The sequence below is a fragment of the Neopsephotus bourkii genome, unplaced genomic scaffold (genome assembly GCF_033783945.1).
Source record: "Neopsephotus bourkii isolate Nb327-2 ecotype Australia unplaced genomic scaffold, CSIRO-AGI_Nbou_v1 NB_95, whole genome shotgun sequence".
NCBI classification, from domain to species: Eukaryota; Metazoa; Chordata; class Aves; order Psittaciformes; family Psittacidae; genus Neopsephotus; species Neopsephotus bourkii.
In genome coordinates this window covers 293,902-438,080 of record NW_026900612.1, presented here as the reverse complement: position 1 = coordinate 438,080, position 144,179 = coordinate 293,902, and the positions used below count along the sequence as shown (strand labels likewise).

Below are 144,179 nucleotides of genomic sequence, written 5' to 3'. Positions count from 1 at the left end.
GCCTCTTGTCATCAGCATTAGGCACACCTCGGGGTCTCTCTGTCCTCTCCTTCCCCTTTTTAAGCTCTATGCTGGTAAAGTTCACGTTGTGTCATAAACTTCTGTGCTTCTGGTGTCGGTGATTAGAACAAGTGCTTTTACTTCCTTTTCTCCAGCATAAACTTTTCAAGCTCTGGCATAGAAACTTACTGATTGTACTTTCCTCTCGTCTCCAGATGAGCTAGGCTGTGTTCAGCGCGGGTAGTGAATTTGCGTCTATCAGCAGACATAGGTGGTTTGAATTTTTCTCCCAGAAAGACCACTTCTGCTGATGCTTTTATCAGGTGGGGTTTTTCAAGGGTGGAAATTAAACTTGAGGAAGTGCGGTAAGGGAGAAAGGAGGCGGTCAGGGAGGTCCCTGCCGCATCTCAGGGTCCTAGCAGTAAATGCTGGTATAGAGAGGCGTCCCGGGTTCACATCCCTGCTCCCTTGTCTGTGAGCCCTCGCTGAGGGCAGGAGGAGGGGAGCTGGGTGGGATTTGTCCTCCCGATCACCAGCGACTCCAAAGGTGTCTCTTGGTTATATTGCAGGGTAAATCTTAATTGAAAACTTCGTATTTACATCAGTTTTCTTCTTAGACTTCCCATTAACGAACCTTTCCCAGCTGGGGAATTCCCCTTTTGCTCTCTCTTACGGTAAAAAGCAAGTTCCTGTTAGTGCATAAGGGAGGCAAATACTGGCAGCAAGGATCTTTTGAATGTGAATAAGGAAGCAGATGATAATGGTTTGCTCTCCAGAGTACAGCATTGGTGTGTGGAGCCTGCCCCAGAACAGCATCAATGTGTTGCAGCTGAAAGAAAAATAAAGCTGAGCTATGCTGATGGTTGGCATCAGGGAGCTCCTGCTAACACCCTGGAGTCTGTTCTGTAAGCGCACTGTGCTTCAACTTGAAGGATGGGTTTTGTGTTTAGTTTCATTTTCACCTTTCCGCTTCTATTCTTCTGAAATCAGATTGCATACAACTTCCGACATTAACTTGCTCGGGGCCCGCTTATACTTGTGCCAGTGTTGTGTCCTAGCTTGCCCCAGGAGCAGCTTTTCTGTCTTAGGCATTTGTTTTGCCCTTTAAATCAAACCAGGTTTTCAGGTTCACCTCTGAAAATAGGTTCTGTGCTACAATGGCCATCCTTGTTCCTCTCTTCCTTCAGTCCTTCTGTATGATCTACTCGAGATGAGGTTTCATTAGGGTTTTGCGGAATAATCCTTTGTCTACTAGGAATAACTTCTCATTTGGGAGCTGCATGTGTGTCTACTGCTCTAAAACACAGGAGGCCTCTTGGTTATCCTGCTAGTCTCTAACATGGGGTGTTTTTTTTTTTTGGTGATAGTTTCTGACCATGAATTTGAGCTGAACCTGAGTGAGATTGCTGCCTGTCTTAAGCCCTCTCATCCTTCTGCCAGGTGTGTGCAGAGCCTCAAGCTCCCTTCGCATTTTTTAATAGCTTTTTTCCTGCTCCAGTGTGGATTAGCTGGGACCTAAATAGTCTGTCCTAATCTCTCACATTTCTGAGTACAGAGTAGTTCTGGATAGTCCCTCCCTCTAAATATCCATGCCTGGGAGAGAGCTGTGTTATACCTTAGAATAGGAAGTGTCACAGCTGGGTGCAGTACTCTTGGACTGCTCTTTTCTGGGAAATAAAATGAAGCTGTGATACTAACAACATTCCTTCCTCAGGTGGAGAATCCTTTTACTTTCCAGCTACTCGCGTCTTCTTGCATAATGCATAAAGACATGGAACTCTTGGAACAAGTCCAGAGAAGGGCCATGAGGACAATCAGGGGACTGGAGCGCCTCCCATATGAAGAGAGGCTGAGAAAGTTGGGGCTGTTCAGCCTGGAGAAGAGAAGGCTGCATGGAGACCTCATAGCAGCCTTCCAGTATCTGAAGGGGGGCTACAGGGATGCTGGGGAGGAACTCTTCATTAGTGATAGGACAAAGGGTAATGGGTTAAAACTTAAACAGGGGAAGTTTACACTGGATATAAGGAGGAAGGTCTTTACTGTTAAGGTGGTGAGGCACTTGAATGGGTTGCCCAGGATGGTTCTGAATGCTCCATCCCTGACAGTGTTCAAAGCCAGATTGGATGAAGCCTTGTGTGACCTGGTTTAGTGTGTGGTGTCCCTGACCACATTGGGGCAGTTGGAACTTGACGATCTTAAGGTCCTTTCCAGCCCTAACTATTCTATGATTCTATGCCAAGCTTTCAGTCTTCCCAGCTTAAGTTTTTTTTTACTAGACACAGAAGAAAGAGCTGTAGCTGAAGAACAAGTCAACACCGTTTAGCAAATCAACAAAAATCAAGTGCACATACACACACACAAAAACCCAACTCCAAAAGCCAATAAAAAGCAGTCCTGACTTCTTGTTTTCTCAGGTTTATTTTACAGCTTATTTGGCTCCTTATGTGGAACTGTCTGGATAGGCAGATGTAAAAGCAGTGATTTGTGGGATGTGTTGAGGAGCAGTGTTCAGGTTTAACCCCCCAGCAGGCAAAGGGTAACAGACACAATAGCTTTAATTCCCGTCTTTCCATATAAGGCTTGTCAAGTAGAAGCTTTGTGGTGGTAATTGTACAAATACAGGATTAGAAGCAAAGACACCTATCTTCAGCTGGCCACAGCTGTGCTCACAACCCTTGCCGCTATGTGAAAACGTTGCCAGACTGTACAGCCAGAAAAGTGATGAAGATGAGCCAAGGTAGTGAATGGTAGTATAGCTGCAGGCTTTAAAATCAGCTTTCTGAGTCTGTCTGCTTATCTGCCTTGGGTAGGCAGGAGAAAAGCAGTTAGTTTCTGATGGCATTTTAATTTTCCATATGTAACAGCAAAAAAAGGTGTAATCTACTCTGGAGAAGAGAAGGCTCTGGTGAGACCTTGGGCCAGCATTCTGGTACCTAAAGGAGCTGACAAGAAAGCTGTAGAGAGACTTTTGGCAAGGGCCTGTAGGGGTAGGACAAGGGGGAATGACTTCAAACTGACAGAGGATAGATTTACATTAGATACCAGGAAGAAGCTCTTCCCTGTGAGGGTGGTGAGGTGCTGGCCCAGGTTATCCAGCAAGGTTGGGGCAACCCCTAGTAATCAGCATAGGCTGGGGGTGAAGGGGTTGAGAGCAGCCTGTGGAGGAGGACTTGGGGGTACTGCTGTATGAAAAGCTGGATGTGACCTGGCAGTGTGCAGCCTGGAAAGCCAACTGTATGCTGGGCTGCATCACCAGCAGTGTGACCAGCAGGTTCAGGGAGGTGATTCTCCCACTCTCCTGCTCTGCTTAAGACCCCACCTGCAGTACTGCATTCAGCTCTGGGGTCCCTAGCATAAGAAGGAGATGGACCTGTGGAGTGAGTCTAGAGGAGTCCATGAAGATGCTTAGGGGCTGGAAAATTTCTGCTATGGAGACAGGCTAAGAGAGCTGGGGTTGTTCAGCCTGGAGAAGAGAAGGCTTCTGGGAGGCCTTAGAGCAGCTTCCAGTGCTCAAAAGGGGCTTATAAGAAAGGTGGGAACAGACTTTTTAGTAGGGCCTGTTGTGACAGGATAAGGGGTAATGGTTTAAACTAAAAGAGGGTAGACTCAGACCAAATCTTGGGAAGAAGCCTTCTACAATGAGGGTGGTGGGGCACTTTAACAGGTTGTCCTGAGAAGTTGTAGATCCCCAGTCCCTGGAAACATTCTAGGCCAGGTTGGACAGGACTTTGAAGGACCTGATCTAGTGGAAGGTGTCCCTGATTGTTGAAGGGTGTTTGGATTGGGTGATCTTTAAGGTCCCATCCAACACAAACTGTTCTATGATCTTTTTGATTACTGTGTGTCTGAGAATATAATACATTTGGGGCATGGTTAAATGTGTTGGTTACTTGATCTTTCCTGGCTCTTGTCTCTTTGCTTCCCTGACATCTGATTTTATTTGTATTTTTGTACTTTCCATAGCTTTGTAGTGTTGTAGGGAAGATTACATCTAAATTCTGACGCTTCTCTTCGTTCAGATTTATGTAACACAGAAGCTGATTCTGTTTTCCAGCTTCTCTTTCATAATGCAGAGTAACAGTGTTCCTGCTTTACCCCTTATTCATCTTTGCTATCTGTGTTCTGCAGCTGGTCAGTATTGCATTTCAGAGCCATTAAGAGAGTTTACTTACTAAATGTGTAAATCTGTCTCCTTCTGTTCTTTCTAGATTGTCTTTCCATGTATTAATCCTGGCTTTACTAAAGGCTTCAGCCTTTCTTTGACAAAATGTATTAAAACGTATAGATCTTGCTTCTATACATGACATACAAAGTCATCAAACTTCTACAGGAGCAGCAAGAATGCCTCCAGTGACTTCAAATGAAATCCACCTGGGGACCAGATTAAAAAATGCTAGCAGTTTATACCTGGGTTTCTGTGTAGACCAGCAGCCATTCCAACAGAAACCTCTTAATGTGTTGGTGAGGATGGCAGAGCAGACAAGATACTGACAATATCACTTCTCAATTTCATGCAGTGCTTCCACGTGAGTATCCAAGAACAAGTTTTCTTTTCCAGAGTCAGATCTATCAGCTTCATACTTCTGGGAGTAAATTATATAACAAAACAGTAACCCATCCTCTTGTTTAATAAAGGCTAACAGCAGGAATGCTGATAGCAGTTGCCTTTAGCTTTCTTAGAGTTGGTTCAGGCAATTGCCTGCCACACAAAGGCTAAACCTTGAGAGATTTGTCTCTTACCAAAGGCTTAATGTCATACTTGGAGGTGCTGTCTGTGAGTCTCTATAAATGCTACAAAGCACGTGTGTGCAGATGCAGATAATGAGTGAATAAATGGAAATAAAAGATTGCAGACAGTACTAACTTTGATTCTGAAGTCTTCAGCTTCAGTTACATCTTGCTAAGCAGAGCTAACTGCTAAGTTACAGAAAGTGTCAGCTACAGTCAATGTCAGTGATGTTAACTTCAAAAGGTAAATCATAAAGGAGTTGGTTCTGATTGTGTAATCCCATAGGAAACATTAGGCACAGTTTGAACAAGCTGCCTGCATCTACAGTGGGAAGTTAACCTGGTTTCATCATCCATAAGCACTTTAAGCAAAACAGCATATTCATTAAACTGTGTTTGTTGGTAGTGGTGCTAACTGTTATATGAATGAAGGCTGGAAGACTTTTTTGGTAGGTGTGTTAGCTTTCAATCAGGTTCTGCTGTCCTTTCAGCATGTTTAACAGGAAAATGAAAATTGGAAATACAGGGAGAGGATAACTTCTCTCTCTGAAGCTCTGTGGTTTGAAAGGGTGCTTGTATGCATTATTTCCCTGAAAGCCAAGTGACTCTACTGTGCAGCTTTTATTTTAAAGCAAGTACTAACTAGTTAGGTCTTATGGAGAAGATTAACTGAACAGTGTGAGTGTTGCTTTTCCTATGGTGAAAATGCAACCTTAATACTCTTTCTTCATCATCTTGTCTGTGGATTTGGTATTTTGACAGACAACAGCCATGGTGTAAGCTCATAAATTTTCCAAGCTTGCTTAGTTTGCTGTGGATGAGAGGTGCTAAGCATCACTACATAAAACAGATAGGCAGTGTCTTAAACAAACAAGACTTGTTTGATCAACATCACTGCCCTTTGCTAAGAGCTGGTGAGTTACTTTATTCTTTCCCTGGAAAAAAGGTACTGCTAGTTCTCTTTCCATAGATGCAACAGTATAACCTATTAGTATTTCGAGTATCAGCATAGAATCATAGAATAGTTAGGGTTGGAAAGGACCTTAAGATCTAGTTCCAGCCCCCCTGCCATGGGCAAGGACACCTCACACTAAGCCAGGTCACACAAGGCTTCATCCAATCTGGCTTTGAACACTGCCAGGGATGGAACATTCAGAACCTCCCTGGGCAACCCATTCCAGTGCCTCACCACCCTAACAGTAAAGAACTTCCTCCTTATACCCAGTGTAAACTTCCCCTGTTTAAGTTTTAACCATTACCCCTTGTCCTATCACTACAGTCCCTAATGAAGAGTTCCTCCCCAGCATCCCTATAGGCCCCCTTCAGATACTGGAAGGCTGCTATGAGGTCTCCATGCAGCCTTCTCTTCTCCAGGCTGAACAGTCCCAACTTTCTCAGCCTCTCTTCATATCATTCTCGTGGCCCTCCTCTGGACTTGTTCCAACAGATCCATGTCCTTTTTATGCTGAGGACACCAGAACTGTACACAATACTCCAAATGAGGTCTCATGAGAGCAGAGTAGAGGGGCAGGATCACCTCCTTCAACCTGCTGGTCACACTCCTTTTGATGCAGCCCAGGATATGGTTGGCTTTCTGGGCTGTGAGCACACACTGAAGCTGGCTCATGTTCATTTTCTCATCAACCAGCACCCCCAAGTCCTTCTCTGCAGGGCTGCTCTGAATCTCTTCTCTGCCCAACCTGTAGCTGTGTCTGGGTTTGCTCTGACCCAGATGTAGGATCTTGCACTTGGCATGGTTAAACTTCATGAGGCTGACATCAGCCCACCTCACAAGCGTGTCAAGGTCCCTCTGGATGGCATTCCTTCCCTCCAGCGTATCAACCGAACCACACAGCTTGGTGTCATCGGCAAACTTCTTGGGAGTGTACTCAATCCTACTTGCTATTGTGGTATAGCAATAGCTTCTTTCTTGTAGATCAGAGGGTGAGAAATACTGGGTTGTACAGAGTAAGATTCTTGGTTTTTTTTCCTCAACCTGTACACCCACATGCATGAAGCCTACCACACTGAAAGAGTTATTTCATGCAGTGAAACTTCTGCTGGAAACTAGGACTGTTGGACTTTCCAGGGTGATCTCCCCTGCCCATTAATGCTCAAGTAACACCAAGCTCTTTTACAGTTTTGTTGGGAATGTAATAAATGTCTTAACCTCTCAGATTTTACCTACTAAAGGCTCCTGGTCATGTTGCTTTTCAGAAGTGTTTTGTCTTCTCTGATTTTTTTCTTGTGTTTTGATTTCAGAAAGCATGGACAAGGGGACTTTCAGCACCTTGTATGACATGAGACATTGAAATTGTTATTGAAATCCTGATACATTTTAAAGTGTATCTCCATAATCCTGCTTTCCCACATATTAATAAACCTCCTGGCAGAGGACAACATCTAGAACCTAATCTTAGCTTCATCTGAGAGTCTGCAATAACTGATCTCTTACAAATAGACTTGAGTCTCCCACAGCAACATGGAAAGTGTCTCATAGGAAAATAAATCTGTACAAATAGTGGCCAGAATTAGTTGAATAGCAATAATGCTTTTTCTCCATCTTTGCTTCTATGATATGTCTTAAATTACACATCTGGTTCACCTCTCTTCTGGTAACTGAGGAATTAACTTTTGTTTATGAAACAAATGTTCCTGTTGGAAGCTGAATGTCTGTTTCTCGTCCTTTGATGTGGCAGTGATGAAATCTGAAATATTAGTCATAAATTGTAAATTCCTCTGTGTCTGAGGTTTCTCAGTCAGGTTTCTGTTAGGAAGGTGTGTTATAGGAAGGAAGCCACATAGTGCTTATCTGTTTTTTCTCTGCAGCTCTTGAAGTCTATTGCCTATTTAAATAATAAAGTGGCATCATAGGCTGAGGCTCTTTCCAGAGCTCTTCAAGATTTCTTGAAGCAAATGGCATACCCTGTTTACCCTCTTTCTTGTTATCCTGAAGTCACTAAATTTCTGCAGCAGTACCCAACTATATGACTGAGTGGTTTTGTAGCCTGATTCTCTGTGTGCATAATACATTCCTGGCACCTTTTTAATACTGAAAGCCTGCAATAATTGTTTCTTCTCTGGAATATTTTCTCTAACTACAGTTACCTCTAGTGTCATCACATGAATAAATAAAATAATTCAGTTTTGACTTGACATCTTACTGCTTACCCAGAAGCAACTGAAAGGCTTTCACAGCAATTTCCTTCCAGATTTAATTCTGCCTTTGTAGTCTGTTGGTTTCCCTATCGCACATTCAGCTGTTAGTTTGTGTCTCCTGCTCTGTTAGTTACATCTGTATTCAGATGAAGAAGCACTTGAGAAACACATTCAAAGGCGGCTGCCAACATACCCCAGCTGGTTATACCTTATTGGATGGTTAGCCTTTGGTCTCTGGCTTATGGCACTGCTGTTCTGGAGTATCCTCAAAACCATGACCCATTACTATTTTGTTCTGGGTACCCTGTTATTGGTTTTGTCTCTGTTCCCAAGAGAGCAGAAGGTACCTGACCTCAGCCTGTATCTTAGTTTGTCCAAACTAATAGGTATTGCTATGGTGCGACTTGCCACACCACTCTCACAGGACGTCTGCCTCCCTTGTCCTGAACTCATTCCTATGATGGCCTCAGCTGCCTGCAGTGACTTACAGGTCACCATAGAGAGCATAGGGGCTGTCAGTGACCAGCTGTGTAATGAGTATCGGGAGAACCTTATGTCTCTAGCAGGATTCACGAGCTCAGGGGATCTCTGAGGCTGCCTTTTTTCTGTTGACACTGAACAATCCTCAGTCTGACTACTCTGAAGTGGAGCAGTGAGGCAACTTAGCACCATAGGGAAGTACTTTAACTCGTAGAACAGCCTACATCATTCTTCTGTCTCCCAGGCACAATAAAAATGGGACACTTGAAGTACTGTGAAGCTGATGCAGTGTCACTCTGCAGAGTGCTGCCATCTTTCATTCTCTTCACCTACTGAGCCATATGCTGGGTAGGCTCTTGTGTCTTTGGTTGCCAGAGGTGCTTTTGCTTTCCTGTGTCACATTAAAGCCATGCAAATAGTTTCTATAGCAACAGGTCTTTTTGCTTAGCTGTGACGCAAAATCCTGAAAGGTCTTTCTCATTCTGTCTTCATCCAATTCTGATATTTGCTTTTATCAACTCTTTTTGAAGATAAATGGAGAAGAATTAATTCTGCTGTTTCAGTAGTTAACTTGCTGTAGAGTTGACTAATTAGTTTTAAGAGCTCACTGAAGTTTGTATACCAGGACTTGAGCTCTGTGTTAAAGGCAAAATCAGCTGGAATAATCTGGAGAACACCCTGACTGTACTTAAAATGTTTGGTTTTGTTCCCTTCTTCCCAGCCATCTATTTTAACTTGTATTCTTAGCTTTTAGTTAACATGATATGTCTAGGCTTAAGGACTTAAGCAGTACATTCCCTTAGCTTTTCTGGGGTGGTGAAAAATGAAAATGGGGATATTTGCAATCTCCTTTGGCTTATGGGAAGGGCTTGGTAGGAGCACTTGAACACAGCTGTCACTGATAAAAGCAGAGTGAAGGGAGGTGTGACTATGAGGGACCAAGGGATGATAAATGAATATGCTCATCCCCTTGCTAGGGGAGGACATGCTGGTCCTACCCTACTGATGTGGATGATTACGTAGGTGCTACTTGGAGGGAGTAAAAGTGTTGTTTCATTTGAGAGGAAGAATTTCCTTTTTGTGTTAACAAATAATCTGTTGAGGAGCCCATCTGAGCTTCAGGTGCCTCGCTTTGTTAGGAAACCAAGCTAGCAATGTTTAGTTCAAGCCCTCATCCCTCTAAAAGCCCTGTAGACTTTTACAGTTTTGCTTTGAAGATCCTGGTGTCACAGGAGGAAGGGATGGGGAAGATGCAGGTGCATTAAAAAGGCAGGTGAGTGTTTTAGAGCTGAGAGATGCAGCCAGTGTAACAGCCACATTGCTCTGTGTGAACTGGGACAGGCCTGGGGAGGGACAACATGACTTCTGGATCTTGACCTCAGTGTCAAGAATAAATGCTTTGGGGCTTCCAAATGAAAGAATGGCAGAAGAGGCCTAAATTTATCCTCAGCTTTGTTTCTGGCCTGGTTAATCTGAGGACTTTTTTCCCCTTCTGTCCTTTCAGCTGTGTTAAGTTGTCCAGAACATGTGCTGCAGGATGCAGGCTGAGCTTCTTGGGGCTCTATTTGTGGCTGTTGCAAATTGAATGACACACGCACACAAAAAAGCAGACAAAGTTAGATAAAACTACTAACCTGTTTTTTTCCTTTATGGGTTCTGGTCCTCCTTTGCAAGGAGTAACAGGTGCTGACTTAAAATCAGCATGCTGCAGGCACAGCTGCAAAGGTTGTGTAGCTGAGCAGGTATCATCTGTGCTCTGGCTGTAATATTAAATCTAAGGTGCAAAATTGGCAAGACCCATATAAATGAGAAACGTGAAGCATCCTCCAGCTCTGTGGTTATATTCTTAGCACATAGATCTGTTTGCTTACATACCCTTAAAGCTTGATTGCTTTAGCCATGAGAAGGATGCATTTTGTTTCTGAAGTTGCCTGCGTGATGCTTCATGGGTCACTTAACCTTCTTCCTCCTCCAGCTTTAAAATAGGATAACAGCTGCCTCTATGATACAACATGGGTCTTCAACATTCCCATGATGGATTTAGGCTCCTTAGATAAAGTTTGTAAGGACCTATTAATGTATCATTTATATATAAATAAGTGTGCATATGCATATATATGTAGATATAGATGAGACTTCATGGCTGAAGTACCTTCTGTTACAGCTTTAGCCTTATGCTGTGTCACACATTGTCATGACTTTGAATGAGAGCATGGCTGTGTTTGATTGTTCTGAACAGTCTGCTTTGAGAGTGTGCTGACATAAATCCTTATCTAACATTGGACTCTGATACACTCCTGGCAAGGCTGGTATGAGCCGAGCTGTGGCCTAATAACAGCAGCAATCACTCTGGAGATGCTCCGTGGCTCTGTTTGGATTTTGTTTTAATAATGCTGCTCATAGTAGCAGGTTTTGTGAGAGCTGTGTTTGCCTTTCTGCTGTAGAAATGGTACACCTGCAGAGTGCTTGCTGCAGGAGGGGACTAAGAACCCAGACAGCGGCTCTGTCTCCTCTTCCCTCTCCTCTGAGCCTGCTCTGTTTTGGATTCTGGCTATTCCTGCTGAATTCGTAGTTATACAACCGCATGATGCTCCTATATAATTGGAATCCTTGCCAGCTTGGTGTAAACTAGGCTTTGAAATTTGAAGAAGAAAATCACGAGCCTTTACAGAGTTGTTTCCTGGGCTCTTTCATGCCCCTTACTCTGCTCTCTGACCTGATCAGAAGCCTTCTTGGGTTCAGCTTTGCTGTCTTGCAGGTTGCCAGCCATTCCAGGAAAAAACATGCATCGCAGGGAGAACATCTTGCGCACAGTTTCCAGGGTTACCTGTGTAGTGCTGATAGCAAACAGGAAATTAAAATGCTCCATGATGATGATACGTTATTGACAACAGATGGTGGCCATTAGGTGTACGTGCATGTCAGGGGAAGGCATAAAGGCAAGTAGAGCAGACATGACTATTAGATTTGTATAATTGCCACTGCAGATGCTGAGCTCCACTGCGGATGAAGCAGGGCAGTCCCTGAGCAAATTGTTCCTTCTGGTCCTGGGGTATGTGAGTGGTTCCTGAAAGTAACTCCAAGTGTCAGTGTGTCTCCAAGCCAAGTTGTTTGCAGAGTTCCTTGCCCTTCTGTACAGCTTGTTCTCTCTTGCTGTTATCTCCAATCTCTCTCTTCTATTCAGCTTTTCTCTCTTGTCCTTCAAAAGGCTTGGTCTCTTCAGGCTGTTTACTTTTAACCTCTCCAAGCATGGTCCAGCTGCCTGCAATCTTTGTGAAGGCTATAGTGATCTGCTGTAACCTGTGTCAGGATTGCTAGGGGACTTGTCAGAGGACTGCTAAATCTGGAAAAGCAACTGAGGATCTGTCCTGCTAAATTTTGATGCTAGCAAAGTGTCACATTATGTATCCCTTTTCTTACCAAGCTTTCTTTTCCTTCTGTCTTTGTGGGTTTCTCCACTTCAATTCTGTTAACTCTGAGGCGCAGAATTAGGCCGGAGTATGAATACACATGCCTGCTCTCAGTTTGGGACACAGTGAATCGCTTCCCCATCTGTGCATACAAATCTGTCTCTTCAGCTTTTGTCTGTGCCTAAAGAGCTGCTGACTGGTGTGCTTCAGGATGAAATAAGAGTATCTTATTTGAGTGCAAACCCTCCTTGAAAACAGTGATGCTGATGTTGAAGTGTTTGAAAAAACTGATGTGATGGTTTAGCTTTTCTCAAACCTCGGGCTCAGCCTTGCTTGTGGTATGTGGAAACACTAATGAAAGCCCATTTTTAGGCATCCTCCTCTTCTTAACATGTCAATTCTGCTAAGACTAGACTCATTCTAATCTGGACTCACACTATTATTTAAATAAAGCACTACAGGCTGACTTCTGGTGTAGCATGTAGGTAGTTTGACATAGCACTGTGGCAACTGTATGGCCATATGCAAACGGAAGTGTACTTGTGATGTTACTCTTTACTTGCCTCCTGTATCCTAACCATTAAGTCTATAGTACTGAGAGAGCTGTGATCTTGCTACAGGACTTCTCAGATACTGGCTGGAAGAACCTTCCATGCTTCTGTGTTAAATTTTTTTTTTAACATGAATCTTTAATTTCAGATGTTCTGAATGACGCCATCTTTGATGAAGATCATGATGAGATGGTAATTGTGAAGGACATAGACATGTTCTCATTGTGTGAGCATCATCTCGTTCCATTTGTTGGAAAGGTAATTCTTCCTCACAAAACAAATGTGGGAGTATATGATAAAAGACCTAAAGTACATGTAAAAGACCTTTTGTAGCTGTAACTACAAAGCTTTTAAGGCTTTAAGTATTTACTGCTTACGGCTATGATTCTGGAAGTTAATCTTCAGAATACAAATAAGAAAGACCTCCTTAATGTGAGTTTTATTTGAATTTAAGCTCCTAAAATATAATGCTCAACCTTTCCTAGTCTATGTAATCTAATGGTTTCTGACATTTAATATCAAAGCTCTTCTTCATGAAGCAGCAGCAAGCCTTGAGGGCAGACATCTTGATATTAAACCAGCTCACCCTGCACACTGGCTCTGTCACGGATTTAGCTTCTGGCTCAGAGCTATCTAGTGCACGTTCACCTTGGGAACCCACTGTGCGCAGAACAAGCTTCTGATTAGTAGCCCTGTCTTAAATAAATGAGCCCCATCAGGGAGAGCGTGGTCAAAACTGACTAGCAGGAGGGTGCTTAGATTGGGACTCCCATGAAAGGGACTGGTGTTCCAGAGGGTGTTGAAACTGTGATGCCAACAACTTTAAAAAGTAAATAAAAATTCTCAAGTTAACCACTGTAAACATGATGAGGAGTTCAGAGTGGGTAGTCCCTTCAGCATATTTCAGCCTCTTCACTCCCATATCAGCACAGAAGGATGGAGCTTATTCTGATCCATCTGTTATATCATAAAGTACTCACAGGCCAGGGAGTAGCAAACACTTTTGTTGTCTATAAAATTCAGTCAGTACCACATATGTTCCAAGTAAACTGTCTCCCAAAAATACAATACCCGAACAGAAACCAGCCATTTATTTAGTTGAGTCAACTCAATTTCATCTGCTTTTTCTCACTGTTGGTATTTTATACTGGAAATCAAGGTAACTTCTTTTTCTGTGCAAGCTTTCTATTTTGCCTATTATCCTCTTTGTTACTCCTGTGGCAATATATGCATTCTTTTTACATCTAGCAGTTTAGCCTGTGTGGTTTGGAGAAATCTCCTCGCAAACACCGAATCGGTCCTGCTCGTATAATGGTCTGCTAAATGACTTGGTATGCCTCTAAATATTCTCAGACTAACCATTCTCCTGTTGGGTACATCAAACAGGCTGCAAATACCGACCAGTAGGTCTTGAATTTGCAGTTCTATCTTAAATGAAACTTAAGAAATTCGCAAAAACACTCAATGGGGAACAGGATTCAACATTTGCTTCTAAGTTATGTCTCTCACTTTGAAATGTTTCATGTCTTTTCAGGTGTCAGTAGGTTGATTACCCAACAGAAGTGATAGGAATGAGCATGTTAGCCAGGTAATTAGGTGCATTGTGGTACCTCTGACTGCAGATACAGCAATACAGGATTCTGAGACGGGGCCTGTCGGCAAAGCACTAAGACAGAATCCTACACTGACACCCACCTACTGTATCTTGGCTAATCTTTCAAGTCTTTGGTACAGTGACACAGTGCTGGTTTATAATCTGTTATAATTGTAAACTCACTTGAATTCAGAGCCTATGCTGCTTTCTAAAACTAAGAAGCTAAGTACCTTTCCCCTCAGATACCTTTGTATCTGAGCATTTTTCTACTAAACTTATTCCAACTTAGTGCAACTGTGTTTAGTGTGAATATTCAGCAAATCCATACTTGAGTAGGATGGAAGTTGACTTAATTGCACAGTGATGTATGGTACTACTAAAGCAGGGGAAGAAAACCCTGAACAACAGTTAAGTGCAGCCTGACTTTGGTGGCAAAGTACTTCTTGCTATCAGAACTTTCATTGGAAGTGAAATACAATCCCTCTCCCTCCCACTCCCTAAATCCATTTTAGGTTTTGAAAGAAAAGCCATGTTTATTTTATATGAACAGTGCTGTACTGAGTAATAGACTGCTTTTTGTACCCAAATGTAGTAGCATTCCTGAACTTGGAACTCTTGAAGAGTTGTGATCTTTCTATCCCTCAGAAAACTTAGCTGTTCTTCACCAGGACACTGACCTCGCCAGGCATTTGTAGTCTCTTGTTAGCTCCACAGTTTTTCAGGCTTGCATGGTGGCATGTTCCTCCCACATGCTAAGACTTCTGAACTGTTCCATAGTTAGTTCTGGAACAAATGCACATCTCATTCTCTGTGCATGAGTTTCATATGCATTTGGAAGTGTGGATTTGATTCTATTAATGATTTCTTCTCCTGTCTAGGTACATATTGGCTATCTTCCTAACAAACAAGTACTTGGCCTCAGCAAGCTTGCTAGGTAAGTGTTAATGTAATGAAAATGATCCTAATTTGTAGAAAGGATTCCAAGTTGTGCTAACTGTGCTAATCTTTCTAATCTGGTCCCCCTGTAAAGCTCACCTCAGTTTGTGTCCTGGATTTGGATTTAGACCAATCCTCAGCATTATGTTTTTTGTGGAGAGGGCAGATAAGTCTTTGAGCTCTGTGTTAATTCACATCAGTTGACTGTGGTACAGTTGTAGTGCTTTTGTATGTGCATCCGAAGCATTGGTGTCTGCAGGAAGCACTGACACAAGAACAATAAAGAATTTGGTCATGCTCTAAAGCAGGCCACAAAAACCAGTGGGGGTCTCTAACTATTTGATACTTGTGTGTATATTGACTGATAAGAACAAAAATCCCAAACTTCCACACTGCAAATGAGCACACTTTATGGATGGAAACTGAATCTAAAGCTTTCATCTGTTGGCTGACTTCAGATAAATTTGGCATTTCTTTCTTTCACTTGAAACCTGATGAGAGCGCCTAAGAAACAAAGCAGTTATGATGCACTTGAGAAACCCATTTGTTACACAAAATAGCTTTTTCCTCAGCTTTTTCCTTTGGATCAGTTGTTGCACTGAATCTTGTTATAAAGTGATGCTTTCTAGTTCTGGTGTGGAAGGGGATGGTAGAGCCCTTCAATAAGCATGTTATGGGGACCAGAGTGGAAGGGTTTCTTGAGAAATGAATCTAAAAAATTGGCTGTAGTTCAGAAAGTCCACATAGGCTTTGCTTATGCTTTCCCTGATATGTCTGTTAATCTTGCTGTAGTTCCAGTAACACTAATGAGAATTAGCCTTGTAAATCTGCATGCCTGCTGGGTTTTCTTAGCAAGTGAGAAATGGGTAGATATGACATTACAGCGTTTTAAAGTCAGCCAGCCCTGTTCTGTGCTCTGCTTGCACAACAATGAAGTTGGTTTGGAAGTGGAAGGACCCTTGGAAGTCACATCTTGTTAAGGTAACAAGTTACAGGGGGGGTATCTTCCTGTCTAGTGCTTATAGGAGTGGACTTTTCTCTGGTTAAAAGGCTGAAACAGGCAGTTTGACATTTAAATTTATTTTCCTGCATGTTCTCTGTGGCTGTACCTAACTGCTGAAATTGTAGGATGAGGTTCTAAGATCGGCACTGCAGTTGCTGGGCAAAAGACTGCCTTCTGTACCTGCTTACCCTTGGAGATGTCTGTGTGGCAGTTTGTGGCTTGTGTGTTGGCTGGCACTCATATGGCTAGATCTTTTTAGGTGGTGCAAGGGTTTATTTGAGTTGGATTTCTAAGAGTGAACATCCTTGCTGAAGAGATTGTCTTTAGCACTTGGCTTCATTTCTGCAGGGCTTGAACGCAGGATTAAGGATCACATTTGTAATGTGCATCTGTTGATTTGTGCTTGTTCTGATCTCTTGTTACTTCTAAACTGCAGGTGTAAAAAAGAGCTCAGAACTGTTTTCGGTGATTTTTAATGCAAGTAGCAACACAGTGCTAGAAGTGTACAATTTTCCTACTATTTATTCTCATTATAGAAACATGCATGAGTATGTGAAAGGCTTCCTGCACTGCTTGAAAGGTTAAATCTTGCCTCTTTTTCAAGGGTAGGACTCCTGTATACTGCAATAACGAAAAGATTAGATTCTTGTATAACAAAATGTTCTCATTTCTCACTTGCTTTTGTGTGCTTACCATGAAAAGATTGGTGGGCCAAATAGTGCTTTCCTTTTGTGCCCTACATAATGCAACCAGTGTTCAAACAAAGATTTGTGATGCTGCTGGTACTGTAGGCTTAATCTTTTGTAATAAGATTAGCCTGATATGGTGAGTTTCTGTAGTTGTGGATGACCTGCATTCAGTAAATAAACATATTTCTTTGGATTTTAAATTTGGGCTTGAAAATGTTAATGCAAAGAATTGGTTTTACATAAACATGCTTACAGGATTTCTTATATGTAACAGCATCATAAAAATATCTGAGCATCAGTTTGTTTCCTATCCATATATTTCATCTAAATATTATGTTGCTTTGTCTAGAATAGCTGTAACACAACCATTTCATTTCTGGAGGGGAGTCTTCAGCATATAATTCTCTCTCCAAAGCAGCAGGCAAGTCTCATTGTCAGAAATGTTGCTTGTAACTGATGCCTCAGGCTGCTAGCCAGTGTCTGCTTTTTTGTCTAGCCTGATGAGACGGGTATTGAAGCTTTCTGTAGCAACTTTACATGGCCACTTGATTGTGTAATTAAGCATTTGAGGTTGGCATGAATAACCCATTGATTTACAGACCAATTATAAGACTTTTTTTCTTGAATGTGTGGATTACAGGACTGTGGCAATAAATGATGGTAGTATCACTTGCATTGCCCCACAAGTGGCTTAAACTTGAAGTCATGTTCGAGGGGAGTATTAGGGTTATTCTTGCATTGAAATGTGAAGGATGGTGTGATATATGGGTGGAGAGTGTCTTCTAAATGAATGCAATTCTGTCTCATTGTTTTTGCTACATTTACGGTTAAATGCAAGAATCCAAAGCATTTCTTGCTTAATTTCAATAGCCTTCTGGGAATCCCAGTATCTGAATTGTCCTTAAAACAGCATTTGGTTTAGATTGAAGCAGAAGGAGGTAGTCTGACCTCAGTTCAAGGATTAGCTTTCAGGGAGTCTTTGGGCATGGATTCCCATGCAACTATGTAACGGAGGGGTGTGGTGGTACAATAATTAAAAAGTAACAGCAAATAGAATCAGCTCTAAGAAGTGCCAGGTTTGCCTCTGAAATACCCTCTGGGTAAGAGGAACCTACCAGTAAACACAGGGATGTGCTGAGGGATGTCCTGAGCAATGCCGGCCAGGGCTGAGCAGCAGCATGGTGTTACAGTTTTCCAGGAAGGACACAGATCAGTACAGTGGTCTTGTTTGGTAGTGTCAAGTTAATAGTGATGGTCAGATAGGAATAACTATAACATTGCCTTTTTCCTTTCTCTTTCAGGATTGTGGAAATATACAGTAGAAGATTACAAGGTAAGCAGACAAATTTTTGGCTTTTTTGTGTGCACTTCTTTGCTAGCAAGCTTAGGGCACTGGTAATTGTACATGGAGTACAGCTGAGCAAATTTTAGTGTAACAAAAACCACTGTGTTGTTGAACAAGTATTTCTCATCTGTTATCTTCCTCAGCCTCTGCATTTCCAGTTAAAGTGTAACATCTGCCCATGAAAATAGTTGTAGCCAGTAACTGATTCAGGGTATACATGTGCTGCAAGATACAGCTGCCAGGAATAACTAAACTAGTTGGATGCTGCTGGAGGTGAACTTTCCTACAGATAGTTTGAGAGATGCCTTCAAGAATTCTTGTTTGAAGAATCATAGAATAGCAGATTAGAAGGGATCTCAGGAATCATCTGATCCAACCTTTCTAGGCAAAGCATGACCTAGATTAGATGTCTCAGCACCCTGTCCAGCCAAATATCAAGTGTCCAGTGTTGGGGAATGTACCACTTCCCTGGGGAGATCATTGCAGTGGCTGATTGTTCTCATTGTGGAAGATTTTCCTCTTGTGGCCAGTTTTGCCTATTGGGGACCAAAACTGAACACAGTATTCCAAGTGTGGCCTGACAAGCACTGAGTAGATGGGACAATGACATCTTTATCTCTGCTGGTGATGCCCATGTTGATGTAAGCCAGCATCCTGTTGGCTGAAGAGATGAAGTAAGAGCTGCCATGTCATGGGCTGCCTGCCTGCTGTCCTTGAGAAGTGGAGGAAGCTGCAGGACCTTGGATTTGGCTGAGCCTGCTCTCTTCCTGCAGTTAAATTTGGCCTGTTCTTGGTGACAGAAGTCTCAGTGGCCATTAGGTGTCAGATCAGTGGATAGGGAGTACTAGAGCTGCAGGAACTTAAGCTTTGCAGGACAGTAGGTTCCCTTAATTTGCTCATTTTTAAATCTTCATTTCCTTTTCTTAGAAGGAGAAATTGTGCGCAGGGAATGAATAGTGTAGCAGTAAAACCAGTGAACAAATATGTTAAAGTTCAGAGAAAATAGAGAAGCAAGAAAATCTAACTGCATAGTAGGAAATGTAAGAGCTGTTGTAACAAATCACGGTAATGCAATTCCTGCAAAGGTATAGGGCAAAATGACTTCCAGTATTAACAAGCAAATAAAAGGTCTGTTCAAGGATTAAAAACATAAAAGAGGATTTGGTACTAATAAAATACACTTAGGAAGAGCAGTACTTCTGTACGGGTGGTGAGGAACAGGCACGTTTGGAAGTGAGGATTCAATGTTGCTGTCCAGATAGTGGCTGTGCATGGATGCTGGTCAGATTTAACACTGCTTCTGAACACCCTGTTGTACTTTCAGTCCAGGAACGCCTTACCAAACAAATTGCAATAGCCATCACAGAAGCCTTACAGCCTGCTGGAGTTGGAGTGGTTATTGAAGCTACGTAAGTTACTCTGAGCTGTTCTGTGGTAGTGTATGGCCTGCGTGTGATACCAGCTGTGTGCTGCAGAGCTGTTGTGCATTGCCTCTTTGTCTGTGGTACCTGTGTGCCATCCTTCTTTACGAAGCAGAGTGCGTAACAACAGCAGTAATAATCCTTGCCCATGGCCCAGTGGGTTGGAGCCATTAAAGTGGGTGCCTACCTGCTCTGCTGCAGAGATGTGGCAACTGGCAATGTGGTCAGCTGTCCCAGCTGCGCTAGGTCTGTACGCTGCCTCAGTGCACCTTCTGCTTCCTCAAGTAGAGCAAAGCCTGGGACTAGCAACAGGCATGTCCTTACCATCAGAATACACCTTAGAAAGGTGGGATTTTTTTGTAGGATTGGAGGGGGGAAGGCAGCACTTGTGGGTTGGGAATTTGCCTTTCTGTTCTCTAGAGGACAGCTGAGGTAATACTGTCCATTCTGGATAGGGAGGTTTTGTCACTTCCCCAGAATTGAATGTGACCATGTAAGAAACATTTGTGGCATTCTTTCTTCTGAGTATGCCTGATTTATTGACTCCCCTCTTGTTTCTTCTAGGCATATGTGTATGGTAATGCGTGGGGTACAGAAAATGAACAGTAAAACAGTAACCAGCACAATGTTGGGAGTATTCCGGGAAGATCCAAAGACCCGTGAAGAATTCTTGACACTCATCAGGAGCTGAAACTGTGTTATTCTCTAAATGCACTCTGGAAATTTTGTCCAGTGTCACTGTTCTTACTTATTCCTACATCTCACTTTTAAACTAAATTGTTGTGAATTGTTGTCATAGTCTTTGTGTGGTAAAGGACTTCTGATGGCAAATGAAAACGTAATGATGAGGTAGGCTCCTCCTGGATTTCCAGTGATGCTAATGTCACAGAATTACAAGCAACAAATAGGGTTTTGGAAATGTTTTTCATCCACAATGCAGAATATTCTGCTCTCAGGAGAAAAGTGGGGCTTGGGAGTGAAATGGATATTTATAAAATAGTTATGTTTATTAGAATAAATGTGGAACAGCACAGGAAATGATGGAAAGGCTGTGGATCCTTGTAGGACCCCTATGCTGCAAAAACTGCACCTCTGCTGAAAAGTATGGTCCTGAACTCTCTCTGATTATATTTTATTACAAGTCCTGCAGTGGCTGTTTAAAAATCTGGATGTCTATGTTATACCTCTTTGAGATGTTACCTCTGGTGGTGTTTGATGTTCTCGCCAGTATTAACCCTCCTTTTTTGTGTGGTTTTTTTTTTTTGTTTGTTTGAGAAACTTAAAACACATTTGTCCTAGCCTCTTAATGTGCAGGGATTTAACTTCTAAATTATTTGGGGCACATTCTTATCTCAGTATACACAGTTTTATGCACCTTCTTATCTGTGCCTCAGAATCTCTGACCACTTTTAACTGTTAGTTTCTTACTATTTTTAAGCAAACTTTAAGAGGGGGGAGGGAAAAAATCCAGTCTGTGAAGGACTAAGAGATCCAAAGAGGATTTTAATGATATTATATTTTGAGCGTTCCCTCTTGGATTTCTGTGGGTTAGATCAAGAAGCTAAAAGTAGTCTGGTAATCTGAAAATTAAGAGTTCAAGCTTGTCAAGATTTGCATCTCATAAATGTTGGACCAAAGGTGAGCACTGAAATCCTGAACACAGCACCGTTGTACCTCTTCTGCTTGACAGCCGGTCATTTAAGGGCAAAGTAACCTGAAATGACAACAACTTATTTTGTAAGAGCAATTGAGAAAAGCACTTCCAGGGCCATCAAAGTGAATTCAACCACATTGTTTTCTGTGTGGCAACCTCTGTATGTGGCAGTATTGGTACAAAAGGTTCAGTCAGCTGGACTTGGCTGAACTTCTTATACTTTGTTACAGTTTTAATGGGTGTTTTGTAACTCTTAATTGGGAAAACATGAGGCGCAAATGAAAACCACCCTTCCCAAACTAAGCACAGGAGGCAAAAGTTAAAGAATAAAATGTCAGCCAGGGTGTCAGATGCTCACAGAGAAGGTTCCCATAGTGGTATCTGCTATGCCGAATATGAATCCAAGATGTTCTGTATGTGAACCTAAAAGACAGTTCCTGGTCTGGCAAGCTCCACCTTAACCAACATTCCTGGCTCTTGCTTCGACCCATGTTGGAAATGGAATGAAAATGTCTGGTCAGATTTCCATTGGGCCTAAAGAACTTTCAAGAACAACCACCTCATGTGCTTGATTACACTGATTTTACCTTGATGACCTTCACCGCATTATTGGGGAAAATCTTTTGTAATATCCTCTGTTCTGGATTCTGCAGAGTTAAGCGCTGTAACAGTGTTTGTCTGCTAGTGTAAACAGGCTGTGTTTGCACGTTTATAAAATACACTAACTCTATGGTATTTGTTTTCCTGAAATGGTTGAGAGCAGATATTGCCACTTTCTGCTTCAGTGTATGTTTCAAATATCCAGCTGAAAAAGCCTTAAACCTTTCTTGCCTGAGGTTCAGAGTGGAACTCTCTCTTTAACTCAAAAACAGGAAAAAGGATTTGAGGACCAAAGGGGCACACACCAGTATATTTGTTTCTCTTTGCTTGCTTTAGTTTGGAAATTAAGTCTCTGTAAAACAGTCTTGCTCCTGAGGTAAGGGAAAAGTTGTGTTTTAACCCCTTATCTCTATTCAGGATAAAGTTCGCATTGCACCACCACTGGTTTTGATTTCCACGTGACCTGTAGCCCTTAAAACATACCTCTCTCTATTTGTGGCCTTGGATTTTGCTCACGTTGTTGTTGTAAGACTTGGTGCATTTTTTTGGACATTAATATTGTTCAAATACACAAGCTTTAACTACACCTAGTGTGTATGTATGTCTAGGACGTACAGCCTGCTGTTGTACCATGTAAAAGTCTTGTCTCTAAAATATTAAAGCACAGTACTATCCTTTGGAGTGGCAGCATCCTTGGTGACTTGGAGGTGATGGCATCTCATAAGGAAGTGGCACAAGCTCTGTCTCCTTGGGTGGGGGGTTCTTCACTGGCAGGTGCTCCAAGGCTGTGGTGAGATGTTGGGTTGCTCTTCTGGGACAGTAGTTGCTGTTATACTCAGATGAGTCCCCATTTGTTGACTTGTGTCATCATCTTTCTTTCTGGTCCTTGGTGACAGAGGAATCAATGGGGCAGGATGGCGAGTGGCAATAGCTGCTATGGAGTAGCTGTTGAATGCTTTGAGACTCACATACAGACCTCTTGTATGCTTCTTGAGCTGTTCTGGATGCCTCATCACACTTTACTGAGGAAATACCTGGTTCCTGGCCAAGCTACCTGAATGAATGTGTCCTAACAGTTGACAAGATGTAGGTGTGATGAGACCTTGAAGCTGAAGTCTGGGTTTGGTTACCCCACTGTGTGCCATGCACAACAATGGGCTCAGCCTGTGCTAGCAGAAGCTGTGCTGCTCCTTCAAGGGGGGGAAGCTGTCTGAGAGATATTCCTGCTCTCCTCTCAGCATGCAGATGTTGCTGGGATACAGGGGAAGGAAATGCAAAGTTTACAGATTGGAGACTCCTGAGGAGCATCGTAACCAAAGCTTTGCCAAGGGGCAGTGCTGAGGGAAGGGAGACTGCACAGACTGCACTTGGGTATGTTTGTATACACGTGGACAGCGTGCAGCTGCCCTGTCACTTCTCAGCGTGCAGAGCCACCAGAAGCAAAGCAGACCATGCCTGTGTGCGCCAGGGAAGTCCTTTTGTAGCTCTTAATGTTTGCTCTTCTGTGTCACCAGGCTCTTTCAAGGGGTAGACGCCTTCTGTGCTGCAGTTGGAGCTGTAACTGCACCAACAGAGGAGCGTGACCTGCTGCAAGCTGCCAGCCCCTCATGAAGGTGAACTGGCCCAGGCTTTCCTGCCCCTTGGATGGGGAAAGGAGAATAAAAAAAAGGAGAAATTAAATGCCTGTGTGAAAATTAACCTTATCCCAGCCAAAACCATCACAGCTTCTTCGGGAGAAGAGAAGGCTCCAGGGAGAACTTGTAAGGGTCTTCCAATACTGAAAAAGCTACCAGAAATGTGGAGGAATTTTGACAAGGGCCTCTAGGGACAGGACAAGGGGCAATGGCTTTAAACTGACAGAGGGGAGATTTAGATCAGATATTAGGCATAAGTTCTTCCCTGTGGGGGTGGTGGGGCCCTGGCACAGGGTGCCCGGAGAAACTGTGGCTGCCCCATCCCTGGCAGTGTTCAAGGCCAGGTTGGACAGGGCATGGAGCCACCTGCTGTAGTGGAAGGTGTCCCTGCCCGTGGCAGGGGGCTAGAACTGGATGAGCTTTAAGATCCCTTCCAACCCAAACTGTTCTGTGATCCTTAAGTCTCTTACTTCTCTGCTGAAGCACAAGATGAACCAGGCAACCAGAAATGGTTTTGGGCTGCAGGCGGGGATGGGGAATGTGCTGGCGCAGCGCAGCTGTGTGGGTGAATGCTGTGCCAGTCAGGAAGCCTCCAGCTGTGTGGGGGCTTGGTTTTGTTTTCTTTTTTCCCAAATGGTCTGTCCTATTTGGAAATAACCCCCTGGGAGGCGCCAGGAGCATTGTCAGGAATTGTCTTTGCGGTGAAGCTGAGTTCTGCCTTTCTCACGGTTGTATATTGAAGCCAGAGACTGTGGTGGGAAATGGCCTCTTGGTTCAAACAGGCGCTTTTGCAGGACATTTTCTATTGCCTCCTCTTTATGCTTTGTGCTGTTTTGTTTTTAGGTGTGGGATTGGAAGGAACCTTCCTGGGTTTGTGATCGTGGGAAAACAATTTTTCATTGAGGGGAAAAAATATTCAGCTTAAAAGCGTTTACAGCTCAAGAGAAGAACAAAACCCTCAATAAAAGAGAAGGGAGCGGTAACCAAACCTGTCAAAGACCCCAAATCTGCAATTAAGGTGGCATCCCACTGTCCCTAACCTACCACATCTCCCAAGATCTCACCTGCTCTACCACGTGCTCTGTTCATTCCCTGATAATTTCCAGTGGTATGTGTGGCTTCTCAGGGCTTTTTTTCCTCAGCTTATTTGTGTTTTGTCTTGGGTTTTGTGGGGTTGGTTTGTTTGAGGTATTTTTTGTTTGGGTTCCTCCCCCCTCCCACCCCCCCCCCCATTGCTGTGGTTTACTTTTGGGTATCTTCCATCTACTCTTGCACACGTGCTGCGGATTGACCAGTCAGTGAGTCCCTGTGCCATGTCCAGACTGTCAGGTCCCTGGCACAGATCATTTTGTCCTCTCCCCTTGGGTTCCATCTCTAGGTGCAGATTCACAGTCATAGAACAGTTTGGGTTGGAAGGAACCTTAAAGCTCATCCAGTTCTAACCCCCTGCCATGGCAGGGACACCTTCCACCAGACCAGGTTGCTCCAAGCCCCATCCAAGGGCCTTGAGCACTGCCGGGGATGGGGCAGCCACAGCTTCTCTGGGCAACCTGTGCCAGCACCTCAGCACCATCACAGGGAAGAGCTGCTTCCTTGTGTGTAGTATAAATCTCCCCTCTGTCAGTTTAAAGCCATTCTCTTTGTCCTATCCCTACAGGCCCTTGTCAAAAGCCCCTCTCCAGGTTTCTTGCAGCCCCTTTACCCACTGGAAGCTGCTCTAAGGTCTCCCTGGAGCCTTCACTTCTCCAGGTTGAACAAGCCCAACTCTTTCAGCCTGTCTCCATAGCAGAGGTGCTCCAGGCCTTGGAGCATCTTCATGGAAAGTCTGAAAACTTCTTCCTCAAAGCACCCTCTTGCACATAGGATTGGTCAGGTAGGTGATGAAAAACAAATGCTGCTGCTTGAAGATGTGAGATTTCTCAGCCCAACCTAACCTGTTCCCAAGGAAGCTCATGGAAAGACAGTCTTAAAGAAGGGAGGAGGAGCCTGGGCAGTGCCAGCTCGCTGGGAAAGCGCTGACAGATGGCTAGCCTGCAGCTCTGAGTGCTCAGCAGTGGGGAGCTGCAAGCTGGAGCAGCACTGGTGTAAGCTCATAGCTGCTTAATGAGCTCAAATTGCTCATTACCTGCCTTCTGGTTCCTGGCCTTGCTCTCGCGAGTGAGTTGTCGGTGTTGAGGAAGAGCCCCCAAACTCCTGTGTCCTTTGAACTTTGGCTGAGCCCTTGTGCCAGCCCCTGGAAATAACCTTTGTGAAAAGCTTTGCCTTCCAGTTGTGTTTAAAGTTGCAGTTATGAGTTAGAAGTTAAGAGGATATAAAACATTAAAGCTCTTTTTATAGGTCTCGGGCTGTGCTGCTGACAGGGACAGCAAATAAATCACAGCATTCAAATAAATCTTGCTAAGATACCCAAAGACTATAATCAGAAAGGATTTATTTACCTTTTTTTGAAGAACTTTGTATTGTGGTTTTGGTGTTGGGGCTTTGTAGGAGCATTTTTGGCAGAGTGGACTGTACCAGGTTACCTTTGTTTGCTCTGCTGCTCCGTACTGCGATGGCAACAGTAAAGCAAAGGTTAGCAATCTGCCCTGAGGGGCTAACTGAGCTGCATCGGCCTCTAGGCTATTTTAAAAGTACTAAGGCAAACAACAGTGGTGCTTCTTTTGCCTGGGCTGTACAGTTGCCACCAAGGGAGCAATTCCTGGGTGGGTGCCCCCACCCAACCATCACATGGAGCCTGGGGGACCCTTTACTAGGTGCTATGGGAAGGCACTAGTGCTCTGGCTCTGTCCTGCCCTGGCATGGGTGCCCGTACACCCTCTCAGCATCCCACTGTTCCCCTTGAAAAGTTGTATCTCACTGTACAGCTGACAGTTCTTTAGTCCACGCACTGATGGATGGTGCATGCATGGCTGCAGCACATTGATGCACAGGAAAAAGGGAAAATCGATTTTTTCATGTAATTAATGGTATCCACATCCAGCATTAGCAGTGTTATTATGAGCAGATTAGCCAACAGGTGGCTGAGGGGGTATATTTGTGGTAAAACAGGGTAGATTCGGGTTTACCTGTTATTTTCACCTACTGCAACCACTAAGGCACCGTCCTTTGCATGCATTTTCTGCTCTAGCCAGAAATGCCACAAGAGGTATGGCCTGTAGATACATCAACTATTGGAAAACATAAATATCAACCCCAGTAGTATCACCTTGCTAATATATCCATGGGATGCATTTAGAATCTGTTTGGTTTTAAAGTGGTGTGGGGTGACAGCCCTTAGTGCCATGTAAATGTTTCCTATGGGGACCTAAATCTGTGCAGCCCCGGGGGTGCCAGCCCAGGGCACCTCAAGTCTGTGCTCGTTTCCTCCAGTCTCTTCTCCATTGCTCAACACGAGGGGAGATAAACTGGGAGGGGAATGGGCATCATTGCAATGAGCTGGTACAGTGTGGAGGGAAGGGGAGGGTGGGAAAGGTTGTTGTAGGGAAGCAGCAGCAGTGGAGAGGGATAGCTGGCAGGGGTTTGCAAAGGTTGTGCCTGCGGCTGGCTGATGCTCAAGGTCAGTGAGAGTGGAGAAAGAGTGCCAGGCTGGATCCCAGCCTCTGCAGCCGCCTGTCCGGGGACACACAGTCTGTGGCTCCCTCTGCTGAGCCCGGCCCCAAGTTCTGCTCAAGGCAGGAGAGGAGCAAGAGCGCTCATGGGGGCCAGAAATGCTTTTCAGGGAGGCCTGGGGGTCACCCCGATGCGAGGGAGCATAGTGGGGTGGCAGAGGGGCACCTCTGCTGCATCCTGCTGCTGGGTGATGCTGCCCTGAGGAGCACCAGCTGACTGCAACCACCTCCACACAGGGATGGAGATGGGGCTGGGCTGTCACAGAGCAAGGGCCGACCTGCCAGCGTTATGATTATGATGATGACTGTTATTATTACTGAAAAAGGGCCAAAAATCTATTTTTTTGTAGCAAAGTGGGAATTCTGGCAGAGCTGAGCAATTTCTCCTGACTAGACTTGCTCAGCGGAGTTTTGCTTAGTGAAAAGAGGGAAAATGCTGCTTTGCTCTCCCAGGCAGGGCTGTGCGCACCATTCTGCTGCCTGCCCAGAGCACGGCTGCTGGCCCTGCCTCTGCCTGTAGTGCACTTCGGGTGAAGCCATGGTCTGTCCTTCTCTGACTGCTCCCTTCGTTGGTGCCAGTGTCTCCATGGCAGCCCGTGCAGCTCTGGACCCTGTCCCCTAGACTGCACAGGGACCGGTGCTGCTACTAGAAAAACATCCATCACTAGGCATCTTGCTGGGAGGTGCAGAGGGATAGCCTCATATTCATAAGGGTGCAAACTCTCCCCTTGGGGACATATATAGCTCTGTAGATATAGAGTATTGCCTCTGACCCCAGGCCAGGACCTGTGATCTGCAGGGTGAATGCAGAGGTCACTCATCTCCACTGCCCCATGTGAGGGATGCTGTGGCCCCGCGGTGCCCATGCCAGGTGTGTGCTGGTGAGCCATCTGCAGATCCCAATTAAAACCAGCTCCCTAGAGCACTCGGTGATGCTGCTGAGCCCTGGGGTGAGTTCACTCTCTACAAGTGCTGTCAAGCCTCTGCCTCAGCTGAGGAGCATCAGGCTGCTTAGAGGAGCAGACTGCCCCTAGTAGCCTTGAGTTTGGATGCAACAGCTGTAGGAGTATTTTCCTTCCTGGGGTTGAGTGGCATCACTTGCTGCTCATGAGGAGGTGGCAGAGGCCATGTGGAGCAAAGCTGTCACGTTGCTGGTATGGGCTGCCAGCCCCGGGCTCCGAGGAGCAGCATGGCAGCGGCAATTTGGTATCATCTGGCTGGCCAGGGATACCTGGATGAGCCCGCCGGTATAATCTAGGCTCTCCTGTACAGTCTCAGCTGACAGAGAATTAATCATTCCTTGAATTTGAGGAGCTCTTCTGGTAAAGCCATCTCCATCTTAGAATCACGGAATAGGGTTGGGAAGGACCCTAAGATCACCTAGTGCCAAGCCCCCTGCCTGATTAAAAGGTAGGGAGGTTGAAACTAAAAAACTCTCCTGCAATGGGAAATCCCTGCCTACTGATGCTCATGAATCGTTCCTCTGGCTATTCCCCTTGCTGTTAAATACAAGGCAGTTGGACCTGCACTGGGAGCCTGGGGTTAGGGCCAAAGGGACAAGAGCACCCCCTTGGAGGGTGCATCTGGGTGGCTGCATGGGCCCCCAGGGCTGGGGCTGCTTCTCCATCACTCTTAGGGGTAGACGTAGAGAAGACCCTGTTAAAAAGATAACCTGGGCTTATCCCATGCCTGCTGAGGATGCTGCTGAGACTGATCCAGCCCAGCAGCTGCTAAAACAGTGGCCACCAGCTCCTGTCTTTGCTGCCAGCTGGATGTGGCTGCAGCGTCTGTGGGGCAGGAGAACACAAGCCATTTCCCCTGCTGAATGGGGCTCTGGCGTGGTGTGCTGCAGGAGCACAAGTTGTTAAAGCCTTTGGTCTCTGGTATGGATTCATCCAAGAGCTCCCGACAGCACCGAGATGTTGTTTTCTTCTCTTGATTTTCCTTTTTTTAGCCTCTTTCCAGTTCACCCGCCGGTGGGACCTGCAGACTCTCCCTAACCACACGGCTGCCATGGACTTCCCTTGGAACCTTTTCAGCTGCTCCAGCTCTGATTTTCCATCCCAGCACTCTTTGGTTTCCCTTTTCTTTCTCTAGTAACGCAACAAACCACACTTTGAGGCCCAGCGAGCAGGCACACGTATGTGGAAAGGCAAACTGTTTATGGAAGGAAACGGCGTTTCTCTGGGGTTTAGGTAATGCTTTTCTTAGCTGTGTTGGGAGGGCTGATGCAGGGAGCTGCTGCATGTGGGCTGCAGATGCGGGTGCTCTCCTGGGCAGGGTGGTTCAGATGGGACCAAACACCACAATCCAAAATGAATCTTTCCCTCCTGGGGTGACCCTGCCCACAGTGATCAGGAGCATCTTTAAATGAGGGCATGCTTTTGGGGTGCTTGGCTGCAGCAGCATCTGGGGAGCTTGCTAGGAGCCTCTTGCAAGGAGAAGCAGAGGATGAGGCTCTCGAGCAATCTGAAGAGGCTCCCTGTTTGCACGTTCTGCTCATCACAGGGGACATTAACCCACCCTGGTGCCTGCTGGAGCGACACTGCAGCAGGGTCCAGGCCACCCAGGAAGTCTCAGGAGGGCACCCGTGATGTTTTCCTGCCACAGGCACACCATGCTTGCTACTCAGTAGGTAGTGGCGGGGGAGCATGAAAGTCAGGGGTAACACTGGATGCCCAAAGAGCTCCTGGTACAACTCAAGATGTTAAAAGGAACTGTACAAGAGGTGGAAGCAGAGGTCCTGGGAGAAGGGCACAGCAATTGAAGAGGTTTCTGATGACTGAAAGAGACTGGAAGTCACCCCTTCCCTCAAGGACAAGGAGGAGGCTCGTGGGAGCTGCAGACCTGTGCCTCCCCACCCCTGTGAATGTGGTGGGGCAACTGATCCGGGATGACATCTACAGACACCTGAAGGACAGGAAGGTGATGGGGAGCAGCCAGAGTGGCTTCACAAGGGGAAGTCTTCTGCAGTGTAGTGACTGGCCCAGTGGACAGGACAGAGCTGTGGCAGCTTTACCTTGACTTCATTGAGGCTTTAGGCACTGTGTTCCACAACATCTTCATGGACAAGCTGATGAAGTACAGGCTGGGTAAGCTGACATTGATGTGGGTAGAAAACTGGCTGAGTGGCTGGGCTCAGAGGGCTGGCTTCACTGGCACCAAGTCCAGCTGGAGACTGGTCAATAGTGGTGTACCCCGGGGGTGAATAATGGGGCCAGCTACTCTTTAACCTTGTCGTTAAAGACCTGGACACAGAGACAGAACCTGCTCTCAGCACACCTGCAGGTGACACAAAGGTGAGAGAGTGCTGCTGCCCTACAGGTTCACGCTGCCATTCAGAGGGACCTGGACTGAGAGGAACCTCAGGAAGTTCAGCAAGGGGCCAAGTCGCACCCCTGGTGTGAGACAACCCATCACCCCCATTGCATCCTGAGGCTGACTGGGTGGAAAGCAGTTTTGCAGAGAAGGAACTGGGAGTCCTGGTGGACACCAGCTGACCATGCGCCAGTAAGCAACCCTTGCAGCAAAGGTGGCTGCATGAACAGGACCATCTCCATCAAGCTGGGGGGGTGATCTTGCCCCTCTGCTCAGCACTGGTGAGACACAGTTGGTGTGCCCCAGACACAGCCAGGGCTGGGCTCCCCAGGACAGGAGGGACAGGGACATACGAGTGCAGCCAACAGCCAAGCTGATGATTTAGAGCTTGGACTGGTTGAGCAGAGCCTGCAGAACCTGAGCTTGCTCAGCCTGGAGAAGTGGAGGCTCAGGGAGATCTTACTCAAGCATCCAGTGGTGAGGGGGCTACAACAAGCTGCAAGAGGCCACAGCCACAAGCTGAAACACAAGAAATGCCACTTAAATGTCAGAAAAAGCCTTTTTAATGCTTTAATGCTTTTTAATGCTTATGCTTAACCATAAGCATAGTCTGACCCTGCACCAGGCTGCTCAGAGAGGTTGTGCAGCCACCACCCATCACCACCCAGCTCCAGCACCCTGCTCTTGCTGCCATGAGGGATGGGATGGGATGATCCAGGGGTGTCCCTCAGTGAGGCAGAGTCCAGCTAAGAAAACATTGGACCAGAAGCCATGGTCCTGGCCCCAACAGCTCAGGAGGCTGAGTGTCTGTGGCCAGCAGCAGCGCAAGCTCAGAGCATCCTTCCCTGCTTGCTCTGCCCCACGGCCGGTCTGAAATCCGCAGTTTTAAGCCCAGAATCAGCCCAGCCTTAAACACCTGACCCGAAGGTCTCCATGCACACGCTGGGGCTCGTGGCCAAGCCAGCTCCTCCGTGTGCCTTCCCTGCAGCCTCCGAGCTGCTCCAGCCCCGATTCTAAGAGAAAATGCCCTATCTGAACAGCTCCCAGGGCACGGGTGTCCCACAGGGACACAGCAGCGGCGGGGTGGGGAATGCTGGGCATGTGTAAGCCCTGCCGTGGGCTTTATATAAAGATAATGCCCCCCCACGGAACCGTGCAACTCCTCCTCCCCTCTCCCACCGCACGGGGCTGGCTATCTATTCGATTCCTGAAGTATGAGGCTGTCTGCCAACAACAGCATAAATAAGGAGGCACCACACCCCAATGTTACAAAACCTTGTATTAATCATCTCCCTTCACTTTCAATATAACGTTGATATGAAATATAGCCATGATTCCTAGTTACATGGGAGGAAATGAGTAATAAATACATTGGAGCAAGTTGAAATCACAAGGGTGTTTCACTGGGAACGACATTTGAAAACTGTACACTTGCAAAGACCGGCATCTCCAAACATTAGTATTTCTTTATATCGGGAAGCTTTTACATGTAACAAACATGCTATTTCCATAAATGACCAAAAAAAAGAGAGAAATTTAAAAAATATGCATTGCTTGGCAACATTAACGAGGCAAAAATAGTTCTTTGTGCACTAACTTTGTACAGAAAAAACAAGACTAAAGGCATGCATGTACAATAAAAGGCTGCCCGGGAACGGCATGCAACAGAAGAGAGGTCAAAGCTTTTTAAAGTAAGCTTACAATATGCATAAATACATAAGGGTTATATATATTAATAAGGGAGGAAGTATTCTGCTGAACATTATTAACATTCCTGTTTTTTTTTGTTTTTGTGGTATTTTTTCTTCCTATTCCTCCCAGAGGAATACACATTCACCTTTAAGTAAAGATAAAGGAATACAAAAAATAAAACTCACTTTGCAAACTCTGATGACTCGTATAAAAGCAACTTTAGTGTTATCATCGCTGTGTGCAAATTATAGACGTCTGCAGGACCCACTTCCCATCAGGCACATTCAGAAAGCCAAACCTGGGGCATGGCCGCACCCCGACATGGAGAAAGGTGACAACAGAAATACTTTCCCTAAGTGCTGACCAAACTCGAGCTTCGCTCCGCGCCGCTCGCGGGCATCAATCACAGTTTTGGATTTTCCTGCTGGATGCTGGCCGGGCTGGATCCCCCCCTCCCAAGATTCTTTTAATGAGCTGAGCAAGCAAAGGCGAAGCCCAGCTCAAGTCCAGTCGAGCTCAGGGCTTGTCCCTGGGGAGGGGGGGAAGGACACCTCCAAACAAAGGGCTGGGATTCATTTAATTCCCTGGGTGTCGCAGCCGCAGGGAGCATCCGCAGGACCCAAGGACACTTGGGCGCTGAGCTGGCCGGCCTCCTGCTGCACCCGGGGACGGCTCAGGGGAACAGCACCAGTAAGAGGTCCCCGACGGGTGTTGGGGGGCCAGGGGCTGTCTCTGGGAGAGCTGGGGGGAACAAGGGGGATGCCCCCCAATGCCGAGGGTCCCCGCAGCAGCAGCATCTCCCTCGCCACGATGCGCACATGGTACAAAACAGTTGCAGGTGGGGTGAATGGGTGAATACAAAAAAGAAAGGCACTGCCGCTTTATTACTAAAGATTTGACTTCACAGCCTCACTCATGCAACTGCTGGGGTTTGTTTTTTTTTCTTTTTTTTTTTTCTTTTTATAAATAATTCTTATTTTATGATTCAAGCTACTGTTAATTTGCTTTTTAAACATCTTTCACTGGAGCTCTGCTGCCTGCACTCAGCACAGGCATCCCAGAGCCAGGCAGGACTTCCCGAACGCAACCGAAGCCACTTCTCTTTGTTTTTTTTTTACTTTAAAAAAAGAAAAACAAGGAACAGCAAACACAAGTTACTAACCTATACACTGTCAATGGAAAATAAGCATTTTCTGTTGGTTTTTTTTTTAAACAAAAGGAAAAAACAATTGAATTATTTGGTGGTTGTTAATAACAGACATTATCATGGTTACCAGCCATAGCAAGTTAATAGGTAATATATCCAAAATAGTATCTCTTAACAATCAGATAACCTCTGCTTCTATAGTCAGCGAAGGAATAAATAGAATCTCAGCTCCGTAAATACATTTGAGCCTTCCCTGAGGAAGGCTCCTGCTACGGCAGTTGTGTTCACACCTCGGGGGTGCTCGGGGGGGGACCCAGGTCCCCAGCACCAGCCGGTGCCTGTGTCTCAGCCTCCCCCGGCCCCCGCTTTGCCGTCACCTCCGCACACCTCTTCCCAACCTCCCTCGCTTTCAGGTTTTCCCTTCTCCGCTCCCCCCAGCACACACTCTCCCCATCCCCTGCCTGCCGGGACGCAGGACACCAGAGAACAGCAAACGTAAAACGCTGCATTTGGCACGGTTTGTTTGTCAGAAAAACAACTTGGTACTGCTGCATAGCAAATGGATTCACACATCTCCCATCCCTGCCCGCCCAGGGGATGCTCCTGTTCCTGCTCAGCCACCGGTCCTAGCACACGCTGCTGCCCACCAGCGCTTAACAGCACAGCCCGTTTTGGGAATCCTGCTGCACCCGCCATGGCTGTCATTCCCATTCATCACCTCCCTTCATTAAATAACTTTAAACTTATTATTCCATCAGAGGACTCAGAGCAGCATCAGGACTGGCAGGAGCGAAGCTGCCACTATGCCCAGCATCACTGTGGGTGCAGGTGGCTTTTCTGTCCCCGAGCATAGGCTTGAACAGTGCTCTGTTGGGTTTACCCATCTAATGCCCTTGGACCAAACGTAGCTCCATTATAAAAAGCAGCACAATGGCAAGTGAGGGGCAGCCAAGACACTGTCACCCACATCTCAGCCCTGGCACGTGTTTAATGCCAAGAAAATGGGGCTGCGAAGCTGCATTTTGGTGCCCTTTGGGGCTTGGGAGTTTATTTGGCTAAATAAAACTGCATGCTTGCTCCCAAGCCTCCTTCAGCCCTCGCTGGCTACCCCTAGGTCTGGAAAAACCCATTATTGATGGATTTCAGCAGGTTGGGGCCTGATGTGTGAAGCCAGGATGCAGCAGCACCTTCCCGGTACCTGTACAGGCAAGGCAAGAGACATGGAAACTCACCCAGCATCCCCCCAATTCACTGACATCCCCCAGGACCCTCTGCTGGGTGCGATGTCCCCCTCCACGTCCCTGACCTACACCACGGGTGCAGGGATGGAGGGACCGACCCCACACCTGGCAGGCGCCCACAGACCCTCCGCTGCCCTGTGCACAATGCTGCCTTGAAACTGCGGATGCTCTTGGCTAAACTGAAAGGAAATTTTGGGGTTATTATTATTATTATTATTTAAATCTGGCCTCGCTGGGCCAGTCTGTGCCTGCACACAGCGAAATTCAAGAGGTGGGACCACCGGCCCCAAAGCCTCTGGCAGGACAGGCAAATCCTCCCCAAAGGGTTTTTGGTCACACACACCCGCGTGCTATTCGGTACTCATTTGTATCCTCGTCCAGAAACAGGGTTTGCCCATGGTGCTCCGGTGAACCCTCTGTTGTCAGCACTCTCCTGCTGCGTGCCCCCCCCCATGTTTTTTCATCATTGTTGTTGAATTTTTTTGCCACGTTCCCCCCCCCCCAGCATGGATGTAATAAATGACAACACAAATTCCAAGTCTAATGATATGTTCACAAGGACAATCTACACATTCACAAAATTAAAACAGGAGAGAAAGAGAGAGGAGAGGAGAGAGAGGAGAAAGGATGTAAGCTATCGCTGAGGCTCCCTGCAAGCCCCGACCTCGCCGCTGGACCCGCAGCAGTTGTTCTCCTGGCCAGCGTCCCCGTCGCGACGCCTTTCTAGATCGTGGAGGTTCGGTCGACACCATCTGCAATGGGAAAGGAGAGTTAGGAGCAGCCCTGAGGAGCAACCACTCACGTGGCACCAGTACCCCTGGAGCTGGGGAAGGGAGAGATGGACCCCAGAGCACCCCCAACACAGCCCCTATGATGAGGTGATGCCTCGGAGCTGCCCCCCACCCCCCAACAGGGTGTAGAAAGGTTTTGGGGTGTCAGCACTCCACCAGTGCCTCCATGTCATTGTCTGTCCCCACCACATAGCAGCCACCCCACAACTGTCCGTGCCCTAGCACCCATCCGGGTCTTCTGCCACCTCCTATGGCACCTTTCCCAGGAGCAGAGGGTGTTTCTGGGCAGCCTGGACTCACTGCAAAGTGGAAGTGAGCCTGGGACTTCCTTACAGCAGGACAAGTTCATGACTCACTGTCCAGGAGTGGGGGGACAGGGATGGAGCTGGTCCAGGGGGAAGGCCCTGCCCCCCCCCAGCTAACTCAGTCCTGCAACACCCAAGTCACAGAGAACACAAAATTTTCTTCTGAGGATTCTGGCAGGAACAATACCCCCAGGAGCTGTTTCTGTTTCCCCAGAGCCCCCATCCCCAGTGCCCTGTGACAGCAGGGACAAGTCCAGCCACGGCCCTAAGCCTAGGACTGAAGGGTCCACAACCCATCCCAGAGTCACACAAAGGCCCTGCTGCCAGCTGCTCCCTCTCCTCCACCCCCCTGGTGCCAGCAGCTTTTACAGGGCCAGAAATCCAACCCTCCAGCCCTCCTCCAGTCCCAACCACCCACCGCCCCCTATCCCAAACCCCCATTCCCAGGATGGAGAGCAGCGGGGGCACTGGCTCCTGGGGTACCCCCTGAACAGAGCACTCCCTGTTACACTACCCAGGGCATCAGTCACGGCCGCCTCCCTCCTGAAGACTGAAAACAAACAGGTTTTTAACGCCTTTTTGGTTTTTTCTCCCCCGAAGGTTTATTTTTTTACGAGCTATTTATAGCACGAGGTTTGGAGAGGCTTGGGGTATGCGACCTGGAAAAAACAACTCGGAGGAACAGTACTCTGCAGAGGAACACGACAGCTAAGCCTCGCCTGGGCACACGCTGCAGAACCGCTTCGGGTGACAGAAGTGTCCTTGTTTTCCCAGCTGGGGATGCTGCGTGGCGCTGCCAGGGCCCTGCTGCCTCTCACAGTACTTGCTCTTGCGTTGCTCTCCCTGGGTTAGCTGTTGCATCGCTGCAGGGAGCCCGCTGGTACTCATCCTCCCTGAGGGCTCCCGGCATCAACTGTTGCATGCAGCCTGGGGATTGCCAGTGGTGAGACCCAAGCTGGTTATTCCAGATGCTCTGGGAGATGCTGGTGGTTGTGCTTGTCCCATCACCGGAGGCATCCTTCGTGCTTGGGGTCCAGCACATCAGCGAGGGGCTATGGGAGCTCCTGATGCTGGTGCTTTTTGCTGCACCAGGCTCTCCATTGCACTGCTGCTCCTTTTCCATCTTTCCTGCCTGTTTTTCCACCTCGTCCTCCTCCCTCCCCTTGCCCGTTATCTGTTTGCCTGGGCTGGGACCTGCAGCTACTCCAGCCATGGGCAAGGAGCTGCCAGTGCTGCTGTCAGAGTGCCTGGCACAGCCCCTGGCAGGACTTCAGCCAGATGCCTTGGGGCTCCTTCACCCCCGGCCAAAGGGATGCTGGTGGCAGAAGGGTAGAATACTCCAAAGCCTGTGAACCATTCAAGCGTACCGGTGGCAAGGGCTTTATCAAGAGCTAGTAACAGACTAGCGAGCTAATCTTAATGATTATTAGCAAGCTAACTAGTGGCTAATAAGCATGGACTCCACTAGTGCTGGGTGCAAGCCCTGTGTTCAGTTTTTACCCCCTTGCCCCAGCTACCTCACTGAGGGAAGACAATGTCCGTGTCCAACCCTCCCGGAAGCATCTCTGGTAGCATCCCTATATCCATCCCTGCCACCACCCCATCCCCTCACAGCCACAGCCTGTCCCAGCTTTTGGGGGGCAAGGGGCAGGGGCAGGTGCTGGGGGGCTCAGCAGAGGCAGTGTGGACGTGCTGGAAGAGCCCAAGGAGGAGGGAGTGCTCACCGCTGAGCGCGTGCTCCGTCATGCTCAGGCACAGGGACTCCAGCCTGTTGTTGATGTCAGGTTCAGTCACCGGCACCTGGAACTCTGCAGGGAGAAAGGGACAGGAGACATTGGTCAGGGGACCTGGCAGGGCCCTGGCAGAGTGCACGTGGGGTAGAAAAGCACCTGAAATATACCCCAGGAACAGCTGACCACATGGCTGGATTGGCAGCGCTTCACTTCCCAGTGCATCCACCTCTGGCAAGAGATGTTTGCAGAAACAGGCATCGCATCCCTGTTTCTGATCAGTAAGGGGTAAATGTGGGGAAACTCAACGGCACTGGAGCAGAATGTGGACGGAAACGAGGAGTGAAGGCACCGGGAGGTGGCAGCCCCGGGATCTCCCCATGCTCAGGCCCCAGAACCTTTGGTATGAGCCAAGCTTTCACAGTGGGGCTGGGAGCTGCCTTTGCAGTCAAGTGTGTGTCAGGGTTAGCGCTCCAACATGGGATGGCAGCACAGACCAGCAGAGCTGCCGCCTGGCTTCTCCCTGCTCAGTCACCCACAGCCCCACTGCCACGTCCCCGGGGGAGATGTGCACAGCCAAAGGTAGTGCTGGACAGCATCTGCTTGCCACTGGAACACAGGATGAGATCCAGGAAGGTTGAGGGCTCCTCAGAGCCTGATGGTAAGAGGTTTGGGAGCCCAGCACCACATTACTGCTTACTTTCCTCACTACAGGGTCCACGTCTTTGGCTCCCTAATTCTCCTATGTCCTCATTCACTGCAGGCCAACATGCAAAGAGAAACCCATTTATTCTCCTTCAGTGCCTGCAGAAATGTACCCTTGTCCTGGTGTTTAATCAATACGCGAGAACAGACACTGCTTTTGCTGTACAGGACATTTGTTGCCTAAATTATGCAGTTAAAACTCTGCAGGCGTATGATGTGAGAGGAGCTGCCAAGCTGAAACCATGGCAGAAGCTTACGGATGAGGTTTACTTTACTGGGGGGTGCAACTCCTTGTCCTGTGGTATGAATTGTTATGGAGTGTTGGTAAGAAAAGGCATGCTTAAAGTCTAATGAAAGGATACACAGAGAAAAAGGCATGAATGTCCCATGCTCCAGAGTCCAAGTTCTCCTGAACCAGAGCATGCTCCTATATACAGGACCATTTTTGTGGTGTTTGGGAAGGAAGCACTGACTCAGCACCACTTCCCTTCACACGCACTGTGAAAACAATTTCCCTTGAAGGCATAAAGGCAGTCCCTCTGCACCAGGTCTACACATCCATGCGTGAGCAGAAAAGGTGAGGGATGAGCTACTGCCTTCCTCGCCTGACATGAAGACCCTTGGAAGCAAGCTACATAAGGCACCAGCACTGTTATACACAGGGCTAAGATGTTATCTATAGGGTCAAAACTCCCTCCAGTGATGTCTCTGGTTCAATGAACCCAGTAACCAGACCAGTGCCAGAGATACCCTGCTTGGCTTGCATCCGCCAGCACTGTGAGTATGGCTACGAGCATGCAGGAGCGCACATGGGTGATGTGCCTGTGGTGAGGCTCATGGGCACGGCTCCTTTCACGCAGCTTCCCCCCGTTCCGCGAGGCTGTGGGTACATGAGAAAGCAAACATCTACTTCCTACCTGGCTGCTGAAACATCAGCATGGTCTGCGGGGAGGTGTGGACCGGCAGTGAGCGCGTCCTTTGCACAGAGCTGTGGCTCCGGCTGGGCATGCTGTTGCTGCCCCCGGGGTTGGCAAACCAGAGGTTCTGTGGGAAGTAAACAGGAAGAGAGGTGTGAGATGTAAACCAGAAGCTTCGGTGCCATGAGTGGGGCTCATCTCTCCCCCACTCCACCTCTTTGTCCCCATCCCTATCCCTCTTCTGCATCCCACCACACGGAGAGTGCAACCCAAGCACCTGCTTGCAAAGGGGGAAAAAAATAATGGGGATCAGGACAACTTAAAGGAAAAGCAAACGAAGCTTGTGGGGAAGGGATGGAAAAGCTGGAGACGCCACAAGACTCGGACCAACCTGTCTGCCTTGCTTGAGGATGGCGGGGCTGGCGGCAGGACTGCGCTGCGGGGTGCCCAGCAGTCCAGTGGGGCCCAGCAGCCCCAGCCGGGCCGTGGGGAGGTTGCGGGAGGGGATCTGGAACTGGCGGGGGTTGCGCCGTCCCAGTCCCGCCCCTGCAGAGCCGGCTGTCGGTAAGGAGTTGGACTGGCCAAAGCCTCGGCTGCGGAGAGAGAAAGCACTGCGGGTGAGACACCAGCCCCTGCACAAGACAGCGCAGGGGGAGCCGCTGGTTTGGTGCGCTTGGACCAACAGCCAGACATCCCCTGGGTGCCCCGGTGTTGCTGCTCACCCCTCCCGTACCCAGCCCATGGTCGTGGGTTCACCATGAGCTCTGCTCCTGCCCCAGCCCTCACATCCTGCTGAGGATGGTTCTCCATCCTGCCTGCATGTGCAGTGGGAAACAGGAGGTTTGGGCAGAGCACAGCAGCTTCCTTTCTTCTTCCTGCCTGCCAGTCCCCATCCCTCCCTTCTGCAGCTCTCACACTCGCATCACTTTTCCCTTTTAGAATTTATTTTACTCCTGCAAAATGGGCCTCTTCTTAAATTCAAGCTAAAATAACACAGGTAATTCCCTGGGCATTGGAGCTGGTGGCACCTGATTTCTTGGGTTTTGATTTAAATCCTTCATGCCTTTGAGCTGTACAAAGAGAGATCCCTCATGTGTAGATTCTTTAGCGTCTGATGAAGGTTCAGCTTATGCTGTTGGGTTTTTTTCACTGGGAACACCTGAAGGGTGGGACCTGCTCCCTTTCCAGGAGATTTGGTTTTACAAACATGGTCATCTCTGAAACTTCTCTGTCAAATTTTGTTAGAACCACCCAACAAGTCCAGGCTTCCTAGGGAGGGTCTGAGCAAAAGGCACATTCCTGCACAGGTAACACTGGCTCTGAACGCGCTCCCATCTCTGCACTGCAAGCCCTCATTCAGCTCCCTGCAATCGGAGCAAAACAATTCAAACACAAGACAACACGGCCCAAACGTCCCGAGACACTGATCTCAGGACATGAAACCATCTTTACACCTTGGACTGGAGGGCCACACACCAGAATCCCTCTTCATGAGAGTTTCTTGCATGTAAAAACAGAGGAATGACACAAAAATAATGAGGTAACCCTTGGAAACACACAGTGCTGGAGCTGGGTCTCCTCCAGCCTGGTGTTCCTGCCCGATTAGCTGGGCAGCAGGACTGTGAAACCATTATGAAGTTAAAGTACAGCCAAGGGTAGGAGCACTCTGCAAACCCACACTGCAGCTGCTTTGATGCTCCCTGTTCCCCCCTGCCTTTCTCCAGCAGTTGATCTCCCTTGCAGATGTTTCAGCTCACCTTCCTCCAGCCCTCATCTCTCCTGCTTGTGTGGGTGGCTGCAAACATGCTTCAGATGACATGAGCCTGCTGGGATCCCAAAGCTGGATACATTTACAAGGCAGGAGTATGACAGGGTTTCTTTAAACCTCATCCAAAAAACTCTCTTGCCATTAAATCCCCATGAGAAAAGCAGGACTGGCCGCATGCTCCTTTCTTGCCTGCAGCTTCTTGGGAGCAGAAGAAATGCAAAAAGCAGACTCAAAAGCACCAAGGAAACTGGAGAGCATCCTGGGCAGCCCCAGGAAAGGGACTGGGATCATTTCAAGCCATCAGCTCTACCCTGTTCTTGCAATCAGCCTGGATGTGCAGCTGAACTGCTGCACTGGTGAAATCCCACAGCAAATGGTTCATCAGAAATCTCTGCTCTTGTATATTCTGCTTCCGATCCTGCCATGAACACTGAAACTGCTTGTATTGTTCCATTCCAAAATACTCTGTTTCATGGCACTGGGGAACACCTCAGTTCTGTGCCCATTCCTTCTGAATCCCGGCTGTCCCAATGCTCCCAGCTTTCTCCAAAACAGTTTCTCTTTCTTAAAAAGAACTTGCACAAGACTGTAATAAAACAGCCTTAGCAAAATGAAATAAAAGGCTGACGATATTGTTAAAACTGATCTAAAAATATCTCTTCTTGTCATAACCCCAACGCTTTCTAGGATCACCCGAAACCCAGCATCGCCCTGGAAGTGAGCAAACATGGTGTTCACAACACAGCCCTCCCAGCTCTGCACCCTCCGCAGGCTTCAAGCCTTGTTTTTTGCCAGTTGATGTCTTTTTGGTGAAACTCCAGCACTGATGTAATGAGCAAAGGGCAGCAGGCAGGGGCAGAACCGGCTGCCCAATCCTGGGGAGACACTGCACAGCTGGGAAGCACTGGATTCAGAGCCAGGGAGACACAGTGGGAATCGGTAGGGTAGGCGATGTCCACACACACAAGCAAACTTACTGCTGCTTTCCTTTCCCAGCCAACGCCTGGAATTGAAGCTTTTCCAGCCTTCCTCCCTCCCAAAATATGGCTCTGAACCCAGAAGGATCAGTCCCTCCCTGCTGGGAGGTATTGGTCCCACTGGAGATGCTCTTGCCACTGCCTCCATCCCTCCCTTCCTGAAATCCCGCATACCTCCTCTGCTGCCGATAGCCTGACAGCTCCAGGAGGGATTTCCGAGGGAAAGATCGAAAGAGTTTCTGCACCTGCTGTTTCCATGACAGCAGCCGCTTCTTCTGGATCTCTGTAAACGCCTGCCCAAAGGAAAAAAAAGGAGAAAAATAGGAAATGTATGAGTATTTTTCTGGATAAAGCGAGCAGAGATGCGTATGTGGGTACGCAGGTAAAGAAATGCAGCTGGAGCAGGCAGTGGTGTGAGTCGAGACCCAGAAGCAAGTCAAGAGGGAAACCCTGGTCTCTCTCTTGATTTATTTATCTCAGGAGGAAAAAATGCTGCAGCAGCGTCCCCTGTGCCCAGCTCTGCCCCCAGAGCTTTCACGCTGCCCATCCTAGCCCCAGACCCACTACTCATGCTGCAGCATGGGCACCTGGCTCCATGCTTGCTGCTGGGGTGTGAGCACAGCTCCCACAGGGTTTGATGGTCCCCGCCGGGTGGTGCCACTTGTCACCTGGATGTGGCTGTAACACAGCCAGGATCGCCAAATCCCAACTAGGATTTGGAAAGCAGAGCTGCTCCATAGCATCTTGCATTCTACCCTCCTTCTTGGGGCTCAGCTCAGTTTCTGGTGCCCACAGCCTCTGCAGGTCACCCAGGGTAAGCCCCACCACCCACCCAAAGGTCACCCACACAGGAGGAGGCCTCCTCCTGAAACACCCCGACCTCCAGGCAGCCGGCGTGGGTTATGGGGACACCCACGTGCCCACCACAGCTAGCTTTAGACACACAGGGTCTCTGTGCCAGCGGTGGAGAGGAGTGCAGGTCTCTGGAGGACAATGTGGAGGCTAATTAGTGCCTTGCTTGGTTGCTCGAACTGCCCTCTGGAGGAGATGCTCTCTCCTGGCACTGATTATACTGGAGCGAACGCAGATGGTGGTCCTGGGACACAGGCTGGCACTGGTGGGGTGACGCTGCGTCACCACGTCTGTCCCAGGCACTCCTGGAAAAAGAGCTCCTCTGGAGCTCCACATCCTCCTGGCTTTGCTCTCCAGCCCCAGGTCTCTGCTCCCACCGTCCTTGCCCCTTCTGTGGCACCTCTGCTCCCCCAGCAATGTCTAGAAAGTCCAGGCACCATTTCCAGGCTCTGATGTCAGGGAGCAAGTAGGAGAACATGTTCTCCCCTCGATCTCCTACAGCTATTCTCACTGCCTGTGTCTCTGTAAAGCATCAAGAGGACCATACCCATAGCTCTAAACCTGTTCTGCAGCAAATCCCAAGAGTGGGCACCACCATCCCACACTGCACAGGGAGTCGCTGACACTGCAGGCACTGCCAGCAAAATGCACTGGAACCTCCACTGGGATCAACAGGGACATCTGGGAGCACACTCCAAAAAATATGATGAACTGCTTGTGTTTTGCCCAGTATCCTGCTATTTCACCCTGATTCAAGATGCCCTGTGCTTGGCCCTGCAGGATGCATAGATCAAATAAGCACAGCCTGGGCACCAGCTTCAGCTACAAGGAAAGGGGCTGTAAGCTGCCTCTCTCCCATGCGCAGCGCCGCATGTTTTGGGGTTTGCAGCCACCAGCTCTCCCCAGAGGAGGTTCTTCTGCTGTTTGTCAGCATACAATTTTATAAACAAGTAACTGAGAAACGTTTAAAGCCTGCTGTTCCTGTGAGAGGGTGTGCAATTTCCCCCGACCTCTGCCATATGGGCAGGCAATGAGAAGCAGCTTGTTCGTCCAGGTGCAGCCGGCATGGGTACAAGATGCTGCAGGACACTGGGGACACCAGCCATCTTCCCTGCCACCAGGCACATCCCAAGTCATCACCCAGCAAAGGCAGACTTGCCAGAAGCAGGAACAGATGCCCCTGTTGCAAAATCCCAAGACCACGTGCTGAAAACAGGAGGCAGCAACGCCAAGGGATCACTGGGACTCTGATAGAAATCGCCTGCACGCTCATCGTGAGATTCGTTCTTTCATCCAGCTGCTGATCAGACTGTCACGAGCAAGATGAATTTCCCAGCTCCAGGTCTTGGCAATTAAGCGAGCGTGGAGAGGGGAGCAACATTTCCATGCACCACGCTGGAGCTACCGCCCGCTCTAGCCCTGTTCTGACAGAATGACTATTAATACCCCCCAAAAATATTTGTGTTAGAAACCAAGAGGTTTACATAAACAGACACTTTGGAAACAGTTTCTAAGTGATGAGAACAACAGTTTTAGATGATCCGTCACGACTCACCTCATGGATTAGACATTTGTCTATGAGCTGTAAATAGGAACTTATATTCTCTTCGTCAGGTCGAGAAACTAGAAGTTGTGTGCATACTGGAAGAAAAAGAGAGAAGAAAAATGGGCATGGGGACATCAAGCTGAGGTTCAGGGGTGGGGGCAACAAATGCCTTGGATGCCTCATTTCCCTTGTCCCACAGAGAGGTCTTCTCATCAGCAAGAAAAAACATCCTTCCCCAATTCCTGCCATGCTGTCCTATATTTAGGGGCAGATTTTGTTCTCTGTTATGATGGTGTAAATCCAGAGTAACACCACTGGAGTCACCAAAATTAGACCTGAGCAAATCAGAGGCACAGGATTATTCCCTATTCCTACACAAGAGCCGGTGCTGGGAGAGCTCTTGCTCCTCTGACTAAAATCTGCCCCATTGCAAACAGATTCCCACCTTTCCCAATGGATTTTAGCCTCTTTTGGAGTTAATGCCATAAATGCAAGTGGAAATGAGTTCACAGAGAGCTCATTTCTGTTATAACAGAGACACAGTCTCTCCTGTCATAACTGAAAGCATGGATGCCTTGGGGTCCAGGAGAGCACCTTGGCCTGGCACAGCCTGTGCCACACATACAGCTTCGTGCATGACAGAGGCATTGTATCATGGGCTGAATTCAGCAGCAGGTTTAAAATGGGGCCAGAAGCCCACATTTGTCTGTGCATGCAGTCAATCAGCTGGTGAGAAATTCGGCACCAAGTTTTTACCCAGACAACACCTCATCTGTTTTTTCTTACAAAAGGTGTGAAACAGGGCTGATATTTCTTTGTGGCAACCCAACAAGTTTGTTTCTGCTCCTGGTCTCCTGTGTGAGCTTGTGGATGAGACTCCCCTCCTGTCTTCAAACACCTCAGGTGCCACTCATGGGGGTTAAGACACATCCAAGCTCACACAAATTTGCTCAAAGAGCCCTTTGCATGGCACAGGAGGTCAGTCCCTATCTTCACATCCCTCTGGTCCACCTCCCGGTGTGTTAATCCTAACACAAAGTCATACACCCTGCACCTGGCATAGAACGGCACCTGAATATTTTGAATGTCCTGCATCTAAATTTGGGCTTAAGAAGGGACTTGGACCCAACTGATCTCCACTTGAGACGGCTCATGCCTAGCCCATACATCACTGCTACCCACCCCACAAGCAGAGCAAGTCTGAGGGATGCTGCTGGAAACACCTTTGGAGTGGCGTGCTGCCCCCCAGGACTCTGAATGGGAAGGGAGAGAATGCTATCCACCCCTGACCTGAGGCATGGAGAGGATGCTATCCGTCTCTGACCTGGGGTAGGGAGATGATGCTACCCATCTCTGACCTGGGGCATGGAGAGGATGCTATCCACCTCTGACCTGGGGCAAAGAGCCTGATCCATCACTGCCCTTCCACAAAATCACTGCCTACCTCCCTCCCCCCCCCAACTCTTACTTCTTACCATAGCATGATGGGGCCCCAGAAATCATCACCCCTAAGACCAGGGCTTGCAGGAGCTTGGGGAAATGCTGCTGCCAGCACCACCACTGCACACACCCTGCCCTGAAGCAACTCTCCTTAGCAAGGACACCAATAACCAGTGACAGGCACTCACCTTTCCCCATCACTCTGGTGAACTGTCCAGGCAGGTCACCTTCAGGCAAAGGGGCACCCCCGGACTCGCCCTCGCATCCCGGCAAATGGTGCTGCTGCATCCCTCCCGCGGCAGAGTCCTTGCAGTCAGAACCTTGGCTGTCTGAGCCGATCAGGGAGGAGGGGTGATGCGAGTCTGTGTCCCGGCTGTGCTCCTCTGTGCTCGAGTTTTGGGAAGAGTAAGCTTTGATGGGGGTGAGGATCATTTGGTGTAGTTCCTGCAGCGGGACACGCAAGTTGCCACCTTCCAGGATGTCCTGCGGATTCAAGTGGAGAGGAGAGGGTTTGTCTCCACAGAGACAACAGGACACCAGCTATCAACCAAACCCTTACTGGTACCTGCCAGGAGAACCTCAGCAAGGCCGATGGCCTCGCTCCTGCTTCAGGACCCTGCTGCGGGCCATGGTCACCACAGCCATGTTTCGTTCACTGAGTCTTGGTTAGACCAGAGGAGCTGTGCAGGCACTGTGTCTGATTATCCATGGATGTGTTCAGACCTGAATCCCCAGACATAAATGAGCCCCATCAGCCACTGGGACTCAAAACCAGTGGCAATCCAGCTTCAGCATTTCCAAATTTCCACCAGGAAGATTAGAGCAACTGAGCCTGTGAGATTTCAATGCCCAGACCAGTGAGTACTTTGGTCCCTCCCCAGTAATCCCACAATCAAGACAATTCTGCTTGTCTCAGTTTCCAGCACTGCCTTCAAGCCTGGCTCCCGACTAACTGCTCTGCCCCAGAGAGCTTGCCATAGCATCACTATGCCGTGGGACCATCACAGAGGTCAGGACCACACTAGGATACAGGAGTCCATTCTGCAGCATCGAAGTGGGGACATGCCTGCCCAAACTAGGATGGGCTGGGGAAGCAGATGCAGAGGAGAAAGGGAAGGTTTCAGGGGGTGCAGGGTAGGTAGGTCAGACATAGAAGGGGAGACCATGATGCTGCAGATGAACTTACATCCCTATAGCAAAAACATTCATCTTGGAGATCCTGGGGGAGGTCCACCCAGAAGGAAGAGAATTTGGGTACATCCCAGCCTTACTCTCAGTTATAGTGTGGATCAAGATCTCTCTTTCTATGGTCAGATCCTCGTCCCACTGATGGGAGAGAACTGCATTTTGCTTCTAACGTAGCCTGGACCAGAACAGCTTGTTGCATGCTTCAGCATGGCCTAGCTCATGAGATGCCACTTGGAAAAAGGCAGCTTTTTGGAGTGAGTCCTGGCTGCACCCAGGGAAGAGACATAAAATGGGCACACAGGCTGTGTGTGAGCAGCTGAAGCCCTTACATCCCTGTTGCACTCCCAGCTTGCTCTCGGGTGTCTCAGCTCCACTTCTCTCAAAGACCTGGTGTTGTTCTGCTGGACACTATTTTTGGGGAAAAAATCCTGTTCTGCTAACCAGCAGAGAGGGGTGGAGCAGCTCTTCCCAAGGAAGCAGCAATCTTTAGCAGACAGACACTGCCCAGAAAAAACAAGTCTCACACATGCTCTTGTTTAGCACAAAGGAATTGTATGGGAAGCCTGGAAAATCAGCAATGTCTCCTCCCTAGTAAAGCAGCTCACAGGCAGCTCTGAGCCTCAGCAAAGCGGGACACGGTCACAGCTCCATGGCCCAAACCACCCCACAAGGGCTCAGAATCAGTCCCTGCCACTTATCTCCCATATTTTACAGCGTATGTGGCTGGTTGTGTCACCTGAACTGGGCTCCAGCTCCCACACCGCACCAGTCAATCAATACCAATTTCAAAACCCAGGCAGAGAGGCTGTGCAATTGTCTGGAAAACACATTGCCAGAGCAAGCTCAATCCAGTGGGCTGTCTCTTGGATTTAACAGTTATTATTAATATACAGAGGTAAACACGGCTTTATTAGCTCCTGCCATACTCTGAGTACAGTCCCACATTATAAATAAACGGTGAAGCACTGAGCTAACAAAAACACCAATAAATAGCAACATGCCACACAAGTATTTAAAAGCCCCTAGTGGGAGGCTCTGCAAGTTGCTGTTTGAAGATGGTGCAGTTAAATATAATATAATATAATATTCCAATAATAAATAGTGAGAGTTTGGGTGAGCTGCTCCCAGCAAGGCTGTGGTGCTGTTGCTTCTCTGACAGCCATTTCTGAAGAGTTTAAGCTTTCGTTGAAGTGACAGAGAAGATTCTATTTGTTCTTGCTAGAAATTCAACATGTTGTTCAGGCACTGATGAGGGCATCTGGCTTTTTATTTGGGGACAGACTGTCCGTATGATGCTCCAAAATAGCACAGTGGCAATCAACCTGACAGACACTGGGCAATCCCATCTCCATTCGGGGATGGAGAGGTAGGAGCAAGGGTGAGTGTCCCTTTGCTGGCCCCATGCATGGAGGAGGTCTCATGAGAGGGACGGTAGCACTGAGAAGGGAGAGGTAACCAAGTGGCCGAGGGATAACAAGTGGTTAAAGGCTCTGTCCAGCTGGTTCTCCAGCAGCAGACAGGACGGCAATGGCTGATGCAGCTACAGCTGGTCCTGCATCACAGCTCAGCAGATAAGCAATCACCTTCCCATCAGTGTCACTGGGATGATACCTTCCATCACTTAAGCTCAGGTGTTTCTAAGCACTGGGCTTGTACCAGTGCTGTAGGGTATATTTGTCCCAGCTGTGTGAGTGCCGGAGGTGGATTAAGACCACTCTGCAAAATACAGCCCCAAACAAAACCTGCATCTGGTACAGGAGTGTTTGAGACATTCAGATGCAGCTAGGCCAACAACAGATTTCTCTGCAAAAGGTCCCGACAACATGTGTAACAGAATTAACTCCTACCCTCTTGAAAAAGAAGAAATACAAAAGTGGCCGTGATTACTTACCCTTTCTAAAGATTTGAGCAGGTTTTGTCTTTCTTTTAGCTTCTGGATGCTGATCACTATTTTGTGTCTTGCGCCTTTGGTAACATTCTGCAAAAACCAGAACAAAACCTGATGTTAACACTTGCACAAGTTATCCCAAATCCATCCACCACTAAACAAAAAGGGCTGCTATAAATTAATCAAATTCCTGAGTGCAGAGATTAGCAGGGGACAAAGAAAATCACTTAAGAGACTTGCTGAAGATTAGGGATTTCCAGCTAGTCTGTCCCTCCCCGGTAGGTCTCACACAGTTAACGCAAAGGTGCTGACCGGGCCCCTTCATCCCGAGGATAACAGAGAGGCAAACCTGAAAGGAGTGGCGTTTTCAAAGGTTAACAAGGCAATCAGCCACCAAAGCCCAGCTGACTTTAAAGGAATTGGGTATTGTCGACTGTGCCCCTGAAACTCCTGAATTTAATCCCAACTGGAAAAAAATGCAAATGCAGCCCCCAGTGCTGGAACTTTCATGCTGGCATTCCAGTCAGAAATCTGGGACAAGGCCTTTTTCAGGTATAGCATGGGCTTTTTAACTCCCCAGGACCCAATTTTCCTTTCTCTGTTTGCTTCACAACCACCTGCAGGCAAAAACCCTTCCACGTGAAAGCACAAAAAAAGGCATTTGGAGGCATCTCATCCACCAATATCACACATGTCAGGACCATCGTGGATTGCTTTATGACTGATGTGGGACGTACTTGTGCCTCAAGCTGGCATTCGGTGAGGGCCATCATCTCCTCGTATGTCATCTGTGAGAAGAGGGCAGCATACTTGTGCAGCCGAAGGCTCTTCAGCCAGGCTGGGACATCTGCAGCACAAAGGTAAGGAGATGAGAGCTCTCTCTGAGTTCATGATACTGCTTAACCACATGCAACAGCATTAACACCAACATGAAGAGTTGATTAGGTGCTACCCACCATCCTGCTGCTCCTTCACACACCTTACTGAACTTCCTTTTGGAAGACACAGTGCTATGGATATGGATGGTAGGAGGAACCAGCACCTGGATGAGGACATAGTGCTATGCATACTGATGGCAGAGAACCAGTCCCCAGATGATGACATGCTCTCAGAGGCTGAGTTTCTGCAGCTGAGCCACTAGGAACTAGCCCACAGGGAGCTGGCATCACACCACTGCACTCCAAGCTCCTTGCTGCCCTTCTCCCAGGAACATGGGAACAGCCAAAGTTAACGGTGTGGTGGAGCTTAGGATGAGCAAATGGCTGTTTCGCAGATGGCAGACACTGCTTTACGGTGTGAGGGAAGATGGTACGTGCTGAAAATTTAAATGGCTGCTTAAAGAGAAAATTTAAATGGCTGCTGGGTTTTTTTTTTGAGCATGGAAAAATGATGTGTCATTGAAGATGGTCCCCTGTGCTTCAGAAAGGTGACCTGGGACCTCAAATGCACTGACTGAAATGACTTCTTCCTTCCCATTTGCTATCTGCAGTGTAGCACCTCTGTACCTGGCTGGATGGGTACCCAAAATATATTTACCTAAAAATACTTTTACTCTTCTGACATCAATGTGGTTTCACAACGAGGGACCCAGGAGGTGAAGCCTTCCCCTGCAACATGCAAAACCCCACCAGACCCCATGATGGGGCATCCTCCACAGAGAATGCAATGGGACATGAGCCTCCTTTGCTATCACCTGCCCAGCAATTCCTCAGGGTTTCAAAGGTTCGGGGGGCTCCTGCTTACACTCCACACCAAGTGGGGGGACCCTGCAGATATCTGTGCTACAGCACAACACTGTGCCTGTGATGATGCATCCTAAAGGCTTCAAATGCTGTGCCAAATTGGCACAAACTGCTTTATTTAGCACCTACAGTCCAACAATAGCCTGGCCTCAGACTACTGAGCTCATGCACTCTGTTCCCAGCAACCTCTGATCATTAGTCCTTGTCTTCTTCCCCACCAGCGAGACAGTGTTTCAGCCCAAGCTCCCACACCTTGAATGGAGGGAGCAGGTGAGGCCTTGAGAAACCTCTCTTTCACGGCTGAGCACCAGTTGGCAGCAACTCCTCCCCTCTGATTGTTCCTGAGCCAACGCATGGGGTATGTGTTGAGCCGGTACACGACCCCATGTGAGGCAGGGGCTGACGATGCAGGAGAGCCCCAGGGGAAGAAGCGATGCAATGCTGCCCCAATGGGGTTCTTCTGCCCAATGTGCCTATTGAGGGAGGAGATGGAATGGGGGCTTGTACCATTTTCAGAGTGATTTGTACCCACTGTGTGCTTCCCCTACTGGGTTGGGCCTGGCATGGGTGCTGGTGCTCTGTTCACCATCCCACAGGCCAGCATGAGGACAACCTTCATGCCATGTCCACTAACCTTCACTGACATAGCCAACCTCAAAGATTTTCTAGGCTGATTCAACTGCAATGTGTGAGGCAAGACTTGATCTGGAAAGGGATCAAACAATGTGAGGAGGACAGTCCCACTGCTGGGACATTCCATGGTATGGGTGGTTTCTGTCCAGAAAGCACCACACTCCTAAGTGCCAGATGCAAGTCAAGGATCATCACAGACCTATTCCTGAACCAACACCTTGTTGCTGGAGTGGAGAAGGCAAGATGGACTGTTGGGTTGGTCCCCTAGGACAATTCTTACATCTGCCAGAAGTCTCCTGCTGCCCACTGCCTGGGCTGACCCCAAACCCCACTCTTGTCTAAGCAGAGGATGCAAACAGCCCCAGAATGCTGTGTTTTGCTCACACTTGCCATACTTTGATACACAACAGGATTTGCATTTCAATTAAATTCCTCAAATGCGGTACAGGAGGTTAACCCCACACCAACCATGGGGTCAAAGCAGTAACTGAGCATGGATGGGCTGAACTTCTGCTGTTTTCCAAATGTCCTGACATGCAACAGTCCTAAAACCGACTACTGGAAGCCTCTTAAACCAGTTTTCTGTTTAAAAAACCATAAAAGCTATTAGCAGAAAGCCCACTGTTTCCAGTGCAGGACTGGCAGGCTCAAATCTCAACTTCATTTTAACATAAAACCACACCATTTTAATGACGACACATTAAAAGCCTTCCTGATTCCTTGTCCCCAGTGGCAAAGCCCATGGGGACACTTTCAGAAGAGAGATACAACTTCATATAGATATAAGCCCTGCAGAAAACCCATCTCCAACCTTTGCAGAGGGTCAGAGTGCAGAAACAGCTCTTCTTTCCCTTTGCACCAGCCTCCCTGTCTGGGGAGGAGCTAAATCCCAGAGCCCCCTTGCCAGTGGGAATGGCAATCCCAGTAGCAGGCTGAGCAGAAGGGGCCACCACAGCACACAGAGGGATGGTGGTGGGGCATTCCCCCTTCCCACTGGGAAAAGGCAATCAAGAGGTACAAGGTTTTCTAAGGCAATTTCATGGTCCTCGGAAAGCCAAACTTCCTAACGTTCCCCATGGAGCAGCGAGCCGCTCGCCTGTGGAGCTGCTCTTTAATCACTGATTAGTGGGAGCTAATTGCAAAGTCATGGCATGGCTGTCAGAAATGCTGCGTCTGATGTGAGCAGCAAAGCGAGGACTTCCATGCTGCTCACACACATTGCTCCCTAGGAGTATTAAACACTGGAGTTTGGTTGGCACGTGTGTTATCTGGGTGCTGGCATGGAAATTTAGGAGGAAAACAATTCACACCACCATATACACAGGCCAATATATACACAGGACACCTTTAGAAGTGCCCTTATGGCACACTGTGTTAAGCCACAGACATACCCACAGAAGAAACCTTCAGCTTTATCCAAACCTTCCTCCTAGTGCTCCCTGGGCTACGCAGCGGACAGAGAGACAGGCTCCACAGGGAACAAAGTGCCCATGTCTCCTCTGGAAAAAACAGGGGCCAGGAAAAAGTCAAATGGCACTTTTCTTTCAGCATGAAGATGAATGGAAATGAGAGAAAATAGGTGACATTAGGGCATGAAGACAGATGAAAAGGAGAGACACAGGTAACATCAGGGGACATGAACTGCTAAGCCACATCGGATGGGGGTCTGTTGTGGGTCTGGTTTCCCCACTATCCTCCTGGATGTCTTAAAGAAAGAAGCTGACCAGAGACACGGGTGACACCAAACCACAAAGAGCCTGCAGGCGCACGGAGAGATGTAGCTGCAATTGAAAGAAAGGACTTGGCAAACTGAGCAACCGGTCTGGATGAAATAAGATGCAACCCAATAAAAATGCACAGTTGTGCGTTTCTGTAGGAACAAGGAACGGCACGAACTGAGGGCAGGGAACGGGCAGTACTTTTTTTTGCAGGAAAGCTGTGGGGATACAATGGGTCGTATGCAGTCCGTGGCGGTATGCTATTTGAGGATGATGAGCTATATAGCCACAGGAACGCTGTCCGTATGGCAAGCTAGTCTCTGCTCTGCTCTCAAGTCCAGTTTTGGGCAGCACAGCTCCAACAAAATATGGACTTCCTGGGAAAAAAACATCAGAGAGAAGCAAGAACAACCCAAAGTTTATAGAACTCCATCTGGGAAGAAACTGGATTTGTTCAGTTTGAATAAAATGCAGTGGAGGGGGGAAGACACAACAGTCATAGACACGAGAGGCTGTAGACATCTGTTTTGCATGTTCCAAGACAGTGGGACAAAAGCATTGGCTAAGTTAACAGGGGAAACAGGTTTAGATGTTTGCAACCTTTCCTCCAGCAGAGGATGATGCCTGAGAAGGGATGGCCTGCGGAAGGGCAGCATCTCCCCCAGGGGGACTTCCTGCAGCAGCAACGGGCTGCCTTAATACGTGGAGTATATTTGATTGTTTATTGCTCGTGGACAACCTGGGCAATACCACCTTTGGGTTTTGCAGATTTGGCCACACAGATTGATTGCGTTGCACTAGAAAGTTTCTATGCACACAGGTCCTGGAGCTGCTGCTGTGGATCACAGGGAGCCAAGCTACCTACGGACTCCTCCCCAGCTCCATCAACAGAAACCTGAAGAAATGAAGGGTTAAACAGACCCCTCTACACCACCTGCTCCCAAAAAGGGTCTCCCTGGCCCCACAGACTGCAGGATCTGGCCCCAAGCATGGAAAGCCTTGGGGACTTCATACTGATTACAGCTTAGTCTTCGACATGCTCATGGTGACCCCTCTGAGCCTGCCTGTCTGCCCACTGCTCCAGCCAAAAGGTCATGCAGGCAGCGAGAGCCACAGGTAAGCAAAGAGCCTGAAACGCGACTGGAGATAAACACTCCCTGGCTGTGCTACCTGACTAGAGGTTTGCTAGCGAGCGGAGCTGCTGAGAAGCAAAGCCCGGCTCTGCAAGGATGCCATCATGCTCAGAAAACTCTCTTGTCACACCTACAGCCCACTGCCCCCACCCCAGAGCAACGCTACAGGGCAAAGTCTGCCGAGGGAGAGGGCTGAGCCCTGAGCATCTATCTCACAAGGGAACCATGAGGGCTTTTTCATGCATTCATTACACACACACACCAATCGTAAGTGCCAAGTCAAATGCAGTTCCACATTACAGAGATTTATACGTAATTAGATTTGTCTGTAATTAGAACAAAATCAGACTTTGTGACTATTAAAAAGTACCACTTATTTCCTTATTCTGATACATCACTGGTCTTTATATAATTGAGTTGCATCAATGAAAACTGCAATTGTTTAAATCAGCCTGTGATAGCTGGGCGTTCATCTGCAGTCATTTTGTCTGTTCACAGGAATACAGAGTTTGCGTTTGATCATTTTTATCTATTTACTCCTCTACAGCCTGAAGTTTGCTCTTTGACTGCAGCAACAGGGTTTCGTTTCTGCCTTGTTTACCAACAGGACCACATGTATTTATTGGCCAGAGTCTGTCTGAAATGCAGGTGTAATGGGAAAAACAACTGAAATACGCAGGATAAATACACTGCAAGCAAGCATCCTAAGTCAAAACTTCCCCAAATCCAAATACTTGGTGGGTACCAAACACTGCAATGGTAAATCACATGTGGCCTGCTAAACTTACACTAAGCTATTTTTCACCGTAATAGAAAGGCAAGTAAAAAGAGCACCACTCGCAGCCAAAAGCCAGAGGCTATGGAAAAAATCCAGCTTTTTTGAAAGCTGGCAACTTGCAGGATTTTGGGGCAAAACCAGCTCACCGGCACCCAACTGTAAGACATCAGCTCAGAACCAACTGCTGCTTATAAGAAAACCTAACTTACACCCCTAAGCCTAAATTCCTAGGCTGGGAAGAAACACTGAAAGGCCCCGTCTGGTTACAAGCACTCTCACCCAAAACCGCCAACCGAGCCCCGTGCTGCCGGGAAAACAGCTTTTCCCCTCCTGCCTCTGGGTGCTGGCGCGGCGGGGGGAGGCATCTGGTTTTTCACTCACCTTTCATCCCACTCCCTTCCTCCTGGAATGTGTTACGAGCGGAAGGCTGATCTTCTAAATGTTCACTCCCACCACTTCCCGAAGAGGCTACACTGCTTTGTGGAGACAGGGGGGCATGATCAGAAGGGATGCACTGGGGTCCTCTAGCTCGTAAGTCCTCATGAGACATCCATCCATGTCCTAGAGGTTGGTTTGGCACATTCATGGGTGGGGTAAGGGACACAGAGCGTTTCAAAGGGCTGTGGTGTGTCTGGCCTGAGAGAACTGAAAAATAAAAATAAAAAAAAATAAAAATCAAAGAGGTTATTCCCCCCTCGCGGCAACAGAGTCCCCCAAAAAAATCACTGACATCATAAAACACGTGCTGGTTGGCCACAGTGCCTCGATGATGGCTTTGCAGTGCCCGCGGCCACCTGAGCCCTACCCTGAGCTCTCTGCTTTGCCTCCTGGGAAGCAAAGGGGGTGGGAGTACCTGCAAGGAGGTGAGGTTACATGAGCTATGTTGGGCTGCTTAAGGAAAGGTGTTGTGTGGGTTGCATCTCTAGGAAAAAATGAAAACTCAAACAGCTCTGGAGGTTTTCCCCATGCGGAGTCATGGACCGGCAGGAAACCCGAGCTTGGGACTGTGCTGGGTGCTTGGCTGACGCTGCTCGCCAACCCTGGAGCCCAGGTGGGTGTCACCCTTGCAGGGAAGGCACTGCTACTATTGCAGGTGTAGTGAGAATTTACAAGTGACTACACTGAGGCCATGGAACTCACACTGCTAAAATCATCCAGACCTGTATCCTGCTGGGAGAAGCATAAAAATCCCAAGTGTGGGAACATCCTCACACAGACCCAGGGGACACTTCTCTGTCTCTCCTTTGGGATAGGACTTGGCTTATGCCCAAAGCACAAGCATTTACACATCTGCCTGACATCACTGTGGGAGGTACTTATCATTCATAGAAATGTCTAAGTCTTGCTGAATTCTACTAAGATCTTGCACTTAGCTGAGATATCATCAGGAATGAGAGCATCCCAGCTGAGCCACCCATTAGGTGTGCTTCCCACCACAGGCCTTGTAACCATCCGCAAAAGCAAACACCCAAGGCAATGGGGAAAATACATCTGTGACAAAGAGGTCTTCACCTCTTTGAAGGTGAATCCCCCCCAGGAATAAATAATCTTTGGAAAGCTTTGGATTTGTTTTTCCTTCCCAGTTGTATAAGGGTTTGTATTTCTTGGCTGAAATGTTGATACTATCAAGTTCAATTCGTTTTAGCAAATAACTTTAACACTGCTAGGAAGAAAGTGATGCAGCAACACAACTCATGTGATTTGGAGTAACTTCTTGAAAAAGGCTTTACAATGAGTAGGCATTTACTTGCCTTTCAGTCAAGTACAGAAATACGTCCTAGGCATGCTAAGTATTAAATACCCCAAATCACAGACTTTCTGACACTTTGCTAGAAGTGTTGCAACTTGAATAGATTCTTGAATACAATTGTTAGTGAATAGTCTCTGTTTGTCACTGTTCTTCTTTCATACTGTCTCATTCAGTTTTAGTTATCTCCTTAAAGATTTAGGCATCTTTCTTTCAGGCCCCTTGGTTAGTAGGGAAAATATATGGTATTTAGAGGAAAAGAGGAATATAAGCAAACTATCTTTGTTTCTGTTAATGAAAAATATATTAAAAGATTTGCCTGTTGGCTAACAAAATTCAAATTCCACCACTCACAAAGTCACTAAACTGCTGGTTAAACCATAAATGCAGTTAATGTATTTTAAAGCATGGACTTAGGAAGTAAACCACTTGTTTAAAGTTTTAGTGCAGTTATTTTTAATGAAATCAGTTTCCTGGTAACTAAAACCAAAAAGATACCTGGATTAACCATCACTCAGTCAAGCCGTGTTTCACTGCCCATTAAGATAACCAGGACAAGTTCTGGTTCTAGTGCTACGGGAAGGTCCTTTCTGGTTTGCATCAAACCCAAGCCAACACTGGTGGTTTTAATGTGCCCCTGAGTACAGATGTGGGGTTCCCATCGTTATGGCTAACAAAACTTCTGCACTGCTTAACAAGGACTCATTTCTATAGACAAGAGCAAATTCTGCAGAAAGACACTGATTTCTCAAAATTAGAGCTCTTAAGCTTCATTGCAGGGTAGATGAAATGAAAAGCAGATTCTCTGCTCTAGGGAAATCTGAGGGCAGAGGAATTAAAATGACCTTTCAGTCCATATGAAACTGAAGCAAGCACTTTTCCATTTTTCTTCCAAATCAAATTTCTTAACTGTGTACAAAACCTGGGGGAAATTCATTGTCCTCATTGCTTTTCCTCCTAAAGCACCAAAGCACTAACCCCCTTTTTTGCATTGGCAGGAATTCATCCAAACCACGCATGGCTCCTCCACATGGTATTTCCTAATATAAACGAGCCTTGGTGGAACCCCCCAGCCAGGTGTACTGTGCTCTGTGCTGTAAAAATTAAGTGGGGTTTAATTCCCAGCTAAAGCTTGGGGGAAAACCTGCCATCAAAGCCATCTCTGCTGACCAGAAGTTCAATAAAAATGAGCAAGTAAAGGGTTTATAACAGGAGGGGAGAGAAAAACCTGAAGCTCTTTTGCATTTATTAAGCAGCTGGTGCCACACACAGCTGATGGACGAGGCCAAAAACCTGTGGATTCCTGCAGTGTCTAAATTGTTCCTAGTTCTGAAAGAGTTTTCTTCTTCTATCAGCACGTAACACTAACATCACACTATACAGGGAAGCAAGGGAATGGCTTATGGTGAAGAATTTCTTCCCTTCCCATTAAATAACTACAGAAGCATCTTCCAAAAGTCTCCTGGCAGGAAAAGACGTCAGTGAGGACCAGGGATTGTTTTTCAGAGCCGTGTTATGTTTCCTGAAGTTGTGATGCATCCTAATGGGGAAATAGACAGATTTCAGATGGTCTTGGCCAAGGTTATTTCAGCAATTGGCTTTGCAACTGTATCCCCCAAAAAGCACTGAAATGGGCTCTGTAGATGTCGTAACACCCACCCAGAAGAAAAAAACATACTTAGCATTAAAAAAAAAAAAGGGAAATAGAAAGATAAATCAGTTGAAATGCAGCCCCATGGCTGAGCACCACAGAGGCACTGTCCAGAGCCTGATCCGTGCCTGCTGCCCCCAGCTGTGTGCTAAGGGGACAGAAGCCACCCTGAATTTGTTGGGAAAAACTCTGGTTTAGGAAGTATTTTTGCCCTCTGAATGAATGAGAGATGCAGGGGAGTGTATCCAGCATGCTTTTTGGATGGTCCAAGGTGAACCCAGGGCTGCCAACAGCTGAGCTGTGACAAGTCACTTGAAGTGGTGGTGCCTATTTTGGTAGAAAAGGGCTAATTTCAAGAAGGTTTTTGTTCGCAGAAGATCATGTGGAACAGCATCAAACATTTGTGGTGTGCTTTCTCAGGGTTTCAGGCCAATTTTTCAGCCTAAGAAGGGAAAAGCCACCTGGTGCTATAATTAAGAGCTGAGGAACTGGGCTCTCTGCAGGCTGACCTTCCTTCACGTGGCATGTGATGGCTGGCGAAGTGCTCACCTTCCCTCTGCCCCAGTGCACCCTTCATTACATCTGGCTTAAAGTGCAGCAAAAGTCCTTGATAAGACACACGTAGGGCTGCTGTGAGCACTTCCATTACAGTTTATTTTCTGGTCTGTAGATACCTGCATTAGCAGCTTGACCCCAACTTGCTATAGGAAGTGAGGATGTTTTTAATCTGCCAAAGCCACACGGTCTCCTGCACAGCCCAGAGGCACCCCCATGGTGGAGAAATACTTAGCAACAGTCCTGCAATCCCCCTCACAAAGCAAGCACCAAGTTCAACTCGGTCCTCTCCTCCACATCCTCCTTGCTACCCCGGTCACGAAGCATCCTCTCCTCCAGGAAGACTTCCCCGCGCTGGCAGACCAACACTTCTGGCTTTTCCAACGTTTCTGTGCCAAGGACCCTTGGAAACAGCTGCCGGAGGGTCACGCTGCCCGGCTGGCACCCAGCCTCCTTCCTGGGCACCTCATTCACCCGCTCCCCACGCCGCTGCAGCCAGCTCCAGCATGGCCAAAGCAGAACCTGATGGAACATTTTTCAGCTCAACATCCCCTAAACCCTTGGAGCCTTTTCTTCTGCCTTTTCTGTTTCCCCTTCCCTGGGTTTTGTGGCTGTGACTTTAACTACGTTGTTTGTATGATGCCGGATAAACCATGTCCTTGCTTCTAAATCAGGGGCTGATGTAAGCCACGGGGGGTGAAATGAAGGGTCCTAAATGCAAGCAGCCACCCGGTAGCTACATGTATTAGGGGAAAAGAAATACGTAAGCAGAACACTGCCTGGAACAGACATTAGGAAGAAGCGCAGACTGCAGAAAAGCCTGTCAAGCAAACTTGTTTTAAGACATGACGTTTATAAACACAGTTTCCTGTTCAAGAAACTGGAAAGGGAAACAATAACTCAGTTGTTGCTGCTTTCTCCAAGCAGTGCATGTGAGGCCCCATTCAGGCACAGCCAGGGAAGGGGATGTCTCTGCTGACTGCCACAGAGGGTTTCACAAGCCCTTGCACAGCACAGGCATGTGTGGATCCCATGTTTGGCCCTGGCAGGAACTGCTGTTATTGTTATTTACTCATTTATGTGCAGCAGGAGTGGGGATGCATCTAAAGACATCCAAACACAGCTCTTGGTGGCTTCAGCAATCCAACGGGATGCATTTCTGGAAGGAAGCCCAGCTCGTCTCACCAAGAAGCAGGAGCTAAGGAGCTGCCTTCTAGGTCCTCGTGCTGGGCTTCTCACCAGGCCGGAGCCAGACAGACCAGGTGTGAATCCCAACTGTGATTTAACTTGCAGACAACAGGATGCACAACATGGCGGCTGGGGGAGGTGGGAATCTGGTGGAGGGGGTGTGGAGGATTAGAGGCACATTGCAAAAAGGTGCTGCCCTGAACCATGCTGCTTGCTGGGTAAATGCAGCACTCTGATCTCCAAGCCAATAGAAGTGGTTTCTCTCATACATTTATACACAAAGCACAGAACAAACAGTGCTTGTCCCTGGGGAATCCCGGTCGGTCAGTAACAACACTGCTGTGCTGAACCCAGTCCCTGTCATTACCCCAGAATACACTGATTTTTTTTTTTTATATGGGCTCCCAGGGGAAATTCCTCCCCTGCTCACGGATCAAGCCAGATAAACAGTGCTGGGATGCAGAAACTCTCCTTCCTACGGTCCTTTACCAAGCAGAAGAGATGTCCAAGAGCATCTGCTCTGCTCAAGCAGTAGCCCATGCTCCCTAGTGCCTCCACCAGCTGCTAGTAAGATCCCTGGTCTGAGGAGCATGTGCCTGCTGAGACCACCAATAGCATCCGTTCCTACCACATGTTACACTTCAGATGGAGAAACCCCTCTATCAGTTATAATCATATCAGGAGGTCAAGCTGGAAGATGTACATCCTTTTAAGAAGGGTCTTAAGCCAGTCAAGTGGAAGGGTTGAATGCAAAAATGTCTGTAAATGCCCCAAAAAATTGGGATGAAATAATCCCTACAGTCATTAAAAATCTGAGAAGTGAGTGATGGGAGACAGTGTGCCTTTAGCAGTGGTAAAATACAGGACGACAACATGTATCTTAAATGATGTACATCCCACAGTCATCACCCGACCATCGTCAGGGAAATTTCATGTCAAGGAGGCAGGGCTTTGCTACAGCCCTGTAGCCTTTCTTGTTCTCACCAATTTATTTGGGATTTTCTCCTCCCTTGTCTCTTTTTACCCACTTTCTCTCATTCAGAAATGCCATTTAGCCCTCCTTTCCTGTAGGCACACAGCTTGGATTTTGCAAAACAAATTCCTCTGCATTTCAGCCTTACCATCTTCTGGCCTCTAGCTCCTGGGGACTTGCTTGCCCCACCCTGAGCACCCTGTGTCTGGACTGATGATGCCTTATTCCTTCTCTAGCTCCTTCTTCCAAGAGCATAAAATCTTACCAGCTCCGGGACAGAAGAGGCGTCCTGTGGGTCTCTGAAGCCACTGAGGGGCAAATGCAGAATCCAGCTCCCCACATGAAGATGCAAAAGATATTGCCCAGCAGAGATATGTCAGGAGTTCCCAGTACTGCCCCAAATACTGAGCTCTGAAACACTCCCCAACAGCAACGGGTCAGCAGCGGCTGCTGTCATAAAACATGTATTACTTCTTTCCCATTATTGCTCCAAATTAGCTCAGCTTTCCACCCCCTCTACATACCGACAGCATATGCAACCTAAAAATCTGCCCTCATCATCCTCCAAAACATTCCGGCTGCTCAGATATTGCCTTGCATTCGAGTTATGGCACAGATCTCTGCGCCAGCTAACATGAGACTGTATTGCTCAGCAAACAGGGGGGGACTATGGTTACAAGAAAACATCAAATGCGGAGGAACCAGCCTCGCATAACAAATGGAAACAGCAAACTTGAGGGGAAAATAAAATCATAATAAAAAAATCATCTTCAAGCTGCCAAAACCAAGCCATTGATTACACCGCGCTTGATCCATTTGCATGCAGAGAGCTTTGCTTTGGAGCCGAGATGGAAACAGAGTCTTAATATAGCTGGAGAGAAAATATCCTTCTTGCACTCTCCTAACTGCACTTTGATAGGAAGCAGCTACAGAGCAGATGGTGCCTATATATAATCACCAGACCTATTATCCCAGCCTCTTTTAGTAATTTGAAGGATGTGATAACCACAAGGAGAGCAGCAAATATTCCCCCTCCCTCCCTCCTTTCCTTCTGCTAAGAAAAATATATAATAAAAAAAAAAAGGGGAAGAGGAGGAAGCTATAATTATGGTAACAACTAAAAGAATTCCCAAATGAAGTAAATAACTATTTTGTGCACTGCTCCTTTAAACCAGAAGTCAAAAGTTAATTGAATAGCAGCATGTTACTGAGTCAGGAGAACACAGCAAGTCCCCGTGCCGTTGGGAAGGAGACTGGAGTTGCTTCGGATGAATCCAAGTCCTAGCACCCCCTTTCCTCCTTGGTGCCCTCCTGCCACTTTTCTGCAGCTGCTGTTTGATGGCCGGAGGAAAGAGGGCTCATCTGTCTTCATTTCTTTACTTGCCATATCCCAGAGTTGCACAGTTTCAAAGGATGAGCAATAGGAATGCAATTCTCTCGGGGGTTTCTCACCCCACAAGGATGCTCAGGAAAACATCACAAATCTGATTTTCCTGAGGTTGCAAGGGAAGGCTGGGGAAAGGTGGTGTTGGGAAGCTGATGTGGAGGAGCAAAAAGGGTTTTAGGGGGGACTGCATGCCTCTGCCAGCATGGACCCTTTCTCCCCTTCTGCAGCTGCCTGATGGGGAAAAGTGCCTTCTGGCAACTAGGAGCTAAGGGATGAGTTGATGAGAGCAATCCCTAGCTCCAGGCAGCTAGAGGCATTAGTCAGCAGGCAATTCATGGACACAAGTTAATAGTGGAGGGGCTGAGAAGCACCTCTGGGTACCTGGCTTCTAGATGGAGTCCCTGGCTCCATGGTGACAGTGGCTCTGGCTGTGATGCAAACTGCAGATGGGGACTCAGAGGGCAGTGGAAAAGGAAAAGCTTCCTTCAGGAGAGCAAAAAGCTCCTATGCAATGAGTAACCACAGCTTGCTGTCACCTGTGCCAGTATCAGACAGGCACCAAGGCAGCTGGTAAAATATACCTGGGTCTAGGAGGGTGCATCCATCAACAAAACATCCCGGTCAACTGACACGGGAGACTGCTGAGGGGTCTGAGAGAATTACTGGGGATGTCTGATTTTGCTCTGTAGCCCGGAAAACATCAATCAGCTGCGCTGGTGGCTTCTGCCCTGCTTCCAGGTCATAAGCATGATTCATTGGTGACAGGAATCTTAAGGACCACAGGAGAATGCACAAAACCACTGTGGCTGCTCCTTAACACCCCTCACAAAGATACCCAGGGTGCTGTAAGGAAAGCAGAGGGCGTGCTGGAGCTGCAAGCTTCAAGCTCCCCTCACCCCAACTTGCAGGTCAAGGATGGCATCCTACCCCCCACTGCCAATGGACATGCAACACACTAACGGCTGTGCAGGGCACACTGTTCCTGCCCTGAGTGCTTACAGTCAGTGACTGCACTGGTATTTCACAAGTTGAGGGGATGGGAGCATCCCTGGGTGCTGCTGGAATAGAAGATCCCGAATTATGTGGTCTCAATCCAGCCAGGAAGCTGCACAGCCATTCATCTCTGAGTAGGACGCATGAATTTAGGAGCATCTCCTCCCTGTAAGGAGATGTGTGGGTACATGTAAAGATGAAACCTTGCATATACCAGGTTTGGAGGAAGCAGTGGTGCGACCCCAGAGGATTCATGTGCAACACGCCTTCCTACAGGAAAGCCATGTGCCAACCATTGGTACCCAGTGCTCTCCCTCCTCTTCACTGTCTGCACAGACCAACATTCCCCTCTGCCTTCACTGCTTCTCTAACAATGCTAGAGTTGTCTCAAACCAGATTATACAGATTATTTCAAGTGCCCAGTAGCATCATTTGGTGTTGCAAGGGCTGCTTTAGGAGCACCCATGCCAGTCTGTACCTACCAGCAGGAAAAACCAACTGATGACATCCATCCATGCCATCCATGGTATCACATGGTGCAAGGAAGCCTCAAGGTTCCCTCCCCTCTTTCCTTTTGGGACAGCAGCAGGACCCATCCGCCTTTTGGTGACATCTTTGCTTCTGAGCATCATGGCTGACAAAGGACCACAAGATCCAGCCCGCCGCTCATGTGAAAAGCCACCCACTGCAGCATACCCGTGGGAAATGCATTTGCTTCTCTGCCTACTCGTTCTGCTTGGCAGCAGGTATCCATCACTCGCTCAGCACCCTGCCTACAGCAGGATTGGCACACAGCCCAAAAGTGCTGCCTGCTGTAGGCTGCACATATGCCCCCCATCGTCACTCACTCCCACATGAGAGCAAAGTGGGCATGGCACAGAGGACCCCATCTCTGTCTCTGTGATGTCTGATGCCTGGGGTAACATCAACTCTGCTTTGCTAACTGCAACCCCCCAGAGCCATCCGCATCCTCTCTGCCCTGCTTGGGGACCAGGTCTGGGCAGTGTGGGAGCTGGGCTGGTGATGGGATGAGCACATGTAGCTGGCCCATCAACTAAAACCATCCTGGCCAGCAGATGAGCTTGGAGAGAGTGGGCACAGTTTGCTCTGTTTTGATTTTGGACACCTCCCTTCTAACCAGAGGGCAAGGGACACAGCAAATGGAGCATCTCAACAGCAGGAAGGGCCACTGGCTATAAAACACAGCTCTGCAGTGACCACTCCAGAGCGGCAGCAGATTTTCCCCAGCAATGCTGACACCACAAAAGGCCTCCACCGCCAAACCAATGTTTGATGGTTTCCAGGCTGAGGGCAGGTGACCGTTCATCTCCCTGCCTGCAGAGCTGTGGACCGTATCTCCCAGGGACCAAGTGCTTTGAATTTATAGAGGGGACGGCAAATCTGTATCTGCTGCTCAGAGCTGGAATAGAAGATTATGGTTGGACTCTATGATCTTGAAGGTCTTTTCTAACCTAAACAATTCTATAGTTCTATATTGCCCTCACTCTCAGTCCCTTTTACTGTTGTATTTGTGCATATTCTCCATGGATTTGAGAAAATCACTGCACTCACACATTATGTTTGTACAATGACTCCGATTTTGGTTTTAAGCTACAGAATTAGCAAGATATTGTAGCAATGGGACCCTGGCAAAGTGGGTGACTCCTAGAAATGTTCTCCAATGCACAACGCTAGAGGGCATGAGTAAGACAACAAATGCCCTCATCTACCACTGCTGAAAAGCTCAAGTGCAATGAAGGCCAACAAGCTTTTCTCAGTCCCTAAGTAAAAGAGAAAAAAAGCATTAGAGGTGTTCCCACCTGGCAGGATGAGTGCAGGGTGCCAACTCTTAGTACACAGCATAGTAAACTGACGAGCAAGTTTCTGGAGGCAATTTCTGAGTACAAAGCTAATTCCCTGCCCCAGGAAGAACAGCACTTTTGTTTGCTTCGCTGTTGTAACCTTATTTAGCCTTTTGCACACCGTGTAAGTCAAACATGGGCTAAGGCCACACAATCCCCTTCAGGTATCATTGCATATCTACACAGAGGAGAGCATGGTACTTGCAAGCTGCCCATCAACCCAACACAAACCAGGGTGGTCCTGAGGGTTAAAACATCAAGTAGCCACTATCAAGCTCAGTTTGGATACTGGGTATGATGACAGGGTTGTTTCCGGTGGTAGGCAGTAAGCTGTTGCACAACAGTGTAGGGGAGGAAGAGCCAGGAAACTCACACTGCATTCATGACAAGTGGTGTCTTTTCTTGGTGTCATTTCTTCCCCCGCAATTCACTGATGACCTGGGGAAGAGCTTCCCTGCCTTGTTCATCTACTCTCTCACTAGAGAGTCCATAACTGGGGCACATGCAGGCAAAATCCAGCAAGCTACATCATGCACACACATGCCAACATACCATTTTAATGGCTGCAGACCTGCCTGTAGCGCAGTAGCTGGGATTGAACCTCCTCTGAGAAAGCGGAACACTTCCCAGGACGGTAGGGTTTCCACAAGGTGACTCTGGGCCTGCCCCACAGCCGGCAGCCTTCAGTGGGATCTACACATGAGAGTCCCTCCTTCTACAGGGTGCCCTGCTGCCACCAGCATCTCAACATTTCTTGTGGTATGGGGAATTTGATCACCAGTACAACTTGCTACTGCCACCGGAGCATGACTGAAACAAGCATTTCATGAGAGCTGGCAGGTGCCTGGGCTGGTGTGCATGGAAGGAAGTATGCTGATTTATCCCTTCTCTTCAGCTCTAGGACAGCATTAAGAGATTTGTCTTTTTCAGGACAAGGAGATTATATAGCTGAGTATTTCTCCTGCATTGCACTGCTCACTCTGCTCTTTCCTCATAGACAAACACTACCAGTCTTCTGGGAAAATTACCATGGGAAGGGTGTAGCAGGCTTCAGTACCCAGCATCTTTCTCATTTGTACAGGAGCAGGAGGCTGCTGCAGACTGGCAAGTCTAAGGACCCCTCTGTTCACTCACAGGGGAACTCAGGCAGCATAGCAACACTGAGATACCAAAGACTTTGCAACATCTCTCCTGTGTGAACACAGTTCCAATGCCTGGGACGTGAACACAGTTCCAATGCCCGGGACTTCTGCTCTGCAGGCCTTCCATAGCAAGCAAGGTCTCTGACTGTATCTATCCATCACTGACCTGTGATGCATCCCATGTCCCCTGGTACCATGTACACCACACCTCCAGGCATCGGTGCCACTCCAAGTGACCAGGGCACACACACCAGGGACACATTAGCTGCTCACTCAAACAGGACTGCAAGGCACTACTGGCCATGCACGCAGGTACCACCATTACCAGTCCAGGGACCTCCTCCTCTTTTCGGAAGGACAGACAGGAGACAGACTCCTAGACATACAAAGTGCCAATAAGACCAAGCACTGCCTGCCTTCTTCAGGGACGTCCCCCACTGGTGAACCAAACATGCCACTGCTTATGGCAGCACTACAGCCCATATAGTGTCTGGGCAGAGCTCCTGTCCCCCAGGCAGGGTGACAAATGGAGGCACTCAACCTGGCTAAAGTGCTGCCTGTGCTTGGCACTGAGCTGCCTCTTCTGGACATCTACTGGAGTAAGGAGGTCCTCACTCCTCTGCCAGAAAGAGCCTGCAACTTCTGGCTCTTAATTCAAATGTTTGGAACAAGATGCTCCTCTAGTAAAACTAAGACCTCCTGCCCCTGTGCAGAGACTTGCCCCTGGGAACCTGCTCTCAATGACAAGTTTAAGTGCCCTGGCACTACACCAGAGGTGAGAACACACGAAAGTCTCCCCATATATTTGATAAAAAGAAGCAATGCTGTTATCCCCAGGTTATATACTGGGAATAGAGCACCAAGACACTCGTCCAGATGTATGTCAGAGCCAAGAACCAAATCCTTACCTCTTTAGCTGCGGTTCAACAGGCTCACTACTGCCAACTGGCACTGCTATCACGATAACCAAACCTTGTGCTTTTCTTTCTTACACACTTTATGGTCCAAATGAGACCAGTGTCCATGCACTCCACCTTCTCAGCACTGGACAACTGTATTTAACAGCAGACCTTCCTTCTCCTCTGCACATATAACCTTCTGAGAGGGCAAAAACCACAGGGTTAAGCTATGCTGCACTTCCACTTGACCACCAAAGCCCAGCATTGCAAGCATCAGATGGTACTCGGGTGGAACCAATTACACAGAGGAAAGGAAGAAGCCGGAGCCCCCACGCACAAAGCTATTGGTCTGCAGGTTTAAAGGTAGCTGCTTTTCCCTGTCCTTTCAGAATGTGCAGGCCCCGTGTCACTGCAAAGCCATTGTGCAACCGGGCGTTTTGCAACCGCCGCCTGACTTGGCTGCAAAGCCGCCGGGCTCTGGGCTTCACCCAGTCCCACCACGCCTGGAGCAGCACTGGCCTGCTGCCCACCTGCACTCCCAACCCCACACTGAGGCTCCTTTTCTCCCAGCACACTGAAGCTTCTTTTAAAGTTGTGGCTTAAGCTGAGAAAGCAGTTATGGTGACGCAATGGATGGGAGGGAGCACACGAACTTCCATCTCTCTGGTGAGTCCATATCCTCAGATCGCTCCAGACCCAAACCCATCACTTATGGCACTGGTCCCACTCCTAGATCACCATTACTGTGGTAAATCCTTCAGAGCACTCCCAACTTGTCTTGCAAAGGCTGAAGGACTCCAGCAAAATCTCCTCAAGCCTGGCTAACACCAGCCAGCACCACTGAGAGAGAGCTGGAGATGAACAAAGCCTGAACCTGTGTCTAGGTCAAGTCAAAGCCAAGGACAGCACAAAGCAAATTACCATGTGAGCTTCAGCCATCCCTATTTAAACCTCATGCTGTAATAGTGTTGCACCTAATTATGCCACAATGCCAGAAGAAAGTACCTTGGCCAGGATCACGTTATTTCTCCATGAAAGAACTCTGACCCATTTCAGCTTGAGGAACAGGCAGTGCCTTTGTGGGGACAGGTTCAGGGAAGACTGTGCCCTGGATCAAGACCCTGCCTAGATAAACACCTCCAAGGAAGAGGGAGAATTCAAAAATAACAGCAAACCCTAAACAAACAGTAACGGTTTGAGGGCTTTGCTTTGGAATAAAAGATTAATAGATGTATTGATCGACCCAAGGGGCTGGGACAAAGGCTGACAGCCATGTTTATTTTTTAGCATCTGTGGACTTACTGTGCTTGTGTCCAAGCAAATATTGCATTAAGGGAAGCTTATGAGCTAACACATGAAATGCAGTTGGATCATCTCTAGCTCAAACCGCAGGTTGTCTGAATACGCTGCCACCAAAGTACATTAGCAGCAGTTAAAACAGCTTAACATTTAGGACTAGACTGGACTGAAGACGTGTTCAGATAGCTCTGCAAAGCTATACACGTTGAATTTCTATACACAGAAATACACGTTGACCCGGCTGCAATGCTCAGAGAAAAGTTTCCCTGAATAAACTCTACAAACCTTGCATCTCACAGACAACATGAATGAGTTGCCCTGACACCACAAAAAGCATCTACTGCTGGATGCTAGGAAGGACCAGACCGTGCAAGGCCTGCCATGCTGGGACTTATGGCAGTGGATGCTGCAGCAAAGCGAGGCCTGCATGCTGCGACTTATGGCAGTGGATGCTGCAGCAAAACAAGCAGCAGAGATGTGGAGAGGTGCAGTATTCTAGCAAGCAGCAGTGATGTGGAGAGGTGCAGTATTCCAGCAAAAGACCAGGGTAAAGGACAGGGCTGCTGCCAGACCCACAGCTGCTCCCATCCCAGCACTGTGCTGCTGTGCACACCTTATTCTGGTGTGGGGAATTTAGGGAAAACCTCAGCAGTGCAGCAGCTCAGGCACTGCTGAATAATTTGGCTGTTGCCTGGGTTTCATCACCTTGTGCTAATGCTTGGGGTCCCCGCTGGACAAGAAGCGGGTCTCAGAGCAAAAAGGCTGGAAGAAACACCAAGGGGTTTTTGGAAAGCGTTCTTCAAGACGTAGCACATCTTGCAGAGCTCCAGCCACTGCCAATGATTAACCTGCTGCACCCGTCGGACCTCCCCACTTCCAGATCTCAGTGTGAGGAACCAGATCCCTACAGAAGCCATGATCTCTTCCACTGCCTCCATGGTGTGCAAAGCCTCTGAACTGCCAGGCATGCAAAAATCACAAGGAATAACCACCCCCCCCAATAATCCCTAGTGAGGCTTAACAGGCCAATTGCAAATACATTCACTGTTCTTCTCACCCCGCCTCCTTGTTAAGCCTTTCCCATACAGCTTGGTCACTCTGAAACAGCTTTCCTCTGCAGTGCAGGGACCCAGCTCTTGGAGAAGCTGATCATCCCCAAGGCAGCAGGAACTGGGGCTTCACAGACAGGGGCTAGGATCGGTGTGATAGTCAGAATTAGTGGAGATGCTGAGACGCTTCTGCTAAATCCCTATTTGGCAAAGCAAGCAGAGACCAGGGTGCTACAGCAATAGACCCAGAGCAGTGTTTCATATCACTGTTGACTTGAAACACCACCTAAAAAAAAGCGCTTATTACAAGAAATGGAAAACCCCAGAAGCCGTAAGTGACCATTTTAAAGCTTTTAGCTATTTAATTGTGGCTTTCCACACGCTGATAGAGAAGCCAGTGCCCTCACCGCAAGAAGCCTCACCTCCCTGAAGTACTCTCTGCAACCCTTGAATCTAGGGAGATGTCAAGCATCTTAGAGGGAGACCTTCTGAATGCCCCAAAGCGAAGGAGGACATCCAGCCTTGCAGGCGGAATAGTGACAGTAACCCAAGGCGACAAGAAGGCGGGCATGACAGCCCTCCACACAGGGAGCAGGTGGGCAGAGGAGCTCCTGAGCGCTGCTGAGAAGATGCTCTGTCCTCCTCTCCAAAAGATGGCTTGGAGGAATCAATGGCTGCTTTAAAAGACAGTTATAGCTGCACTACAACTTCACTCAAACCCAGTGATCTCCAGTCACAGTGCTCTTCATCATCTCTGAGTGCCAAAGCCTTGGGCTAGGCTCCGCACCCTCCACCTCCCACAAAAGCCTGGGTTTCTTCCACAGGGGCAGAGTTACCCATCATCTCCCAGGAAAACACTGAGGACTGCATGTCTAAAGCCCCTGATCACCATGAGCTTCACACCTCCATGTGCTGCAGATACAAGGGAACATTTTCAGATGTGCCCTGAAAATCACAGGTTCCAGCCCTGCTTCCAAAAATGATGCCTGCATTTCAGGACACCAACCCCATTTCCTCCCAATAAATCCTCAGGCCACTTTTGGACTCAAGCCTGCCAGCTCACTTTTGGACATGAAGCATCACATCCCTGCTTGCTTTAGGAACTCTTGAAACATGAACTGAAAATCTTCATGGAGCTAAATGAAATAGAAGGGCCTCCCTTCGATAACACACATTTTTTGCTCTCACAGGTTGGCTGGTTTTCCCTCCTCTCCATCTGCCAGGTCTTTAGAACCCCGCAGGACTAGAAGGAAAAAAAAAAAGGCAGGCAAGAAATAAAAAGCAGGGGAAAGAAAAATAAAAAGGAGTTTTCTATGGTCCAGATGAACCTAGCCCCTCTGCTAACCATGTCAAAACAGTGTTTTCTAGTGCGATGGGGGGACACTGCTGTGAAGAATGGCCCTGGGTGACCATCCCCAGAGCTTCCCGCAGGTACTTACTGGTGCTTGTGCTAGTGCCGATGGTGTTGATGGTTGTGGGGACGGAGGAGGAGGAGTAGAGGGGCAGATGGCCGTTCTCGCACGCCAGGTTTTTGTCCTGCCAGCTGGAAGCGCTGACGCTTATGCCCGAGTCTCGAGAGTTTTGCCATCCATTGAGTTTGTCATCGGAGTTTTGTCTTTGGTGATAGTAGTGCGTCTGCCCGTAGTCCACCGAATCCGACCGACCTCTGTTCTGGCTGCCGAAGCCGCCCGATGTGCGGTCCTCCAGGTGGTTGAGCCACATGGCCAGGGCACTCCTGTCCTCTAAGGAAGTGGCAGGGTGTATCAAGGCGTAGGACAGCAGCTGCCGGCTCTCCTCGATGTGCTGGTTGTGTTCAATCGAGTGGGCCAGGATTTTAGGCAAGAGTTTCATGTATTCGACTTTTGCCTCGATGTTGCCGGGCTTCAGTAAAGGCAGGTGGGTTAACAACAGGGAAATCACTTTATCCTTGGATTCCTGTTGCCATTGGTTAATAATTCCTGTTGAACGAATAGAAAGGAGAAAAAAAAAAGAAGGGCACTGAGAAATGGGCAAACAGAGCTAATACAAGAAATAGATAGACCCTGGCAGGGTAAATATGACACACCAAAGAGATGCCTGCATGTGTGATGCCACTGTGCGAGCATTTCCCAGGCATTGGGGGTCATCACTCTCTGAAAACCAAGGTGTGCTGAACTGGGCACTGAGGATTATCAGATGCTCCTGAAAATCACTAAGAAAGATTAATTACACCCATCACTACTGCCACATAGCTTCACTGCTGTTGTCTTAATGTTAACCAGAGTCATGATTAGGCCCAAATTGTCTGTATTATTGCAGATTACACAAAATACTACACAAAAGTACTTCATGGATAAACCTAACATTTTAAAAGCACTGGTTGGAAAATAGAAAAGGTTCAAATGAGCTAAGACAGGTAAGATCACAGAGCACGAAGGGAAGAAGCATCCCAGCAGGAGGGCAATAACCAAACCAGGGTGTTGGCCCATCCGCCAGCCTGGTATGATAAGCTACCCTAGAGGTATTGAGAAAAGGGCTCAGCTGAAACAGCTACAGACCTATTGTTCCTTTGTTAGCTCACAGCAGATAGGAGAGGTTTTAGAAGACCAGAAAAAAAGCAAACATAGGGTTTAGCTTTACAAAACACACAAAAGAAAAAGTCAAGTCACTTAACTCGAACTCCTGGAAAACTGATGGAACAAATAATGAAACAACCTATTTGTACGCACTTAGAAGTTAACAAGATGATAAGTGACTGTCGACACCGATTTGTCAAGAACAATTTAATTTCCTTCTGCGACAGAGTAACTGGCCTGTGAATAGCTGGAGAAGCAGTCAGCACCATATATCTTGATATTCATTAGGTGCTGCCGCACATGGCTTCCTCAGCAGCACACCAGAGAAACATGCTCAGGCAAAACCACTCTAATGTGGGCACACAACTCATCAGAAAACCATATGGAGAGAGTCATTACTGGTGATTCACCGTCAGACTGGGAGGATGTGCTAAGCAAGAAGACTTGTCCTGGCCATGACACTACCCAGGATGTCACTGGTGATATGGATGATGTGATAAATGTGTTCAACATGCAGGTATCATGCTAGGAGAAATGAAAACACTCCAGGAAACTGGATTAGAAGTCAAACAATCTTGAGACATGGAGAAGTCAGAAAAAACAGCTGCATTAAATAGGTGGAAATATCCGCATGCAGGTGGGAATAAATTGCTGTGCAGTACCAGGAAGGGAAGAGGCTGGGGTCAGGAAGCATCACAGGCTCAGCATCAGTCAAAAAGCCATGTTGCACATAAAAACTGCAGCCGCCAGCCTGTCATCTGTCTGAGAAGTGAAGACCAGCATAGGCAAGCCACTCTCCACATCCCCTGGGGACTGCAGTAACAGGCTTGAATTTCAGCACAGGTGAATAAGGTTGGACATGAACTATCCTCTACTGGTAGGACTAGTGATGCACAGGGAGAGACTGCCTTACAGATGCTGTGAAATCTCCATCACTGGATGTTTTTCTGACCATATTATACAAACACCAACCAAGGACAGCTCAGGATGTACCCAGACCACCCAACTGACGCTTCCCAGCCCCAGGTCAGTCTCTCCTCCAGTGTTTACCAAACCCCTCTATGAAGCCTTCAAACTTCCTGTCCCCGTAGCAGGCTGTGCCTAAGACTGCTGCAGCTACACCATCTGGTGAAAAAAGACTTCTTTCTGTTTGTTTTAAACCTACTGCCCAAAACTTCACCAAGCGAAATGCGCTGATTTCTCATGTGATTAAAATAACCACCCAAACTTTATGTTCTCCCTCCCCATCTGCTGTCTCCTATCCATACTGTAGATGAAACTGCTCTAAAATACTGACTATCCCTATATTCTTCCTGTGCTAGGCTAACCAAACCCACACCAGTAAAATGAAGATCTGGATGTTCATCTGTAGGATCACCCATTAAGTTTGCTCTTGAGCACACCCATGCTGCTGTCCAGCAGCTAACCCAACGAACCCTTCCATCTCCCCATGACCCAGAAGAGGGCCATTACTGTAGGGCCTTTTCCCAATTAGCCTGAGCCATGCATGTCGGTTCCCTGACAACTGCAGTGGTGAGCAACACCCACCCCCCAGCTTTGCCTTCCCAGTCTCAAGGCATGCAACCATTTAAAGAGGAAGCCACTAGATGGCTTGCTGGAAACGCTGACGACTCTCGCTGGAACTTTCTGCAGTGGTATTTACTTCTACACAGACCCACCCCTCCTGCTGAACCACTTCCTGATGCGGCTGATGGTGTGCCCAAGCCATCTCGTGGCACTGTGCTGAGAGGTGCAAGGGACACGGCGTGGCACAGCTTTGGTGAAGAAGTGTAAGTGAGTTTTGGTCTCTGGGTGTGCTCCTGTGCCCATGGGGATGCTGGGAGATTGTTTGGGAGCTAACGAAAAAGAGATTTGGAAAAGCAACGCTCAACCTAACTGAAGCATATATGAGTGTAGTGGGACTCAAGGTGCACTAGAGCATCTCCATATTTTCCATATGTAGATGTAACTGCTACAGGCAAAGCTACCTGTTGTGCTTAATCTGATTTCTTTGTCCTTCTCTCTTCCCCCACTTGCAGCCAGCTGCCCAGAGGGTTGAAAACCTGTCTTATCTTCTCCTCTCCTCCTTCAGAGGGATGTCACCCATTCCCCTACCATCCTCACACTGGGGAGATTCAGCAGCACTTGCAGGCTGGCACAGCCAAAGCCCAGCCTGGCACAGGCTCTGCCGAGAGGCTGTGGGATTTTGCAGCAGCTTGGATAAACTGAGAAATCGAAAGATCATTAAAAAAAGGCACGCAATGCACTCTGTAAGAAATTGGTGCCACTTGCTCATAGGAACTAGGTAGCAAAATACATGCATTAAAAGTAGAGCCTGGTGCAAACTGGGTGCAAGGATATAGGAGGAGGGCGGGGGAGGTAGGTGGCCATGGCTGGACTCCTCTTCCTTACATGGGGGAGAGCTGAGCATGAAGGTCAGCACTGGAGAAACACAGGACAGTGCCAGAGCCACTTCTTGAGAAACTTACCTCAGACCTCCAAGAGATCTGGGGAGTTGAAATCACAACCCCAAAAGATGGAACACTGATCTGAAAGGCTGTGCCTCACAAGGGGCAGGGTGCCCTTCCCTGCCCCAGCCTCAGCAGGAGCCGCTCTCCTCCTCAGCCACCAGCAGGATGTGCACAATTAAGCAAAACCAGAAAATAATTAGATCTGAAAGACATTTGGCTCTCTCTGAGATAGGGTGGAAGGTCACGTTTAATCCTATATGCCAGCAAATAGAGAGATCTAGAGAGGGTGGCACGGGATGAAGAAAGCTGGAGCTGTGTGTGGGCAGAGGGAGAGGGGCTGGTGACCCCCTCAAAGCCCCTCTCCACCCTATCCCAGATCACAGGAACCTCCCGTCAGCTCCCTACCTGCTGCCATGCACTCCCAAACACCTGGAGTGTTTTTTTTTGCCACAACAAGCTCCCCAGGGTCAGCTGTGGTTAGGATGTGTCCCAGTTCTGGGCTCGCCTGTCCCAGGGCTCCGGCATGCTACCTGCAGTGGTTTACAGGGTCACAGACACTAATCACATTACAGACTCGTTAGTTCCCCTGGGTGCTGTTTCAAGGATGCCTGATACTGTCCATCACAAGGCTTTCGCTGCTCTAAGGGCAGGCAAGACTATTGATACCTGTTACTGACTACTGAAATCTGAGCACAGAGAAAGCCCCAAAGTTAGAAACTCCATCATGCTGGTTTTAAACTCCCTAAAATCCTTGTCCTGCCTCTTTCTGCCATTGCATCAACACCTCCTTTAGGAGATGAACTGAAATAACAACTGACCATGAGCACCCTAAGGATCCAGCTTCCATCCCAGCCCTACGACACCTTCTAATGGGAAAGGATGGGAGCTGCCAGTGCCCCTGAAGCAGAAAAACTCCGTTTTAATTGAGGGTCTCTTTCTCTTGGGTAAGAGAATGAATGAAGGTGGGATGTGAAACTACCTTCTAATGTAGGATTACTTAACCAATACAATTTTGCTGCTATACAGCACAGCTGATGCATGTGCAGAGTGCCTGTGTATAAATACAGCACCAAATATAGCTGGGTCCTGCTTCCAAGGCTGAAACCTGTGCTGTGCTATGAATAGGTCCAATACTATCCCTAAACATGAGGCTTTCTGGTTTGAGAAAGAGGAGATATCTGTCAATTTAATGAGTACTTATCGGATTCCTCTGTCACAAATCTTAATCACTTCTGGATCCCTGCAAACTGTTAACTGCCCCCATGTCCACTAGTGACGGACCCACCTCTAGCACTGCACTGCATAAAGGAACTTTTTCTTTTTATTTTGAACCTGCCTCCTGACAGACGACTGGATTATTTCAACTGCCAGCGAGGCACATGATGCTCCCAAAGCTGTTAATGATGTACTGGGAACAGTCACAGTTTCCCAAAGGTAAAGCCAACCTGCATGGAAAAGACAGGGATATATGCAGTCCCTGCGGATGCCTGCAAAAACCAACTCAGGCAGCACACCGGTGCCTGCACTCAGAGACCTCAAAGTACCTGACTGCCTAATTTTTCCTTCTATTTTTGATTTTTTGCAAAAAAGACCTTTGGCCCCCACTTCAAGAACACCAACCCTGCCAGGAGGGACAGCTGAGAGGAGCTGTCAGCACAGGCATATGAAAGCCTGCCTCTCACCAGATGAGATGTCTCCAAGGAACAACGACAATACGGGATCCCCCTCAAATGCTTAAAAAGATCCTAAAAAAACCCAACCCCAAACAAGATAAACCTTTTTATTTTGAAAGCAGGAATTGGGTTATCCTCCTGTTGTCATGTATGACTTGTCTCATTTCAGAAGTGAAGCAGACAAATATGCTACTGGGGTTTTGATGAAGCGGGTGAGATGAATGATGTGTAGTTTACAAACCAGACAGCAGCTTATCATGTGTAACAAGGACAACAATTAAAGACTGGGAGTGTTTTAAAAACTGCCCAAGGATTTTCTGAAAGACAGAGGACATTCAAACAGCAGGCCTGATATCACTGCTCCACAATTGCAAGTCAATGTATTTAAGGGCTCCAGTTGTCAGTAAACTGCTCTTAAATTACTATTTATTATGCCCTTGTTTCAGTTTAACAACATCTTCCACAAAAAGTTATCAATAGCCATTCAGATAATGACTAAGAGTTAGATGTGCACATCTGATGGGCGCCCACCAAGCAGAGCACGTTTGCAGCAGGGCTGAATGGACCAGCAATCTCAGATATACCTGGGGATAAAAGTTAGGAGTTTGTACCAAAAATTTAGGCTGGGATCCCTGATCTTTAAAGTGACAAGCTACAGCATTAGGGATTGGAGAGAGGAACTAGGTACTCCTGGATGGCAACCAAGCCCTCCTAGGGATGGGCAACATTGACATTTTCATGTCTTGGATGGCCAACAGCAAACCAGAAATCCAACACGTGCTTAGGCAGCTTGCAACTGCTTCAAGCAAGCCTGAAATTGGTAGCCCTGGTGCAAGTGATGGCTATTTCTGGGTTTGCAGGATGGTTTTGCAGGAGGCCTTCCTCAGCAGCTCCCAGAAGAGGTTCCCATTGTTTGCCACTTCCCCAGTTACCAATGCAGCACCAGCTCTGGGCAATGGGCAAAACTACGTGGAGGTGCCCACTTTTTCATCAGAGAGAGGAAAATCAGTGCCCAGACTCCTCTTGCTGCACAAAGACCCGGCTACACCTCACTACCCACCAGCTCCTCCATACGTGCACGCAAGATGTTACACTTCCAGCAAAATCTGCAGTAACTGAGGTCATGGCCAGGGTCAGCCCTGGTATCTAACACCTATTACAGCTGCATGAGTGTCTTCAGCAGAGCAAAAGGGGTCAGGAAACTTGAGCCTGCATGAGCGCAGCCCAACAGCCTCTGTTTGGCCAAAATGTCAACTCCCAGTGAATGACCAGCAAGAGACAAACCTCAACAGTTCACCTACTGGCTATTTGTTCCAGTGTCTCCCAAGCACTTCAGTCTGCCTTCATTTCCAGTTGAATTTATCTGGTTTAAGCTTGAATTTATCTGGCTTCAACTTCCAGATAATTTCCAGCCTGAACTAAAAAGTTCCTTGATGTCCTGCTTTTTCTCACATCAGGTACTCAAGACTCAACACTCAAGTCACCTTCCACTCATGTTTCTGGTAAGCTCAGCTAAAGCTAAATATCCTGTCTTCAACAGGTTCTGGCTCTATGCTCATTAATCTTGGTCCAATTGCAATGCTTCTGCTGACTCTATGACTTCCCGTACCCATGTAAATCGGGTCTTTCCTGGCTTGGTGAAAAGCCTAAGTGGGGCGGAGAGACCATACCCCATCTCACACAGGATGGTTTGCAGCGAAGTTAAAGCAGAGGAGCGAAAAACAGACTTCAACCTGAAGTTGACCTGTTACCAAAAAAGGGCAGGCTGCTATCAGTCCCAGCCTCCTGCAACAGGATTTACTGGTCTGTGAGACGGTCCAGCTCCACACCACCCATCACACGAGTCTTCTCCTTACACTGCTGTGGATACAAACCTGTCCTGGCTCCTGCTTGAGGCAGCTTGACTGAAGGTGAGCTACAGCTTGTTTCCAGATGAAGGGATTTAAATTATTATTTGCAGTAATTAGCACCTGCACGCCAACCCATTCAAAATACTTTGGGCAAATTTACATCATTCTCTTCCTCCGACTCACTTGAAAGACCAACATTAAAGAAAACAAAGTGAGAACCCTGTGGAAACCCTCTCTGTACCTCATCCAGAGCACGTCAATACCCTCGCTGTTAAACCTGGCAGCCTTCTCCCTGTGAGAGGTCAAATAGTAAGAATTTCAGCATGTGCCTTTTCATTATTGCAACTAATGCTAATTATAAGAAAAAAATCCCAACAACAAAGGTTATTGCCACTTGTGTAAGACAAGAGATGCAAGTTGACACTGAAATGCTGGTGAACTTGAACCCTGCTCCTTGTCTCACCAAAATCAAAGTAAATCTGTGGCTAACACAGGCAAGCAGACACCAGTGATGTTTCTACGCACATCTGCAGCCGAGAGGCTGCAGCACAGTGTGTAAATGCTGCCAACCTCCCCCTGCTACATTCAAACAGGTTTGAATTTATGTCTGCGCTAGAGCTGACCTCAGCGCGGAGCAGAAGGACCTAATCCTATACATCTGAAGGCAACGGGAGCCATGCCAGACAGCATTGTGCCTGCGCGATTTGGCACCCATGGCTTCCTGGCACCTCCTGTGTCTCTGTGCTGCAGTAGCCAGGAGAGGACAGCTCTGCATCCCAAGGACCGCTTCTTCCCAGGTCCCCAAAACCACTCGCCCCAGCAGATAACATGGGATTTGACAGAGGAAAAGCCAAGAAAAACTTGAAGCTGGCTTTCTGCTTTTTCTCCTTCCCACACAGGTCTAACAGCCTGATGTGGGGAGAAATTTAGTGACTAGTGGCAAAGCTCTTTTCCTTTAACAAGCCTTGTCTAAGAGCTGGGAACAGCCAGAAGGTCTGCAATCACGCCCTGGACATGAGGGGGGCTTGGGGACTGCTATTTATGGCAATCGGGGCTCTGCACTTTCCTACCTGGAACACTCACCCCAACAGCTGTGAACCTCTAGGTCCAAGCTGGCTGCATGGCTCAGTGCTACCCCAGCATCTTTGGTCTACCATGAGATATAAAAATGCAAACACTGAATTCCCCCTTTCCCTAGCTGGTTGGTTTCTACATAGATTTAAGTGCAGATGTCCTCTTCGAAGGACAGAAGGACCTTTTGTTCATCAGCACCCATAAGCAGAGACAGACAAACGGCAATCTGTGCCTTGTATCATTCAAGGCACATGCATGATCTCTCATCTCCAGCACCCATGACCCATCTTGCACCCTGGCCCCATGACAGTGCCAAGGAGCACCAGCACACGACGGAAAATTTGCCAGTGCTGTGATGCAACCTGTCAGTTCACATGGTGCTGGCTCTCCTCCGTGTTTCCAGCAGCTACATCACATTCTAAGAGGCTAAAAATACATTAAGTACTTTCCTGATGTTTCTTTTCCACTCCAGAGGCTACTGCAGAGCTCTGAGCAGGTGGGGAGGTGAGCAGACCAGTGTGGATGCAGGAAAGAGATGCCATAAAAATGAAGCTACATGCCCAGCATTTCCCACAAAAGGAGGTGGTCAGGGAAAGCCCTGCTGCAGGCAATACCAGTTCCTTGGAAAAGCAAAGGTGAGAGTCATACAGCTATCAAAAGCAAAGTGTTTCTGATTACACTGCAGGATTCAGCACTGACAGGAGCACAGAGGACTTCACAAATGAGCATCTTCTTCATCTTTAATGACCGAGATTAAGTAGCTCCATGTAAATTAACTACACAATATCCCTTTGACTCGTTAAATTTCACAGTGTGAATTTAACCTCTGAAGATAATTCTGGCTCAAAGACGCAACCTTCTTGCAACTGCCCCCAGCATCCCTGCATGCAATGGACAAGTTCTTCAATACCCATTGCCAAGGCAGCCAGGACAGGTTTTCTGGCACAGCTGGGTTGATTGAGGCACATTAGCCATCTTAGGCTTTATTTTCCGTGATTCACAGAGGGTGTATACCTGCTGGGCAGCACTCTGAAACACAGGTAGCCTTATGTAGAGGTGAGGTGCATGTGGGTGAGCACCAGGGAGGTGGTTGCTGCATCTCAAATGCACTTCACTTCTAAAGAACAGTTTCTCACAACTCAGCTTGGGAAGCCAGGCTAAGGAGCAGGTGACTGTATGACAAAAGAAAGAAAGAACGAACCTCCCCCCCCACCCCGAAAACCTTGTGCAGGATAAGACACAAGCCCTGCACCGCTCGTCACCCTTTGAAAGGCAGTACTCCTTGGGCAGCAAGTTCAGCTGCCTATTACTGGCAGCTCCCCTCTCTATCAAGCTCTTGAAAGCAATGGCAGCCCTGCTGAGTGTACAATTTGGAGAATCAGTCCCTTCCTTGTGTGAAAGAAATGGCTGGAGAGGATATCCCCAGGCCGAGCATCCCAAGCTGGGACTGCACTTCTTGATCTCACAGCAGGGACAGCGTGAGCAAGAGCTGGGAATTTCAGCACTGAAGCAAGCCTCAAAATACAACCCTCCATCAGATCTCATCCCGTCACGCCAAACAGGCTGATGAAACCCTGACAGAACAGCAGCACAGGAAGCTCAGTGTTCTCCATCCAAGCTGTAAGCTCAAAAGGGACCAAAATGCCCATTATTTTGTTCAGAAGCAGAACAAACTGGAAGATCCCTCAACAAAACATCCCTTAATTCATGCTGCGAGCCACAGACAGAAGAGTTCGGTTCCACTGTACTGCACAGAGAGTAGAAAGAGGAAGATTTTCACATTTCTGACACTATTTTCCCCTACTACCTTGCGTGCTTGCCAGAGCTCCAGTTATTAGGAGGCTGTTTGTACAAACTCAGAAGCAATGTATTTTTAGCACTGGAGAATTGCATGGCACGATCATTAAGCATGCTTCTGCAGACAGCAACAAGAGTGGGGATTTTTCCTTCTCTAAATTGGCTGCAGCCACTACAGTTTTCAGCCCAAAGCAGACTTTCAGGAAATTCAGGAGAGGGAGTCGTTTTTCATGACCTATTTAATACCAAGCTGAAGTGCAATCAATTTTCCCCACAGATCCTCTGCATCTGATGGGAGGTTTCACAGATTTGTTTTCTAGGCTTTATCTGTTGCACACTTTTGCTACAGAGCATAATACCATGCATTATCACCACACTCCTTAGCAACATGACTTTTAATTTAGTGTAGAGCGTTGCAACACTGAGAGTATTTTACTGACTCAGAGCAAAGATGACATGCTGGGAAACCTATCAAAAGCCCCATAGGTGCCAAGGGAACCTACAGCACATGTATGATGGCGTTTTAGCTCTTCAAAGCAAGGTGGCTGGCACTGGCATGAAGAATACCTTGGGGAAGCCGAATTTGCTTCACTGATATCACAAGCTATGGTCCAGCCATCATGGTCTTGTGGAGTGATGACTACATCAATGACAGTGGTGCCAGCAGATGTGAAACAAGAGTGGAATTCCCACAAGTTCTGTTTGAGTGCTCAGCACTTGGACAGAAAAACATGGGAAATGGTTCACTGTAAGGAGTAAGAGCTCAGAGTCAGATGGGGCATCAGCAAAGATGAGGTACCACCTCCTCACTTCTCACCCAAAGGCCAGGAGGACAGATGCTTGGTAGACAAGCCACCCAACCTCCTATGAAAGCTACCCTAAAGAGTGAGACCAGCCTGACACCCGACAAGGACTCACAGCACCGGTTTCTCTTTACTCGCTGGACCACACATACTCCAGAGCATCAGAGGCATCATGCTCCCAAGCCTCAGATGAGGAGGATGGTCTTTTGAAAGTGTAGGAAAACTGTGTCTGGGTCCCACCTGACAACAGAGAGCATGCAAAAATGCAAAAGAACCATCAGCTGTTCAGACAGCATCAGGTGAGGTACCTCTCCACCTCTACCGACTGTTACGGGAGAGCAGCAGAAAGCAACAGCACCATCCACACAGGGTGGATAGAAGAAAGCTATTGCAGCAGAAATGACACTGAAATGCTGTCCCTTTTGAGGACAGTGGAATGATGGGGAATCCATCAGCCCTTATGCATGCAAAGAGGAGACAGAAATATCAGAGCAGTCGTGCCAGGTCTGATGGACAAAGATATCCTGACAAGATCCTGGGTCAAATGGCTTTTGTTGGCTGCCACGCAGAGTTAACTGAGCTTAGCTGGCTGCAGAGGCAGCTTGGCCCATGGCTACGGGATGGGTCAGTAAGTATTAAATGTATAATTAAACTGGGGGCTGCAGATTGCTTCCAGAACTCCCATCGGTTCTTGGAGCTTGCGAGTTCACCAATGGCAAAATGCTGCTAGTTTTGCTGCTTCTGGGACATGGGGTACAGGTGGGAAAAGAGTTCACTGCCTGTTTTCACTTATGCTGTGGTTATATTGCTCGTATGACTCTGCATGCTCTCAAATCCAGATTTTCAGTGGAATTTCCTAGTATGCAAGAAGCCAAAGAAATAAAACAAGCGATTTTTATATTTCTTCTTTGAGCTTAACCCATAAAAATGCCTAGATCTTTCTGGCTTTCGGCGAGGAGGCTACAGGCACAACCACAGGCACGGAAGACTTCTTAATTTCAATTGCAAAATGCCTTTTAGCAATACCTCAATTGAAATGCAGATAAGTTTCTTCAAAGGCTAAAAAAAATAAAAAAATTATCCTAATGTCATAACTGTGTTGCCTAACATGGATACAGGATTTAGAAGTGGGAAAAATACTACTAAAAATAAGTTATGAAGGGTATGTAAGGTATTGATACACAGCACATGGTTTAAACTGTTAATCATTGAACAGATTCCAGTACAAAAATAAAGAGACTGAAGCTGCACATAATGGAGGAGTTGCTCTATTTATAAACTTCTCTGTGCAAAGGGCAAGCGAGGGCCAGGACAAGCAGGCAGTGGAGGCAGAGCCACCGCTATGGAGCCTATATTTTGAGGGAAAATAAACAGATGCTTTAATTGTTCTTTGTTGGGGTTTTTTTGTTAAAGTGTTGTCAACAAAATCAAATAGAGTTCTCCAGCAGCCTGTGCACCCCAGCCATGTGAGCAGCATTTACAGCTCCTGCATGTGACAGCTCTCCTAATTTAGCCAGTAACCGACTCCCTCTGACCTGTAATAACACCGCTCCCAAATTAGAGCCCTCAATTTGACTTGGCTTCAGTCCTTCCCTCCCAGCGACATAAAGCATCCTTTTCTCCCCCCTCCCCAAACATTCATAATCCCATCCTTTCTCACTGCCAACTCAAACTCACATTTAGCCTTTTCCCGTTTTTCTGGCGGGGGGGGGGGTGGGGGTGGTGTGTGTGGAGGGATGAGGGGGTGCAGGCAGCAAGGGGTAGGGCAAAGCCTGGTGGAAAATCACCAAGAGACAAAACCAGCAACAAAATCAGGCAAAAATTCCAAGTTGGTGACATTCAGCTGGAAAAGCTCAGTGACTCACATGCAAATAAAATCTGCTTAAATTCACTGCTGCATGACGCAGGCCACTGGCTTCAGCATAAAAAGGCCAGGATGAAATCATCCACAATTAAGTCGGAGCTTGGAAGGCTGCAAAAGCAGCCGCATTAGCACGGTTCCCTTGGCTTAATAGGAAACACAAAGGAAGGAAGTTCATCGGAGTGAGAACATCCCCCTTTTCCCCTCCTTTCCACCGACACCTCGCACCATCAGTCACCCCCAAACGTCGGTGCAGCTCCTCCGGCATCACACGTCGGCGCTGAGCCCCGTCAAGCTGCTTGCTAGCAGGCGGCTGCCAGCTTTTAATGGGCTTTCCTGGAATACTAGCTCAAAAGTGAAATAAAAATAAATGTGGCTACGTAGGAAGGCAAACCCCCACCAGTCAGAGACTTCTTCCAGAGATTTCTGCCCTGTCCTCTGCAGAATGGGATGACATATCGTAGAATTAACATTTACAAACCCTGGACCAAAGCCAGACCCTCCCCAAATTCCCCAAAGACGTGATGAGGGGGAGAGGGATTTAAATCTTGGTTCTTAGATTTTCTCTTTCATTGCAACAGTGCTTTTAAACCTTCAGAGTTTTCAAGTACTCTCTGAAGGCACACTACAGAAATGCACTCGCAGCAGCCCACGGCACAGGGCTAAGGCAGGGAATGGGGTGCAATGGGTTCCTCTTATGCCAGCATGTACCTCAGGCTTCACGTCCCTACCCTTCCAACGCAACCATTCATGGGGCTGTGTCATGAACCAGGTCATCGGCCTCCTCCAGGCTAAAAATAACATAGGGAGGGGGGAGAATAAACTAAAAAAGGTCATTTTAACCTAGATCAGCCTGCTGATGGGATTCACATCACTGCTCTACAAAAGGCTTTTGGAGCTCCAGCTGCGAAGGGAAAACAATTTCTTTAAACAAGCACTGGTCCCTCTGCAGCACCCCAAAATGCTTCTCTGGGGAACAGCTGGAGAGCATCCATCCTGGATGCAGGAGGACTGTGCCTCAAGCATCCAGAGCGGCCTCAACCAGTAGGACACTGCACCTACTATCAGCTAGAATAACGCAAGGAGTCCACAGAAATTCAGTGACCGGCTGCACATTTATTGAGAAACCGGTTGCATGAACCATTACGGGCTTTCCCCCCCTCCAGGGCTGGCGTGCTTATCCCTGGGATAACCGATGTGCGGTGCTGCCGAGAGATCCCAGCCTGAGCCAAACGCTCCTCACGCCGGCTCGCAGCGGCTGCAGCAGCGGCAGGGTGTTAACAGGTCCATAAAAGGTAACTGGGAGATGGGAGCACGGAGCCTCCTGCCAGCCAGACTGCATTTGTTCTGGAGGAATCCGCACCTCCCTAGCAATACATACATATAAAGATAATACTGCAAGTGGGGAAAGGCTGGAACCGCCTGCAGGAGGACATCCGACAGGGCCCCAGCCATCTGGTCACCCACCCTGCGCAGTGACATGGCCCTCCCTTCGCCACCAGATGCTAATTCCTTTCATCCTCCCTGGCCCTCCACTGGTGTAATTTTAGGTCCATGAATAGGACCATCTGCCTTTGAGATGCTCATTTATTTTTGACTAAGCCCTCCCTTTCACCACTCCCTTCTTAAAGGAAGTCCAAATTGGGTGCCATTGGAAATGGTGTTTCTTGTCTGGTCCTCTAACCACAGAGCATTAACGAGCTATCTAGAGCACGCTCTGTAACACCGCCACTCATAAAACTGGGGGGTGTCATTATCTTCAAAGCATTTTGCAAACACTCTTTCTTTCCTCCCCACACTACCACCACAAACTAGTAATTATTCACTTCTCTCTGAATATGGTGGGCTTGGTCCAGCACCCTGGAGCTCAGCCAAGGCGTGCTCAGCAAAATTTAACATGGCCAAAGTAAAGATAAAACAAACTAGTTCCTATCTTTGGATGCTTCGGACTGCTATTGTTGCTTCCTGTCCCACAGCAGACATGAAAATGCTAAAAATAAATGCTGGGGCCACACTGGCCAATAATGTAATTTCCATGTATGAAGAGGAAATGCAATGCCTGGAGAAAAAAGGAGTTTTAAGGAAAGTTTTGCTTTTATACGCATCTCAGTGCTATGAATGAAAGTCACTGTCACAATCTTCTGCTGCTCTTAGCAAAATGCTGCATAAAATGCTGTGAAACCCCCTCATGCTCCAGTTGCCTCCAGTCCTGCCAGGCACCACTGAGTCCCTGCAGGAAAAGGAGACCAGAATGCAAGGGAGAAGGCTGCATTCAGTGTCATGTCCATTGCTGCTGCCACTGGTGTTTAAAAACATCACTTCATCTTGAACCTCAAGTAGCTGCCTGCACCCCTCAAGAAAGCTTTTACCCCAGAGCTAAACAAGCTGGGAGGGGAGAACCTCCTTGGTGGCCCCACGTTGGCTTCTTCAGGTGGGTCTGAGCATGTAACAACATGCTCTAGGTTGGGGTGACACAGACAAGCCCTGACATCACAGCAAGGCCACGAGGGATCTCCACTGTGCCAGGGCTCAACCAGCCTCTTGGGATGAATGTTGGATCCCCCGCCACGTCCCAGGCAAAGGTGTCCAGGAGGGCTGCAAGCAGTGCATGTTAACAGCCTGAATCTATACATCTGCCAGCCATGAAGTAACTATTTCCCCTTCATTTTTTAGGTCCTTCCAAGCATCTGGAGTGGTGGGGAGAGCACAGCTGCCCCCCCGGAAACCCTTTCCATGACAAATTGGCTTCTTGTACAAATCCAGGTTGCACAAAGCTGTTACAAACCTCGGGAGCTACAAAAACATGTAGTCTACTGCGGCAAACCAGCGTTAGACAGAACATCCCTACAGGGGAGCCCCGTGCGCTGCATGCACCCAACACACTGAAGAGCAAGAGCCTGTTATGATGCCAAATTTCTCACAGGGAAAACATACCCAGGATTTAAAAAAAGAGCATTTCTGTGCAATGCCTGAGGTGTGAAAATCAAGCCTTGGCTTTGGCTGGCCACAACTCTGCCCTGCAGGAGCTTGGGGAAACACCTGGCTCCTCACTGCTCCACACTCCCTGCAGCAAACAAAGGATCAAACAATTTGATTGATCTGATCAGATCTCAGATTCAACAAGATCTCCTCCCTGGGTAAAATCTGACATATTTTGCTTTGGTTTTAAAGTAAAGATGAAGAAAAAAACTATGATAGCTTGGCTATGAAGTGAGGATGAACAGATACACCCTCCATGCTGCATGCTCTGGGTGTAGAAGCTGCAGGAGTTAGGAAATACAGACATCCATCCCTTCCCCTTTCTGCTATTCATATCACCCAGTGCAAAGCACTTGACCAAAGCCAGCAGATGAGTCACCACCATAAGGAGGAGACTTTCTAATTTCAAACACTTTGATCCTGCCCTGAACTGCCAACGTCAAAGAGGGAGGGGAAAGCTGGGGGCTGACTCAGGGAAGATGGGAAAAATCCGAGCATCTCTAACAGGGACATTCAAAGCAAAGTGAAACTCCCCCTTTTTTTTTTTTACAAACAACAACAACAAAAAAATGGACTGGAAAAGCTGACTCTCACCAGTTAACAGCTTGTACCAGAGCAGCAGTACCCGCACTCGGCTGACTCCCTGTACGTTTGCCAGCTGTAACAAGCACTCACAAGACAGAAACATCAGCTCAAAACACACCTTTCACTGGGGAATTCACTGTGTCTCAGTGCTGCCCGCGGCTGGCACATAAAGGCAGCCAGCTTGTCTTTCCTTTATAACCAGCTTCACAGTGTGCTTCTCATATACCCACAAAATGCTACAGGACCTCAGAACAAAGAGCAACATTGTTCCTTCAGAATAAAACTACTGTTCACCCAATTTTTATTTATATTTCACGAAAACAGACCAGGAACTGCAAGGCTTCATTTGCTGGGGGGGGGGGGGGGGGCACCAAAATGATCTGGCAGCACTGCAATCACAGCTATTTCACTGGGAAGATTTCCATGATGCTCTTTCCACCGTGAACACAACATGACATGGGTCAACATGGACGTTTAACTTAAAGACAAAGCAGAATGCCGGTCCTTGCAATCACACGTTCCCACTGTTAAGCTGGTTGATTTGCCAATGCACTGGTTCCTCTCTCGCAACTCTTGCTCATAGAAGTCCCCAGAATTACACTGCAGAGCCCAAAATTCCCATACAGCCCTATTTTACCACTGTTTATATACTAAAACGAGGTGTTGAAGATGTCTGACAGCAGCTGATTTACCTCCAACACCTAATGGTGGTCCAAGTGTTGGTGTTACCAACACTAACCACCAGTGTTAGGGCAGATCACAAAAGGGGGACAGAAAGTGAGTATTATCCTTAAACACCTAGGGATATACTGCATGGCTCTGGCAGAACAACAATTTCTGTTTGACTGCAAAGTCTCCTTCTAACACTACACTTTTGAGCCTTAAAACTAATGTAGAAAACCAACTGCTCCCCCAGCTGTGGGCAATGCTGCCTTTGATATTGTAACCTCAAAAGCTTTTACTATGTAAATCAAGATTTCTGTCAAACCAAAATCCTTCCTCATTCTCCCCCTGCCTGGCTAAAATGTCCATTTTCAACTACAAAAAAACCAATCGAAAACACAAGAAGGATTTTAAATTTCATTTTCCGTAACATCTGGGAAGGAATTTTGAACAACATGAAAACCAGGTCTTTTGTGGAAGTAGAGAGAGAACAAGATTTTCCTGCAGAGAAAAATCCCTGTCCTTACATCTTGATGTTTTCCCCTGAAGAGCAGCAACATGCTGCAATAACCCACATGGAAAGATTCAACCTACACTACTCAGAAATTATGAACACGAGAAGTGACAGGATTTCTGGAAGCCGCTGACCCTTGTCTTACCCTCGAGAGCTATTGACTACAGCAGATCAGCAATCGCACTCTTCAAGCAACACTGTAGTAAGCAGGCAGAAATCTAGTAGATTAGCAAAGCTATGCAACACTCTCTGGGATTCTGCAGTGGGTAAACCCTGCTTCACCCCTCCTTGCACTCCCTGTAAGTTGTTCCTATGATGCCTCAAGCCCTAACTGCATCCCTGCAAATAGCATGCAGAAACGAGCCAAGAGAAAAGTGTACGGCTGCATCCTCAGAAATGGTGCTACAAGCTTTTCTTGGCTAGAAGCAAAGTTGGAAAAATACAGTAAGACAATAAACAACCAAAAATCCAGATGCAATTGGTGCGAGTAGCAGCATAATGCTGCAGGGGACCATGGGGAAGGTCAAGGTGCCACAACCTGGTTCAAAGCTGCACAGGGGAGGTTTAGATTGGACATTAGGAAGCATTCCTTTACTGAGAGGGTGGTCAAATGCTAGAACAGGCTTCCTAGAGAGGTGGTTGACGTCTCAAGCCTGTCAGTGTTGACGAGGTGCTTGGACAATGCCCTAAATGCTTTAAACTTTTGGTCAGCCCCAAAGTGATCATGCAGTTGGGACTACACAATTGTTGCAGGTGCTTTCAAACTGAAGTATTCTGTTCTGCTCTGTTCCACCCTCATACAATTCCATGCAGCTGGGCAAGTCTACCCTGAAGAAGGACCTGACTGCTGAGTACCTCCAGCAATTCAGACTCTAGCTGGAGAGGTGCAAACTGCACCCACTCAGCATGGAAGAGCCAGAAAAAGGCTTTACTGTGTCACAATATGGCAATAGCATTGTTCCACTCAGTGAGATGTCTGAAACCCCCATTTCAGGGGTAGATCTGCTCTATATTCTGGTTCCCCATTGGAAGAGCGAAGCTCCAGCACTTTGCAACTCAAAGGGAGTCCTACAACTGCTTAGATCCTCTAGGTCTTCAACTCTCCTTGTCTGATGTGAAGGGAAACTTACAGATATGTTTTACATGACTGAGTTATCATCTGCCTCTTTCACTTTTCCTTCCTTTTGGTATTAGGAAGAGGTGGTTATTTCTTACCTAAAAAAATAAACCCACTACAGCATTTCACATAGAGGGCTGCTTTTGCAGCCAGTAGCCTTTCACTAAAGCCTGTGGGCAACTCTTTAGTTGCTATGACCACCTACCCCAGGTTCACTCCTTGAGGAGAAATGTCTTAAGTAGAGGGAAATTGGGTCTGCAGCTCTCCCGCATGCTGGCAATCTCATACAGAAAAGCACTCACGCAAGTTAAGCTTGCAAAGCCTCCACTCCTCGGCTGCTTTACAAACAGCAACACAGCATGAGACTTGTTGAAGGCAGAAAATTGGACGCCAGGAATAAATTCCCTGACCTGTCACCTTCCACAGTCCTTTTGCTGCTGCGGAATACGCATATACAGTCACCAGACAACAAATTGGAGATATCAGCATGAAGCAGCATGACAAGAAAAGCTGCAAAATAAACAGTGAGAAGTTTTATATGGAAACGCAGCAGGAGGGAATGCTGTTCCCAGAGACGCTTCGCCATCAGATGCTGAAAATCAGTTTGGTGCATGAAACTGCACCAACCCCAGCAGCACCAGCTCACAGCAGCACCGGGAGAGATGGGGAAGGTGGTGAGAAGCCCCGATTTTCCAGTCTCACCAAATTCCACTGGAACAGTTTTTGGGAAGAGATGATACATGCAGTAAATGTCTACCTTGATAAAGCAACCAATGCAAGGCCATGCTCAGGTTTCAGACCTTATAATGGCCACTACTCTTTGCAGAAGTAAGTTATTTCGGGCTGAAACCTGATCAGCTCTTGCAGCAGCCAGCACAAAGGCCAGAAGTGCCTTGCTGCTCCCTCTGGGATGTAGCTGCCAGGGACCTGCCTGAACTGCAGTGTCAGCACTACCTGCTGCCCCTCTCCTATGGCACAGGAGACACGGCAGGGCACTTTCTCAGTGAAAGGTAAGTGGCAAAGTCACAGATCTTCAACCCTTGCTGTCCTCCCTGACATCAAGGTTGCCATTTCCCACTGCTCTTTAGCACCATGATTTTCCATTATACAGAACAAATGCAGAGTTGGGTTAAAAAACCATTCCCCCATCCTTAACCATCCTATTCACCAGTGCAAATAGCAGCCCAATAAGGTGGTGGAGAACCATCTCCCTGTGACTCTTGCCTCTGGGTGGGTGATGTCCAGAAGGACACATGCATTGCTGGTTGTGGCATCACCCACCGCTGGTGTTCCACAGGGCTCTGCACTGCTGGCTGGGAACCAGCCTCCTTACTGCTCCTGTGGTAACTCACCCCTTCCAGCCAGGGACCTCAAACCATCTGCCTGCCGGAGGAGAGAAAATGCAAGTGTGGCAAAGGGATGTGGGAGGTTTGGGCTTTGAGAGAGGAAAATAATATTCAACCGCTGAGAACAAAACCAAACACAACATCTGAGAGCACTTCTACCATCTTCTTTTGCTTGAGGTATTTTCTGGATAAACCCATTAAATAAGAGGTACTTGACAGCCCCATCAGCTGCTGCATCCTGTCCAAAGATTGTATTAAAGGAGTTTTTCTTCCCCCACCCAGCTCTTGCAAGGAAAAATTGGTTTCTCCAGCCTGGCTAAACAGCTTCACCGCACTGAAACGCAACCCACTTCTTCCAGCTAACCCAGCACCAGGAATTACTGGGTTACAGATACGTGGCCTTACCATACGAAACCAGTTTCCTGGATACTTGCACCACGGCCCCTAAATTCTGTTGTGGTCTGGACTGCATGGGCTGCTGGTTTTAATATTTTCATATGCTGAAAGCAAGGCCCTGTGATTTTCTTTAACCTTTTTTTTTGTTTTGAAGGAGCATTTTCCATGATGCTGCAGAAAAGACATAAGCAGTGGTGTCGGAGGGCACAAAGGTGGCTCTGGGGCAAGGCTGAGTCCTTCCTTCATCTGACCACCCAGCACACTATTTCTAATGGACTGATGGGCTTGCCTGTAAATACACTTGCTTCTAATCTCTATTCATGTAAAGTCCAAGTGAAGTTCATTTTCATTATGTAAATACATCTATTATGGATATAATGTATGGCTTGGCCTTACTCAGTGAGACTAATGAAATATCACTGCTTCTAAAGATAAAACATCTTTCCAAATACTTCCTATACACATATTGCTTGTTCAGAATTTCTGCATTATTAATTTGTAACATCAGGGCACTCTTGTAATGGCTTTCCCTTAGCAGTGCCCAGATCCACCTTCTTCTCCTGAACAGGACAGTTTAAGTCCTCTGGGATTCTTCAGATGAAGGGGGATGGAACTTCTTCACACCATTTCTCCCCAGAAGTTTCTTAGCCTTTCACAGTGGGGTTTATCTTCCAGGCTCTTCTGAAGGGTTTTTCTACGCAAAACCATGAGGGAGGTGAGGCTGATGCTGGTGATGACAAACATGTCTGAAGGATGCCATCCAGGTTCACAACTCTGCTGTCCACTGGGCTGCAACACCATAGGTTGGTGCCTGATCCTTTTCTGACCATGGGTTAATGCAACCCAGAAAGCCATGAATGATTTGTACCTTCCAGTGCAAACCACCTCTTTACCTCACATAGGGAATCCCAACAAGAGCTCCTGAGATCCAAGTGGCATGGCATGGCTGCTGGGCTGCCCTCAGCAGCTTTCAGTCCTGTAGCACCTTCTTTTCTATGGGGCTCTCCAGGTATGTTGCCAGGCAAGTTTCCCCAAACTTCTAAAAGAAACCAAGGCTGCCAGCATAAGAAACAGCATCTGATCAGCCAATGCATGATCTAGAGTAAAGATACATCTGTCATTTTTTCCGGGCCTACTTCACAAGCTTTGTGACCGCAGACACCTTCGTGGCACATGGGATGAGGCCTTAAAGGAAAAAAAAGAAGGCCCCTGGCAACATGACTGCAGCAAATCAGAGACCAAAACTGTGAGCACCACCTCCCTTGAAACTTTAATACCATGAGCAAGACCTCACCCAAGAGCCAACAACGAGAAAGTCCCCCTCACTGCGTATCTGAGGCAGAGCCCCAGGTGCCAAATGCTCCTGAAAAACATTGCTTTTGTGATAACGCTATGCCTGATGAGCCAACATGGGGAGACAGGACCCATCTGACAGACAACTGTTGTAGGAACATCTAAGCCAAGCCGACCAGCTACGCAGTGTTACCTTTTCAGTGCACAACACATGGTCCCCAACCTTGGTCATGGCCCTGCAGAGCACTAGAGATTTGGACCTGGGCAGTACTGTCTTACATTGCCCCAAAGCAGACTGTGGTGCACTGCCGGCCACACACATCACACCAAGTGAAAGCTGCCACCAACCTCGCTCCATCTCAGGGTTATCACATCTGCACATTCAGAGCTGAAGAAAACCCTCAGTGTTGGCAGAGGAATAGGAAGGGATGAAGGCAGCAAATAACTCCATCACTGCATGAAATGACATAAACCCTCAGCAACCAGCATTCAGAAACATGCTTTTGATCTCAGGCTATGACTGTAGTGTCTCTTTGATGAAACATGTCTTTCATAAGCAAAATCTAGCCCAGGGGATGAAGAGGGTAATCAAACATCTCAGCTTGCTATTGAATTTCCTGACATAAACAGCATGTTCACAGTTATCACCCCAATATTTGCTCATCCTCCCTAGCTACCACCATCTCAGTCATTTGAATGCTCATGTCTTCCAGCAAAGTGTGTTATGCCATCTTCACCATCCTCACTGCATTACTGTAGGAAACCAAAACCTTTGTTTCAGCCAAGACCATGCCTTGCTAAGGGTGTTATTACACAGGACAGAAAGACAACTCCAGCCCTGAAGACAGGCATTTCATGGAAGAGATCTTCATGCCCATGAGGACCAGCACCTACAGTAGCAAAATTCACAGATCCCAGAGAGTTATTTCCAGTTAAGATGGAGAAGTTTGACTCCCTCAGTCTCCTACTCACAGCTTCAGGTGCTCTGCAGAAACCACATCTCCCAGAGACTTGCTCTCACCTTGTAATGACAGGTTACCTTCCAGAAAACAAAGATAACACAGTGCAACATGATGGAAGAAGCATTAGGGAAAATCTATTTGCAATAAGGGTACCAAAGCACTGGACCAAAGAGCTAGGACAATCTTCTTCACAGAAAAAGTTTAAGAGCAGACAAGTGCATCCAAAATGGCCCAAAACTACTAGTGCAGAAAGACAGGTAAGTCATCTTCATGTTGCTTCCAGTAACCCATATAGGAGTTGCCTTCAGTAACTTTATATATTTAATACAAAAACATTCAATCAGAAAACTGTAAGTTAACCAGCTCAAGTGGCATCTGCTCTGCTTGTTTTCCTTGAGAATCCTGCACACATCAACTGATGCTTGCCCTACAAAGCAACAGAGGACTGTACATCTTCCCATGCACCTTCTGCAAAGGTTAAGCTCCACTGCACACAGAGGGGCAGAGATCCTCCTAGGCTGAGCCAGGCTGTCAGCTACGTATCATTCAACAGAAACAGGGTAATTTACACCTGCTGAGACAGCTTCTCTCCTCTAGCAGTTGAAACCACAAAAGCCATGGGATGCTTACAATCAACAGGTTTCTCTACCTTTTCAGTTCAGCAAAATTGCCTTAAAGATCCTTGGTCTAGAACAGGTATGTTTCCTTAAAAATAAATACATAGGACAAAAAGTTCATTTCTTGAACTTCCTGAAGCATGCGGGTTTGATTAAAGGTGTAGGGCTGGTGGGGAGGTGATGCAACTGAACATCAGAAAGGCTGGGGAAAAAAGCTTTAAAAAGCATTAGCTCCCACACTTTCAATGCAATCACATACAATGCTAGCCAACAAAATCCTGGATTTAAAAGCCAATCCAAATTTTACTTGGCTGGCAGACAGAATTTGCTGTCTGTTTTTTAACTCCAGCATAAGTCACTCTTGAGAAACAGATTTTGCCTGCATCATACTTAAAACAAGTCAATAGAAACGTGATTTAGACAAGTTAGTATCAAAAGGTTGGGGTGAGATTTTTCCATTTCATATTCGTGAGCAAATGTTATACTCCCATCTATCCATCTGGCATGTATGAAGCTTGTCTGGAACAGCTCCTCTGGAGTATGTGTGATCCCCCAGTGATTTATGAATGATATTCCATCATTCTGAATGGATATATTCTGGTTTATACTTATTGACATGCTCTTTGTATCATGCTGCCCTTTCCCTTCAGATTTTCATGTCTGCACAGGTAAGACAGTAGCTTGCAAGTAAGACACTACATGGAGAAAAAAGGCTGTCCATCTGAGTGGATTTAATGTATTCAACAGGAAAGGAAGTCAGAGCTCAGATCATTAGCATCCTTCAGAAGAAAACACCTGTTTCCAGGGCACAAGGAGAAAAAAACCCCAACAGCATGATAATTTTATTTTAACCACAGTTTTCAGGCAGGCAGCTGTGAATAGCTAGAATAAATATCCAAAACCACCACGATTAAAAGATGTTGGAACAAAAAGGCTTGATATATGCAGTCTCAACTAGTGTATGTATGTATGTTTTCAGACAATTAGGCAAGTTTCCTAAGAAAATACCATTCTAAACATCTAAAGACAGAGCACATCTGTATTGCCATGTACTCTTACAACACATTTACATTAGTACAGAATATGTTATTACAGATGGGATGTTTTTGTCTTCACAAGCCAAATTAAAAACCCCAATAGGCTGCTAGGAGCCCTTTAACGTTTTGGGGTTATTTTGTTTTAACTAGCCATCCGTTACCAGGGAAAGGACCCCCCCAGACTGGCAAGCCTGCATCCCTGTGAGCACTGGGCAGGAGGCACGGCAGCACATTAGATACAGCAAACACATGACTACAGACCTAAAAATATGCTCATGGTTATCACGGCAGGCCAAGAATAGAGCTGGGGGGATGGACGAAGCCGTTGAAACAGGATTTTCTTTATCTTTTCACACCTACTGAAGGCTGGGACTCCAAAAGACCAGCCCTGTGAGATAAATCTATGTGCAACACCCATCATCTGCATGGGGCAATCTCTAGGGAATGACTAGGTGAAGCCAGCAGCACTGGGTGAGCTTGCTGCTTCCTTCTCAGCTGCATCAGGACAGGCTTCTTGGGCATTGTTACTTTTGGCTTGTTTTGGCAGCTTTTACAAGGAGAGTGGGGTGGTTGTAGCTGGAATGCTTCCTGTGACACCATACTCCCCATGAGGAAAGGAGCCCACCGGCAAGAGCATGAGTGAGCGCCTTCCCCAGCTGAAGGGATCAAAAACCCTATTGAAAGTAGAGAATTATTGACCTGCTTGTCACAGCATAGGGAGGGGAAGAAGTACAGCCTGTCTAGAACACACAGATCTGAGCACAGAGTGTGAAGAAAGGTCCCGCCAGGCACTGCACAGAGGGAACTTCATAGGGAAGACATAAAGAGAGATCACAGTCACCACCAGGTAACTTAAAGGCCTGGAAGAAGGTTGTAACATCCAGTCTTCTCCCCAAAAAGGCATCAGTACTTTCTAACACGCGTCTTGAGAAAAGGCTGGAGCCTAGGCAAGACATGCAGCAGGTCTGGTGAGAGAGGCCTCCCACGCCAGTTAAAACAGATAAACCCACCAAAAAACCACATTAGAACGCTATAGCCAGATTCATGAGCCACCAGAGATGGGGTCCAGGAAGGGCTGTACTGTGGTCATCTACTCTGATTTGCTGAATTAAGAGAACTTTACAGCCAGGCAGTCCTGCATGCTGGCATCTACACCAGGTACCTTGTGGGAAGCTGACATTCCCAACCTGAACCCCATGCAGAACCTACCAGAACCCCTGGTAAGCTGCTGCAAAGGTTAATTACACAAGGAGTTAACAACCCAAACTCCATCTCCAGCCTGCATTTCTCTCCAGCATTCACTTCCAACCCTTTGTGTTTTTACAGCTCACTACCAACTGCTGCTGAAACCGCCTGTGTCAGTATTTATACACGGATCAATTCCTTGTGTCCTCCTGGATAAACTAAATGGACTGAATTTCTTTAATCACTCCCAGAACGCAGGCTGCCATGTATACTTCTCCCAGGTGTGCTATCTTGCTGAGACAGGACTAACAGAGAGATTTATCCCCAGGCAGCACATCTTCTATTCATTGCTTTATCCCTGGCCAAAGAGACCCTGACCTCCCCCATAGTGAGTAAGGAGTGCATGCAACAGCTTCCTTGAAGGAACCACTGCTTAATATGGAAACTGGACAAATCAGCTTTCCATTCATCAGCATTTGACCGAGGGCAGGTCGCTGCTGGCACACAGCAGGGCTCTGACTCGCCAGGTCTAAGGACAAGGGGAAGAATTACCATAAATACACCCATCATATTGATCACAGACCCAGCAGGTCCATCACCCTAACACACACCTGACTCCAGATTGGTGTCTCCAGCAGCTGCTCTTCTATCTTGCAGTCAACACACTTGCCCCAAACCTGGTTTTGCTGCAAGGGAGCTTATTATGAGACTTTGAGGGAGGAGCACTCCCATTCTTCCCTCCTCAAGGCAAGCAACCACGTGCAACCCTGGCATTCAGCGCCCCAGGAAAGTGTGACCCACATGGGTTGCAACAGTGAGAAGCCTCACCTTTACTTGGAGAGAACTTTGCAAAGAGAGGCAAAAACCTGGCTCTCACCTCTGCATCCACACAACAAATTCAGTTACACTCTTCTCCTATGGCAGAGGGTTTCACTTTGACCCTCACTGCCCGTGAGCACACCCAGATCTCCCTTGCATCCCAGTCTCCCTGCTTTTTCCTGCACAGTGGGTGATGGGAGCTGCACCCTTTTGCTCCCAGCTCTACAAGAGCCAAGAGGCTAGTCTGCAGCACAACTGTAACACCGGGTGTCAGCGAGGGGTGGATGCAGCACAGCAATGTAATACTTAGGGGGCAAATCCTGCTGGCAGCATCACTGCCCGAGGAAAATAGGGGATTAGGGATAAATCCAAAGCAGCAGCTGTGATTGGGCTGCGCAGTGACTTGCTTTGTATTTGTGCCTCCAGGTGAAGAACTGAACGCTGCCATCGGCAGGCAAGTAAGGAAATGGGTATGAAAGAGGGTTAGGCTCCTTATTCTCTCTCCCCCTCACCTTCTTCTTCAAGGGCTGTAAAGAGCCTGAAAATAGAACATTTTGTGACAGCAAAAAAATAAAAAATAAGAACTAGGTCAATCAGCTAATAGGCATGATTTAAGAGCAAAATGGCAGCGTTCGTAATGGGCTAAAAACAGCACTGATGCGTTGCCGAGAAAGAATATAATTAAGAAGCTTTTTAAAGCGGCGCTTCCCCACCCCAGCCGCAGAAATCACAGCTCACACTACCAGTATTGCTTCCACCTCATGGAGCAGGAATGCGCTGGCGTGCCGCAAGCTGGCCGAAGAATGCGGAGTTTCCGTGGGCTGGGAGAAGATCCCGAACGGCAGCGGTTCCCGGCATTCCTTCGCGGGTACATCACTGCTATCCAGTTATAAAGCATGGCAATGGAAATCGGGTGGGGGGGGGGAATATCTGACAGTTTAATTCTTTTGGAATTTAACAAAGGGGTCTGGGAAAGCAGGTGTAGTCCAGCAGATAAGTGAATGAAGATTTAAATAACTGGATGGGCAACGGGGCATCTCTTTGTTGACGCTCATCCCATGGTTGGCCCAGGAGGATCTACAATGAGTACGTATATAATGAATGCACCTTTCAACAGTGCTCATTCAAGAATGAGCTTCTTGGAAGAAAACTCTGCTCTAATTAGGTACAGATGGCCCAGCTTGAACAGGCAGCGGACACAGCTCAGGAACTGCCTAGTGGAGATCTCTGGCCCTGTGTTATGAAAGGGCTCATGCCAGTAAACCCTCTTGCCTCCCTTGGACCCCAAACCCAAACCTGAAGGAGGAAAAGTGACTTTTCTGGATTCTCCTGGGGTTGTACAACAGAACCATAGAATCACAGAATCATTATGGCTGGAGAAGATCTTTAAGATCATTGTGTCCAACCATAAACATGACCCAGAGTAAATCCTGTGCCCCTCAAAGTTTGCTGGAGCCAACAGGCCATGAGCTTGACTACAAGTCCCATAACTCCAGAGGAAGGCACATAACTTGGGTGCAGCCATCGCCCCATGTCCAAGGACACCATCAGTCTTGGGAAGCATCTCTGGGGACATCCCCACCCACTCTGCTCTGCCAGAGAGGAGCAAAGCGGATGAGTCAGACCCAGAAAGTTCATTCCCTCAGCTTCTGCTTCTTGCTGTAATTATCCTTTGGGGTAGTTAGATAAGCAGTCCTTCCTTTAATCTTACCATAGCTAAATAGCATGTGGTAGCATCCACCTTGGGGGCTGTCACCCAGAGATGGTGCACTCCTTTCCCATAGAAATCTCCCTCCCTTAGCCTTTTCATCTTTGCGGGTCTCAAAGCACAAAACCATTTGGCAGCAACTGAAAATACGTGTTGGATGGAGGTGACAGGGGGAGAGAGGATGTGGAGAACAAAAGGAGAGGCAGAGAGAGCTGCTCCTCTTGAGAAGCTGCTGTCTGTACAGAAGTAGGTTAAAGCCCAATTACCCCAGTTTGAGGTATTCCACCACCCTCTAAATATCTTAGCAAGGAGCTGATGTATCAGGCAGGCCAAAGCCCCAGCAGCTCCCCACTGGAAAACTTTGGCTGGTGCCTCCCCTTCCCTCCGCACAAACCCTCACTCTCCCTCTCTCACAGGCATGCATGGGGAAAGGGAGGGAGAGAAAAGAAAAAACCACAAGCAAATATTCTGGTGCAGTATTTCCCCTCATCAGACTTGAACTCGGATCATGTTGATGGAATTAACACAAAAAGCCCTTCCCCTGTGCTGGGGGCAGCTCCAGCGGGACAGCACTGCTCTCACTTGGGCAATAGCCCGCTGCTGCAAACAGAAACCCCTCTGCAAGAGCTGAAATGAACTGGAAAATAATTAAAACATAACTGGCAAATTAAATATATTTTTTTTTAAATATGGAAAAAATAATCATGGTAGACGATATACATTGGGAAACCTCCAAGACTCTGACCTTCAGCTAGGACAGTCAGGCAAGCATGCCTGAGGACCGCATGTGCATGCAGAGGAGCTCCAGAGGGTTTCTTTCCAAACTCTCCACAAACAAACCACACACCTTGTTTTTAAAAAAGAAAGAAGAATAAATCTGTTTTCTTCTCAATGCACACGTTAGGGGAGGCAGATGCTCAAGTCAGCATTACACATTACATTACCCAACCCTACACCGCACTCTGGGAGATTCCATTTCACATGGACTCTCAGCTGAATAGGAGGAATAAGCCCTCACCCCTAATTTTATACATAAGAAACAAAAGGAAAACAAAGGGCTGTGTTCCCAGTTACTCTAAGGAGTCTTTACATTGCTCTGATGATGAAAAAGAGCACAGGAAGTATGCAGAAGAAACTCATTCATCTTCTGAGGGCCCTTCCCTCAGCCAAAATAAGATGATTCAGCTTAAATACAACAACCCTTGTATCTAAGTGACAAACAAATCCACTCTGTTGCGGAATGATGCAACTTGAACCATTATCTCTGGAAAACTGGTATCAGTGATAACAAACCTGATGTGAACGTTTCCATCCTGCCTCCCCTATGATGGCTGTAGCTGCACAGTATTTCCAGTGCTTTGAAACAATAGTTTCAGGTTCTGTAGCCTCTATTTTGGCACCTAAACCTACTTTCCATTAGCTCAAGGCTGAGGGATGATTTCACTTCAGAGCTAAAATGGGGAAACGAGCAAAATGAGTAAGATGCAGCTAAACACAGGTTTGTAAGTGTTCTTAAGCCTGCACTGAAAAACAGGGTTTTATCAGTTTTTGGGGAGGGACCAGCTTACCCAGTATGCATAGATTGCTGTTTTTAAAGAGGATTTCTAAGCTGCATGCCAGCAAACACACCATCATCAGGGACCATCAGGGATAGCGTGGGACACCTGGGATGGAGGAGACACCCCAGCACAGTGGCCAAGAAGGTGCAGGGGTGACCTGGGATGGACAGAGGTATGAGGAAGAAGGGAAGCGGTTCAGGAAAACACCGTGGGACACAAGAGGGTGTCCCACGACAGGAAAGGTGCAGTAATACAGCAGACAGGGAAGCTGTTCTCCAACTCACCGCCAACAAATGCCAAGGTTATTCACGTCCAAACAAGTAATTCTTCCATAAATAACACAGCCACTCTGACTTCCTGAGCAAAACCCATCTTTTCTGGTGATCCAAGAGGTGGATGGAAACAGCGGAGACTTGAGGAGCTTATCACAAGCGGCTGAACTCCACAACACCCATGTGAGGGGAACAGCAACATGCTTTTCCATACGCTGTCCCTGTCCCCTCAGTGTGCACACACATGCAAGCTTGTATGACACATGCAAGACGCCATGCAGAGCAGCTCAGGTCCTGCAAATGCAGCACAAGGTTGATTTTCCTTCTTTCTTCACTTTTCCCTTCCTTTTATGAAATAATAATAAGGTTTGCAGTTCAAGCCATTAAGTTACAGCTTCTCACATATATTAAAGATATGCCTTTAGACACTGCTTCTCTGAACAAGCACAACAAAGGCATCTTTAAGTCAGTAAGCAATGAAGATACATCCTTGTCAAGGAACCAGAACATACTGCCAGCTTCCCCGAGCAGTGGGGACCAAACAGGGACCTAGGCCAGGCATCTGACAGAGGTGGGAAAGGCACAGGTATTCCCCCCAGAATAGTTCCCTCCCCCTGCACCCAGCACACACAAACTCCACAGGCTTGCAGGCTGCAGCCTTTTTTTTCCTCCAAGGCCACCCTGGGCATGCCACAGCAGGATATGTCACAGCCAGAGCATGGGGGAGCACTTGAGGGTCCATTCATCCTTGGAGCATCTTGCACATCTTGCTGATGGGCTGCCTCAATGAGCCACAAGGCTCCCTTCTGTCCACGGGTACGAAAATAGCAGTGGTTCAGTGCACCTGAGCCCTGCCCTGAGGAGTCAGTGCAGCTGTTCCCAAAACCACACGCTCCCTGAGTCAGACCCGTCCGTCTAGACAGAGGACATTCCCTGCCCCACCAGTGGCTGGTACAAGCTATGTCCTCACTTGTTAAGGGCAGGATCTGTGGTGAAATCCCCTGGGGCAGCCAGAAGCAGCATCCTGATCTCCCCAGGAAAGTCAATGATGCCCTGAGAAGATGCTCTGGCACCCACATCCCTTGGACCACAGAGGGTGCAGCAGGGGAACTCTCGAGCATCTCCTCCAGCCGATGGAGCTCTTTATGGAGAGGCAACACCTGGCAAGACACCATGGACACCAGGGTTAGCCATAAAACCTGTTCAGACATGCAAGAGGACTCTTGCTAGATGGAAATCAAGCCCACGAGGGCAAAGGATGGATCCTGACCAGCCTGAAGGTACTACCACTCCTGGAGGTGTCAGGAAAGGCAAGCCATCTCATCTCCAGACATCTAGTGCTTCAGGCAAAAACATGCAAGATTTGCTCTAAGAGGCCTGAACTATACCCCCTTCTCTCCAGCTAGGATAAGAAAACCAGTACAGGCGATACCTCAAAGTAGAACAGCAAAATTGTTTTCTCCTTCTGTTTTTCTGGAAAATTGAGCATCTAAGACACACAAAGACCTGAATGCTTCTTCCCCTTTAAAACTACAACTGCATGCAAACTCCTAAACCTCTGTCCATGACTCCCACTGATCTGCAACAGGTTGCAGACATGAAGTTATTTAAAACACTTTTCAAATATTAATTGGCATGTGCCTTACAGAGGGGACACAAAAAAAAAAAGGGAAGAGACAGAAAGAGGAACCCCAGGGATGCAAATGATCCAATTTCAGGCACCTAATTAAAATTATATTTCAATTAATTTCCAATTACTTTATTTTAAACTTATTTTGTATTTATACTTTTTTTTTGTTAGTTGCCTAAAAATAAGTATGTCCCTTTCGTTGCTTTTCAATTAAATATCATCTTGACACTAAAATTAGTGCTTTTATTTGCCAACTCGGAGGTTATTCAAAACCCTACACGTTTAATTCAAGGACTTACGAGCACTTGACAGACATTCCCCACCTCCCTTTTTCACTATGGTAGGAATGATGAATCATTATATTTACTACACGCTCATTCTTCGTAGCGATGTGTTAAACTTCACTCAAGTGGAAACCAAAAGAGCAGAATGACAAGGTAGCTCTGGCACTGCAAAATACATACAGAGAAAGGATGGAAGCTTATTTTGCCTGTATTTCAGATTATCTGCTTTTTTTATGTTTTCTTAATTTTTATTCTTACTTTTTACATGTTTTCTGGTTGGTCTCAAGAGTTCAGAAGTAACACCTTAATTCGCAGTTTAAGAGGAAAACATCCCCAGCCTCATCTCAGCCCTGATGGTTTTCTTTGCTTTGAAGGGACCAGCCACTGAACAGAATGGGTCAATTCAACAGAATAAAACTTAGCTCTTCAGTAGCCTCCTTGCAGGTACTTTGCTATAGACCCCTCACGCCCAACAGTTTAACTCTCTAGCAACGAACAAGCAGCACCTGAATACTCAATATGAAGCACAACAACATGTCATGGTATGTTTTCATCTTAATGCACGTTGTCATTATTGAAGTTAAATTTTTACTCTTTTCATACAAAATAATATGCTTTAAACAAACAGGGCTTTCTTATTTATTAGTTGTTTTATCTGCCCTGTTCTGTATTTACGCCCTGTAGCTTGTCTGGATTTCCCAGCACCATAACAACGGCTAGGAGCTGCCGCAGAGAAACCAGACATCTAATGCTGTGATAAATACCTGTAGGCTCCCTGCCACCGCTAATGAGCTAAAATATGTAGAGAATCAGAAGAAAAACCAAAGCTTCTCAAAAGCTGAAGTTGCAGTGCTTATCTCTGGAAGGATTCCTGCTTGGGTTTGGAAGCATGCATGCCAGCAAGGGAAAAAAAGAATCCAACAAAACCTGTGGGTGTCTGAAGCCACCTCATCTTTGAGAGATTATAGATCTGTTTTTAAATTGGCAAAAACATCCTTCTGCAGAAGGACAAACTGAAGACAGATGCAATCTAGTGTTGCTCAGGAGTCAACCTGCACCACAGATGCTCTGCCACTTCAGGAATACTAAAACAAAAGATGTGACAGCAGAGAAGGAGCAACTCACAGCATGCATCAGAAGCGCCACAAAAAGCTCTGCACCAAATTCCTTGCACTTGTGATCTGGAATAATGTTTCCTGAAGGCATTACATTCCTAAATGGCCATCATTCCAGGCCAGGCTGGATGGGGCTTTGAGCAACCTGGTCTAGTGGAAGGTGTCTCTGTCCATGGCAAGGGGGTTGCAGCTAAGGGCTGGTCCCTTCCAATCCATTCCACGATTACTGAGACATCATGTATTTCTTCTTTGCCACTTTCTCCCCCCAAAATCCCTACATAGCTCTAGTTTACATCAGGGCTGCTTCTATGACAAATGGAGACTTCCCGGGTCACTCCTTCAAGATTTCTCCTCCCGCAGGATCTGATATTCTCCATGGCACTTACTGCTTCAACGCAGCCACTGACAGATGCAGTTGTACAAAAAATGAATATCCACTAAACAACGCAGTAAAGTGACTCTTCTGTGCCATTCCATTATATATTCTTCCCAAGCTAAACTCTGTGCTGCTGCACCAGGTCAGAGCATCAGGCAACGTGACCGGCTCCCAGTGGAGCTGAGCCAGGACTGCAGGAGCAGCAGGAGTTGTGGCTGTGCCAGATCATCAGTGACTTATCCAGGAGCATGCAGGAATACATGTGGCTGATGACAGAAAATAAGACATCCACACTGAGACCAAGAGGGGCACACGAGGAGCACCAACCTTGGCAGGCAGTGCTGCAGACAGGGAGCAGGCATCACCGCAGTCAGACATCCTCAATGCCACATGATGGTGTTGTGCCTGGCAGCTCTGTTCATACTGGCAGACCTGTCAGGCTGAAGAGGAGCACCCTCAGCCCTTCACACTGCCTCACCCAGAACCACTGCATGGATTGCCCCTCTGCAAAGCCACAACAGGGACCAGTGCTACCAGCTAACAAGGTCTTTTTTAACAGATAAACACGCAAAGCTGCATCATTCTGCTTGGGGGTTTTGGCTTGTTTTTATCTTCTATGTGTTCACAGTTGAGTGACACTATCAGGTCTAAAATCACTTACACATACTTTCAAATTGCATGTATCTTCTGTACATGAAGCAGAGAGATTCCTGGCACCAGCATATACCAAAAAGGACTGAAATCGTTCATGCAGTGCAGCAAGTTTACACTTTTCCTGTATGTCTTGCTGCAAAGGCTTTTCAATGCCCAAGACACCTTGGCATTGCATGACAGCCTGTAGCAGCCAAAACTGAGCTCCTGGTCCCTCTATGTTAGGGGATTGCCAGCTCCCCCCATCAGCACAGAGCCACAGTGACCACTCTGATGTAAACGGGCACAGAAGGGAAGACAAAACAACCACCCTGTCCAGCAGAAACGGGCTTAAAAACTAATGGACCAGTCAAGAAGTTACCACTACCTTCAAATCATTAATGCACAGCCTCAAAAATAATGTCAGCAAAACTGCAAAGCAAATGCAATGTTCTGGGTTTTAATCCATGCAAGCAGGAGTTCTTAAAAATCCAGCTTTCTCCCATTTGTGTACTCATTTTGAAATCTGTCAGCTTGAACCATTTTTCTGGTCCAGGAAAGTGCTTTATAATCGTCCATCCCCCCGAAATGACGGCTTCGCTTGTAACACCTTTAGAAAGATAGAAAGAAAAACCTCTACATTCTCTGACTCCATCCTCAAAGAGGCTGGTTTGATTCCTGATGTTCCAGCATATTTCTGTCTTTTGCTGTACTTCAAGGCTATTTTCTCCCTGCCAAAATATGCAAGTAAAAGCAAAACAAGCCCTGCAGCTCTTATTATCTTTGGATGCAAAGAGGGAGAGAGACAGAGGCACTGTTAATGCCTTGGATATTTCTAGATCCTACCACTGTCCTACCAAGGAAGTCAGAAACATAAAATGCCATTGGAAACATCACACGGGGCATTAAATAAGCAAAGAAACCCCAGTGTAACAACGTAAGAGTCTAATTGGCACTATTATCAGCATCTGGTGTCTCTTGCATGTAGCCTGCTTGAAGATCGTGCTGGTTAAGACAACTCACATGTTGTTGTTCTTCATGAATTCAAACCAGCACCAAACTTCTGCCTGGGTGGTCAAACCTTGCTAAACACATCGCTGGTGTCAAATACTTTATGGTCTTCAAGGTTTCCTTGCACTTGGGATGTGACATGATAGCCAGCTGCACATCAAGCCAGGGGAAAAGCCAGGCAAGGCAAGACTCAAGGTCTGCCTTTGGTCACATACAGTTCACAATCTGGTCCACAGTTTTGTAACGGAGCAGACAGAAGTTTAGCATTAACTAGGTCACAGCTACAAGATATGTTGAAGATACAAAGTGCAAAGTCTGTGCATATCTTTATTTGGTAGGATTAGCCCCATCTCCTCCCTGCTGCAGCCCTGACCAGCAAACACAGAAGTTGCCAAGTGCAGTCTGCATCATCCCTAAATCTATGGTCCAACACCGTGGATGCTTTTCTTTGAGGATACATTTAAACTGGATGTTTATATTAATTGCTATGGTGAAAAGTCAGGCAGAGAGGGAGCAAAGCTTCAAAGGCTTATTTACTTCCCCCAGAACAAGAAACAAAGTCCCTTTAGAAAAGTAGCCTGAACAGCTTCCCATTGTTCTTCTGCTTATGGGGTCAGTTTCCCAAACATACATCTCAGCCCAGGATGGAACCCAAGGAAGTTCCCAGAAAAGCCGGCTTTTGGAAAAATGAGTTTGTACTGGGAAAGCATCACTTTATAAGCCTTGCTACTGGGAGGATTTCCCATGCATCTGCTCATCACATTCCATCAGCATGTTCCCAGCCAAAAGGCCCTATCAGGCTGATGATGTGGCACCATGCAGGTTTCAGGCTAAGGGATATAGCTAACTCTACAGGTACGGAGTCTGATGATGCACACACAGGCTACCCTTTAACCTCCCCAGTTTCAGCACTGAGGGTCCCAGTGGCACAGACTACAGAGCAGGTAACTAACCCCAGCACAGCGCTTCTCACATACCTGCGGCATCCTCAGCTGCTAACCCTGTATGATACAACCAAAGGAAAACTCTCAGGCTTGCATCCACAGCTCCATAGAACAACAGGCATCTGTTCACTGGCTCCAAAGGGACAGGAATCCAGACTTTACAAAGTTTATCCAACGCAATTCTTTCCAACTTAGGAAAACCGAAGCTTGCCTGGCCATGCTACTGCTGTGCACGCTGGTTGCCCTGCAAGCCACCCGAGCAGCAGGACAGACAGCAAAACCACTGATTTGTATGATATTTTTGCTTCCTTTTGAAGCAGGCAGCAGCACCTCAGTGAGACAGTCTCAACAGGAGGAGTCTGGTTCAGCTCTGGAGACCCAGCAATGGTCCAACAAGAATAGGACTTGCTGTGCTGGTGGTAGGGGAAATCTCTCTTACTCCTTCACAGATGTTCCTCCTAACACTTCTGCTAATTGAATTGATAACTCCCTGTTTAGATGAACATATGGCTGCATTTGTATCAGCACCACTTCTACTTTAATAATTCTTACAAGGTGCTTTAAGGACAGGCTGGACCACTAACTATAATTAGAAACCTGGTGTTCTGCCTGCCCCCCCAGAGCCTAACCATCACTACAGGGTCTGGGCATGAGCCCTAGATCTGTGGTCCAGGTGCCCAGCCCAAGGACACAAGCCAGAACCTGCTTCCTCAGGCATCCAAGCTGGAAAAAGTTCAGAGAGCTCTAATTAACCAAACTGCTCATTTACCTTTACAGAGCTGCTTTTCCCGTGGGTTCTACTGGTAATGAGGGAGGGATGCTGTGCCCCATGGGGGCAGATGGATGCAGAGCTCTCAGCTCATAGAGGTGGTGGTGTAAAACAGCCTTTCCCCTGGTTTTATGGCCAGGAGGATGAACAGAACAGTTTGGAAAAGGTGGTGGGGAACAGAAAAGCTTACAGAAACAAGAGCAGATCTACCAACATCCAAGCCACACCAGGAACGGTTTTGGCAGGATATGCATTAGGACCACCTCCTCCCTTCTTCAAAGGCACCCAGGTCTCATTACACATCATCTTGGCCCCTCCTGAAATAAGGTTTTACTATACAGAAAAAGGAATCACTAGCAAGATTAAACCAGAAAAAGAATCCTCCAGGTGAGCAGGGAACCTATATAAAAGACTCTCCTTCCAGAGGAGCATGAGCTGGCTGCAGAGCCATGAGCGGTTTAAGGCAGCAGGACCTGATGCTAAAAAGCAGCTCTGTGCTGTTCCTCCTGCCGGCAGTGAGGTCTGCTCAGCCATGTCCTGAAGCCAATGGGGCTCAAAGCACATGGGGCAAAAAGTCAGAAGGGCTGCAAAGGGGGCAGAAATCTATGGCAACATGGATGGCTTGCACAGTTTCTCTAAGTTTTGGGAAAGAACACGGATATTGGGGCATACGAGGGCCAGAGGCAAGGGGGCTATCCTAAAAAAAAAAAAGAAAATATATAAAAATAAAAGGACAAAATGAGACCAAAAAAGAAACCCCATCAGGAGTGATGCAGAGCTGGCTTTCAGTGCTCTGGACCTTGCATTTTCTGGCCTTATTTATGAAACACAAATAATCCAGCCTTCTCTGTAAGCAGCCAGATCCGGTGGAATTACATGTCTGAATACTCTCAGTAAACAGACAGAAAGCTGTGGAAACACAGCTTAAGGCAATGTGCATTAACAAGGGGGCCTTTATCGCTCAACCTGGCTCTTCCTGGCAGAAGAAAACCTGTTGGCTCAGGCTGAAGTCTGAGCAACTGGTGTGTTTGATTGGCTCCAAGCCGGGATACCCCCGGCTGCATTTATTTATTTATTTGCCCCTCATGATGCAGGTGGGACCCACTGGAAACAGGTAACCAAGGGAGGAGGGATGCTGCTACCCACCACTGTCCCTTCCCACAGTGGGAGAAAGGATGGCAGGAGCCAAACATGCAGAAATCCTACTCCCCTAATGCTGAGCATCTGCTTTCATCTCCTGATAAAAGCCTTATGTGCTGCTGACATGTACCATCAGCAAGGTTAGGCACTGGAAAGAGGATTTCCTGCCAGAGGAGCACATCATCCACTGGAGAGAGCGTCGGGGAAGAGCTGACCCCATTTCACTGAGCTGACGGAAAGTGCCGAAATAAAACCCAGCTCACCCAAAACCAGGAGCTCGGCTGCACGAATGACAGAGCGCAATTGTCTGGCCAGACCGGAGGATCAGCATGCTCCCTTCTGGCTGGAGGATCTGAGGATCTGAAAGTATTTTCCAGACCAAAAACATTTCTTTTCAAAGATCCTCTGTTAAGGAGAGTTCTATTCCTGCAGAAGTAAGCTCCCATCCCTGCCGAGAAGCTGCACCAAGCCTTATGCAAGGAAATCTCAGTGCAAAGGCAGCAGAGGGGTCTGCAGTGCAATTTCCCCTTTATCCATCACCTGCACAGTGATGAGGCAAAGCAGTGCTACTTGCATGCTGGATGAATTGGGAGTGGTGATGGTGGGGAGCATCTCATATTTTTTGACCAAGATGTGCATGGCCACATCCAGGCACACCCCAACACAGAAACCCCTATCTCCATCTCCCCCCCTTCACCTGCATGAAGGATCACAAAGCTACTGCAGCCTCCATAGTGTGCTTAAATTACTGTAATTACTGCAAATAAATTATTATACTCAGCTCATACACCTCAGCTCTTGTTTCTAGCAAGGAGCATTCCAGGCTATTTCTCACCAAAAAAAAAAAAACCCAAACAACTCAATAAATTCAGGTGGAGCCTTATTTTTTCCTACTCAAAGAAACTTCCATTTAAACCTCACTACATGATGACAGGAGGGGATTCAGACCTCTGATGAAGAGCTGCAATCCTCAGTGACTGTCAGATAAGGAAAAATGAAAGAGCTTTGCAAGTGCACGTCCTGAGTGGGGACCTGTAATGAGCGATGAGGATGTGGGTACAGAAGGAAGGGAAAGAGAAGGCTTCGCTTTGGAACCTGGAAGTCACCACTGGGCTGATTATTCCACCAGTATTTATACTTTCAAAGGCACAGGCAATTTTTAAAGCCATGCTGAAAGATACCAGCACACTTCTATGTGTACGTTAACAGGCACCATCCAAGTGCTATACAGCACTGTGTCTACACCCACGCTTTGTGCTTACTGCAGCATTTTCTATCTGAAGACCTCAGCGTGAATTAATCTAGCTTCCCGGTGCCCTTGCCAGGTAGATTATCTTCCTCTTACAGAAAGAGGAGAGGCTCAATAAACAAACAGGGGCTAAAGTCTACAGACCTTTACGTATTCTTCATACAAGAAAAGTATGTTTGTAACAGAGAGCACATAAAAGGTCAAGCATTAAGACAGATGCTGACACTCTGCCTTCAACCCATGCCTGCAGATGCAGGAGCTGCATGCTTGTGTGCTCTGCAAGTCCCTGCCAACATGACTTTTCAAGCCAGAAAAGAGCACAATTTTATAGTCCAAACACAATTACAGGATGAGGTCATACACTGGGGATGCAGGGATGCGGGTGCACAGACCTCAAGACCCCACAACAGCCAGTCTCGCTGCTGCTTCTCTTCCCCCAACGTCAAAAGCTCCCCCAAAGCCCCTAACTTCCAATGACTTGACTCAGAAGCAGGAGCAGGAATGTCACAGGTGAGATGGAAATACAAAATTGAGCTGGGGAGGTCGGTGAACCCAGTGGGAGGAGAAGGAGCAGAGCAGCTCCAGTCACCAGAGAGCAGCTTTCAAACAGCCGCCAAGCCTTTGGGTTATGTGTGTGCCAGGGGAGGGAATACATCCCCACACTTCCCTTTCCCTTCGGCTTATCTTGTGGTCTTGTATGGGGGAAGCAGCTTGGACACCCACCACACATTGCCTTCATCCAAACCTTTCCCATTTACCTACCAAGAGCAGTGCAGCAGCAGCTTTAAGAGGTCTGGATTAGGGACATGACGCTCACAGTCATCCCTTGGTACTTAGGATGCAATGAAAGATCCTCCCTGGAGCCATAGGATCCCCTTGCTCCCATCCATGCAGCAAGCCTGGGTGGGTAGGCACCTCCTCATTCTAACACACATGGAGTTCCCATCCATCTCCCTCCCAGAGTGGAATCATTGAATTGTTTAAGTTGGAAAAGACCATTAAGATAACTGAGTCCAACCGTAAGCCTAACACTGCCAAGTCCACCACTAAACCATGTCCCTAGGCACTACATCTACATGTCTTTTAAATACCCCCAGGGATGGATTCTGGAATCCAGCCATCCCCACTGGCTGCATGAGGTCTCCCCAAGCCGATGCTCTCCTGGAGGATCTCCAAAGGACACCAGAGCCAGAGAGGAGCCCACTGTGGAGGAAGAGGAGGGAAGAGTGAAGTCTGCACATGGATCCCTTAGCTCAGGGTGCTGCATGCCCCCTCTGCAACCTGCTGCATTGGCATGCCTTCATCTTGCCCCTCCTGGGATGCCAACAGGGAGTCTTCTGCGGGAATCGGCTCTTGGCCTGCACACAAACCAACACACTCTATGTATGAAATGAGTGCTGCATGTAAACCCCCTGGAAAAAAGAAAAGTGAAGCATGTTTTGAGCAAGGTTCAGATATACCATAGCACACAATCATCACCTTCAGTTACTGAGAGCCCCTGCAGCTTCTGCTTGGGTCAAAAGGCCCGCTTATCCCTCCAAACTACCTGAGAAACTACAGCTCTTCAGACAGAATTTTTTTCCTGTATCATGGCAATAATAAAACCCAAAGTATTTGTGTGGCTTCTACTTCGACAGGAAAACAGCTGAAGCTGAAAAACATGCAGTCACAATGAATCCTGTGCGAGCCCTTCTCATGCTTCGCTGCCCGACTCCAACACTAGACACAAATCACTTTTCTTTATCCTGAGTAGGATTTCCTCTTCTTCTTGCTCCTCTTTACCACACATCACTAGCCAACGGGACATCTGAGAAGAGGGATGAACAGTAACTGTAAAAAAACTGATTGTTAAAAACAGCTAAATACTGCCCAGCCCAATTCACCCTCTATTTGATATATGAGGAAACCAAAATCCTTTGGAGAGAGAGACAAGTACTGCAACAGCTCCAGACTGTTATAAAAATTCCGGCTTGGCCATGATCTGATTTAATTAATTTTTAATTGCAATTGATTAATATTGAGAGGCAATAAGCAAGCAGTGCTGGGTGCACTGGGGAGTCTCTGCTCCACCCAAGACGCACGCCGAGATTTCTGGGGTACAGTCTCTTATACTCCTCGGTCTTGGGTTTCAACCAATCCTGTAGTCTCCTTCACCTGAATATCGACGTGGTTCCTTTTCATTGCTCTCCTCCTGTTGCTGGGGTCTTTGGGTGAAGAAACTTCTTAAGAAGTTATTGAATTCCTTGGCAATACATTAACGGGGGATGTCTGTCACAAGCTTAACCACCATCTTAGCCCCCTAAATTCCATTTCTTATATAGTTACTTATTCAATACACAAGTTTCACCTCATCCTGTAACAGGATGTATCTCTTGATTACCTAACCCCCTTAAGGCATTCAAGCAGATAAACAAAGTACCCCTGTAATTAGCAAAGCTCCCAGACATTCAAGTAGTTAAACAAAGTACCCCTTAAAGTAACAAAGCTTTTCATTAGGAAGGATTATTCCTTTGTTTCTTCTTCTCTTTCATCATTGTATTGACAGGAACACCTATCATAATCTGATCATTCTTATACATTCTACACGATACAATGATTTCAATGATTTTCGATTCCACCCAAAGTACAATGATGACAAGGACTCCTAAGTTGCTGACACGAATCATTCCTATATTCCTCACAAGACCCAACTATCCAGTCCCATCCCATAGCCCTGATGTTTTTTTCCTGTAATCACATCCCTTTTTGCCACCAAAGCCCCTTTTCACCCAAACACATCTCTACTGTGATTTCAGTGCTTTGACCCTGCCAAAAGCATTTAAAGAAAGGGGCTGCAGCATCCCTGCTCCCTCCTCAGCAGCCATGGACTCTCCCTGGGATGCAGGATATGATCAGCCACTTGCCCTCAAGTCCCTGTAAGCTGATAGGGTGGGAAAGGAAAACCCTATTTACAAAATCTCTACCTTAAACAAGCAGAAAGATGTAGGACAGAAGAAGCTTGTGCCCAGGTTTGGTGCACAAGGACTACTGCAGACACCAAGGAGAAGACTTAGGACCCCCCAGATGGGCCATGCTGGCAAGCTGGCTGGCTTAAGGAGAGCATGGTGAGAAATAGCAGGGGTGAGAAAACAGGGAAAACCACTGCATGCATCCATACATCCCCCAGTTTTACAAGGTTTTTCCAAATGTTTAAAAAAAAAAAAGAAAAAAAAAGAAAATAACTGAAAAAACTCAGCAAATATAGCAAAACATGTCAACAGTTTGTGTGTCACAGCCAAGGCACACTTGCTCTCCTCGCTGAAAGACTAGGCATTTTTAGAAACCTTCTTTTGCAAAACCTGTTGGTGGGCCTTTTGTTCTCCTTTCTAGCACTAAGTACTCACAAGCATCCTGGAAACTTAAAAAACAAAGGGGGAGGGGAGCCCATTTTTAGACTTACACAGGCAGGGAGGACTAAGAGTGTGTCACCATGTCTCTGAGCTAGATGTTACATTCTCCAAAAACCATATGCTGAAGACTGCTATAACAAAAGAGACAGCAATGATAAAGGGAAGCCTTATGTTCAAGTACTGGTTAGTTGCACAAGATTAGAAATTAGCTCACTATCCAATTTTTAGATAAAGGCTTTAAAAGGATAGGATTTCTCCTTCACATGAAAGCAATGAACTGATAGCTATTCATTACTGAATTACTCATTCAAGATTTAAAAACAGCAGAAGTACAAATCTTGTCGTCTTCTGTGTCATCAAGACAAACTGCAGGGGTAAGGGTTAGAGCATCGCATCCGGGATTGAAGAACATATCCCATGGGTTTCAGATTAACCCCCACTCCTGCGGGGACCCGAGCTGCCCTGCTGAATCTGAGCCAAAGATTTACTGGCCGATCAATTCAGCATATCCCCAGGGCATTTAGAAGCTTAGTTACAGAAAAGATGGGCCACTCACTAGAAGAAATCAGAGGAAGGAAAACAAGGTGTATGTTTGCCAGCAGGATTATACTCCCGTTTGGACAAGAGGCTGCCTGTGATCTGAGCCTCTCAGAAGACAGGACAACATAAAAGAACCCTTACAGAAGCAGCAGGCACACAACAAAACACATGCGATGTTTAACATCCGCACTGCAGGCAAGATGTACCTGCACACAAGCATAGTCCTGAAGGATGCCACAAAACCTACCAGACACCCCGCAACCACCAAGGACCTGAGCAAGGCACCTGCACCAGCCATGGCATGCTACACTTCCGTCTCCCCATGCAAGCGTGTCAAGGAACAGTCACGCATTAAACTGCTCATGTCAAAACCAGTGCTGATCATCAGACACAAAGGAGGTGGACAGACATCTCTGTGCCCAAGACTAACATAGCCAGGCAAGCTGTCTCCTGAAATAGCTCCAATTCCAGCCTCCTCCCAAACCTGGCTTCGGTTTCAGCTGCAGTTGCTCCCTCCCAAATTGTTCCTCCTTAAATAGTCTCCCTTCCTCTTCCTTGGGGGAGGATTTGCCCTGCGGGATGACAGCAGGCTGTACGACCAAGGGAAAGCTAAAATAGACCTTTGCTAAGATTATCATCCCACTAGCAGCTGTATTACAATGGAATGCAACCACCTGGAGAATTAATATATAGACGCATTAACATATAGACTGGAATTTATAGACTGAATACTTAATTTCTGCAAGGTATTCCCTGGAAAGAAAGAAGGTGGGAGCATCCACAAAATAAAGAATACACCACCCAGGCAGAACAGCCATGCATGCCATAAAGCATTCCCCTTCATCTGCAGCACCAACACAGGCTCCAGTCAGTTAGAATATAGAAATAGGAAGGAGCTAACAATATTCTTGACACTTACCACCCAACGCACAAAGCCACAGCTAATAAAGCAAAGCAAATAAATATGAGATGCTTTTTGAGGCCAGAAAGCACTTGAAGCAACAGAAAAACAACTGCTTCAATATCTTGAATGAACAACATTGCATGAATCCAAAGTCTTTCCAAGTTGTTTTCAGAGAGGTCGTTTTCAGGCATTCTGCAAGCCTTACAGATAAAGCACTAAGTGACATGGCAAAACTAGCTGTAAATGCTCCTGCCATCTGAACCTGGTAAGTGGGGAAAATAGCCAGCCTGAATTATCAGGGTTACCTTTGGAAACACCAACCCTCCCTTACCATCCACCAGAGATAACAGCCACAGAGACTTGCTGCAGATGGGGAGCTATGTATTAAGCACAGCTACGAGAATCAAACAGTTTGTGCTCAAGTTGTGGTTCACCACTGAAAAAATCCATCTTAGGAAAACCAGAGAACTTGATGCAGAATCAGACGGAGTCATCTTCAAAAGTCACACTGTTATCTGCTTTCACCTTACAGCTGCAGTACGCTGTGGCAGGACATGATAAATCATAAAGCCATCCTTAGCAACGCAAAGGCATCACATCTATAAACTAGCCATTTTGTGTAAGAAAGCAAACATGCAGAGGAAAAGCAGTTGGTGATATGGAAAAAAAGAAAAAAAAGAAAAGGGGGGGGAATACTTCCTTGACAGGATTTATTTTTTAATGATGGTTGCTCAGACCTGCTCAGAAAATTGCTATGGCAGGAGAATCTCCTGTGCAAGAGAATGAATGGTGACTCAGCAGGTAAAAGCTGTCAAAAACACATCCAAAATTAGAAGTCAGAAGGAAGAACTATAAATTCCTCAAGCAGTGCTGCTCTGTGCACTGGTTGGATGCTGCAGAGATGCTCAGCAAAACAAGCAGGGAACCCAATCCCCACTCTGAGCACCCACAGGGGGGTCATCCTCCAGGAGCCACCAGAGGCAAGGGGAGCTTTGCCACCGATGGTGGCAGGACCTCCGGAACCCTTGTGCTGTGAGGAACCACTCTGGATCCTACGTTTGCCCCAAACACAATGCGTGAGGAGATCCCATCACTACTAGATTTCAGTTATGATGCTAAAGAGCCTTGCACCCCCAAGGCATAACATCACTCTGGAGAAGACAAGAGCAAGACTTCTTAATGCACGCTCAGACAAAAATACCTCTATTTTGCACTGCCTTTCTTTCTTTTTTTTGCCCCTAAATAAAAGTCAAGCAGCCCAGCCAACATGGAAGGCTGGATAAACACTCCTCCTTCCCCCAACAGAAATTACAAAAATGCCTTTGAATTTGTTTTGGCAAGAAACAATGTTTTTTATGAAAGAGCTTCATTGAAAAGTCACAATTTGGAATGTACTCATCTATTCTACATATTTTTAGAAGTTCTAATTACCACCTTAACAGTATTTTGACACAGCTTATGGTTTGTTAGATGGTATTGTGTGCCACAACTGCCAAACACACCTTTTGGAAGCACCTTATTGTATTAATGCTAACTGTGGGGTTTGTGCTGCTGAGTCTCATGTTGGCAAATGAAAAATAAAAAATTAACTCAATTTGGAGAAAACTTTGCCATTTATAACCCAGCAATTAAGAACAGATTTAATTTTAGATACTGCTGCATTCTTCAGTTTATCAAGTTATTCAGTACCGACACTGGTACTATCAGTACGTGCCCAGCTCTTTAAAAACAGACCCAGGCCACTTTCTCACCCCTTAAATTAGCAGCGACAGAGATGAGAAGTTAACACTGCTTTCCTGCCTCCCAGGAGCTGCAACATATGCTCTTTGCTGAAAAATAATAAATAACTAAAAAGCACACAAACACAGAGCACACACTGGTATTCCTACAACGGGCCAAATTATAGCAGCCAGGGGCACATAAGGAGTTAACAAGAAAACCCCCCAAGTCGTCGATGGCTTCTGGCAGAGCTGACTGCATTTGCAAACCATAGTGTGCAGACATTTTACGGGTGATAAAAACAGACTGAAGCACGGCTCGAGCGATGCCCACAGCCCCATCTCCCTTCCTAAGGCTGGGCAGCTGGGTGGCAGGTAGGACATGGAGAAAGTAAAATGCTTTTTATTTGGCCACGGCTCTGCCAGTGGCAAGGTGATGCCCAGGAAGTCTGGTGCTGTTGGCAGTTCTCCAGCTGGCACCAAGGGAACGGGAATTTGCTGGCTACATCCCACAAGGGAGATCAGAGCAATCTAGGGACCAGCACCTGCATCCCAGTTGCACTGGGGCAGCCCTTGCTGGGAAATGGGATGTGCCTTCATCATCTCCTGTGGACACATGGCAGCAAACACTGTGACCACCAGCAATCTCTACATCTTGAAAACAGTGTCTCTAGACAAGGGAAGAAAAGATAAATAGGAGCCAGGGCATGGGAGCTCCCCTTTCTCTGCCTGTGCTTACAGTGTCACCAGGCTCCCTGCCATCTCCAGCAGCAGGAGACCACGATGTACAGCAGAAAGGGATACACATGGTTGTGGCAGCAGTCCAGATTTTGAAAGCAAAATTAATAGGTGCAGCAAGGGACAAGTTGTGAAACCGTTTTCTAATGATGACAGTGGAGGACCCTGGGAATCACCTGAAACAGTAAGGTGACAGGACAACAGTTATTTGCTATTTCCACCATTAATCAGAGAAGCATCACAGCCAGGACAGGCTGCAGGATTCCCAGAGATGACCTGACTAAAGCAAGATACGTTTTGGCCACACACACGCTGTGGGGCTTGCTGCAGGAAAAGCAGGATGATGCTTTGGCTTCTTATCATACAGGACGCCAGAACGGGTAACACATCAAGAGCTATGTGAAAACAGACACGGGGTTTTGTTGACATGAAGATGGTGAAGCTAGTATTCACAACAGGAAGCCTTAATGGTGCAATAAACAGAGTTAGCAAAATAGCTAGGTGATGGCCCCTGAAAACCCAGTGCCCAGCTGGGACAGAACAGCAGGGCTGACGAAGCAGCATCAGATCAACTCAGACCCTGGAAGAAAAGCTCTTGGCATCCTTAGGACCATGTCAAACACATGATGAGGACTCAAAAGACAGACCCTCAGAGGGGTTCGCCCATCCCAAAGGATGCAATGGCACCTTTGCCACATCCTGTCCTCTTGCCATGTGTCCCTCTCAGGCAAAAAGCACACACAAAAGCAAACAAAATTAAATTAAACCTTGGGTTTTATAGGGTAACCTCTTTTCATACAAAGAAAAGACACAACCATCCCCAGCACATTTTTATTTACTGAGATTCCAGCAGCCTCATTTCCTGCTACATCCCTCTTGAAGGCAGGAGTACTGCTGCACTAATTGTAAGCCTATTGAGAAACAGGCTACCCTCTGCTTTCAAACAGGAATTAGTTATGCTCAGTTTGACCTTGCATTATTTTGAAGGCTGCAACACTAAAAGAAAATTAGAGCGACTTGTTAAATCCTTTGAAAGGTAAAGCAACCTTATTGCTCCAGATTCATACAAAAAACCAACCAAAACAAAAGCCAACAAAACAAACCAAAATCAAGCTCTTAAATCATGACTACTGCTTTGATGTGGTAGGATTTAGCCTTGCATTTTAAATTAATTCATTTCTCATTTACTTGAACAATCACACTAGATTTAACGAGCTCTCCCTATGAGAACTTCAGCCACAAAGAATTGCATTTGCTTATGTTACACCTAGGAAGGAAATCCTAAAACATCGCATGCTTCTTAACAGCCAGATTACTAGTTTTCAGGCCTCTCTGCCAGACACATTTTTAATCTCTGTGTATAATAAAGCAAAGTGTAATTGTACAGGTAAACTGAACCAAAATATGCACACCAGATGGGGAAAAAAACAAAACACCAAAACCAACTTGATTATGTTTTGTAGAGCTGGCAACTACTGGAGCTGGAAGCTGAATTCAGCTCTGCAGGCACTGGTAGAGGAAGAAGGTGCTGCGTGGTAAATGAAGAGCTTCATCACCCCACAGCCACAGCTCATAGGCTCCTGTTTCCCCTCCTGGTTCCCTGCATGGGATCACGCCAGGTTGCGTATGGGCAACATGTCCTTGCACTTGCTCATGCTTGCAGAGCATGAACAGGCAAGATCCCAGGCTACCATGCAACTGCTTGTCCACAGTGACTTCACATTGTCCCTTGGTGCATGGGAATTACTCAGCCCTCTGGACTTACACTGGTCTGGCTCTCTCAAGCCACCTCCTAACCCATTATGCAGGTTCTTTGCTACCCACCATCAGCAGATTTCATCACCCTGGTAAGCCGGGCACTGCCACCCTCATATGAAAGCTCACACCCACTCAAAAAATAAAATCCATTGTGAACCACCGATCACCTCTGGAAAGCCCCAGGTAAGGTGAGCACTGCTCAGAGTCACAATCCTGGGCTTTCACCAGCAGCAACAGGACCATGAGAAGCAAATCCCAGCCAGTGGGACCACAGGATGAGATACAGCTGCAGCTCTGCATCCAGGGCTCAACATCTGCACATCATCCCTATTTCTACCAACCCTGGACCATCCAACAGCCATGCTCCCAGGGAAGAAAGGTGCATGTGCCAAGCTTTTGCAGCCAGGCAAGTTTGCAGCAAGGAGCTCTGCCTCTCTGGAGCCACACCATCCTACACTGCCTCCCCTACTCCCCAACAGCTTTTGCCAACACCATCTATTTGTTAACTCAAGACTACCTTGATTTGCCTTCACAGAAAACAGAGATTCAGTATCACAAAGTGTTTTCTCCAGATTGAGGAGACTGCTGCCAGATTTAATGGTCCTAGCAGGATCAGAGAGGTTGTTCCCATTTTCCACCAGTGCTAAAAGGCCAAATTCAGCAGGATAAAGTCAGAATAATTATATTCAAACTCTCAAGAAGTTGGGTATTTTTCGTCTGTTTCACCAGTAAGCCAGACTCATCCACTGGAATTAAACCCAGCTAAAAGCATCATTAGCTTCAGCAAGGTGTTTCATCAAGCAGCAGACTATATCCCTCTTTGTTCCACCCTCAAGGTGGAACTCTTACATTGCAATTCAGGCACAGGGTTCCAAGCCTGAACCATGCTGAGGAAGACTGAAAAGGATCCAGCATGTGAGCATCAGCTGCGCACAAGGACAGCGCTGCTTTCCCACGCAGGATGGGGACAAGAGCCCAGGAATGCAAGAAGTCATTCAGAAGTGCTGTCTCCTGGGAAAAGCTTTAGCAACCTCCCTTTTTTTTCTTTTTTTAAAATAAAAGAAAATAAGCAAACAAAAGTCACCACAGAGAAGGCACATCCTGCTGAGGTGTTTTCTGCAGGGGGTGCAAGCAGTGAAAGGGCTGGAGAACACCTCACGTGGATATACAGCAATGTAAACAGCTCTGTGAAGACTCAAGCTGCAGGACAGGAGTAAATAAATGCAGGGATAAATACATACTAAAAGGGCCCTGCACACAGGTAGCCCAGACACATTTCAGAGCTAGAGGAGGGTTTCCTTCCCCACCTGCCATATCTAAGTCTGGGCATGGGAAGCCCAAAGCCTCAGAAGGGCTGGGCTGCAACACAGACTGGGTTCTGTGCATCTTGTGTGGCAGAATCCCCAGGTATTACACACCGAGAGTATTGAGTGCTCAGGGTAGGGGGAGAAAACATGAACTACTTCTATGTTGAAAACAGAAAACAACTGAACATCAGTGCTCGCATCCAGTTTGTCTTTATGAGGGATTTAAAGCATTTGGGCTTCTTCATTGCTTAATCCCACACCACACTTCCCCACTACCAACCAGTATCAACTTATAACAATGCAAAAGCATCTGCCCACATTGTTGCAATTATTTCAGAGCCAGCAAAGAGCACCCTTCCCTTTCTGTAGCGTTAATCAAAAGAACAGTTGCCAAAATGCTGAGAACACAGTCAAACAATAGCTCTTCTGATGAAATTCCTCCACTCCATAGAGAAACCAGTACCCTCCAGCTGCTGTCGCTTGTCCAGAGAGATCTGAGAGTGTTTACCTGCTCCCATAAAAAAAAAGTGGGGAGAAAACAAAAAAATATGACAAATGAAAGATCCAAGTGCAGCTTGCAGAAAATTAATGCAGAGTCCTGCCACTATAACTGCAACACATGGGTTTGATTAATGCACCATTTGCTTTGTGTGAAACATAAACCCGGGACATCAGTGGAAGGGAGGCAACACCAGTCACCTGTCTCAGGGATAGACACTTGCTATACTTATCAGTACAGAGACCACATCCCTCTAAATAACTCATTCTCAGTGGAATCTCTCGTCAGTAACGTATAAAAGCCAGGTAGCCAAGCTGGACAGCTGAATTACAGCAGCTATTATACACGTATGCCTGAATACAAGGTAGACACCTTTATTTATAAACGCTCTCTTGCCTGACCGAGATTTGACATCAGCTACAGAAAGCATTCAGCATCCAACTGACTGCTTCAGAACAATGTTATGAAAGGTTAGCACACACAGTCCAAGAAGACACCTTTACAAAGTGCTAAAAGCTATTGTTAAAAGAATTCATGCTGCCTCAATGACTCTTTTATCCGAGCAAGTTTAAGTAATTGATTTCCTGAACACACTCTGCTGCACACCCTTGCCTCTTTCTACTTGTATGTATTCAAATAAACATTTTTCCCTAGACCCAATTCTAAGACATTTAGAGTATTTTTTGGTTTATCAAGTCTATCCCTCTCCTTTCAGACCTCCTGGGTCTCTGTGCTTTCCAAGCTGCTGCTTCTTGATTACCTTTAGGCTCACCCAACCTGCAAGACATGAGCATGGGCACACACGTTCCATGAAAGGGGGACACACGCAGGTTATACAAATGCAAAGTGATGGGGGAGGAAGATGGTAGCAAAAAAACCAAACACACTGATAGCTCACATTGAGTTTTCTTCAGCTCTAAGTGGCAACCTCTGATAAAAGGAGGTAACCAAGTCCATGGCAAAAGCATGAATTTTGCTTTACATTGACAGCATCCCCAGGAACAGCACGTGCAAACATGCCAAGCAGGGCTCAGCTGGGCAAAGGAAGACTTTGAGTATACATATGTTCACAGCAGACTCCTGACTCTGTTATAACCTGAAACAGAAGCTGGCACTTCTGCCAGGGCACAGAGATAGGACCCAGCTCCCCAGAGAGCTCCAAGAGCTGTGCTGTGCCATCACAGAAATGGTAAGGAAGAGCCTTCTTTGTCCTGTTCCTCATTTCTTAAGTAAGGTTGATCAAAAGCATCCTCATTTCACTCCCAGAAGCACCCTCCCTGTGCCTAGCACCTTCACTCCTTGCACCCATCCCTCCCATCACACCCAAACCCAAAGCACCAGACTCACCAGCACAGCATTGAGCCCCAGCACAACCCTCTGGCTAAAAATCCCTACAGATGATGAAAATCAGAGGGATGACAGCAACAGGAGCAGCCAAATAACCTCAGGCATCCCTCTCACAGCACCAACCGGCAGCTCCAGAGAGGCTTCCCAGGAACCCCGAGGGGCTGGCTGGTGGATGGGATCCCCATGGGGCCATCCCTGAGACCCCAGCACCAGCATCAGGAAAGAGCTGTGTGCTGCCTCTGCGTTGCTGAGTAAGTTGTTATGGTTACTGAAGGGTTTGGGTTTTTCCCCTCTCCTCTTTTTGAAAGAACTCTTATCAGTTTAACATTATTCCAGGAGTCAGTAACAATTCTTATCTCAAAAGGTCACTCAGGTAGTTTTAACTCTACCTTTCATCTACATTCGCATTATCTGGAGGAAAACAGCCTGAGGACTTTGTTGGTTGTGTTTTGTTTTTTTAATAATCCACTTTGGAACTGTAAGATTTAAAAGAAATACAAGCTACCAGAACCAAGCTGAGCCCATGAGCAATTTGAACACACCGGGGAACAGACAGGGAAAAAAGGCAGAAAAATCACACTGAGGTATGCCGCATGAGAAACAAAGGGACTATCCTGACAGGAAAACTATGAAAACCAGGGAAATGTGCGAGTATAGACCACAGCTGCTGCAGAAACACTATGTTCTGCCTGCAAATGTCAGAGCAGCCAAGTTTCTCCACAACAAAAGTTGAGGGTTTTTTCCTCTACATTTGTCTCCTGATTTTCTTCCTTCTTCACTTCTCATTACAAAGAGAGGGCAGAAGGAAGGGGACAATGGGAAAAACCTGAGCGCCTGAGAATTAAGAACTGACCTGTGAGGTTCAGGGGTTGGTGGTTTGTTTTTTGGGTTTTTTTTTAAACATAGATAACAAGAAAAACAAATGCAGTGGAATGGAAAGAGTTTTAAAACATTTCAACCTAAACCTGGTCAAACACTGTTTTATTCATCCACTGAACTATAACAACAATTAAAGCTCATGCCCATACCCTCACCAGGCAAAAGTGTAGGAAAAGAGCAGGAGAAATAAGTAGCTAAGAGTAAGGCAGGTTTGTGGTTTGTCTGAAGCAAGTTCTATCAAAAGAAAGGAGAGCAAGAAAAGGAAAAGAGAAATCTGGAACTAATTACTTGCAAGGATCAGTAACAGAGAAAAAGCTTTTTAAAGCGCCCTGTGCTTCCACTCCAGGGTTGCCTTGCTCAAAAGCAAAGAGCAGGGCAAAGCTACTGAATCCTGCAGATGACACAATATTAACGTTACTTTAAGTAAAATAGTATCTTCAGGCATTATAGCTCAACATACTGGGCCATGTCCAGCTCCTGCAAGCATCAGGGAAGACTTGCTGGGATTGTGGCACAAGCTGGCTCAGTCCTTGGTGCAACAGAAACACCAGCACCATCCATCTGTATCTCCCATAACAGAAAGTCCCACACGACACAAAACCAACCATGAGTTTCTTGAAGCGTGGTACTGCGAACAGAAGAAAGTCTTTTTCTGCCCCATGGCTTATTTTTATATATTAGAAGAAAGTTGTCTGCATTAGAGCTCTGAAAAGGGCAACAGCTTCTATTAAGAGTAGAAAAAAACATGGTTATCACCGTGTTTTCCACTCGGAGATAAGAAGTCTATAGACTTTACCAGCAAGCAGAGTCTTTGGTTATGCCAGACAGGAGCGCTGAAGAAGGTGCTGTACTGCACACTTTCACAGCTCTGCAAGCATAGAGCCAGATCATAAAAACCATGCTGTAACTCTGACACCTTCACCAAAATCTTTGATACAACCATACCATGCCATGGAGCTACCGCATGCAAACACACAAATAAAACTGCAAGCTGTGAATCAGGCATCAATGCTGATAAATCCTTCACTTGCATCCCCTCTTGCTTAAACAGATGGGCTTGCCTCCTGCACAGAAAGGCTAGCAAAAGCCCAAGCCCTGGTCACACACAGGAAACACCTACCACGTACAAAGTAAATGGTGTTGCTGCCTCCAGAACTGGTCCTCCCACACCGATCAGGCTCATTTTCTGCTCTTTACTCAGAATCAGAGCAGACTGAATTGCATGGCCATCACACAGTGGGTGAAACCAACCTCAGCTCTCTGCTCTGAGAAAAGAAACCCGGCTTGGAATCCCCATGTGCCAAAAATGCAACTCCCTCTGCCCGTAAAGTCCCTTCCAAAGAAAAGCCAGCATCACCTTCTCCAACAGGGAAACAATCCCAACCTTGTTTTGATGAGATCCTGACCTTCCATTTAACACATCTGCTGCAGAAGACGAAGCAGTGCACAGGCAGAAAGTCAGGAATGGATCTGCTCGCTCCCCTTTATTTGTGACTACAGGGGCCAAATGGAAAGCCACCAGTTTCACTGTTTGCCATTGCCAAACTCACACTCAGCAGTGACCTCTGCAAATCTCTGGGTCTCCGTCTTAGGACCAGAGGACTGCAAAGATAAGCACACTGTTTTTTAAGAGAAAAGGGGTTAGCATGCAAATCCATGCATCCTCTGTATGAGGGCTTGCAGCCTCTTTTAGAGGCTTAACAGCTCCTGCATAACCAAGAGTTAGTAAAATAGTAATGGCCTTGTTTGTTCAGTGAAAATAGAAAACGCAAAGGGCACATGCACACAATTCATGTAATGGCTCATCCCAGCTGAAATCCTTTGTGTCAAGGCCCACTCCCGCGTTTCTGCAGATAGAAAGGGTTGATGACTTATGACATGATGACTTATGCTTTACCATGGGCTCCAACACTCACTTGGCACCATGCAAGAAGTGGGGAGAAGACTGGAGTGATCAGGTAGTAAACCCAAAACACAGCCCAGCAGCCACTGTAATACATCAGCTCTTCCATCTGATCAATCCAACCCTGAGGAGCTGTCAGCAATGACCCCTGGGGTTTGGATGCAGCGGTAGTGCAAGGGGTGCCCTTTCTCCAAACAGTTATCTGCAGTAACATTAGACACAAGCACGAAGCTGGAGATCTAAAGCACTGACGAATACATCTTAAAATAAAGCAAGTGTTCACACTAATTACTATTTCAGTTACGCTGACCACAAACATAACTCCCAGCTTGGTAAAAAGTTATTTCATTTGCGGCCCATGAAAGCAAAGGTGTTTTCTAATGGAAGATGAGAAAAAGAAAGGCCAAAGCTCAGGAAACTGTAGAAGATGGGCGGCTGATCTACTCCAAGGAAACCTTCACTAACTGCTTCAAGGAAATTTTGGCTGACCATAGCATCCATTGTTTTAAAAGCAACCGACCCAAATGCAAACACGTAAAATCTAAGTGGCAAGTCAGGCATACAGCTTCGTTCAGATGCTGAGGTCCAGCACACCAAAGGAAATAACTGTGCAGATGATCATGCACTGGCAACAGCCAAAGCTGCTAGCAGAGCACTTTCCCCCTTCATCCAATTAATCTGATTTGAGGCAAGTGTATTTGCAAACTAGATTATTCTACTTGATGCTCTACAGTTGGTTCTTATTCAGCTCCTGATCTAAAGCTAATGTTGACCTCTCCCATCAATCTGTACCTTGGCAGGTTGATGACTGCCACACATTGGCAACAATGCCCCATGTGGTTCCTCCCCTTCACATACAACCTCCCTATACTTACTCTTGTGGGGACAACAGCTGGTCCAGGCAGAGAACTCCTGCTCAGGTCTGACAACGCATCAAATGATCTTTTACATGGACACCAGTGGGATTTTTCCCAACTGTAGTCAATGGGGAAATTAACCCTGGCATCAGGCCCCTCACTGAGCCCTGCATTGTATGACAAAATGGTTAAAAGGACACTACAAAGCATGCAAAACTCCCTGGGAGAAAGCAGCCCACCCATGGGCAGACCCGCCTGCACCATACAATGCTCCAGGCAACAAACCACACTGCTCTCATTAGTTAACCTTTTCCTCCCTCCATCCTGTTTTAAGCACTGCTACCTAAAACCAGTTTCCCCCAGAAAGCTATGCCCTTTGGGAAGAACCAGACCAACCACCTCATGACCCAGCCCTTTTAGCTCTGCCCCATGGGAGAGACCTCACTGTTCGTACTGCTGGTGCTTTGGGAGCGAGCCACGGAGAGCTTCTCCCTCCTCCTCCGACTGTGAGGGCCACGTGCCAGGAACCATGAGGGAAGGCATTTCTAAGCAAACAGGAGAAGATACAGAAGAGTTAAGCACAAGCCCAGAGGCGTCTCTTCTAGGTTTCCAGCAGCATGGGAAGAGTGAAGGGGAGCCTTCTTCATGCTGCGCCACAGGCCTGCCTCCAGCCAGGGCAAGTGAGAGCCAAACACTGGCCTGCAGTGCTTCCCACCGCTACTCTGAAAAGCATCTTTACAAACAAAACTATCTTTGGAGTGCATGATAATACTGGGTGTGTAGCCTTGCTCAAAGCCCCTGGCTAACACTGCTCTGTACCGCTACATCTGTCCCCTTGCTGCTCTCCAAAGTGCACAGCACAAATAGCTTTTTGCCCTCAGGTTTGCAAACAAAACCTGGGCAAGATGCATGGCAGCAGCTCTAGCAAACACATGCAGATTAGAAGAAACCAGTGTCCAACAGCTCAGCCTATCTCTTCATTTAAGAGTCCCGGCTCACGATTTTTAATGTGCAGAGCTGGGAGGGCTGCTCACACCCCTCTTCAGGCAGGGACAAGTGTGGAAAAGGACCACATGATGCCAACATCCAGCTTTGCACTCAGGACTTCCTATTGCTGCTCTCACTGAGCAGAGGGATTAGCTCCTTATCACACCATCCTCCTCCTAGTATACCTACTGGTCCCTCCAGTCCCTGCCACAGGATAGCCCAGCTCCTGCACAGCTCAGGGGCACTTATGCTACAGCTCAGCACTGCATTGCACCAGCAAGCCAAGAAAAACAAAGAAAAAACTGGGAACCACTTTCAAACTGGGCAGTGGGATGACTTTTCCATCAGTGAGGGTCACTGCATGGTGAAGGGGTAGCAGCTTCCCAATGAGCTGAGAGACTATCTGCAACCAGGGTGGCATCTGCTGTCATAAGGCTGGAGCCACAATGACCCAAGGATACAAGAAGTGAGGAACATGTAATACCTTTTAATAGACCAGCTGGTACAGTTAAGGGAAAAAAAAAAAAGAAACCACAACCACACAAGCCCTCCTTTGAGCTGGTGCATCTTCGTGCTTGGCCATTTTTCCAGCTGCATCACTTGGTCTAATTAAAGACATTACAGCTCTCTACAACCCTTGCCTCTTCCTCCGGCCAGTCCTTCCCAGGACAGGAAACCCAGGTCATTTTGATGTTCTCATTGTGGAACTTGACAGCCTGCTGCAACAAAATAAAGATTTTGGCCTTAACATGTGAAGTGGTTAATGTCCTGTGCACAGGGCAAAGAAAGCTTCAAGACCAGGAGCTTAAAGCTGTCACTCTGCTACTATCAGTGCAGGTGGGTGTCTGGATGCCCAGAGGACCCACAGGAGACTTCAGGCACCTCTGTTAGCCAGCAGAGACCACAGGAGTGAGGAAGCCATGGCAGCTCCCAAGCCAGGACTGGTGGGTCTGGATGTGGGACTATTCCAGAAAAACATCTCCAGTCACACCTCTGGCGATCAGAGAGGGGATGCCCAAGCAGATGAGATCAGAAGCACATCCTGCACTCAACGCCAAGAGCCTATGGACCACAGTTCATGGATACAGCAGCCCCATGTCTCCTCATAGGGTCTGTACCCTGCGGGGTGTCCATACCTGGTGCCCCTCGGTGCCTCAGCCCCAGCCAGCAGGCGCAGGAGCAGCACAGGCTCTGCTCCTACCACAGGGCGCATTACGCTCCTGCCTGACCTTTAGTGGTGGCTTGGAGAAGGTCACCACGTCCTGACAGCTCCAAGCAGCTGGGACCGAAGCTGCCCAGCGAGGCCAGGCTGGAAGGAAGGAAGGAAGTTATAGCAGGCTTTTAAATAGCACTATGTAATACCTGAAACTTCTATTTCTGTGCAGGGATAATATGGTTTCAATATTCTTCTCCATCCATGGCAGCCCAAGCCATTCGTGCTCAAATTGAACTAGCAGCAACTCACATTCTTCACCAGTTAAACCATTAAAGCTCTGTGAGGCTACTCATAGCTGCCACATAGAATAACTACAAGCTGTACACCTCAGCTAATGAAAAAACATATACGTATTTCCTCCCATGGTTGCTTCTCACTTCTATTTTACCTTTATAATCAAGCAACACCTTTAAGTGCACTACAGACTGCAGGTGGCCTCACAGCCATCTGCACAGCTCCACACACTGTATGTAGCCACCAAATCTCCAGTGTGCTCCGAGACACCAGTGTAGATTTCTGCAAGATGCCTCTCATCTGCGGAGGGCAATGTGGTTATATCCACCCCTCCATGCTTAAGCAGGTACCCAAAGTACCACAGAAGCAGGAGGGTCCTCAGGGCTTTCCGAGGGCTCACAGCAGAACCACACTGGGTTTTCAATGCTAACTAGGAGGGCTATCATTATCAAAAATAACATCACAGTTGGAAAAAAACTAGATGGAACTCTTTCAAAATAAATATACTTGCTTCTCCATGTCAATTAACTGCTAAAAAGAGTTATTTTTCTTCCTTGATGTGTTCCCCACCTCATCTGCCATATAGCAGACCTCTCATGTGGAGTCTACCAGGCAAGAACTAGCTGGGCACCTTTGCTCAGTTTTTCCTCCATGCCTGGTCCACACACACCTAACAGCTCATGAGCCCAGCTCCATCAGCCAGTGGGGATTTCATGTTCCTTTTGGGCCCCTTCTTGACCCCATTTGTTGGTAATGATACTGCCAAGGATGGTGCCCATCCACCAAGGAACACAGTAGGGCTGCTCCCTCCTTCTAATGGCTGCGAACTTGTGATACATTCAAGTCTTCCCAAAGCCCCAACCTTGCTGGGGCAAGCACCAGGACCTGCACATATAAAACAACTCACCTAACCCACTGTTAAGTCAATTTGGACACTTCCTTTAGCAAATCAGACCAGCATGTAGCATTCAGACTGGTGTTGCTTAAATCACAGAGACACCCCCTGCCAGACAGAACATTTCACCCATTCCTCCACTGAAGGTGAAAACCTCATGTCTTACAGCCAGCTCCTACATCCCATTTAGGCTGCACAACGCTGTCACCCCACAGTCCCTCACACACCACCATTGTTGCATCCCCAGCATCTACAAGGACACTGGTGGGGTACCTTCAAGCAGGGAGCCACCGTTTCCAAGTCAGCAAACTGCAGGAAAATGTAACACAAGCCACCTCAGCCCCCAGCCTGGGAGGGAATCGAGTCCAAATCAGTTACACAAATAACAGGATAACAACAGTGAAGAGTAACACAAGGTTAGATTATGCCTCTGCTTTTCAGAACAACTTGGTGTGATTCCACTGCCAGGCAAGCAAAAAATGCCAGGCTGCAAAATGAGTGCCAAACAGAAGCGATTTCAGAAATACAGGTGGTTTTAACAAGAAGGAAGTGTTAACACTGGAGACAAAAGCAGTTTTTCTAAGAGTTCTTGGTTGCAAATCTCAGCTACCTTTCCCTCCACTGCAAACAGAGCTGCCCAGCTCAGAAAAGCACGTCCTTCTCTGCGGGATGCATAGGTATGTCCATCTCATGGGAAAGCCACACAGAGGGGTGTCTGGTGAAAAAGAGCAACCCAACAGACCCAGGTTTTGCTATCAGAGTTACAAACGCCCTCGAGGAACAGCTCATTTTTGGACGAATTATCAGGTGAAGTGCAGGCAGCTCTGCAAAAGCATTAAGGGACAGGCAGAAGGCTGGGTGCCGAGCTTTGCTTGCAGGAGAAATCCTTGTGCCAAGTAAGGTCAGTGGGATTACAGGAGCAAGCAGGGATTGCTCGCATGAGTGGAGATGGAAAGAGCCCAACCCTTGGTTTCCACCCTGGCTTATACGGACTGAATGCCACTACACAGGCAGCCATATCTGACTTTGTATTTGGGAAGGCTTCAAGACACTGTTTCCCTTCGTAATTAATCTTTTCTGCAGTCAGCAGGTAAATCACCCCTCTAATGACTAGGGGACACAGCTACTGCCAAAACCACAACGTGAATGAGAAATCACAATACTGATAAAAAAACACCAAATTTGAAATGGGCTGCTCACACTGACTTGCAGCAGTAATTGCAGCAACCCTGTGCTAAAGCCAGCAATAGGAAGCTGCACATCTATCCCAGAGCAGCTGAGTTTAGAGAGCATGCTCCCTCCCTGCTCAAACCCCCCCCGCCCCGGGGCCTCCCCACCCAAATGGATGAGGTTTGGCCCTTCAGCTGTTTATAAAACCAGCAGTATTGCGCCCTAACACACTCGGCAGCATTCCTCCTTCTCATTCCTGTGAGCTATATAAGGGAACGGCCAATTCCAGCCTCGATCCCTTCGCGCCGGAGCAGCCCCCAGCTTGGTTTCCTGCAGAAGGACTTAAATCTGTCCTCAGTGGAACACGGCACTGCGCTGGACCTTGTCATCAAATGGCAGCACAAGGCAGCTGCCAAATCCTGCCGGCTCAGAGCTCTAATAGGGAGCAGCTGGAGAAGGACCCTGCATTCCTCCCGCCCCATCCACACCAGGGGCTCTGTTCAGGATCCAGGGCTTCGCTCGGGATCCGGCCGCCGACAGCCCGCGAGATTTCCAAACCCACAAGATAGCCCCCCTGTCGCAAAATGCTCCCTGGCACTGCTTCCACACACACAGCCCCAAAAGGGAGAACTCCCAGCATATCTCCCCCACCCCCCGGGGTTTTAAACAAAAGGGATGCTTTTCAACGGGGACGGAGAGTTGCTGCGCCTTCTTTTGCTGCTGTTTTGTTTGGAGGGGTTGGGGAAACAGAACTATGCACTTCTAGGCAGATTCTGCCTTCCCTACTTTCATTTCAGCATTTCAGAAACTCTGCCTAAAGCAACTCGCATCCCCACGTACATCTGCGCACACACACTTGGGAACATACATGTTTGCAGTGCACACACACCCATAAACAAACGCGTTAGCACGCAGCGCCATTCGCACATCCCTCGTGCCGTTTTCATCCTGTTCCAACTCCAATTACTTCTTCGGAGTTGAGTCACTTGTAATGGGGTATAAATAAACCCGAAATACACTTTCGTAGCCACGCACGTCCTCTGTAATGCACTGCACTCAGTTCAGTAACAGAGCAGGCTACTCGCATTTTCTTAGCGCTCCACTGAAACACAAGGGGGTATTCAGAGCCGCAGGGAAAAAAATGCGTCTAAACAGGGTCTGAATGATGAAATAGGAATTGCTACACTTAAAAAAATAAAATTAAACAAAAATGGTATAACCCAGCTGCCCAAACCTTTAGAAAATAACAGTTTGCCTAAGGTAGTGATAGGCTGCTTCTGCATGGTGCAGAACGCAAAGCAAGCCACGTTGTCCAAAAGAAGCCTAGAAAATCCAGACTCTACGTGACCTGACTTACTTATTTCACAGGAAACTGCATGGAAGGAGGAAGGGGGGGAGGGGAAGGGAGGGAGAGGGAAGATAAAAACCCCCTCCAATCATTCATGCTACCGTAGTTACACCACGCCATAGACTGGAGTAGTTTGCTGTGAAAAAACAAACTGAAATCAGCCATCAGCCGCTTGGAAAACAAAAATGTAATGAGAGGAGCTGCAAACGCAATCAGGCTGGGGAGCCCTGGCTCCCGACCTCTTCCCTCGGGTGGGTTTTCTGTGGTTTTGTATTTAATCTTGCCTGCGTGAGAGCACCGTCTAAGAAGGAGCTGCAGCAAATAACACTCACCGGGGTTGTTGGCCTCCCCTTCGAGGATGTGGAGCTCGGTGCAGTCTGCCAGGGAGTGCTCCAGGCAGAGCTGGAGGAAGCGAGCTTGGGTCCGACTAACGCGTTTCAGCAGCGAGAGCAGCGCAACAGTCTGCTCGCACTCGTTCCAGCCCTTGAACCAGCCGGCCAACACGCCGACCTGGTCTCGAAACATCATGGTGAGCCGGCGGCCGGAGGAGACACCTCTGCGGGGGCACAGAATAAATAACCGGGAGAGCCTGCCCGCCCCGACGCCGCTTCCTCCCCTCCGCGCCGGGTCAGGGTTGAAAAATAACAATAATCGAAATTAGGAGAAAAAATACACCAAAACCAACGGATCTCCTCGGCAATCAAAAGGGTGGGTTTTGTTTTGGACGCAGCTTTCGGCCTGGGTTGGGTTTTGCTCCCTCTCTTCTGGCTTCGGTGCGGTGCTGGATTCCCTGATGGCGACACGGGAGGGAGGGAGGGAGAGGGCGGCCAAAAAAAAAAAAAAGGCAAAAAAAAGAAAAAAAAGGCAAAAAAAAAATAGGAAACCCCCAGCGGCAGGGTCAGGGCTGCCCTGGCTAGGCGGCGGGGGCCTCACACCTGAAACAGAGAACGGGGCGTCAGGGGGGCACAGCAGGAGAAGGAGGAGGAAGGCTGGCCCTCGGCCCTGGCACCGCAGCCCCCCCCCCCACTGCCTCCTTCCCCCTCCTCCTCAACGGAACAGATCTCTGACACTCCCAGCTCGGTTTGGGGGGGGGCGGGCACCCCACAGGGCATAAGCAACCCCCCCATGCACCCAGCACCCCTGCGGAGAGAGGGAATCCCCCTCCCACAGCACCCAGGCAGGCGGGAAGGAGCCCCCCTAAAACATCCCAGCACCACCGGGGGGGGGGAGGAGAGAGAACAAACACATCCAGCAGCACCCCCCCCCACGCACACGGCCCCGCATGGGGAGGGAAACAAGCAACCCCCATGCATCCAGCACCCCGACTTGGGCGGGCACACACAAGCAACCCTTCCGAAGCCTCCAGCACCGGGGGTGTCCCCACTGCAGCAAAGCACAGCCAAAAGGAGGGGGTGGGGAGGAATGAGCCCTCCCGTCCGCCGTCCCCCCCTTCCCCCAGACACTCACCTGGCTCGTCGGGGCCCCGGGGCGCGGGGGGGGGCGGCGCGGCGCCGGGGGGGGCCGAGCCATGGCGGGGAGAGGGGAGGGGGGGAAGGGGACGCGCCGGGCGCAGGCAGCAGCGGCAACTCCGCGGCGAGAGACTGAGCCCGGCGGCGCGAGAGCCCCCGCTCCCCACATGCCGCTCATTTGCATAGCGGTGACGTCATGGGGGCGGGTCGGGGGGGGCCGCGAGCTCCGGTTCCCCAGCGCACCCACCCCGCCACCCCCCGGTTGCGAACCCCTCGCAATAGGGTACAACCAACCCCCCCCTCCGGTGCTGGGGGACCCGGCGGGCGGGACGGGGCGGGGCGGGGGGAGCCCCGGCCCCTTCCGTCGGCCCCGGGCCGGGCGGCGGCGGATTTCCCGCTGGAGAAAGCCACCATCTAGTGGAGCGCGGGGTAATGGCAGCGCTGCCTTCGCTGTTTGGGGGCACACAAGCACACGCACACACAGACACACACACAGACACAGACACACACTCGCGCACGCACGGTACTTTCAGCGTGCCGCAGCGGCGAAAAGGGACCTTTCAAACGTGATTGAATTTGGCTGAGGCGTTCTGCACGTCGGGATGCTCGGCGGTAAATGCTGCCCCGGGAATCCGGGGAGCAGGCGGTGGGGATGGATGGGCTCAAGGCTGAGAGCACCAACGGTGCCCAAGAGGGGCAGGATCTGTGCTTTGGGTTACTGATTTCCCCTGCAGTCATATTTTAGTTCAGTTTAGTTTAGTTTTAGTTTTCTATCATATTATAGTCTGCTGCATTCTGTTCTGTTCTATCCTGTCATACTCTATTTTATTTCAATATCCCTGCTATTCAAGGAACGAGTGACAGAGGTATACCCAAGGGAAATGGATGGGACCAAAACCAAGAACAAGTGTTTGCAAGAATACAGAAAATATTGAGCAGATTCTAACACGTTATAAAGCCCAAATAAAGGCGTAAAGTGGGTTTATTTGTGAATGTGGCAAATGTTGGATCTGTGTATGGCTTGTGCTTCTGGGAACTATTGCACCATTTCCTGGTACCTGTTGTGTTGTGGACAGGGAAGCTCAGAGGTAAGAGGAGTCAGGAGGTGGTGAAGGAGGGACATGGGATGTGATTGTAGCAAACCAGGGCCTGAACCTCCCCAGTGGTGATGCCATTCCCCAAAAGCAGCCATGTGTGGGTGCTGGAGAGAGGAAAACTGAGTTTGGGCCTCCTTTGGCTCAAAAAAGCAACACACATGGCTGAACCTATTACTTTTTCTGGGGGGAAAGATAAAGGCTGCATGAAGCACCAGGAATACCCAGTCCCGTGTGCAGGAGCATCACTCCCACAGCAGGACCACAGGACGAGGATCACCAAGTTGCTTCCCATACATCAAGCACAAATGGTCCATCTCGCTCTGCTTAAGAGTTTGCACATAACACGCTTTAGCTTTCAGTATGTCTGGTGACTAATTAAACAAACAGGAGCGGAGTTCCCTGCCAACAAACCCAACCATCTGCCTCATCCTCTAGCTCCATCCAAATAAATGGTCCATCAAAGAGCCCCTTTCCCCTCACCTCGGTGCTGACAGTCCTCCCGCTGTCCGGGTGTCTGAGGGACAGCCCGCTGAGCTGCGAGGATACACCATCTGTGTGTGCGCGTCTGGCATGGGAATGCGGAGCGAGGCTTGTTAAACCATCGGTGTAAACAGCACAAGGAGCTCTGGGCAGAACTCTATGCGCTTGCACGTTGCTAATTTAAGAGTTGCTGAGCTTGCTTTGCCGATAACGCCTCTCAGGTTTTGCATTTTGCACATCTAAAGTGGTAACAGCAGAGTATTTAGGGATGAAACATTAAATGCAGTCCTCTGCAAGGCCACGTGGATCGGTGAGACGTGGTGTCCCTCCACATGCAGAAGAATGAGCGAGAGTAAAAGGACTGAAGCCACAGAGTCTGTCCTGTGCCCTTGGAGACATCGAGAGCTGCCTGATAACAGACCCCAAAGTAATCATCCACCACTCAGGACCCCAGAGTACCTGTTTCCCCTTTAATGTCCCCAGGAAGCAGATGTGGAGGAGTGAGATCCTGATGTAACAGTGTACGCTGTGATGTTTGGAGGTTTCTGTGGTTATTACAAATAATGTATCTGCGACCCATGGAAGAAACACCTTTTCGCATCCCTAGCTGCATCCTTAGGTGCATTGTGGGGCGGGTGCACATGCAGATCAATGTGACCCAAGGGTTCCAAGCTGGCTGGAAGCCAATCTTCTTCCCCGGGGCTCATATGCTGGGGCAGAGGTACCCATCACCACCTCCATGGTCAATTCCCTTCCCCAAGGATGGAGCACCCAATGTGCAGATGCTGTGTCCTAGGAGCAGAGATGCCCTAGCTCTGCACAAACACGAGGCAGTGTAGAAGCAGGATAATTCTATTTGATATGGCAACTCCTGGGGAACCTTGGGATCTTCATAGATCCAGCTGGAGCATTTCTGCAGGGCTGCAACTCCCAGGGCAAAAAGCAGAAGCTGTTAGTGGGGTTTGCAGTGCCCGGGCTGTCATTATTTGGCCAAGGCAGAACTGATGGCATGATCTGGCTTGCCTCCTACTGCCAGCATGGCAGGGCAGCTTGTACAGCAACATCTAGGCATGCTCTCCGTTACTGTTTACCACTTGAGAGAGAAAACAAGAGGCCTGTAGTAATATCAGCCAAGCAGGTGGTCTGAGCAAATTAGTGAATCTTGATGGTTCATGAGTTCAAAGGAAGGAGTTGCTCATCTCTGTGGAAGATATCCGATAGCACATTTAGCTCAAGAAAGGATGAGTACATCCACCAGCATACAATGGCCCAGATTTCCTAGCTCATGAAACCCAAATATTAGTGAAAATATCACAGGCTGAGGTAAGTAAACATCCTTCCATTTGTTCCTAAACAAAGCGAGGGAGTTGGGCACTAGGATGCTAGCGTTTTCCTCACCTTGGGCAGTGAAGGGGAGCTGTATTATTTATGCAAATAAGCCCTACCAAAAGCAAACACAAATAAAAAAACCCCAAAAAAGTTAAACAAGAAAACATACATATTTCCAAATTAAATGCAACAGCATTAAAAATATGTATTTATTATATTCACAGTCCTGTGCCCAGTCTTGGGTTCAGGGATGACCTTGGGTCTGAACTCACCATGAGAGGTCACAGATCTCTCCTGCCTGGGAGAAAATAGAAGAAAAGACAATCCCAGGCCTGGAATACCTCATCTACATGCACCACACTCTGCTGGCATCGTTCTGGGGTAGGGAGTGAAACTCACATCTTCCAGCCTTTAATGCATGACCCTGGCATGTGGATCAGCTCTGAGCCTGGATATACAACCATTCCTTCTTAAGTCAGTGGTAAGTTAGGTGTTGCAGCCCAAGTCCTTGCAAGAGAAGTATGCGCTGACCTGCCTGCTGCAGGAGGCAGCGATGGGAGATGAGGGCTGGGAAGAAGAGTGCATTTAACCCTGCAGCTTGAGCTACAGCAGGGGATCGGTGAGCATCTGAAGGGGAAAGAGAAGTGACAGCATCTGGGTGCTAGTGAAAGCATTGGGAAATACTGGTTAGCATGGGAAGCACTGCTCACATTGTATTTGTTCAGCCACTGTCAAGGGGTTGCTTTGAGAAGACCCTGCTTCAGCTCTGAAAACACCATTGTGCTGTGAGTGCGCTGGCACCTGCCTCTCCAGCTCTGCCCTGTGCTCTTGGTGAGTTGTCTCGCAGGGACCCTGGGGACACAGAGGCAACAGAATAAATCAGCTTAACTAATGGTTCTCAAAAAGCCACCACTGGCAAAAGTACACAGGCTGCTCTTGTGCCTAGTGACATGCAGAGAACTGGTAACGAAGAGGAGCTGAGGAAGAAGGGGATGCAAATGATTTATTTAACCCAGCAAGCAGTACGTTTCACTGGGCTCCTCCATTTGTCCAGTGTTGCCAAACCTGATTATCCCATCAAAAGTGAGTATTTGAAGACTTTGTCTTTGCAAAACTGAGATCTCTGTGTGTGTGTTGAGGGCAAAGCCTGACTCAAGCCCTGCTGGGCCGTTGGGGCAGCCTGGTTATGAGGTTTGTGCAACACACAAGAGATGACCCATCCCAGCCCCTCTGGCCAGTCATCGCACAGCTCCGTCTCACACCTCGGATGGATCTGCAGCAAGATGCCTCAGTGGCTGTGGGCCCCTCTTCATCCGTGCTAACACCCCGTAAATGCCTGCTGGTGAGATAACTCCCTGGATGGCTATATCCCATAGCCTCACATCATGTTTACCTACAACACTCAGATTTTTCAAACCATTTCCAGCCAGCAGTGAAAGCAGCTCGTTGTAGGACTTGGAGCTGACTGAGCCCGTGTTGCAAGCAGATGGCCCTGATGAAACAGGACACTGATCCCCAAGGAGGCACCATTCAACAGAGCTGCTCGACTCCCTGGCTCCAGCAGCTCCAAGGCAGGCTTGGAGATGTGCATTAGCACGCACCATTGAGGAAATTGCTTCCCTAACTACCCCTTCTCAAGCAATTCTCTTTGGAAGCCTGGTTACAACTCAAGACACATGTCAGCAACACTGATACTAGGGCAGTTTTTCTACTTAATAATGAAGCATGCCCGGTGCTGACAAAATGATAGTAATTTAAGGAGAATTTCCCTAAAGGAGAGTGGAATTGTTGCCAGGATGGGCGAGGGTTTAGAAGTAGCCAAGGTTCTGGGTGGAGGAAAACCTTCACACTCTCACCTGACAAAATGGCAGGGGATCCAAGCATGAAAAGCAAACACAGGGGGAAAGAGCTCTCGTTGATCTTCCTGCTCCTGGCTCCAAACATGCAGCTTTCAGCTGGACTTGCAGAAATAACATCTAGGGCTGCACAGACATAGCAAGCCTGTGTGCATACAGCTAGAATAGATGCAAATAGAGATCACAGAATCACAGAATGGTTTGGGTTGGAAGGGACCTTAAAGACAATCTGGTTCCAATCCCCTGCCATGGGCAGGGACACCTTCCACTAGACCAGGTTGCTCCAAGCATCATCCAGCCTGGCCTTGAACACTGCCAGGGATGGGGCAGTCACAGATGATTCACTGAGACACGTCTATGGGGTATTCTACATTTTGCCTGAGTCCTCTGAAGACATTGCAAGAAGCAATAAGACATGGAAACTGAATAAGCTGATGAGAAAGGCACAACATGCTGAGGAGGTAGGGTGGGCTTGGCAGAGGGCATTCAGTCTCAGCCATGCCCTGCACACCGTCCTCATGTCTCTCTCCATCCCACCACATCTCAGACCACTCGCTTGCCCAGGATGCTGCCTGCTTGCCTGGTTATGGAGGTTGCTTCTCAGAGTCCTCAGGAGAGCTCCATCAATGAAGGCTAGCTCATCTATGAAAGGCTAGAAGGAAACTGGATACCAGCCCCAACACTCTAATAAACCAGGCCAGTTGTACAACACTTTGCCAGGTACTTAAATTGCTTCTAAGAGTCTTTTATATGTTTCCTTGAAATCAGGGAATAAATAAACATGTAATGTTGCTCCATATATACCAAACTCAGCTCTCCCAGCTAAGCTCCAGCCACCACCCAGCAGAGCACAGTGGTGATGATGGCTTCCCTGAGGAACATGGCATGGGAAGTGGGGAACTGTGGCAGCTCTGCCCAAATGCTCCAACACCACCACTCCTGTCTTCATGGGTATCAACAAGTTTATCTGCAAAAGGTGAGAAAAGAAGAAAAGAAGATTCTCATGGAAATGAGAAGATGCAAAAAGGGAATCAAACCACCTTCTGAGATCAGATTTTTGCAGGTGGGGTCACTCAGCCAGACCAGGGCCTATCTCCAAATCCTGTTACAAAGGATTGTGTCACTCCAAATAAGAGATGTGCAAAAACCTGAAAATCATTCCTACTCTCGTGCTTTAAGGAGCTCATTCAGAGAAACAAGACACTGATCCAAAGTCAGCAGATACATCTTTGTGTCTGCCTTGCCCTTGTATGGATTGGTCCTGCTCCGTGCAGAAGAGACTACCACATAGTTAACACATGAGGTCATGTTCCGGTGTAGATGGCTGTGGTTAGAACTGGTTGCTGGCTCCAGGGTAAAGCTTTACAAGCTGCCACACCTCTTGTGATTGTCCCCAACTTCACCAGCATCCAGCCACCATTCTGTCCCCACTACCTCTTACAGCAGCCTTCAGATTACATGGGCCAAGGGAAATATGGGCTGTGCTGGAGGACATGGATTTTATGGGAATCTTCAAAGAATGAACATTTAATATGCAGCAACCAGGAACATTTAAGTTCATTATTGAAAATGTGGCCTACTGGCGATCTGCTTTTTCCAGTTAGCTACAGCAGATGCATCTGGAGGGGACTGGTGGAGCCCTGCATTGCAGAGGTCTCACCTGGCTGCAGTCATTGGAAGCAGAAGCAGGATGAATTGCAGAGCAATCTGCACATTGCTAAGCTGCCTGTCACACAGCAAAATGAAGCCCAGCAAAGTAAAGCTGAGGGTATAGCTTGGCAAAGCCTGCAAAGTTCTGAGTTTGTGTGGTTCTGTGAAATAAGTGTCTAGTGGGTTGCTGCAAGTAGATCCAGCAGTTAGACTGAGAGAACATCAAGGCAGATGTTGCTAAAATGAACGATATAAATGACATCATCAAAACATGTCATAGGGCCAAGAGTCCTTTGTATTATCAAATACCTTTCTTAGGACAGGATAAAAGCAAATGGTTTCTTAATCCTAGAATGGTTTGGGTTGGAAGGGACCTTAAAGATCATCCAGTTCCAACCCCACTGTCACGAGCAGGGACACCTTCCACTCGACCAGGTTGCTCCAAGCCTCATCCAACCTGGCTTTGAACACTACCAGGGACGGGGCCACCACAGCTTCTCTGGGCACCCTGTGCCGGTGCCTCACCACCCTCACAGGGACAAACTTCTAATATCTAGTCTAGATTTCCCCTCCATCAATTTAAAGCCATTCTCCCTTGTCCTGTTACTACAAGCCCTTGTCAAAAGCCCTTCACCAGTTTTCTTGACACCACCTTTAGGTACTGGAAACTGCTCTAAGGTCTCCCTGGCGCCTTCTGTTCTCCAGGCTGAACAAACCCAGCTCTCTTGACCTGTCTCCATAGCAGAGATGCTCTAGCCCTCTAAGCATCTTCATGCCCTCCTCTGGACTCACTCCAACAGTTCCATATACTTCTTACGCTGAGGGCCTCAGAGCTGGATGCAGAACTCCAGTATGAATGGTAGAGTGTTAAATGCTGTTGGACTTGATGGACACTTTTGTTAAGAAGTTGGCACTGAAAGGGAAAACTGGAGTTGGCAGACTTACACATTTTTTTATGTCTCTGGGAAGATACTTAAAGATTGAAAGACTGGAAAAGCGATAGCCATTCTTAAATGTGAATACACCATCTCCTGCAAACATCCTTCTTTTGGTCCTATAGCAAAACTTCTTGTGTTATGCAGGAGAAGAGTCCAGTCAGGGTCTGGTACTGACCACTTAGGAAGAAGCTGACTTTTAAAAGCAAGGTAGCAGCTGGGTTGTCAATCTTGTCTCCCAGTATGGCAGTGTCTGGTGAAAAGCATTGCTTTTCAAGCTGTCATATGCCATAAATCCTGCCCTCTTCTTACTCTGATCAATGAAACGTGCCCCATAGAAAAGGGTCTGCTAGCTTTGGCAAGCAGAGCAGCGCATGAGCAAACACGATGCCTGACTCCCTTGGAGCTCCCCACTTCCTTTAATTATCCTCAGCCTTGTTGCCAGCAGTATCCCACCCCAGGCTTCCAGCAAGCTGGTGCATTTTGGGCTTGTAGTCTATTCCCTATGGGGAAATCCTTGAAATTAAGGACCCTCAGAAACTGGAGACCAAATTGAATAGGTTCGAGCATGGTGTCTGTGTTGCATTTGACCAATTAAGATGCAACAGAACTTCTGTATCTCACGGTCAATTCTGGTGACAGAAGATTGATGCATGATGACTCTCGTAGATCTCTGGGGTCTCACTGCCTCCGAACTCAATAGAATCTGCAGAGTTAAAAGACAAAAGAGAAGAAAAGGAACAACTATCAAAGTAATTCACAAGTCAGCAATCCTCCCTCTAGCCTGTTTGTTAAAATACTGCTCACAAGGATCTGATAGACACTGAAATAAATAGCTATGAAAGAGGTGAGCGATGCATTAGACTTCTCACCAGTCCCTGACTACAGCTACTGTTTCAAAATCTGCCAAGTGTGAAGTGAAGTGGCTATGCAATGGGAGAGTAAAAAATATTAGGAACTGTCAAACTCTCTCATCTGATGAAGACAAAAAGCTGGAGGAGGCATCTAAGACCTAGAAATCTGCTGATACGAGGACGCCACAGGCTGAGGCTGTAAAACACAGGTAGCAACTAATTGTCCATATAATTGATTGCTGGTCCTGCAGTAGTTCTTGGATTCACTCGACCTTCAGGAGCACGGGGCAGAGCACAGGTAGTACAGAAGTTTTCTGAAGAATGGAAATGCAGTGATGCCTCCTGTCATGACTATGGCACCCATGACTATGGCAAACATCACAGCATCGCCCTTTGTATGGCTGAGGAGCACATGTGAAGGGAGGAGGAGTAAAAGGAGTATTTTGGGTTCCTCTGAACCCTGATGAAAGCCCAGTAATCTCAGCATTTATTTATAAAGTCACTGCTTTCAAAATACTGTCAGAGAAATGGAGAGACTGCTTACTTTTGACATCAGACTGAAGACTTCATCTAGTCTTATGACTAAGTTTACATATAGCATTTTTACCATTTTAAATCATTCCCATTATGAGTAGGCATAATGAAAGCAGGAACTCTCCCAGCTCAGAAGCAGCAGCATCCAGACAAAAGTCCCTTTATATAGGTGTTCCACATTCCTACAGATTTATGGAACCAAACCAGCAGAAGCCCCTTTTTAAAGTATAACCGTTGCTGCACTGCAAGCTCATGTCTCTCTACCCACATTGCTGACAGACATGAAGGAATAAAAGCAACACAGAAACAATGGACAGAGCTGCCAGAGTGACTGCACACTGCTCAGCCGAGACTTTCTGAGCCCCTCTCTGTGCTCTCTAGCTGGGCAAACATCCATAAGGATCATGGTTAGCACTGCTTCAGAGAGCAGTTCGCAAGGCAGGGAGCAGGGTCTGGCTGGTTCTGGGGGAACCTGCAAAGCACGGCACTCCCCAGTGCTTGGCTGTGGCCTGATTGCTGTGCTCAGGTGTATTACAAGATCGCTGTATGCTATCAAAGCAACATTAAAATGGTAGAATACTGAAATATAACCCTAATCCTGATTTTCTCTCTGCCCTTCCTGCCCAGCGTACTCCAGCAAGACAATACCAAGTCTAATGCCTTAGTTCAGAGGAGCACTTTTGCTGTATCAGATAAAATTCAGCTACTGCTGGCATTAATTACATTAGCTATAAATATACAGGATGCCAGGGACAGCCTTTGCAGGGCCTACATGTCCACTGCAGTGACAGAGGCCAGTCCTTGTTTGTTCTGGAGATCAGGACAACTGAGTGACTGTTACTGCAGAGACTTCCCAGCTGCAGACGTCAGCCCCCAGCCTCCTTCACCTGGTCCAGCTCACAGAGCTTCATCAGGGCATGGGGAGACTGGGCAATGCACAGACTAGTAGGAGAAACTCAGACCCAAATTCCTGGCTCCTTTTACCATACTTAAGGTTTAAAGTTTGATGTTAGCAAGTAAACAAATTGTTTTAATCAGATTCACACAGAAGCTTGTCTGAAAGTTGAACAAAATGTGAACATGGGCTCTCACCTGCTCAGACCCACCAAAATGTGAGATGCTGAACTCCCCCTTCCTTTATTCCCTGATGAGGAATGGCATTGTGCCACGATGGCAGTGTTGGCTGCTGGTAGCTTCAGCAGCCCACCTCTTGGCACTCTAGTGGTCAGTGATCATCCTCAGTGGTGGTGGCACCATTTCAGCCTATAAGGAGTAAGGGGCAGGGTATTAGCTAGTTTTCTAAGCTCCTTATGGGAATTCAGAATCCATTGTGGGAATGGAAAGACAATTTTAAAATAAATTGACCTGAATTGTCTCCCTCCTACCATTTGCCCTCTTCTAGAAGGAGGCAGGCAGGGATGAAGGAAGATCCTCACAGAGGAACTTTCTCTGCAAAAGGAAGATGTCCACACCACAGCTCACCGGCATTTCGAAAGGAACACCTCTAGTACCACTTAGTTTGATCAACTCATTTCGAAGCTACAGCTCTGATTACAGCTGATGAACCAAACCAGTAAGGTACCTCCCACCTCTCTCCTGCAGTAAAACTCATTACAAATTTGTAATACTCCAATACTGCTGAAAAGAAGTAAGTCTTGTTGCCTGCAGCTGCGTATGTTCCTTGATGTTACCAAATCCATAACCATCACCTATAATGAGTGGAAGAGTAATGTTATATTACCTCTATTACAACAGGGCAACAGAGCAGAACAGCCTCTGCCAATATACTGTGGTTTTGTGGGTCAGGGGAAGGTTTTATTTCTCTCTTAAAGTCTTGAATCCCTGTTTTAAAACAACCATGGGACACAAGGCAGCTTTAGAGCTGATCCTTTTACTTCTCCCTGATCTGTATTTTGAGATGGCTTCTTAGAAGAAGGGCGAATGTAATAAGCTAGCTACCATACCTTTTATAACTCTCCGTCAGGTCTTTGATTTGGGCCAGCAAGGAAACTTGTTAGATCTGATAAAGTAACTAAGCATCTCTGGAAAATGCTATTAAAAGAACATGAAACAAATGAAAAGCTAGGATACACTTAATGGTAAATCCATGGCCTCGCAGGTCAGCAGAGCTACATCCTGTTTACCATTATTATTAAATACCGGCATCGATTTGTTGAAGGATGAGACAGACCAGGCAACTCTCTGTAGGCTTTACTTGAATACCATTTCACTTTGAGATTAAACAAGCCCACAAGCTTGGATCACACCATCTTGTTGGGAAATTTTAATGAATTGATTGAATGTTGGGCACTGCTGTGGTCAAGCAGTAAACACCACCTCTTTGATTATCTATGTGGACAAACCCAGTCCCTGCTGACTAGAAAGCAGTGCCCAGCTCAAAGTTAGGACCAGCGCAGCATTAACCTGCTCCTCTGGAATAACAAGCTGTCCAGCCACTATCCCACATGCTGGTAGCACAAGCTGTTCGTATGGAAACAGTTATTATCATGGCACAGGCTCTTTATATGTTTTATATTATTTTTTCTGAGAGCCCACAGAGGTGTGGAACGATTTACAGCTGCTCTCCATTCACAGCAGTGACACATGGCTATGAAAGGAAGTCTGAAGAGTAATTATTTCCACCACCATCATGTTAGCTGCTCCCCTTTAATGACAGAGCAAGGCTCACAGCACAGGTAAGGAAGCTAAACTCAGCAACTACCTCCAGCAGGTAGGCTGCAACCCAGCCAGCAAAACTTTATGCAAGACCACAGAGAAAGGGAAGGTGATGGTTTTTATAGCTGCCCCATCCCTGGCAGTGTTCAAGGCCAGGTTGGACAGGGCTTGGAGCAACCTGGTCTAGTTGAAGGTGTCCCTGCCAATGGCAAGGGGTTGTAATTGGATGATTTTTAAGGTCCCTTCCTACCCAAACTATT

At 47.5% G+C, this 144,179-nt stretch overlaps 2 protein-coding genes across 5 annotated transcripts in view; one reads left to right on the top strand and one right to left on the bottom strand.

Annotated features, from left to right (window-relative positions):
* GCH1 (GTP cyclohydrolase 1) overlaps positions 1-22,251 on the top strand; it is a 22,789-nt gene extending 538 nt beyond the window's left edge. Inside the window, exons 2-6 of the mRNA XM_061355661.1 lie at positions 12,477-12,586; positions 14,801-14,856; positions 17,852-17,883; positions 19,220-19,304; positions 19,881-22,251. Coding sequence (XP_061211645.1) covers positions 12,477-12,586; positions 14,801-14,856; positions 17,852-17,883; positions 19,220-19,304; positions 19,881-20,007 — 410 coding nt within the window. The 3' untranslated portion in view covers positions 20,008-22,251. The remainder of the gene's footprint in view (positions 1-12,476; positions 12,587-14,800; positions 14,857-17,851; positions 17,884-19,219; positions 19,305-19,880) is intronic.
* A 9,143-nt stretch (positions 22,252-31,394) lies between these two features.
* Positions 31,395-132,569, bottom strand: SAMD4A (sterile alpha motif domain containing 4A). Of its 4 annotated transcripts, XM_061355843.1 has the most exons (13): positions 132,507-132,565; positions 131,372-131,974; positions 70,506-71,024; positions 54,703-54,966; positions 49,055-49,164; positions 48,321-48,407; positions 45,430-45,724; positions 43,811-43,896; positions 41,578-41,696; positions 39,050-39,251; positions 38,659-38,785; positions 37,031-37,114; positions 31,395-34,962 (listed from the first exon to the last, which is right to left on the bottom strand). In XM_061355843.1, exons 2-13 carry the CDS (start codon positions 131,565-131,567, stop codon positions 34,934-34,936), a joined length of 2,118 nt encoding a protein of 705 aa, XP_061211827.1. In that variant the 5' UTR covers positions 131,568-131,974; positions 132,507-132,565; the 3' UTR covers positions 31,395-34,933. The 4 variants fall into 4 exon arrangements, with proteins under 4 accessions (XP_061211827.1, XP_061211842.1, XP_061211819.1 ...); XM_061355858.1 differs by lacking the exon at positions 54,703-54,966 and having other exon boundaries at positions 132,507-132,568; XM_061355835.1 differs by lacking the exon at positions 31,395-34,962 and having other exon boundaries at positions 35,883-37,114; positions 132,507-132,566.
* Between the last annotated feature and the right edge of the window lie 11,610 nt (positions 132,570-144,179).

Excerpts from the sequence above, each read along its gene's own strand:
- SAMD4A (XM_061355835.1), bottom strand. The coding sequence starts at position 131,567 with ATGATGTTTCGAGACCAGGTCGGCGTGTTGGCCGGCTGGTTCAAGGGC. Across the intron at positions 41,697-43,810 it reads ACAAATGTCTAATCCATGAG|GCGTTTACAGAGATCCAGAA; the intron begins GTGAGTCGTGAC and ends TCCTTTGGGCAG. Across the intron at positions 38,786-39,049 it reads TCCTCAAGCAAGGCAGACAG|AACCTCTGGTTTGCCAACCC; the intron begins GTTGGTCCGAGT and ends TACTTCCCACAG.